Here is a 117,265-nt window from a genome sequence, read left to right as displayed (position 1 = left end):
GTGCAGAGCTGCCACCACTTCCCATGCACCACGTGGCCCGGTGGGTAGCCGAGAGTCATGTGTCGATGGCCTTGACCTCATGGTGGGAGTTGTAGCCTCATCTCAGTGGGTGTGTGGGAGGAAAGTCAGCCAGGCCTGTGGGAGCAGAGAAGCCACACTGCCAGGGTGGAGTAAAGAGGCCTCACTCACTCATTCAGCCAGAGGCGCTGAGTCATTCTTCCACATAGCCTCCCTTGTCCTCTTGACATCCAGGGGCACAAAGCATCCTGTCCCCTTAGATCAACTGCAAAAGTACACTCACCCTGGGGCTCAATGTAGAGCAGGAAGGAAGAAAGAAGGGATGGAAGACATGGGAAGGAAAAAGGAGAGGAGGAAGGAAGGAAGGAAGGAAGGAAGGAAGGAAGGAAGGAAGGAAGGAAGGAAGGAAGGAAGGGAGGGAGGGAGGAGGGAGGGAGGAGGGAGGGAGGGAGGGAGGGAGGGAGGAGGGAGGGAGGAGGGAGGGAGGGGAAAAAGGAAGGGAAGAAGTGAAAGGAGAAGGAAATCTTGCCTCCAGACCTGGTACTAATGAAGCATATTTACCACTGTAGTTCTTACAGAACTTGAGAACAGAAATTTGTCCTGTGGTAGATGAAGAGTAACTGTCTTCGAGAAGATTTTTATAAAGACTGGAGTGACAATACAGTAAGGAAAGCACTTGCCTTGCATAATGCCAGCCCAAGTTTGAAACCTTTTTCCCCAAAGGGTCTCCTGAGCCCTGAGCATAACAGGGTATATGGCCCAAAAACTAACAACAAAAAAAAAGTTGTCATGGCTTTGGTTGTTGTTGTTTGGGGGGGCACATTTATGACACACCCAGATGTGCTCAGGGCTTACTCCTGGCTCTGTACTTCAAGGATCAGTATTCCTTCATGGAGACCTCTAGAAACCATATATATATGGTACAGGGGCTCAACCCTGGGTCAGCTATAAGCACCTTACCTGCTGTTCTCGGGCTCCAAACTGTTGTTTTTTATTTTTATTTTATTTTATTTTATTTTTGGTTTTTGGGTCACACCCTGCAGCGTTCAGGGGTGACTCTTGGCTCTATGCTCAGAAATCGCTCCTGGCAGGCTCGGGGGACCATATGGGATGCCAGGATTCGAACCACTGACCTTCAGCATGCAAGGCAAACGCCTTACCTCCATGCTATCTCTCCAGCCCACTGTTGTGTTTTTAAAAAGGAAAGGTACAAGCTGAAGAGGCAGAATAGTAGAAACCTTGCTGTGGTCATGGGGTTACCCTGACTGGATCCCTGCTATCCTAGATGGTCCAGCACTGCCAGAGGCCAGGAACAGCCCCTGAACAAACTGGCTGTGACCTCTAACAAATTTAAGAAGAAACAATGTAGACAGAGTGTGTGGGCGGCCTCCTCACTATATTTATTAATGTAAGGAAAGAAAGGGGAAGCCTGAGATAGTACAGGAAGTAGGACATTTGTCATGCACATGCCTAGACCCCCAGCATCTCATATGGTCTCTAAAGGACTGATCCCTGAGCATAAAGCCAAAAGTGAACCCTGAGCAGAGATCCAGGAGTGAGCCCAAACAGGCCAGGGTAGCCCATCCGGAGGAGTGGGAGAAAGCTGGAGGGGAGAGTCAGCACCATTGGAAGCAAGTGAACTCCCTGTACCTCCACGGCCACAAGGAGAGGGTGAAGGGCCCGACAGGAAGGAGCCAGCGATGGAGTTGTCTCTGTGCCTCCGAGTACCTTAGGGAGCTACACTAGAGCCTATGAGCACCAGTTCCTAAGCCTCAGGCGTCGGGCACAGAGCTGGGTGCCTGGTCCTGCTGCTCCCAGAGCACTGCTGGGCTCTTTGAAGGGCCATGACCCACTGTTTTCTGGGCCCCTCTCATGCTGTGTCACACAGGAATGCAAACCAGGGGGGCTGAGATCCAGCTAGGGAAGAGAACCTGAAAAAGCCCTGGTCAGACTCAAGCAGCCCCATGTTCACGTCTTGTCTCGGGTGCATGTGGGCATCGGAAGTGTTTGGTGTGCTGGTTTCTGTCTCCACTGGGTACAAGAAAGAAACTAAGTTGTGTGGTTTGGTTTACAGAAGCTCATGATGGGCCTGATGGATGGTGTGGAGACTGGGGAGACGCCACAACCAAGGGCCGAGGGTGATGAGTAGGTATTGTATAAAATATTAATTATAGCCAGAGAGATAGCATGGGGGGGGGCATTTGCCTTGCGTGCAGGTGGTTCAAATCCTGGCATCTCATATGGTCCCCTGAGCCTGCCAGGAGTGATTTCTGAGCATAGAGCCAGGAGCAACCCTTGAGCGATGCCGGTGTGACTCAAAAAACAAGCAAACAAAAAAAGAAATTAAATATGAAGTCCTTGATGGTGGTGGATAGATGGTGAGGCCTTTCTCGGCTCAGCACGATGCATGCAGCCCCTATGGCAGGTCTGTAGATAACTGGGTGAAGGCGAAGAAATGACCCACAACAGTCATTAGAAGTCAGGAGACATACAGCTTTATGTAGGCCCTAACCACCTTGTGCATATCTCACATGGCTTCTAAGCTAAACAGCTGCTCTGCATCCACACTATCTCTGATCTCTCCCTATCCCTGCTGCATCTTCTTCTTACTCCTGTCATTTCCATGAGCCTCTGACTCACCAACCCCCAGGTAACCCCTTAAATTACCAACCACATCCCCTCCCAGCTATGTTGGGGGAGGATAACAGTGGGTACCCCAAATGGAGGCTGGTTAAAATTGGCCAGTTCCCAGGCATCTCAGACCCTGGCCCAGGAAGCGCTGCCTGTGGAACAAACAATACCTTGCCTCTGGGTCTCTGCATCTCTGCATGTCTCCATCTCTGCTTCCTGCTCCCTGCCAGACACTCAGCTCTCATACATGGGCCCCTGTGCCTCACAGAGGGAGCAGGGCCTGGACAGCAGCTGGCAAGGGGGAAGCAGCTCATTCACGTGTACACATATACCCTCATACACACATGTGCATACACATGTACACCACATACATGCTCATACACATGTGTGCATCTGCATTTATGCATTCATGTACACATGTGCCCTCTCACATGTGTACATATACATAAATACACTCACGCATATGCACCCACCTCCCCAATCACTGCTGTCACAGACTCCTGCCCCACAGACTTGCCTCTGACCTTTCTGACTTCCCTTAACTCTGTGCCTGAACTTAAATTTTGCTTCCAGGTATGAGCACTAATGGCAGTGGTGCCCGGAACCATCTGAGGACTGGAATTTTCCAGACTTGCAGACCCAGACTATAATCCCCCGGGAGATTTAGCTGCACACGCAATTCCCTGATCTCTCATAAGACAGTGACCTGGAAGGTCAGATGCTGTCCTGTGTCTACCCCATCCCCCTCAAGCCAGAATTTCACAGCCTGTGCTCGGGCACTTCCAGGCTCTGGGCTGGGTTCAGTCAGCAGCCAGGTTCTCTCCCAGCATGCAGGCTGGAGCAAGCACTGAGGAAAGGTTCGGGAATGTGCCTAGTAGAGCCCCCCACACCCTGCCCATCAGCCTCGCTCTGCAGGAAGGCTGGGAAGGCAGCAGGACTCATCGGCTCAGGCCATGGGGAGTGACCTCAGCTCCTGCCTGCTGGTAACTGCCTGATGCAACCCAGCAAAAGCACGTGACTATGCGGAAGCCCAGCACCTGAAACAAATTGGATTCAACTCAATCAGCTGCAAAGTGAATCACTCTGATCCAATAAGGTGGCCCTGGTGGCATCATGCAGCAGTGCACACTCAGCCCATGAAAGATTCATGAGGGCTGACCACAGCCATGCTGAGAGCACTTGGGCCGAGTCCAGCCATGGTGCTCATGTCCCATGGGGCCAGAGGCAGATTGGTGAAAACCAGCCGGTTTCCAGACATTCCTGCTATCATGGGCATCACCATTTGGAGCTTATTTTGAAACAGGGACCAAAAATAAGATGATGAGCAGGAGGAAGAAAGCTCCTATCACATCAACAGGAAACATCCTGTTGTTTCCCATCAGCATCCTCTAAGTCAAACACAGAATAAATATCAAAACTGAAATTGCTTTTTGGTTTTCATCTTTGGTGGCCGATCTTTGCATGGGGATTTTTCTTCTTTTATCCCAGTCTTTTTGTTTTGTTTTGTTTTGTTTTGTTTGTTTGTTTTTGGGTCACACCCGGCAGAGCTTAGGGGGGTTACTCCTGGCTCTATGCTCAGAAATCGCTCCTGGCAAGCTCAGGGGACCATATGGGATGCCGGGATTTGAACCACCATCCTTCTGCATGGAAAGCAAATGCCTTACCTCCATTCTATCTCTCCAGCCCCGTCTTTTTTTTTTTTTTTTAAGTGTTGGGCTCAAATCCTGGGCCTCACTTCCTGTGAGTAGATAGAACAGCAAGTTAGGCACTTCCCTTATGTACAGCAGACCTGGGTTCAATCTCTGGCAACCTATATGGTCCCCCAATCATTGCCAGGAGTAATTCCTGGGTGTAGAGCCAGAAGTAAGCACTGAGTATTGCTGGGTGTGGCCCCAAATCAAAACCGAACAAACCAAATTTTGTAGTATCTGGGTCAAAATTCTCTCAAGATGAACAGAAGTATGTGAGAAAGAAACCACAAGCAGAGAAAAATACAACCAGTGTGGATTATAGGTCACTAAACTTCAGGTTGACTTGATTCAATTTCGGTTTTTTTTTTTTTGGGGGGGGGGGGGAAACAGGGCCACTTTGCTTGGAGTTTGAGATTCACTGTTACACAGCGGTGCAGTTGGGGGAGAGTTTTTGGGGGTCAGATTTGGCAACCGAGTGGGGGTGGGTCTCCCTCCAACCTGCTGAGGTTCTGCAAAAACTCTGCTCAACTGGGCACTCAGACCTAGGGTAACAATACAGCCTAAGCCTACTAGACTCTCTTCACCCCAACTCCCCAAATCAAGGCCATAAGGGAGTATAAAGAAAATCCTGGTGTGATTTGAAAGGCAGGGAGGAGGGGGAAGAAGAAAGGGGCAAGGTACAAGGGAGTTGAGGAGGGAGGGAGAAGGCTCTTACTCTTGGCTCTGAGCTCAGGGATCATTCTTGAAGGACTGGGGAAACATGGGGTGCCAGGGATCAAACCCAGGACAGTGCCCTTCCCGCCATCCTCTCTCTAGCCCTGTGTTTTTATGAATTTGGAGTCCAAAACATTCATTGGTTCTTGAGGATTATTTGTAACTCGGAGCTTGGGGTTGCTCCCAGTGGTGATTAAGGGCTCAAGCAGGGCTGGGGATTGAACCCTGCACTCAGAGAAAGAGCTTTTGATCTTTCTGTCCTCCCCTTCTCCTCCTTCCTGGAATGCTAACACAATGTCTGGAGGCACACCAACCATCTTGTAAACATGAGTCAGAATGATCAAGAGAATTAGGAGAAACTCCAGGAGGGCTTGTGGGCTGTCCTCACCCAGAGTTTGCTGGGCACTGAGGGGATTCCCAGACTCTAGAAGTGGGTGTTCACTAAGAACAGTCTGACTTGGGGTGCAGTGAGAAGAGGTGGTGGATTGTCACCCCAGCAGGGGCGAGTGGAGTCTGGTGTCTCTGAGCAAGCAGGCATGTGGGTGTGGGGGGGGGCAGGCAGCCTCCAGCCACTTACCCCAGAGACTCCTAAAGTGTCTCCTCGTGGGAGGTGCAGAAATGGGGTAACCCGGGGGTGTCTGTGCTCCTTGAAGACTCCTCGGTGTTCCCTGCAAGCCCTTCAACACTTCTTGAACACCCTTCCATGCTCCCTGCATACTCTCAGGCCCTGCTTCTTCTTCCTCCGTTGTCAACAGCTGGAATGTTGCCTGGAAAGGGGGCCCTGCCTTTGGGGGACAGACAGGCCCCCTAAGGTCCTGGCCTCTCCGCCCCACCCCCTTCAGAAGTAGAAAGCAGTTCGCAGAGATCTCCAGAATTTTTTCCTTTTGAGCCTTACTTGGCAGCAGTGTTCAGGGGACTCTTCACTCAGGAATCACTCCTGCCATGTTCAGGAGATCCTAGGGGAGATTTTAGGAACTGAACCCAGGTTGGCAAACACTCTCCCCACTGGGCTCTTGATCCGACCTGATCTCAGAGCGCTGAAGTGATTCCTGAAGGTTTCCAGAGTGCAGACAGGGTGTAGTGTGCGGCACAGGGCTGTCAGGCAAAGCCTGGACAGTGGGCCTGGCACCGTCAGATGCGGACCATGTCATAACCATGGCCTTTGTCAGGCTTCTGTGCAATGGCACTAAGCAGAGCCCAGGAAAGTTCCCCACCCCGCATCTGCATGTGAGCCCCTGAGTGGATGCCACCCTGGGCAGGGCAGCTCTTGGGACAGACTCCACACAAGGCCCGTTTGTTCCTTTCTGCAGACTCCCACAACCACTACCAGGGTGGGTGCAGGTGAGTCCGGGAGGTGCACAGAGGCCCAGCCCACACTGCATCCAGGCTGGGGTGACAGGTACAGGGCCTCAGGCCCATTCTGCCTGCATCCCGCTAGAGGTTCATCTTGGGCCACCCTAAAATCCTCAAGGAACTGGTGAGACGCCCCCTGGGGTCTTCCCTCTACCCCAGCAGTAGGGCCCTTGGAAGAGTAGGTGGGTGTGACAGAAGTTCTAGAGATCAGAGTGCTTGAGAGGATGCAGGGAGGAGGCCTTGCAGCACAAGTCGGAGATTTTTTTTTCCTTTCCTTTTTTTTTTTTTTGGGGGGGGGGGGGTTGGGCCACACCTGGCAGCACTCAGGGCTTACTCCTGGCTCTACGCTCAGAAATCATTCATGGCAGGCTCTGTCAAGACCATATAGAATGCCGGGGATAGAACCCAGGTCCATCCCGAGTTGGCCGTGTGCAAGGCAAACACCCTACCACTGTGCTATCACTCTGGCCCTGAAATCGAGAGTTTTTTTGGTGGGAGGGGGGTTTGGGTCACACTGGACAGTGCTCAGGGTTACTCCTGGCTCTGTGCTCCTGGGTGCTGCTTCAACACATTCAACCATGTAGTCCTGCATTGTCTAGGGAAACTAAGGCTCAAGGAAGTGCAGATGCAGCCCAGAGGCCATAGGGGTGAGGTGAGAGGTGAAAGTCATCTCTGCAGGAGGCCCGGCCCTTACTATCCCTTCTCTGCAAAGCTGCCACCACCCGCACACCAAGTCTCTCCCTGCTCCTGTCGGGGAGACAGATCTACAGTTGACCCAGGACATAGGCGCCCAGGGGCAGGTTCTGGGAGCTCATGGGGAAGGGATTCTGGGGCACCTGGAGGGCAGTGGGGTGGCACTGTGGCTGGGCCCCAGGAGAAGGATCCAGACACCCTGCAGGACAGCCACGGTCACGCCAGACTCTAAGTTTAGAACAAGGAAGCCACAGAAGTGGGGAGACAGATGCGTGGGGGTCTGGGGGCAGCTGGGTTTGGAAATGTCAGCCTCAGGCGGGGAAGTGACAATAGAATGATCAGGAAGCCTCACTCCCCTGGGGCTCAGGAAAGTCTGAGGGGCCCTCAAATGTGGCCAAGGTCCTAAGATACTGCAAGGATGAGCCTGAGCACCACTGAGTGTGGAAAATCCATCAATGAAAGAGGCATATTCCATGATACAAAATTCAAGTGAAAAGGAATTTTTTTTTTTTTTTGTTTTTTGGGCCACACCCAGCGGTGCTCAGGGGTTACTCCTGGCTGTCTGCTCAGAAATAACTCCTGGCAGGCACGGGGAACCATATGGGACACTGGGATTCGAACCAACCACCTTTGGTCCTGGATTGGCTGCTTGCAAGGCAAATGCCGCTGTGCTATCTCTCCGGGCCCAGGAATTATTTTTTAACGTTCACTTAAAAAATTATGAGGGGGGCCCGGAGAGATAGCACAGTGGCGTTTGCCTTGCAAGCAGCAGATCCAGGACCAAAGGTGGTTGGTTCGAATCCCGGTGTCCCATATGGTTCCCCGTGCCTGCCAGGAGCTATTTCTGAGCAGACAGCCAGGACAGCCAGGAGTAACCCCTGAGCACTGCCGGGTGTGGCCCAAAAAAAAAAAATTATGAGGGGGGGGCCGGGCGGTGGCGCTAAAGGTAAGGTGCCTGCCTTGCCTGCACTAGCCTTGGACGGACCGCGGTTCGATCCCCCGGTGTCCCATATGGTCCCCCAAGCCAGGAGCAACTTCTGAGCACATAGCCAGGAGTAACCCCTGAGCATTACCGGGTGTGGCCCAAAAATCAAAAAAAAAAATTATGAGGGGCCGGAGAGATAGCATGAAGGTGAGGTATTTGCCTTCGTGCAGAAGGATGGTGGTTTGAATCCCAGCATCCCATATGGTCCCCCGAGCTTGCCAGGAGCGATTTCTGAGCATAGAGCCAGGAGTAACCCAGAGTGTGACCCAAAAACAAAAAAAAATAATTATGAGGGGCCAGAGCGGTGGTGTAAGTGGTAGGGTATTTGCCTTGCACGTGCTAACCTAGGATGAAACACAGTTCGATCCCCAAGTGCCCCATATGATCCCCCAATCCAGGAGCAATTTCTGAGTGCATAGCCAGGAGTAACCCCTGAGAGTCACTGGGTGACATAATGATTTTTAAAGAAAACAAACATCATTTAAAAAATGAATTATGAGGGGCCAGAGAGATAGCAGAGTGGTAGAGCATTTGCCTTGCACTCAGCAGACCCAGAACAGATAGTGGTTCGAATCCCATCACCCCATATTGTCCCCTGAGTCAGCCAGGAGCAATTTCTGAGCGCAGAGCCAGGAGTAACTCCTGAACATTGCCCGGTGTGACTCAAAAAGGAAAAAAAAAAGTAAATTATGAATCTGGATTCATATAGTGAGTGTATAGTGAATATAGTGGGTGGGGCGCTGGCCTTGCAGGAGACTGATCCAGATTCCATCCCCGGCACCCCATAAGGTCCCTGAAACACCCTCAGGAGAGATCCTTGAGGCACAGTCAGGAATCAGCCCTAAGCACTGCAGGGTATGCCCCCCCCCCAAAAAAAATTCCACATTCATATGCAAAATGTAGAAAAACAAGGAGGCATCTTGGGGCATTGAGAGCATTTGGCCATGGCCAGGGCAGGTGGAAGCAAACACTGGACTGGAAGTACAGGAGCTGGCAGGCTTCTACTCCCTATCATGTCCACTGACACCACCTCCTGCAGCAGCTCTCAGAGCCAGCTCCTGCTCAGTTCTGGAACAGTCTCACCCTGGATAGGTGACTAGCTGGTGGTACTTGCGCCCTTGCTGGATGGCACTGTCTTAGGAGACCAACCCTCCCTGGGTTTGAAAGTGGAGAGTTGGGGTGCAGGCCAGCTGGTGGCACAAAGAGCCATGGGGCCACTTAGGGGTGCCCAGGCTCCTGGAGCTTATCATGTGGAACCTATGAACCCCCCACCACCCTTCCAGGCCCTGAGTTCACAGTGCCCCTCCTGGCTCTGGTAGGTGCCCAGCTGTTCTTCGTGTCCTAAGACCTAGGGCAGAGTTCCCAGGGCCCCTCATGCAGTTCCTCCTGGTGCTGGGCTTGGTCTAGGCTGCTGTGAGGGGTGTCCTCTGACAGGTGTGCATTTGGGGACACCTGTAGGCTTGGATGCAGGCCCAGCTCTGCTGGAGCTAGAGAAGTATGTGGGCTGCACTCACTGAGCAGGGGCACCCCATACTATCCTGTTGGCGAACTCAGAATTCTGGCTAGATGTTGGGGACTGTGACCAGTTTGAGGCCATCTTTGCTGTTTTCTCTGCCATTAACCCAGTCTTTTACTTAAAAGGCTGCAAGTAGTTTTTGCTGTTAAGTCCTTGAACTAAAGAGAAAAGATATGAATGCAGCTGCAAGATAAAAATTTAGTTCCAGCCTGAGAAGAGCAAAAGCTGCCTGGTACCTTATCAGAAACTAGGCCTCACTTCTTAAAATCTTCCCAAGCTAACAAGGCTGTTATTAATAAGTATATGTTACCTTGTCTGTTCAAAAAACACTGAGGCTAGCACATCTTTGCCCATCTCCTGTTAATTAGGCAGTTAGGAATGCAGCTAGAAGGTCATAAGACGTTCCCATAGAAACGACACGTCCAACACGACTTGTAAGCCCTCCTGCCACCTAGCCCACTGTCCACTTCCTTATTTTAGAGAATGATTTAATTTCTTTGTTTCTTGTACCCGGAAATATATTCTTGCCTTATATGGAGCAATGTATTGGCTTTCGCGCCAGAAGTATAATTGACATCACCTTGTACTGCCCCTTTTCTCCTTCACTATATAAAAAGAAACTGTAGCCCAATAAACTGGCCTTTGAACAGTGAGATATTGTCTTAGGCCATTTATTATTAACCTCTCTCAGATTTTTTATAGGTGTGGTTGTGATTCTACTCAGCAAAATAGGAGTGCAGTTGTCCAGAAGTCTCCCCAGCTGAATCCTGCTGGCCGGGCCCCTTTGGGGGGGCTTCAGGCACCTGCATTTTGGCGCCCAACGCTGGGCTCGAACCACTGCCACCCTCCGAACGACTCCAGGCCGGCGAATCTAGAGCTCCTTCGTAAATCGCAGGAATACCCCATCCGGGTAGGCGTTGAAACGAGTTAGCCTTTATCAAAAATTTAAAACTGCAGTTTTTTCCAGTCGTTCCGATCGCCGCCCCTCATTGGCTTTTGGGGCTTAGCTCATAGGATACGTTACCATGGGCTCATTTCAGAGTATAGAGCTTAAATTCATTAAAGATATACAGTCTGAATTGAAAAGCAGACATAGAGGTTACCAAAAAAGATATTTGTAATTTTTTAATGTTTTGTTTATGATGTTTGCCAAAAATCTTGTGTTCCGGGGCTATCGCTTTAAATATCTCAGTTCCTCCCTCCTTTAACCCTTCATCTTCACTTCTGCCTGCAATCTCTGTGCTGAAATCCTAAAAGAAAGCCCGCAGCTTTTTTTTTTCTCTCTTCCCTGCGCTGTAAAGCTCTTGCCAGCTGGCGGGCGAAAATTCTGGTCTCTAAGCTCTTAAAGGCGCAGTGCACATTTTCCAAACCCCAGCTTGTCAGCAGCTCTGTGCCTAAGAGTCACTCTCCAAAGTCTGTGTTACAGCAACTCCCACACACGTTGCTGCTTTCTGCCCCCTCCCTACAACCTGCCTGCTCTCCTTCCTAATGGCGAGGACCTTCCCCCGCCTCCACCTCAACAGCCCTCCACTTCCCTGACTAATGCTTCTAACACTTCCTTTGCCTCAAAGCTAAAAACTGAACTGCCCTTAAAGATCTCCCTAGTAGGGGCCGGGCGGTGGCGCTAAAGGTAAGGTGCCTGCCTTGCCTGCGCTAACCTTGGACGGACCGCGGTTCGATCCCCCGGTGTCCCATATGGTCCCCCAAGCCAGGAGCAACTTCTGAGCACATAGCCAGGAGTAACCCCTGAGCGTTACTGGGTGTGGCCCAAAAACCAAAAAAAAAAAAAAAAAAAAAAAAAAAAAAAAAAAAGATCTCCCTAGTGCTTCTCGTCTATACCCTGCCATTGCCTCAGCTCCGTTACAAGAGCTCGACTCACACGATGTTCAAACACTGGAAGAACAAGCCCCTTACACGCTCTCCTGCTTAGAATCTAAAAGCTGAACTCTTTGTCTCCTGGGAAGCTAACTTTTTTTCTCTTTCCACTGCAAAGTCCTTGCAGACAGGCAGGAATTCTGATCTCTAAGCTCATATAGCTGGCCTCGCCTCTTTTCATACCTTAAAGGCACAGCACACACTTTCCAAGTCCCAGCTTGCCAACATGGCTCTTGCTGCCCTTTGTGCCTGGAAGTTGCTCCCCAGAGCCTGCATTCCAGCAGCTCCCCCACACCGGCAACAAACTGTTGCTGCTCTCTCCCCCCGCCCTTTCTGAAAGTCTTCCCCCGCTTGCTTAGCAGCCCCCGCCGCCGCTCTCTTCTCAAACGCACCTCCCCTCTCACCACTCCCCCTCTTAAAGCTATAGAAATGAAACTACTTGGCCGAATTAAAAATCTTAAACAAATCTTAAGCCTTCAAAAACAAACTGCTTCTCTTAATGCACAAGTTTCTGCCCTTCAGGATTTCCCCCCACCCTACTGTCCAGGCTGCCACTTCAGCAATCAGCAAGCAGGGCGGAAAAAAAAAAAAAAAAACCCCCCCCATCCCTTAGAATAGGAATGCAGCCCTAAAATGTTTTTCTAAGATAAAGACCACAACTGGTAAAGTTATAAGGATTCAAAAACTGCTCATGTGATATATATAGTAAAAAATTGTCAGAATCTTGTTGTGTTTCATAAGAAGCCTCAAATAACTGTGAAGTTTGTAAATTAAATTATGCAGCATAAATGTGCCTTTTCTAAAAGCATTTGTGTAATTAAGTTTTGTGCATTGGGTGTTGTACTTATTAAAACATTGGAAATTAAAAAACCTTCTAAATTCAGGTCTGTAAGAGTTAAAAAATATTCTCTAGGCAGATAAAGCAACAAGGAGATAACAGCAACACTCCCTTTTTTCATGCCTCTCAGAAATTTTACAACAAGGTCATAATTCTGTCACTTGACTTGTAATAGCAAAATATTGGTAAAAGAAAATCTTCTTGGCGTTTTGAAATCCAAACGAACACAAAAGTGTTAAATTTAAGTCTTTTATATTTCTATTAAAATTATTTTTAATCTTAACAGTATATGAAGTTTGTAAAGTGGTTCATGTCATAAGCATTTTTTAATAGCTTAAGCTCCTTAATCTGCATTTAAATATTTCTTATATTTTGTCTCTTTCATTGCTCTTTCCTCTCCATGTTTGCTAGTCAAATCTAATAGTCAAATAACATTTTGTAACATTTCTAACTTTGTTTTTAAGTAATAATTTGTAATTATAACACAGGTGTCTTTCTTACCTCTGCATTGAAATAAACAGCAAAACTCCTTTGTTAAAATTACTGCACATGTTTACAAAGTTAATTCTTTAAAAACTAAAATATTACAAGTGAGCAAAATAAGTTGGTCAGCTTTCCTTAACAATAGTGTGTAAACATTCCAAAACTCTAGACTAAGCTTAAGCTCTTTTAAATGCATAATAAATATAGAATAATAGCCTTGCCATTTAAAAAACTTAAACCAAATAGTCTATACCTTACAAGCCGTTACACAGTTCAAACAGTGGCATAATAGCCATTTCAAAAACAAAAACAATGTAATAACTAGTTAAATAAATTTGTTCACAAATTATTGTTCATAAACTTAAACCTTAAGTAGCTTTATCCCTTTTCTCAATTTCAAGCTTAAATTTAAACTCAAAGGTAAGTACAAATAATTTTACATTTTCCAAGTTTAATCTTAAATTGTCTCTGTTTATGTTGTGATTAACCCTTTTTAAAATAATATTGTTAATTAGTATCACATAAGTAACTAAATTTTATAAGCAAATTAAACAAGTATTAAATATAATTTTGGTCTTCAGTTCTAAGTGTGTAAATACATCAAATGCCTTTAACTATATTTTATAATAATCTAAGCATTTAGTTAATTTGGTATATAATATTTTTTACAAATTATTCACTTAAAGTCTGCAAAATATAAACAGTTGTTTGTTTTTTAAAGTCAGTTTTTTATACCTTTAATAATCATAGTTCATGCTCTTGTGTTTGATCATAAAAATTTTAACACTTTATTGCAGCTGTCTTACTGTTCTACTGTAAAACCAATTTAAATAAAACCTATTCATTTACAGCAACTGTTTTCATACTTCAAAGCAAAAACTCTTTCTACAGTGCTCATTAAGCATTTTACTTAATGTTTTAAACTTCAAATTAAAATTGTTTTAAAAATGTTTTGTGTTAAATCTAAACCTTAAAATTTATTTTCAGCAAAGTTCCACTCCATCTACATTAAGTACTTCTCAAAACTAAAAAAAAAAAAAAGTTTTTCTACAAAAAATTTTTTTTTCCTTCTCACAAACATGCTAGCTAAATATTTAAAAGCGCTTGTCAATTTTTTATAAAAAAGTTTTGGATCGATCCTTTTGTCTGTTTATGTGTGTGTTGTAATGAATGAAAGTGGCCACAATGTTGTGTTTAGTGTTGTTTTGTTTTGTCTGTTTATTTGTTATCCCTACCTTTTATAATAATACAATTTTCAAAGCCTTATCCATTTTTCAAATTTCAATTAATTTTTTCAACCTGGTTCGGTCTAGTCAGTTCACAAACTGGCATGTTACAACTAAAAATCATGTGTTAAAATAATGTATTAAGCTAGCTTTGTCCTTCTGACAACATGGCAGAAAGTGTAGGAGATGGTAAACCCCAGATTTCTCAATGGCCATCAGGGATAACTTTTCCCTGGAGAATTTCTGAACTTTGCAGTCACCCAACCTTCCTGCTATGTGTAAGTTCAGGCCTATAAAATATGTATTTATGGCTAAAAAATAGCATCTAGCTTTAAAATAATAACTAAAAGTTTAAGAAAAATCATTTAAGTTCAGTTTAAAAATCATTTAAAGTTTCAGTTTTTTGAAAAATTGGCAATTGTTAATTATAAAAAGTTTTTTAATGTTGAAGTCTAACAAAAAATTTCCGCAGCCTTCCACAGTCCTGTCTTCATCCACTTCAAAAGAGCCTGTCACCCCCTGCTAGCCCACCATTCCTGCCAGACCTGTTTCTAACTGACTCTGCCTAAAGAAAATGCTGAAATTGGTACTCTGCCTGGCTGTCCTTGATGCCCACTGCCACCAACCACCCCCTTCAAACCAAGGCTTCATTAATTTGTTTGCTCTACTTAACTCCCTTGCAAGACAATGAACTCTGCCTGCTTCCTCACCCTTCCAGCCCACGCTGTCCTCCAAACCCCCCTTCTCTTCTCAGCTCATCCTTGTCATAATCAACGCTTTCGCCCTCCGTCCAAACGCAGACGCCTCCAGTACCTGCTACTCACCCATTCCACCGTTCAAACTGCCTCATCAGGAACCTATCGCCGCTAACATCGTTGTTTCATCCACCACCGTCCAAAATGCGTGCCCTCCTGTTGCTGTTGCTGTTCCAGCTCCCGCCTGTCTGCCATTCCCAGAACAACAATCGCTACCGAGTCTTCAACTACACTTGGCAAATCATCAATGAAGCTGGCGACGTCGCTAACCAAACGTCCATCCTCTCCACCTCCATTCCTTGGCCTACTCTGCACGTCGATTTTTGTGCCCTCGCCATGGGTGCCAGCTCTTACTGGGGCACCCCTAATTTTCGTCTGCCTCAACCCCGCGCTATTAACAGTCATAATTACTTCGCCCTCCCTTCCGCTAGTTGCAATTCTGTTTTTCGCCGTAACCGCTTGAGATACCACTTCTCCACCTTCTATGTTTGCCCAGGACATCATCGCCCACGTTCCACCGACTATAAATGTGGCGATCATCACCAATACTTCTGCGCTTCATGGGGTTGTGAGACCACTGAAACTACCTATTAGAAACCTTCATCTTCCTGGAACCTCATCACCGTCTCTCGCCCCCCACTCACTCGTCCTCTTCCCAGCTGCGATGCATCCTCCTCTACCCGTGGTTGATGTAACCCCCTCATCATCAACTTTACTGCCGCTGGACGTCGGCATCACTAGACTCAACCCGTTCAATGGGGACTCAGACTTTACATTAGGCGTACCGACCCTGGACTTCTTTTTTCCCTCCGTTTGCTTAAACAGGTGCCGAATTCTCACCCCCTCGCCGTTGGTCCTAACACCTTTCTTCATCCTCACTCAGGTTCATCACACTTGCCTTCTCCTCCTTTTCCTCTTCCATCTGCATCTTCTTCTCTCAGACAACTCACTTTGCCTTCAGGTCCTTCTCCATCTTCTCAGGTTATTCTCAATCTTATGAATGCTTCTGCTATTGCACTTACAGATCCTGCCTATGAAAGATGCTAGCTCTGCTTTTCTCCTCAACCTCCCTTCTATGAAGGTGTTGCAGTGTTTGGCAACCTTTCCTCTACCTCCAACCCCTCTGATCTCCGCTGGAACACACAACCTCAACATGGCATTACAGTTAGTCAAGTCGTTGGTTCTGGCCTCTGCCTTAAGCCTAACGACTCTTTACTTCCTAGCCAATTACTTGATGTTTGCAACGAAACTATTGACGTCTACAATTCTCCCTCTTCACATACTTATCTATTAGCTCCCAATGATACCTACTTTGCCTGTGCTTCTGGCCTTACTCCTTTTATCATTCGTTCTTCCTTTTTCTTTTCACATGACTACTGTATTCTCGTTATTCTCGTCCCAAAAATCACCATTCACTCAGAATATACCTTTCCCTTTCCCGGCACCTCACCCTATACATATTCCTCTCAATCTCTCTCTCGACAACGCCGTGAGCCCTTCACCTCTGTTACACTTGCAGTCCTCCTTGCTGTTGGCGCTACTGGCGCTGGCACTGGTATCTACTCTCTTGTATCCTCTCAATCCAACTTTCGCGTTCTCACCCAAGCAGTTGAACAAGACATTAATGAAATCAAAACTAGTCTGCAATTTCTCACAGATACTGTTAGTTCCCTTGCTGATGTTGTTCTCCAAAATCGTCGTGCTTTAGATTTTGCCCTTATGAAAGAGGGGGGAGTCTGTGTAGCCCTTAAGGAACAATGTTGTATTTTTAAAGACAAAACTGGATTAGTTAGGGATAGTGTTCAACATATTGGAGATGGTATAAAAGATCTTAACAAACATTTCAATGAAGAACAAGGTTGGTACCAGGATTGGTTTTTCTCTTCCCCTTGGCTCCACACAATCTTGTCCACCGTTGTGGGCCCTCTTATTAGCCTCATGCTGCTCTTTTCTCTTGGCCCATGGATTTTCCGCAAAATCACTGCCTTTATTAAGAACCAGGTGGATGAACAGGCAAAAACCTCTATTCAGGTTAACTACCAACATATTACCCCAAGTGACTCCTGTGAAAACTTGGCTATTATCACCAAGCCGCCTTTCCAGCCACTAAGTTTCCAGGAGATAGAGCGCATAGCTAACAAACGGAGCTCGCTCCGGTACTTGTGCTCTCGGCTGTGGAGACTCCTACGACGGGATTAGCAAGGTCCCAGTTAGGGCACGGCCCTGAAAAGGCTACAGCGCATAATTCGGATCTCTGTGCACACCCACGGCGCCTGTAGCCACCTTTTCAATGCGGCTTTGGCCGTGTCCGACCTGGTCAAACCTTGTAGCCTAAGACACGGATCTACCACCCGCTCACGACTTTCCTTCTTTTATTAGAAGAGAAAGGGGGAGATGTTGGGGACTGTGACCAGTTTGAGGCCATCTTTGCTGTTTTCTCTGCCATTAACCCAGTCTTTTACTTAAAAGGCTGCAAGTAGTTTTTGCTGTTAAGTCCTTGAACTAAAGAGAAAAGATATGAATGCAGCTGCAAGATAAAAATTTAGTTCCAGCCTGAGAAGAGCAAAAGCTGCCTGGTACCTTATCAGAAACTAGGCCTCACTTCTTAAAATCTTCCCAAGCTAACAAGGCTGTTATTAATAAGTATATGTTACCTTGTCTGTTCAAAAAACACTGAGGCTAGCACATCTTTGCCCATCTCCTGTTAATTAGGCAGTTAGGAATGCAGCTAGAAGGTCATAAGACGTTCCCATAGAAACGACACGTCCAACACGACTTGTAAGCCCTCCTGCCACCTAGCCCACTGTCCACTTCCTTATTTTAGAGAATGATTTAATTTCTTTGTTTCTTGTACCCGGAAATATATTCTTGCCTTATATGGAGCAATGTATTGGCTTTCGCGCCAGAAGTATAATTGACATCACCTTGTACTGCCCCTTTTCTCCTTCACTATATAAAAAGAAACTGTAGCCCAATAAACTGGCCTTTGAACAGTGAGATATTGTCTTAGGCCATTTATTATTAACCTCTCTCAGATTTTTTATAGGTGTGGTTGTGATTCTACTCAGCAAAATAGGAGTGCAGTTGTCCAGAAGTCTCCCCAGCTGAATCCTGCTGGCCGGGCCCCTTTGGGGGGGCTTCAGGCACCTGCAGCTAGACCCTTGGGAGGCAATGGATAGGTTCCGGGTTCATGTGAGAAGCATGGTTGTGGTGTGGGGGTGATTTGAACACAGGGCGACCAAGCCCACCTCCCCACTGCCCCACCTACTAAACTGCAGTGGGGAATATTCTGGACCATTCATAAGCCCCAGCCTACTGCTGCCTGTGTGGGGGCTCAAAGCTGGACTGTGGGAGAGCCACATCATGGGCACCCAATACCCCCAAACTGGCTCCAGTATTCCAGAGGCCCCTCCTTGCTTTTCTGGGGGTCATATCCTTTACTGCTCAAAGGTTACCCCTAGATCTACTTTCTATTTTGTTTTGTTTTGTTTTGTTTTTGGGTCACACCTGGTAGTGCTCAGGAGGTACTCCTGGCTCCATGCTCAGAAATTGCTCTTTGCAAGCACGGGGGACCATATGGGATGCCGGGATTTGAACCGATGACCTTCTGCATGAAAGGCAAATGCCTTACCTCCATGCTATCTCTCCGGCCCCCTAGATCTACTTTCAAGAATCACTCATGGAGACCTGAGTGATCACGCAGCAAGGAGGGCATTTGCCTTGCATGAGGCTGACCTGGGTTCGATCCCTGGCATTTCATATGGTCCCTCGAGCTGGCCAGGATTCCTGAGCAAAACACCAGGAGAAACCCCTGAGCACTACCAGGTGTAACCCAATAAAATGAAAAAGAAAAAAAAGAGAATCATCCCTGACAGTGCTCAGGGAAACATTATGAGACGCTGGGATCAAACCCAGGTTGGCCATGTATAAGGCAAAAGCTCTTTGGTCTCAATCCTTCTTGATGCAAGGATCAGGGTTACAGATCTGAGCACAGACTTCCTGCTAGGGTAAGGTAAGAACACACTGTCAGCAGGATCTGCTGTGCTGAGGTGGGGTGCACTGGGCACCCCTACAGACTGTTCAGCCCTCCTGAGTCCCCATACACAAATGTTTTCCCATCCCCATGGCCACCTGGCACCATTCCCGCAGTCTCCACCACGTCAGCCTGAGTCACGGCCATGAAACAGTGTCCACAAGGCCACTTCCCTGTGAAGGCAACACTGTCCTTCCTCTTGGGCTGTGTCCATCTGACAGGAGGTGGGAACCCTTGGGTGGAATGCTCTGGAAGGGGAAGGTCCGTGGGAGAGTATCCATGAAAGGGAACCATGAAATATCTCATGGAGCTTCTGCTCTGCCCACAGCCAGGGGACCAGGCTTACGACTCCATCTCTGGCCCACCCCACAGCCCCACTGGACATGCAAGACTGGCAGAGAACAGCCAGGGCCACCAGCCCCAGTTCTGTCCCTTCTCTGGGCTTCCCTGTTGCCCTCAATTGTGCTCACACACACCTTGCTCAGTCCAACAGTTGAAGGTGGGCAACCTGGGCTTAATTCCTGCTCACGGTGCCCTCAGCAGCCAGGAGCCATGCTGAGCAAAGTACTGGCTGCTCCCAGAATCTTTTATTTGTTTTGGTTTTGTTTTTGGGCCATACCCGGCGGCACTCAGGGGTTACTCCTGGCTCTGTGCTCAGAAATCACTCCTGATAGGCTCAGCGGACCATATGGGATGCTGGGATTCGAACCAGGGTCTGTCCTGTGTTGGCCGCGTACAAGGCAAATGCCTTGCTGCTGTGCTATTCGTTCCAGCCCCTGCTCCCAGAATCTTAGGTGTGCAAAGGGCTAGGGAGAAAACTCCAGTTTGTTTTTTGTTTGTTTGTTTGTTTTTTGGTTTTTTTGAGCTTGCAGAGAAGGTGCTTGGACATGAGCTGTCCGTCATCTGCCCTTCTGGAAAGTTCCCAAAAAAGGTGAGCCCAAGGAAGGCGATGAAATGAGCCTCAAGAAGTCTGGGAGCCTTGTACCAAAGGACACAGAGATCAGGCTAGGACCCCGCCCAGCATGCAATAGCCCTGCCTTAGGGCTGTGCTCAGAAACAGTTGGGAGCCGGCACAACTCAGTCAGACGCCACTGGCTATACACCACTGCCCCCTAGTGGTCACATTAGGGATGGTAGCTGAGGTCAGTCACCATCTGGACCTATGAGCCCATGACTGGCTTCCTCTGTAACCCCCCCCTGGAGTCTGAGCAGATCACACAGGGGTGGGAATGAGCGGGGCCCCTCAGTGGGACCCCGAGGCAGGGGGATGAAAGATGAGCCACGACTCAGCCCCCAAACCTTGCCTGGGGAGCAAGTATGTGTGTGCAATGAAGTATGGGAAGGGTGTGTAGTGAGCAAGTATGCAAGTGTGTGCATATGTGCAAATGTATGCAGCGAAATGTGCAAATATCAGCAGCCATGAAAGTCTGCGCTGGTCTGTGAGTGCATTGTGAACATATGAATGTTCATGTGTGGGACAGTACGTGTGAGCATATGTCCATATGCAACTGTGCATATAGGTGTGCTGTTGGAGTAACCGGTTTTCATTCTATTCAGGATAATTCTTTGCTAGTGCTTCTCACTTATGGACTGGAGAGTACCGCTGGTTTAATTAATCCCTTACCCCTACCTGTTTCTCTTACTCTTCCCAATAAAGACCACAGGTTTCAGGGAGAAGTTTGCTTGCAGTTTTGGTTTCCACAATTCGTTTACCTTCCTACTGGTATCTTCTGCTAGCAAGCAGAAAGCTTATGGTGGAAGTCTCCCAAACTTGTTTTATTCTTTTGAACCTTGTGTAGATTATTTCCTGTGTTGGTGTTTGCTTCCAGACCCAAACCACACTCCCTAATTCCAAAGGATTGGGGCATGAGGCTTCTGCTGTGTGTGTGTGTGTGTGTGTGTGTGTGTGTGTGTGTGTGTGTGTGTGTGAGAGAGAGAGAGAGAGAGAGAGAGAGAGAGAGAGAGAGAGAGAGTACTTCACCCCACATTACTCTGTGAGCCTCAGGAAGTGGGTCACCTCTGTGCTAAAAGGTGGGACTCCTTAGCTCACATTTGAGACAGCTGGGGTGGCTGTAATCACACTGGAGACACTCAGGCCGCCTCAGGCCACCCCAAACCAGCCCTTTTGGGGAGGGTGATACCTAAACCCAGAGAAGAGGGCCTGGGAAGAACAGGGCACAGGTCTCCAGAATGGGCTGCTCAGGGTCTAAATCCTGCAGTGCCCACAGCAGCACCAGGGAACCAGAATTCCTGTGGGTTCCTGAGCCCCTGGTACCTGTGGGATCCTCAGACCCCACAAAAAAGACCTAGGAGCTCCTGGAGAGCAGGGCAGCCCCTTATTTGTACCCCTCGAAGGCCAGTGGACAGGCAGCACAGGGCAGCCAAGGCAAGCTGCACTGACCAGTGTTCTGGGCCCTCTGAAGCAGGTCAGGAACTAGAGGTCCCTCCCAGCTAAACTCAAGGCACTCCAGAGATCCCTGGAAGCAGTGGGGAAGTGGAAAAGGAGGTATAGTGAAAAGGGGATATGGCAGGAAGGAGACTCCTGGCCGGGTCAGCACAGCCTCCCAGGTAGAAGGTCACCGCCAAGGGGTCACTCTGGGAGCCAGTTCCTCCCTGCAGGAGGATAAAAACTTACTTGGGCACCGCGGAGTCGAGAAGGGACAGAAAACTGAGGCTGAGGGTACTCTGAGTGTGTGACTGGCACCTGAAGGGGCCAGATCCTGATGGTGTGCAGGACACAGACAAGAGGCTGGCAGGTAAGAAGGAACTCAGGATGTCCATGGGCAGCACTGACCTGGTGGTCCTCTGGGGTCAGTGCAGAATGAAGTGTGGGACATGGGCAACTAGCACCCCAGGAAGTCTGATGGTGGCTCTGCCCAGCAGCTAGAATCCCAGTGTGGGGTCCACTGAGTTAGACTGGCTGGCATGGGGGAGCAGGCCAGGGAAAGTTGGTCAGGTAGCAGGGATGGCCATATCTCTCCACCCATCTCCAGAGCTGCAGGGGGAGTTGCTCGTGGAGAGGGGGTAGAAGAGAGGTCATGGGGGTCAAGGGAAGCTCAGCCCTGCGAAGACATGTTGGAACTGTACGCAGTGTGTATGTGGGGTCACAGGTGCAGGTGCCCTGTGTGAGCCACTCAGGGCAGACTGACCAGTGCTGAGGCCTAGGGAGGAGAATAGCAGGAAATCCAGGGAGTCTGCTAGGATGAGACTGGGACCGCCTAGGACCTTCCTGTCTGTAGCCCTCATGCCTAAAGACCCACTCCCCACTCTTTGGAGACCTGCTGTATGCTCAGGCCCTGTTCTCTGCCCCCACATCCGCAGGGCACCATGGGTGACCAGGGCAGTGCAGAGTTTTATTGCAAGGGGCCAGCCGGTCTCAGAGCTCCTCACGAAGCTCGAAGTGGGGCTGGTCCTCGGGGACAAAGCTGAGGTTGGGGCTGCCATCAGGGTTAAGGATCCGTCGTGCCGTGTATCCTACGATGGGGTACTTGGCCTTGTATACATCAGTAAAGACAATGTCCAGAGACTTCAGCTCCTCCGCTGTCAGGCCCGTCTGCAGGAGAAACCCAGGAAGCAGAGACCCAATGTGAGGGTCTTGCAGACCCCAGGACATCGACCCCCAAGGAACCCCGCTCACACCTTCTTCCCACTCTTGTCTCTCATCCCAAATTCTACTGGCATCACAGTGCAGGGGGATAATCCCAATCCCGCTGGGGCAGGAGCCCTGAAAGGGATCCTGAGAAGGAGGAAGGTAGGGAGGCCAGTCTCTAAGGCCACAGAGAGATAAGGAGTGGGGGTGGGAAGGCCCATGTGTATGGGACTCCCAGGGGTGCTCCTTAAACTCACAGTATCATAGGTGAGGTCTGCAGGGTCCAGGGACATCTTGGCCACCCCCCTGGTGGAGTCCTTCCCGGTCAGAGCATTGTAGGGGGCACCGCGGCCATAAAACTCTGCAAAGGGGGTCCAAAAGGGGTGAGCATGGGGGTGCAGAGGAAGCACAGGCCACATCCAGCCCTCCCCCCCCCCAGCACAGGTAAGGACCCCATAAGGGTGTCCCAATTTTTTTTTTTTTACCACATTCAGCAGCACTTAGGGGTTACTCCTGGTTCTGCACTCAGAAATCTCTCCTGGCAGGCTCAAAGGACCAAATGGGATGCCTGGGACCAAACCCAGGTCCATCCTAGGTCAGCCAAATACAAGGCAAATGCCCTACCACTGTGCTATCACTCCGGCCCCTATCTGCATCTCCTAACTCTGGATACAGAGTCAGAAGATTTCAAAAGCAATGACTGGAGTCAGAGCAATAGCAGAGTAGGAAGGGCATTTGCCTGACATGCAGCTGACCTGGGTTCAATATCCTATATAGTCCCAGCATTCCATATAGTTAGTTCCCCAAGCCTGCCAGGAGTAACCCCTGAAAGGTGCTGGGTGTAGCCAAAAATCAAAACAAAACAAAAACAAGAAATCCCTTCTCTCCCACAGAAATGAGAGTAAGCCATTAGTGTGAGCCTGATTCTGCCTGATTCTGTGAGAAGAAAGCTCCAGAGGTGCAAGGAGGAGGTTAGCAGATGAAACTCAGGAAAAGCCCCCTCTTCCAGCAAGGGAAAGCAGCCCTTCTTTTCCTCTACCTTGGGCACTAACTGCCTTCTGCTAAGCCCCCAATTGAAAGAATCCTAAGCCCAGACACTTACGCTTCTCTGAGGACACGTCGAACACAACGCCTTTGACGGCCATAAGGATGGGCTTGTCCACCTGGAAATCAGAGAGACATTGGGAGGAGGCAAGTCTGGCCATGTCCCCATACTGAGACCCATGGCTACTCACTGACACACGGAAAAAGTATAAAAATACTGTTAAAACTCTAGGGGCTCAGGGCTGAGGGGTGTGGGGGGAAAAATACCTCTATGGGCCGAAGAAACAGTGTAGTGAATGAGGTGTTTGTCTAGAACACGCTGACCCAGGTTCAATCTCCAGCATTCTTTAGGGTATGCCAAGCCTGCCAGGAGTCACTTCTGATTGCAAAGCCAAGAGTAACTCCTGAGCACTACTTTTTTGGGTGTGGCCCTAAAAACAAAACAAACAAACCCTCTAGGGGCTGGAGAGACAGGCAGTGTGTATAAAGTATTTCAATTTCTAGCACCACCTATGGTCACCCAAACCCTGCCCAGGAGTAATCCCTGATTGCAGAGCCAGGAGTAAACCCCGAGTGTTAACAGGTGTGAGATTAAAACAAGCAAGCAAATAAACAAAAAAGAAATCTAAACTAAAATGGTTTTACTCAGATAAAAATTCAAAGGACTCCCACAAAAAATAGTACAAGGGAAGGTCATGATGCATGTGGGGACCCTACCTTGAATCCCAGCTGATCCAGGACTGGCCCCCCAGCACAGAAGAGGTGTTGCCCTAAGCCTCAAACAACTGAGTTCTAAGGAATATACAAAATAAATGGTTTCTGTTGTTTTTGTCTTTGAGCCACACCCGCTAGAGTGCAGGGCTTATTATTGGCTCTGCACTCGGGCATCACTCCTGGTGGGCTTGGGGGATATATGGAGGGAAATGAACACGGGTCAGTCACGTACAAGGCAAGAGTCCTCTCCCCTGTGCTCCAGCCCTATTTTAGCTCTTTTGGGGAATAATAGTCACAGAGACATTTCCGGAGAGAATCAACAGTCTCCCTCTTGGCTGCTCCATCAACAACTTCGCTATTTATCTTTTCTTCTATTTTGGGCCTTTGAATGCTTCCAACTTCTTAGAGCTATGAACAGCTGCATTCGGAATACATCTCTGCAAAGTGCTTTCTTGGCTGGAAAACTGTTTCTCTGAGACCAGTTTCAGTGCATGAAATTTCTGGGCCAAAGAACAGGAACTCACTTTTAGGATTTTACAGTAGCCCCTATGAAAAGCCATTTGTCTGTGCCTGGCAGTTCGGACAAAGTTTTATACTTGATTTTATTTTGCTCCTCTGGATCACTCTTCTCTGCAGCTCCCAAGCCGTGGGAGTAGTCAGCACCAGAAAGGGATGGCTCAGCTCTGAGGGCACAGGCTCTCACAGTGCACTTGGGGTCCTAATTCACCCCTTTGAACTTGGGGGCACCATGCTTTCGAGCACAACTTCAGTCTTCTGATCTATGTCCCTGGCCAGGCCTGCAGCTTTCAGCGCCGAATCAGTTCTTTAGAGGCATACCCCCATTATGCCTCATTTTCCTCCAGTGAAAAGCATAAAAGCATTTCAGGTGGCTATGAACTGCTCTGTCCGAATGCCCCTGTCCCCAGCTCAACCCCCATCGCCCGTCAGTCCCCAAATCCCCACCTGCAGGGAGACACCCGGGCCCCAGAGACAGGAGGTTGGGATCGATCTCTCTCTGGGCGCCCCCACGACACTGAATTATGGGGAGTGAGCAAGAAGTTGCTTCAAACTGCAATTCTCCCAGGTCCATCCTCCCCCTAGGGCTCCACCCCAGGTAGGCAGTACCCAAACACAGGCACGGGGAGGGGGTCATGGAGGGCGCAGGAAAACCAAACGGGGTACTCCCCCTATAGTCCACTATGTCCACCGGAGAGGGGGTCCACCCCTTCCACCCCACCATAGGCCTGAGAGATGCTGGCATGCAACATGGGCTCTCAGACCCTTACACCAGGCCGGGATCCCCTACCTCGACCCCGCTGTAGAGCGCCAGCTCCTCCTCCGTGAAGAGCCGCACCGGGGTCACCCGTTCTCTCTTCTGCGGAGTCTGCCCGTGCAAGCCGGGCAGCATTAGCACCAGGGCCAGCGCGGCCAGTGGCCACAGCCACCACCCAGCCGCAGAGCCCGCCATGGAGAGCGCGAGCTGGGCCCGGCTGGCCTGGGCGGGGCTAACCTGGGCGGGCCCGCACGCGTCGGCCCGCCCCTCTGAAAATTAACCAATCCTACTCCGCCCCGGGCTCCGGAACCCCGCCCACCTCGCACGAGACACGCCCCTTTCAAGTGATCCACTCCTACTTTCCAGGAGCCCCTCCCATTTCTCTGGTGCCCCGCCCCTGAAACTGACGTCCCGCTCACCCGCGCAGCCGCACTTCGCGGACCCGGCGTTTCCTGGACAGTGCACAGACCAGCGGATGCGGCCGCTGCAAAATATGTGAAGGATCATCCCAGGGCCTGACCCCAAGTTGCCAAACGCAGCCTGTTCCGTTAGTTCCAGGACCAAAAGCTCCAGCTCCGCACCGTTAGGATGGCTCTGCTCAAACCGGCACATTCATTTCCACTGTCTTCTACTGGGGCTTTGTTTTGGGGATGTGGTTGCAGATAGGCCTGGTGTTGCGCCTGTGGCCAAGATGTTTAGGAGGGCGTTGTTGCAAGGGGCAAGGATAGCACAGGCGCCCCAAAATCAGTGTCCCACGGCTGAGCTGAGGGAAGCTCCTTCCAGTGGTGGATGGAGTAGCGGTGCTCCAGGTGCTAGAGGAGAGGAGGGAGCACACGTGACTGATGGAAACAACGAGGCCCACCGGCATGGGCACTAACATTATCTCCCGAGACAGGGAAGGGCAGTCCCACTTCAAGCTGGTGGCTGGGGGTGAGGTCCATGAGCAGGGTGCAGTGGGCCTGCACTTGGTCTGGGCTCATAGAATGGGGTAGGTGGGAAACTGAAGAGGTGTGACCAGGAGGGAGGGGGAGCAGCCAGGAGAGAGGAGACGGGTGTGGCCTGGAGGGAAGGGGTTTAGAGGCTAGAAGGAAGGGTTAGAGACCTGGAGGGAAAGGGGTCAGAGGCTAGGAGGGAAGACAGATCCTGAGGGCTCTGGAGCTGCACCAAGCTCTAGCTGTGGCAGACACAGCTGCAGACTCTGGAGGGCTGCAAGTGTCCACACCAGGGAGGGAAACAGGAGAGTGAGGGGTGGGGTGTTTTGAGGGGAGACAGTCTGGAGACAACCGTGGGGGAAGCTAAGACTGTGAGTCTGGTTCAGCCCTGATAGATGGGGCAGTCTCAGCTGCTCTACAGTCTGGTGTGGGTGGAAAGGCCCCCTCAGAAGAAGCCCCAGGTGGTACTTGGTGCTAACCTTACAGCCCTGCCCAATTGCAGAAAGAATCACTGTCGCCCACCTGGTGTACATGTAAAGTCCAGCTGAAAGGTGTGTGACCTTACCAGAGCCAGACAGTAGCAGCATACCCAGAGGTGTCCCCCACAGACCCTGGACCTCACTTCCATGTAGACTTTCCCGACCCAACTCCCACCCTGTGCAGCCCTGAACACTGAGCCAGGCTGTTCCTTGAGTGTCTCTCCAGCTACTCCTGGACAGGCAGGATAGTGTGGAAACTTACTGTGACATTGCATGTAGACCTGGATCAGAGAGGCCCTTTGCAGGCCAGAAGAGGGCCACCTTCCTTCCTTTCACACACACTGTTTCCTCATGACACAGAGGGGTCCCATGACCTTCCCAGCCCCCCTCAGTGCAGCTGGTGAGAAGCAGCATCCAGCTGAGCCATCTCTGACAGGGCCTGGCCTGGCTTCCTCTCTGGAGATGCTGAGTCAGCACTTCATGCTGCTGTTGCTGCTGCCTCTTCTTCTCAGATCCCCTGGGGTCTTTGCTGCACCTAGTTTCTTCTTCAGAGCTAGCAGCAACTGGCAGCCATCATTCGGTCTCCATTCAGCCTCCGTCAGCTGCCAACCAGCCACTAACCAGCCACAAACCATATAAACTAGTCACCAACCAACTATCAACCAGCCATCAAGGGGTCGGAGCAATAGCACAATGATAAGGCATTTGCCTTGCATGCAGCCAACACAGGAGGAACCCCGGTTCAAATCCCAGCATCCGGTCCCCTGAGCCTGCCAGGAGCAGCTTCTGAGCACAGAGCCAGGAGTAACTGTGCCGGTGTGACCCAAAAACCAAAACCAAAACAAACCAACAAAAAAGATATAAAGAGGAAAATAAGGGCCCGGAGAGATAGCACAGCGGCGTTTGCCTTGCAAGCAGCCGATCCAGGACCAAAGGTGGTTGGTTCAAATCCCGGTGTCCCATATGGTCCCCCGTGCCTGCCAGGAGCTATTTCTGAGCAGACAGCCAGGAGTAACCCCTGAGCACCGCAGGGTGTGGCCCAAAAACCAAAAAACCAAACCAAAACCAAAGAGGAAAATAATCATCCTGATGACTAGAAAGCTGCAGATCATGCTTGGCAGAGACACAAGCATCTCAATGAGTCTACTATTGTTACACTTTTTCAAGGTCAGTTCAAATCCACAGTCCAGTGCTTCACCTGTTACAAAGTCTTGGACATTTGATACCTTTATGCATTTATCTCTGCCATTTGCATCCACAAGTAAATGTACATTACAGATTGCCTCAGGTTATTTTCCAAAGAAGAAAAATTGACAGATAACAAGTTTTACTGCAGCCACTGCAGAACTCAATGGGAGTCTCTTAAAAAAAAAAGATAGGGGCTGGGCGGTGGCGCTGGAGATAAGGTGCCTGCCTTGCCTGCGCTAGCCTAGGACGGACCGCGGTTCGATCCCCCGGCGTCCCATATGGTCCCCCAAGAAGCCAGGAGCAACTTCTGAGTGCATAGCCAGGAGTAACCCCTGAGCGTCACAGGGTGTGGCCCAAAAACCAAAAAAAAAAAAAAAAAAAAAAAAAAAAGATAGAAATTGGAGGTAGGGCATTTGCCTTGTATGCAGAAGGATGGTGGTTTGAATCCTGGCATCCCATATGGTCCCCTGAGCCTACCATGAGCAATTTCTGAGCATAGAGCCAGGAGTAAATCCTGAGCACTACCAGGTGTGACCCAAAAAACAAGAAAAAAAAAAGAAATTTGGAAGTTTTTAGATTAACTAACCGGTCTTCATCTTAATCAAAGATGGATTCTTCTTTACATATATTTAGCCTACCTCGGTGGAAAGAACCTATGGATAGGGTCTTTATCTCAACTTGTTCTCCACCCATAGGGGTCCCAATAAAGACTCTGGCTGTGACGAACCTCTCTCTCCACATGGTGGAGAGATCCCCAGACCCGTTTCATCTATCTAGCTTGGTTTGGATTATTTCTTGCAGCACTCCTGTTTCCAGACCCGCATCCCCCATCCCTTCAGGATTGGGTATGAGGAATTATCTACAGAAGTTAACACCTGTGCTTTTTAATACATCTGAAATGCTTTTCCCAGAATGGCAGGTGGAAGCAAAAATTACAGACATATGGGCCTGGAAAGATAGCACAGCGGCGTTTGCCTTGCAAGCAGCCAATCCAGGACCTAAGGTGGTTGGTTCGAATCCCAGCGTCCCATATGGACCCCCGTGCCTGCCAGGAGCTATTTCTGAGCAGACAGCCAGGAGTAACCCCTGAGCACCGCCAGGTGTGGCCAAAAAAAAAAAAATTACAGACATATGTGCGCTTCCCTGAGAAAATCTTGACTTGTCACAGTCTGTTATTGATCAAAAGAACAACTTGAAGAAATATAACTTATTTTCCGTTTTGAATTACTATGGTAGGCTGGTCAGAGACCACTGCAATGCCTTTTGTAAAAAAAAAAAAAAAAAAAAAAAAAAAAAAGGCAAAATAATGCTGGTTTAAGTTAAATCGTCCTGAAGTTTCAAATATACCCATTTCTTCTGTGAAATCTTCAGAAATGTATATCCTCATATATACTTCAGTGGGACCAGGAAGAACTGATACAGCTACATAAGTTAAAGCAGGTTATCAGGTAATTACATTTTGGGGGGCCAAACCCAGCTATGCTCAGGGGTTACTCCTGGATCTGTGTTCAGAAATCGCTCCTGGTAGGCTCAGGGGATCATATGGGATGCCGTCAATCAAACTGGGGTCCATCTGGGGTTGGCCACATGCAAGGCAAATGCCCTACCTCTGTGCCATCTCTCTGATCCCCTCTCTTTACATTTCTAAGACTACCTAAATGACCCAGGACTAGGGAGAAGTCTTTTGTCTGCCACTCACCACTCACCCCACCCTCCTCCACTAGCTGTGGATTCTAGGACTTAATAAAATTTGCAGTTTCTCTCTCTCTCACACTTCTTCTCTCTCTCTCTCTCTCTCTCTCTCTCTCTCTCTCTCTCTCTCTCTCTCTCTCTCCCCTCTCTCTCTCACTTCCTCTCTCTCTCTGTCTCTCCTCTCTCCCTCCCTTTTTCCTCCCTCTCTGTCTCTGTCTCTCCCTCTCTCTCCCTCCCTCTCTGTCTCACTCGCTTGCTCCATGAGGAGGAAAGCTCCCAGATTACAGATTTTTCACCTTCCTCAGCCTGGCTTGGATTATTTTCTGTGATGACCTTTGCTCCAGGCCCGATTTTACCTGGGGTGATATTATGGCATGTGGAACCTTACAAATCTCGTTGTAAGGGGCCGGAGAGATAGCATGGAGCTAGTTTGCCTTTCAAGAAGAAGGTCATCAGTTCGAATCCGGCATCCCATATGGTCCCCCGTGCCTGCCAGGAGCAATTTCTGAGCATGGAGCCAGGAGTTTCCCCTGAGCACTGCCGGGTGTGACCCATTAACCACACACAAAAAAAGGCAAAACAAATCTCTTTGTAAATAAAGTTTCAATTTTTTGGGGGGGTGCACACTCAGTGGCACTCGGGTCACACCTGGCTCTGTGTTCAAAAATTGCTCCTGGCAAAAAAAAAAATCGCTCCTGGCAGGCTCGGGGGACCATATGGGATGCCAGGAATCAAACCCAGGTTCGTTCTGGCCACGTGCAAGGCAAACACCCTACCGCTGAATTTTGGGCCACACCCAGCAGCACTCAAGGGTTACTCCTGGCTCTGTGTTCAGAAATCACCCCTAGCAGGCTCTGGGGACCATATGGGATTCCAGGAGTCAAATGGGGATTAATTCAGGGTTGACTGTGTGCAAGGCAAATGCCCTACCACTGTGCTATCTTCCCAGCCCCAAGTTTCAAATAATTTTTTTAAAAAGTGAGGACTTGGGGACAGAGACTAGAACCTCCATCTATGCTGTCCTGGCATGAGAGAGGTCATTTTGCAAGGATTTGTCAACCTCCCTTCCCTGAGTGAGGATGGAATTTAAGATGCTGCCCCTGACTCCTTTATTTTGGGAACAAATGAAAGAGCTGAAGAAGTTTCCTTTCGTGTAAGTTAGAGGGTTAGGGTTAGGCGCTGAGTAAAGCGTGAGTCCTTGTTCAAATCTGCTGCACTGAATGGTCGCCCTGGCCACCTTGCTCTTCTTTCCTGGGCTTCGGGAGTGAACCTCGAAGTTGCTCACAGCAGATGCCCCCAAATGTGACTGGGCTGCCCTCTGGGTGGAGGAATAGGACAGTCCAGCCCTATGTGGGGCAGGTGGCGTCTCCTGTCACTAACAGCTGGGGAACTGTCCCCTGCTTGCGCCAACACCGCTTAGTCATTCATCTATTCAACAGGACCTTAGTACCAAAGGGTGTATGCGTTCCTCTTACTTTTGGCAGGTGTGGGGTGCATGCATATGTATCACCCAGAAGTTCCCAGAACATAGCACATCAGTAGGGCGTTTTGCCTTGCATGCTGCTGACCCATAACAGGTTTATCACCGGGTGTGCCCCCATCCAAAAAGGGCAATTAATATCCCACCTGCCCAATTCATTGCAAGGTCAGAGGTCTAAGGTGTATGCATTCAGGGCACTCTTGAAGCTCTGTACAGACCCTCATTTCGGGCCCAAATAGGTCTCCTTATATTTAGGTCAAGGCTTTTTTTTTTTTTTTTCCATTTTCCTCATATTTTGCTGGGCCTATGCAAACAATTGCCACTCTCACACCATTATTACTGTCTCTTTCATTTTAACTCTTATCCTTAAAAAAAGCGCTTACTAAAACTTTCTGCTGGTGCTTTCATGAGTTTATTGGTATTCAATAATTTTCAAAACTATACTTGCTACTGAACTTTTTCTTCTTTCCTTTTTCTTCCATCTCTTTTTTTTTTCTTTCAATTTTCTGTTTTTATTTTTAAATCATGTTGCTTTTGGTCTTCCTAAAACAAATGTATTATGATCAGTTATGTCAACTATGGGATGCATTTTATTTAAATAAATTTTAAAAAAGTTTCATGACAAGCCACCCTGTGCGAACCGCACCACCTATATATTGTGCACCCCCATGTTGTGCGTACCCCAGCACCGTGAGGACCCCGGAACCGTGCGATCCCGCCCTCTCTGCGTCACTTTGCAACCCTATGAGGAAGCGAGAGGCCGGCCAGAGGGCACTTGGCGACGCCGGGGTTCCACACCAGCAAGGACTGAGGCTAGGCACTGGCCCGGACTACATTTCCCAGCAGGCCTTTCGCAGCCCCGCGGCGCACGCGCAAAGCCCGCCTTCCCTCCCGGGCACGGTCCCGGCTGGCACCGACGGGGCGGCCGTTCGGGACCCGGGAGGCGGCGGCGGCGGCGTTCGCATCGCTGCGCCCCCGGGGCCCTTTGCGCTCCGGTGCGCGCCGGCCGGCCGGGCCAAGATGCGGCAGGAGCGCTCCACATCCTACCAGGAGGTGTGCAGGGGGTGCGATGGGCGCGGCGGCCGGGGCCGGGCGGGACGGGGCTGAAGGCCGGACCCGTGACCGCCTGCAAACTCGGGCACGTGTGTGCAAAGCGAGCGAGCTGCCGCGCCCACTTTTCGCTTCTTTGTCTCCAGCTCGCCCGGAGCCCTGCACCGACTCTCTCCACCCCATGCCCTGCCCACACCCCCTATGGGCCCCTCCACCCCTGCCCTGCCCACACCCCTGAGCGCCCTCCCCCAGCACTCCTGGCTCTGCTCTGCTCCCCCCCCAGCTCCCGAGGGTCTCCCCTCTTCTGCAAAGAGCCAACTAGAAAGATGCTTCTGCGTCCCCCGACCCGCTCCTCTCCTCTGCCCGCCTTTCTCTGGCGTCCTGGGTTTGGGCCAGGACGGATCCATGGATAGGGAGCAGGTGGTTAGCTTAGGATCTGGAAGTACCCACTGTTCATTCTCTTGGATCCTCTTGTCCGTCTTTGTCCATGAACTTTCTCTGGTGCTTGAGGGTCATCGGAAAGTCAGAAAACAGGTTCCAGCATACCCCAAGAGATTTGGGGCAGGAAGACAGGTGCTAGGAGGGGTGCTGGGCCAGCCTAAGAGTCACCATCCCTTCTTGCTTTGCTCTGTTCCTTTGTGACTTTGGAGTCCCCCGATGTCTCTCCTAGGGTAGGCAGTGCTGTGTGTGTGTGTGTTGGAGGTTGTGCCATGTCAAGGTGAGCTGAGGAGTGGGGTGTTGTTGTTGCTCAGTGCCAGTGGGCTGCACAAGCAGCACCCTCAGATGTCTATAGAAATGCTCGTGCTCAGGCTGGCTTAGCTGTATGTGTCAGTCATGAAAGGCTTCCACCCTGTCCTGTCCTTCTCCAGGATGGAAGTCTGTGCCCTAGCTCATCATGGCCTAGGACCTGGTCCAGCTGTGTGTGACCAACCCCCGCCCCCCGCAAGATCCTGTGACTGTGGACTGTGTTGTGTGTTGACTTCTGTCCCCATAGAAGGTCACATGGAAGCCCTGATCCCAGCACCTGAGATGGGCATCCCCGGAGAGTGGGTCTTGTCACCAGGCAGGCAGCCATTCTCCAAGGTGACCTGTGAGGCACTGGTCCCTGGTTCCTGGCTGAGCGACACAGGTCCTTGTCCCTCTGCATCCCAGGGCCTCACTGCCCGCCCCCCCCCCTTCTCCTCCTGTAGCTGAGTGAGGAGCTGGAGCAGGCCGTGGAGAACTTGGAGCAGGACAAGGTGCCAGCGGTCAGAGTCCATGGCTCTGGCGTCTTCCCAGGTGAGCGGCTGCAGGAGGGGCGGGAAGCCATGGGTTTTGAAGCGCTAAATATATAACCAGCTGTGCCTCAGCACCACTGACCCCTCTAACCCAGGGCCTTCATCTCAGGCCTCACACCATGTCTCCGCCCAAGGGTAGAGATACGTGGTGGGTTTTACTTTTTCCGTTTTTCTCTCTGGTTTATTGGGCTTCATTTGATGGTGATGGGGGTTGAACCCTGATTCCTTTTTTTTTTTTTTTTTTTTTTTTTGGTTTTTGGGCCACACCCGGCAGTGCTCAGGGGTCACTCCTGGCTGTCTGCTCAGAAATAGCTCCTGGCAGGCATGGGGGACCATATGGGACACCGGGATTCGAACCAACCACCTTTGATCCTGGATCAGCTGCTTGCAAGGCAAACGCCGCTGTGCTATCTCTCTGGGCCCTTTTTTTTTTTTTTTTTTTTTTGGTTTTGGGCCACACCCGGTGACACTCAGGACCCCTGGCTATGCGCTCAGAAGTTGCTCCTGGCTTGGGGGACCATATGGGACGCCGGGGGATCGAACTGCAGTCCGTCCAAGGCTAGCGCAGGCAAGGCAGGCACCTTACCTCTAGCGCCACTGCCCGGCCCCTGAACCCTGATTCTTATATACTTACATACCTCTTGCACCCACCCTGGGCCCCCATGAAGGATCCTAATTCTGGTGTTGAGCAACCACATGTGGGCACAGTCTCAGGCTGACATCCTGCAGTGCATGGCCAGGGGAGGAGGCAGCCTTGGGGAGAAGTGCAGAGGAGGTAAAGGGGTGCTGCCCCCAGCCCTGGCCAGTGAGTCCCCTAGCCGTGACCGCCGCGTGAGCAAGGCCTGCCTCAAGAACGTGGCATCTGTGCTGCTCATCCTGATCTACCTGCTGCTCATGGCCGTGGCAGTCTTCCTGGTCTACCAGACCATCACTGACTTCCGGGAGAAGCTCAAGCACCCTGTCATGTCCGTGTCCTACCAGGAGGTGCAGCAGTATGATGCCCCAGGTAGGTCCTTGACAGAGTAGGGTGGCGAGGCCACAGGGCAAGGGCAGGGTCACAGAACTAAGCTGGGCCACAGTGAGGGTGGGGACATAGTAGGGGTGGAGCTACAGTGAGATGGGGTCACAGGGGCAGGGCCACAATGTTGGGTGGCGCCACAGCATGCCAGGGCCACTTCTTGTGAGTGGGGCTTCTCCCAAGTTTCCAGCTAGAACCATTGTTCATGCAGAGATTATCTGTGAGGGACAAGGAGTCCTGCCACCCAGAGTCCAGCCTTTTTGCTGCTGCTCCCTGGGAGCTGCCTTTGCAGGCAGTGGGGGTAATCAGGTGGTAGAACTCAGGGGCCCCTTGAAAGGGCCCTGTCTTGGAGTCCCTGTCTTGCTTACATCTCTTACTTTTTTCTTTTTTGATGGGGGGGGGGGTTGGGCTGCTCCTGGAGGTGCTTGGGGGTTACTTCTGGCTCTGCTCAAAAATCACTCCTAGTAGTGCTCAGGAGAACATCTGAGGTGCTGGGGATCGAACCAGGGTCAGCTGCATGCAAGGCAAAAGCTCTACCTACTGTGCTATCATTAAGGCCCCAGTGTTTCTCCTTCCTTCCTGTGACTCATGTGCCTGGGTTCAGCCTTGGGGTTCCCAGTGTATGTTCTCAGTGACCACCCCTACTGTTCCCCTTTGGTGCTATGAAGGGAGTGCCCACAATGACCTGACTTTGCCTGTTCCCCAGGCATCGCTCTCTACCCTGGGCGGGCACAGCTGTTGAGCTGCGAGCATCACTATGAGACCATACCCCGGCTGCAGAGCCCCGGGCAACGTGGGCTCATGGAGTGTATCACACAAACAGTTAACTACACGGACCCCTTCTCCAACCAGACTCTGGTACCTGCCACACCTCCATTGGTCCTGATGACCCCCCCCCCATACTCCCACCAAGTCCTGGTGACTCCCACTCCAGGGGTGCCCCTGCCTCCTTGCTGAGGGTGGCATACACAGTAGCGAAGTGGCAGTACTTGTGACCTTTCTTAGTGGAAAGTCTGAAAGTGGAAGTTTCCAGGCTTGTGCTCAGAATTATAGAGACATTTTCAGGCAGTGGTAGGGAGATAAGCTAAGTTAGAGGGAGGAAGAGGTGGATAGGTGCACATCTGCCCCCTGGCACAGATCACAGTCTGGGTCCAGGCTGATTGACCATGGAGCTGCCCCTAGCTCATCAGCCTTGGCCCCACAGAAGTCGGCCCTGGTGGTACGGGGGCCCCAAGAGGTGAAGAAGCGCGAGCTGGTCTTCCTGCAGCTGAGTCTCAATGGCAGCAGCGAGGACTTCAGTGCCATCCGCTACTTGCTCTTCTCATCCTTCCATGACTTCATGCAGAGGTGTGGGGATCTTGGGACTCCTGGGGGCGGGCACCAGTCTGAGGATGTCCAGAGTGCCACTCACTTGCCCTCACTGTAGCCCCAACAGGGCGGGTTTCATGCAGGCCTGCGAGAGCGCCTACTCTGGCTGGCGCTTTTCAGGTGGCTTCCGCACCTGGGTCAAGATGTCGCTGGTGAAGACCCAGGAGGAGGATGGGCGTGAGGCTGTGGAGTTCCGGCAGGAGGTAGACAGCCCACAGCCCCCATCACACCAACATCTAAAGGGGTACAAAAGGGAACCCGGACCTGGAAGAATACCCTTCCCAGAGAAGCAGTGGAAAGTCCCAGCTTTCTTTTGTCTTCAGTCCAGTGTCCTGAAATGAGCTTCAAGCACAGCCAGGGCAGCACCAAATAACCTGGGGGCTGGAACAGGACAGGCAGGTATAGAGGTCACTCGTGAGAAGGTGTAGAATAGTCCTTCTGTGAGGGCTGGAGACCTCTCTTGACACCCTACTGCCCTGTCCTGTGGGTCATCCCAGAGCCACACAAGCATGCAGCAAAGGTCTGACTTTCCTGGCCCTTCCTGGCAGTGCTCAAAGTTCAGGCCTAGGGCCCCCTGCATGGCAAAGCCTAGCGCACTGTCATGCCAGTTCCTAGCTTCTGGGGCTGGCTTTCAGGGTTACCTCAGCCCTGGAGGGTTGACAAGGTGACAAACAGCAAAAACCCATCTGACGCCACTCTTCCTGCATAGACAAGTGTGGTAAACTACATCGACCGTCGGCCAGAAGCCGAGAAGCATGCGCAGCTCTTCTTCGTAGTCTTCGAGTGGAAGGACCCGTACATCCAGAAGGTCCAGGATGTGAGTAAGGGTGGTGTGTCCACCAGGGAGTTCAGCTGTGGCATCGGCACTGCCTGCAAATGCCATCACTACCAGGCCAGCTGCATCTCTCTCCAGCGTCCCATGTAGGCATGGGTGAGGTGCTGCTCCAGGATGTCACTTGCTGCCAGCCATTAATGTTGGGTCACAGTTGCAGGCATTTTTGCAGACTGAGCTCCATGTGACAGGGAAGGGGAGGAATGGGAATTCTTGCTTGCGTTACATGGAACTACTCCCTTACGTGTCTCTTTCAGATCATCACGGCCAATCCCTGGAACACCATCGCGCTCCTTTGTGGGGCCTTCCTGGCGCTCTTCAAGGCGGCAGAGTTTGCGAAACTCAGTGTGAAGTGGACAATCAAAGTCAGGAGGCGCTACCTGAAAAAGAGGCTGGAGAGCAAACCACACAGACTCAGGTCGCCCGGGGCTGCCCCCTGCCGGCCTTCATCCCGTGAAGAGGCTGGGTTTCCGGGACAAACAGCTGTGTCTCCTGAAGGCAGTGTGGGCATCGTCTGAGTTTCATGCAGACTTGTAGGGGGCTATGGTGGGCACAGGGCACGTCTCCGAGTCCTGGCATGACTTCCTATTCTGTGCTGTCAGCCTCTGTCCACCTTAGAGTTTCAACATGGACTAAAGGAGGTGACCCTCTGGTCAGTGGGCTTGTTCGTGGCGTACTGAGAGCCAGTTGGAAATGCCTGGAAGGTCCTTCTCCTGTGGACCTCCGTGGCTATTTGAAGACACTGCAAGATTTAGTGTGTGTATGCCGTGGGCATGCCTGCAGTGTCAGGAGGCTCTCACTAAGGGTGAATAAAGTTGGACTGATACAACAGTGTGTGTGCCCATCTGTCTACCTTTGTTTGGTTACTACCTCTCAGCAGAGCCTCTCTGACCTGCCCGCTTCCTGGGTTCAGAGAAGGAGCCTGGTTGGTTAAGGTGAGAACTTGCCTCTCATTTCTGGCTGTGTCCAGAGCAGGTGGAGACTGCTGGAGAGGATACCTGTGCAGCCTTTCCTAGGAACAGGCCGAGTTTGCTGTGCTGTTCCAGGAGGCTGCCTGGGAGCTATGCTCCCGAGCCTGGGAAGTGTCCGGGGTGCAGCCAAAAGAGCATTAATGCTGGTCTTTGCCACCAAACAGCTTGCTGCTAGTAGCCTCCTGAACTCTGTTAACAGCTGGGGGTGAGTTGCCCTTGGAACCAGGAGTCTGCATCTCATGAAACAACACTGGAGGGGACTCCCTGAGCAAATGTGGGGGTGGGGGTGCTGGGGCCCCACCTTCTCTGTTCCTTAACAGATCATCATACAAGCCTGGAGGTTTTCCACATGTGTGCTCCAGGGTAATGGGGAGTAAGGGGCCCAGTGTTTGAGGCCAAGAGGAAAAAAGCTGAGATGACGTAAGGCAAAATATAAACATATACTTTATTAAACGCTGCTCAGTCCCGCAATGAAGATCTTTCATTACAAAACAGTACACATGACTGCAAGGTGAAAGAGTGGAATGGTCTCTTGAGAATAGGGTGGGGAGAGACAGACAAGCCCTTTCCAACCGCCGTGGGTGCAGGGAGGAAGCGACTTGTGTTCCTGAGCGTGAAGCTAGGCAGTAAAGGAGCTGTCAGGGGGCTTGGAGAGGAAGGTGAGGGCTGCCATAAGCTTCCCCCAAGAGTCGCAGAGGAAGGGAGAACAGTGAGAATTTGGTTTACTTTCCCAGTTTTATTTCTATTTTGTGCTTTAAAAAGCCTGGATATTTAAGTCTTTTGCTCAAATTCCAGAGTAAGTTAATATCACCAATAAAGGGGGGAGAGGGACCAGGCTCACCCCTTAGTCCCAATTTTGGAAACCCCCTTTCCTGGGCTGCAACTAAGGCTGCCGCAGTGTGGAAGACACTCGGTGGGAGGCACACGGAGCAGATACTCTGGGATCATATGTGCACAGCCGTAATCACCTCATGGGATCACGCGTGCACAGCCGTAATCACCTCACTGGGCGTCTGTAAGAAATTCATGTCTGTGGGCTTCAGAGGTGACAGACTCAATAACTGCACAGAAGGGACAGCATACTGTGGCTGTGACACACTGCAGTGACAGTTGCCAGAGGAAATATTGGCTTTTTAATTATACTGAAGTTTCATAATTTTTACATATTTCAAAAACATGTATAAAACATCCCCCACAGGGCAGAGGCTTTATTTGGTTTGTGTACTGCTGAGACTGCTACATGTCTCCAAAGCACTGCTCCTGTCCAGGTCATATGTGCTATTGTGCATTTCCAGCACTTTCTTGAGCTTTAAATCCTCTAATTTTTTCCATAATTCTTCACGTTCCAATTCCTTCTTTTTCTCTCTGCAGACAAATCAAAGTCGTGGTAATGAGAAACCTACTCACTGGTGGATGCCCCTTTTCATGCTGACTGTTACCTTGCATGCATCTCCGGCCATCCCCCTCCATAGCAACGTGTCCCAACAGTTCTAAAGAAAATACTTCTTGGGGCTGGAGAGATAGCACAGTGGTAGGGCCAATCCAGGATAGACGGTGGTTCGAGTCCTGGCATCCTATATGGTCCCTCGAGCCTGCCAGGAGTGATTTCTGAGCACAGAGCCAGGATTAACCCCTGAGCACTGCCAGGTGTGACCCAAAAACCAACACGGAAAAAAAAAACCAAAAAACAAAAAACACTTCTTCATCCCGAACTATTATTTTTTTTTTTTTTTTAGTTTTTTTTGGGCCACACCCATTTGATGCTCAGGGGTTACACCTGGCTAAGCCCTCAGAAATTGGCCCTGGCTTAGGGGGACCATATGGGATCGAACCGCGGTCCTTCCTTGGCTAGCACTTGCAAGACAGACACCTTACCTCTAGCACCACCTCGCCGGCCCCCCCCCCCTTTTTTTTTGTTTTTTTGGGTCACACCCAGCAGCGCTCAGGGGTTACTCCTGGCTCCACGCTCAGAAATTGCTCCTGGCAGACTCGGGGGACCATATGGGATGCCAGGATTCAAACCATGACCTAATGCATGCAAGGCAAACACCTTACCTCCATGCTATCTCTCCGGCCCCATCCCAGACTATTCTTAAGGGATGTGTAAGCCTGCAGAACATGCAGTTCATTAAACTCCCAACATTCAACACCTGTTATTCCTACTGGAAAATTAGTTTCCTACAGCCTTCAACTCAAGTGTCACAGAAACAACAAAAAACCGGGGAGGTGGCGCTAGAGGTAAGGTGTCTGCCTTGCAAGCGCTAGTGTAGGACGGACAGCAGTTATATCCCCCGGTGTCCCATATGGTCCCTTCAAGCCAGGGGCGATTTCTGAGAGCATAGCCAGGAGTAACCCCTGAGCGTCAAACAGGTGTGGCCCAAAAACCAAAAAAATAACAACAACAACAAAAAAAAAACAGATCTTATCTGCTGGCTTTACTTTTTTTTTTTTTTTTTTTTTTTTTTTTTTTTTGTGGTTTTTGGGTCACACCCGGCAGTGCTCAGGGATTATTCCTGGATCCAGGCTCAGAAATTGTTCCTGGCAGGCACGGGGGACCATATGGGACGCCGGGATTCGAACCGATGACCTCCTGCACGAAAGGCAAATGCCTTACCTCCATGCTATCTCTCCGGCCCCTGGCTTTACTTCTAACTTATTTGGCCTTCCTAAGTTGTATGTAGCAGGCCCAAGGCCTGCCTGTGTGCTCAGCCTTTAGAGTCACCTCCTCCCTGGGTCTGCTATACCTGAACAAACCAATTTACTAAAATGTGCATCTTTGGGCGACAAATAATACAGCGATATGCTTACTTGGGTTTAATTCCTGGCATCCCGTATGATCCTCCAAGCCACCAAATGTGGCCGCCCTAGCAAAAAAAATTTTTGTTTTTGGGCCATACCCGGCAGTGCTCAGGAGTTACTCCTGGCTCGGTGCTCAGAAATTACTCCTGGCAGGCTCGAGGGACCATATGGAATACCGGGATTCTGACCAGGGACTGTCCTGGGTTGACAGCGTGCAATTCCCAACCACTGTGTTATCACTCTGGCCCCCTCCCCAAATTTATTTATTTATTTTTGGTTTTTGGGCCACACCTGGTGGTGCTCAGGGGTTACTCCTGGCTGTCTGCTCAGAAATAGCTTCTGGCAGGCATGGGGGACCATATGGGACACCGGGATTCAAACCAACCACCTTAGGTCCTGGATCGACTGCTTGCAAGGCAAACACCGCTGTGCATCTCTCCAGGCAACCCCCCAAATTTCTTTTTAAGTTTTTGTGTCAGACCTAGTAGTGCTCAGGGGTTACTTTTGGCTCTGCACTCAAAAAATTGCTTCCGGACAGGCTTGGGAACCCTATGGGATGCAGGGAATTGAATCGGGGTCATCCAGGGTTAGATGTGTGCAAGGCAAATCACTGTGCTACTGCTCCAGCTCCTCCAAAATTTTTTAGTTAAAAATGTGCATCAGGGCCAGAGAGAGAGCATGGAGGTAAGACGTTTGTTAGCCTTGCATGCAGAAGGACGGTGGTTCAAATCCTGGCATCCCATTTGGTCCCCCAGGCCTGCCAGGAGTGATTTCTGAGTGTAGAGCCAGGAGTAACACCTGAGCGCTGCCAGGTGTGGCCCAAAAAAAAAAAAAAAAAAAAGCATCAGGTGCCTCGCAAAAGGAGGCAAAAATCCCATCATCCCATATGGTCCCCTGAGCCTGCCAGGAGCAATTTCTGAGCATAGAGCTAGGAGTAACCCTGAGCGCTGCTGGGTGTGACCCAAAAACAAAAACAAACAAACAAACAAAAATGTGCATCAGGGGCCGGACAGATAGCACAGTGGTGTGGGGAGTTTGCCTTGCTCATGGCTGACCCAGAATGGAAGTGGTTCGAATCCTGGCATCCCATATGGTCCCTCAAGCCTGCCAGGAGCGATTTCTGAGTGCATATCCAGGAGTAACCCCTGAATGCTGCAAGGTGTGGCCCAAAAACCAAAAAAAAAAAAAAAAAAAAAGTACAAGTGCATTATGGGGACCTCGTGCCTTGCACGAGGTCGAACCAGGTTTGATCCCAAGCATCCCATATGGTCCCCCAAAGACTACCAGGAATAATTCTAAGTGCAGAGCCAGGAGTAACTCCTTAGAGGAGCCAGTGTGGCCTCAAAACAAACAAAAAATGTGCATCTTCAAGTCAGGAGGAGGATAAGAGGAAGCCTTGAGATGAGCCCAGGGACAGAGACAGGTCCCCTAGTCAGGTGCTCGCCGGCAGCTGAGATAAAGTGCCATGTCCCTGCTGACACCCTCATTCTGACACAGGCAGATGCACACTGAGCTCTGATGGATGGGCCCTCACCTCTGCCTTTCAGCTTTGTAGGAGTTTGTGAGGTCATCGAAGAGCTTGCCATTCATCTCCATCAGAGTTTTCAGCACATTGTACACCAGCGCCACAATAGTCCTAAAACGAAAGGTGACTAATTCCTCTGCTAAACATGGCCCCTAACTGTCAGGGTTCTTTTTTTAGGGGGAGAGGGAGGACAAACCTTGCGCTCAAGGGATGTATGTGGTGCTTGGATTGAAACCAGTTTGCTGTTATGTAAAGCAAGTGTGCCCTTCTCTGTGTGTGCTCTGTCCAGCCCTGCTCCCTTTTCTGTAATCCAGTCTATCCTGTCAGACCTGGACTAAAACAGCCTTAGAAAAGCTGAACTAGAGCCAACTAACCAGCAGAAGGGGCCATGTAAACTAACCCCCCAGCAGACACCCAAAAGGCAGAACTATTCCCAATACACAGCCTGAGTGTGCATGGAATCTGCAGCTGTCACATAGGCCCAGACAAGGAAGTTTGTAGCAGGGAGGGCTGGGGATGGAGGGCCCTGTCTGACCCACCTGAATCTCAGCATGCCACATGGATATAAATGGCTAAATAAAGTTTAAATACATCTAAGTGATGATTCTGTACAGGCTTAAGACATAGGTTAGAAGCTCAAATAACCAAACAAAAACGACAAAGACACTTACTGATTCCAGTGTTCTTTGGAGATTTTGTACAAACTGCCAAACATGATTGGTAGAATCTTATCTATATTCTCTTCAATCAAACTAAGGATATACTCATTATTCCAGAAGTACAGCGCCCTTTCTGCCACCTGGAAAAGACATGGAGATGTGAGAAGTGTGGATGGGGAAGAGAGGATGGGCTGCCCAGCTCCCCGGAAAGACCGTACCTGAAAGTGCGGGCTGGACACGCACCTGGACATCTGCTTAAAGAGCGGCTCTTCAATTTTTTTGAACTGTGTTGGCTCAATGACATCTAAAATCTCCTCAATCTCCCCTAAAAACATCACCTGGTTCAAGAACCAAGAAACAAATTAAGAAGAGCAAGATTCATGGGCAGGCATTACTGGCCTACTGCCTAGTGCAGATAGGAGGTTCTGGGAAGATGCATGGCTTTACTGAACAAACCTACCTCTTTCTGACTGCATGTTTTGGGCCAAAATTTCAGCAATCCTCTGATCACCTGCATAAAAATTTAGCATAAATTAGGGGCCAGTGAGGTGGCGCTAGAGGTAAGGTGTTTGACTTGCAAGCGCTAGCCAAGGAACGACCGCAGTTCGATCCCCGATGTCCCATATAGTCCCCCCAAGCCAAGGGCAATTCTGAGCACTTAGCCAGGAGTAACCCCTGAGCATCAAACAGGTGTGGCCTGAAAAAATTAACAACAAAAAAAATTTTTAGCATAAATTAAAATAAAGAGGCTACTGGGGCCAGAGAGCTAGAGTGGGGAGGGTGCTTGCCTTGGCTGACCTCCAGTACCCCGTATAGTCCCCTGAGATCTGCAAGGAATGATCCTGGAGCATAGAGCTAGGAGTATGCTGGTATATGCCAGGGAACTATTGAATGTGTTTGAGCATTCATTGGTCCTCAAACTATGGCCCGCGGGCCACATATTGTATTTGTATTTGTTTTGTTTCTTCATTGCAAAATAAGATATATGCAGCGTGCATAAGAATTCGTTCATAAGCTTTGTTTTTACTATAGTCAGACCTCCAATGGTCTGAGGGACAGTGAACTGGCCCCCTCTTTAAAAAGTTTGAGGACCCCTGATTTAGATGAATAAATAAATCCTTTTTTTTTTTTTTGGGTCACACCCAGCGGTGCTCAGGGGTTACTCCTGGCTGTCTGCTCAGAAATAGCTCCTGGCAGGCATGGGGGACCATATGGGACACCGGGATTCGAACCAACCACCTTTGGTCCTGGATCGGCTGCTTGCAAGGCAAACGCCGCTGTGCTATCTCTCCGGGACCCAGAATAGATAGATCCTTAACCCAGTTCCCACAAGACCCTGCTCACCTTCATGGCACTCTGCTGAGTGTCTTTAAATGGAACACTGGGGGCCAGAGCAATAGCACAGTGGTAGGGTATTAGCCTTGCATGTAGCTGACCCAGGACCGACCTAGGTTCGATCCCCAGCATCCCATATAGTCCTCATAGCCTAGCAGGAGTGATTTCTGAGTGCAGAGCCAGGAGTAAACCCTAAGTGCCACTGAGTGTGGCCCAAATACCAAAACAAAACAAAACAAAAACAAAACAAAAAAACAAAAAACAAAACAAACAAACAAAATAACAAAAATGGAACACTGTTGCACTGGGTCTCACGAAGCTTTCTGGTAAATGCAGGAAACCCATGAGTAATTAAGAAAACTTTTAACAGTGCCACAGATCACTAAGAAAACAGACAGATGCTGTGAGGGGAAAGGCTACTAACAGGTAACTTTTCAGGACATTACTTCTTGATATTGCTGAAGGTATTAAGGAAAGGGACACAAAGGCCACTGTAAACAAAAATCATAATCAATACTTACAGGTTCTGTTAGCGTTGTGTCTTTCTCCAGGAACTGTACCACACAGTAGGCTAGCTAGAACGATAGGAAAAGTCATCAATATTACTGAGTAGGTAACATTTAGCGACGTAAAATGTTAATGTTTAATTAAAAAAAATTACTATTTGAGACTGGTATGCTATAATACAGCGGGTAGCTACGGCTTACTTGCAGCTGACTCAAGTTTAATTCCTGAGCCCTTCAGAAGTTTTTTTTTTTTTTTAAAGGAAAAGAAGACTATTTTGGTGATTTTTACTCTAGTTTATCTTAGTATATAAAAAGGGATGTATTCTCAATTATGCAACTTTTTACATCACTCTCTGACAGTCAAGAGCCCAAACTCCTTAATTAGGGACATTAAAGAGATATGGATTCAACCATTAAAGCAGGGCCTGAGCCAGAAAAGGGCCTTTTCTGAGGTAGCACAGTGCATGAGCTCACTAAATGGTATCAAGTTCCACCCTATTTCCCACTACCTGATCTCCCTGCTCTCCTGGCAGTATTCTTGGAAACGGCTTACCTGTGCATGGAACAGAGCCAGCCCTTTGGCAGTGTGCATGGGGATGAGAACCTTCATGAGAAACTGCTTGTGTTCAGCCTTCAGGGGCAACGCAAAGCCATTGATGATACTACAGGGAAAGAGTTATCAGCATCAGCACATAGCTTCCCCCTTTCCCAGAAACAGGGACACCATAAGCTGGCCTGCTATCAGTCCTCTTCAAACAATCTGTCAGCTATTCTCTCAGTGCAGTGTCCCTTAAGTCACTGCATTGACAATGAGTCTACGGTAACATCTGCCCATGTATTCCATAAAGCCCACTGTGCTATCTCTGCATTGGGGCCTTTATTTTTCCTCCTGAAAACTATCACAATATTGTTAGGATTTTTAGTATTTGGGGTCAAGGAGATAGTACAGGGGGTTAAGTCTCTTGCCTTATCACATAGTCAACCTTGGTTGGATCCCCAACAATACATGATTCCCCAAGTGATCTCTGAGCATGGAGCCAGGAGTAAACCCAAGTACCACTGGGTTTATGATCCAGGTTGTGACACACCTCTCCCTAAATAAAAGACTGAAATGGGGCCCAAGAAATAGTGCAGGAATTAAGGTGATTGCCTTGCAAAAGACCGGCCTGATTCAATCTCTGGCAAAGTATATGGCTCCCCAGCCCCACCAAGGGTGACCTCTGAGCACTGCCTGCTACATGAGGATTAAAGATTAAAGAAAAAAGGCTGAGAAATGGTCCTCTATAGTTAAGCCCTAATATATGAAGTAATTTCTCCAGGTAAGAAACATGAGACAAAACTTTAAAACAAAACTACCTGGGGGCCAAAGACATAGTGTAGCAGGTAGGATGCTTGCACAAGGTTGACCTGGGTTTGATCCCTTATTGTCAATATAGTCCCCCACACCCCAGCAAGAGTGATTCCTGAGTGTGTACCCAGGAGTAAGATTCTCAAGTGATTCCTGAGTGTGGAGCCAACCTGAGCATTGCTGTGATGTGGCTCCAAACCCCCCAAAATAATAAAAAATAAAATACCTTCCTAATATTTCAAGGAGTTCAGCAACACCATTGAAGTGCTCTGTTTCATATATAAACCTAAATTGAAGAGAAAGAGATATGGTGAAACATCAGAAACTGAGCCGAGACAGAAGCAGAAAGGAAGATAAAATCAACCCACATGAACAAGCCAACAAACTGGGTCAGTACTTTCAGCCTCTAACTCATAAAGGGGTTTTTCTCATAAAACAGCTAAAACTATCATTTCAAAAAACAAAAACAAAAAAACTATCATTCCAAGTGGAACATTTTCTTTTTTTTTGTTTGTTTGTTTGTTTTGGTTTTTGGGTCACACCCGGCAGGCAGTGCTCAGGGGTTACTCCTGGCTCCATGCTCAGAAATCGCTCCTGGCAGGCATGGGGGACCATATGGGATGCTGGGATTTGAACCAATGACCTTCTGCATGAAAGGCAAATGCCTTACCTCCATGCTATCTCTCCGGCCTGGAACATTTTATTTTCTTGAAAATTTATTATCATGGGTTTTCCCCAAATTTTTCAAAACTTGAAATTCCTGTCCAGGAAATTTTATAAGAAGCCACATATAAAAGAAGAGAGAAAGAAAAACCACAAAGGAGCCACAATAGCTGCCCACTGTACTCTTTATCTAGCTTTAAAAAAAGTTCTAGGGGGCCAGAGAGATAGCATAGGGGTAGGTGTTTGCCTTGCATGCAGCAGATCCAGGACGAACAGTGGTTCAAATCCCAGCATCCCATATGGTCTCCTGAGCCTGCCAGGAGCGATCTCTGAGCACAGAGCAGGAGTAACCCCTAAGCGCCCCTGGGTGTGACTCAAAATCCCAAATAAATGAATAAGATAAAAAATAAGACAATAAATAAACAAAAAAAGGTCTATGGGGCCAGAGAGATAGCACAGCGGTAGGGTATTTGCCTTGCATCCAGCCGATTCAGGATGGACCATAGTTCAAATTCCAGCATCTCATATGCTCCCGAGCCTGCCAGGAGTGATTTCTGAGCGCAAAGCTGCAGTAATTCCTGAGTGCCTCTGGGTGTGACCCAAAACCCAAAAAAATAAAAATAAAAATAAAATAAAATAAAGGTCTAAGATTTTACACTCACACATTATTGGCTAGGGCCAGAGAGGTAGTATAGCATGTGAGGTGCTTTGAACGCGGATGACCTGGGTTTGATACTCAAGCACCACCAGGAGTGATTCCTTTTTATTGTTGTTGTTGTATTTTTGGGGTCAGAACTAGCAGTGCTCAGAGGTTACTCCTGGCTCTGCATTCAGGAATTACTCCTGGTGGACACAGACACCCATATAGGATGCCAGGAATCAAACCTGGACTGGCCTCTTACATGTGATTCCTGAGTGCATTCAGGAGTAACCCCTGAGCATTGCTAGGTATGGCCCAAAAACCAAAATAACAAAAAAAAACTCCACCAACATTATGTTTTATTGCTGTGTTATGGTTTTGGGGCCACACCTGATTGCATTTAGGGGTTACTCCTGGCTCTGCACTCAGAAATTTCTCCTGGCAGGTTCGGGGAGTATATGAGATGTTGGGGATCAAATCTGGGTCCATCCGAGTTGGCAGCATGCAAGGCAAATGCCTTACAGAATTGCTATCACTCTGGCCCCCCAACATTATGTTTTAATGTTGCTGATATTAAAAAGTAACCAAAGATGGAGCGAGAGATAGCACAGCAGTAGGGCGGTGGCCTTGCATGTAGCTGATCCAGTAGCCTTGCATGTAGCTGATCCAGTAGGGACGATGGTTAGAATCCCAGCATCCCAGATAGTCTCCCATGCCTGCCAGGAGCGACTTCCTTCCTTTTTCTTCCTTCCTTCCTTCCTTCCTTCCTTCCTTCCTTCCTTCCTTCCTTCCTTCCTTCCTTCCTTCCTTCCTTCCTTCCTTCCTTCCTCCCTCCCTCCCTCCCTCCCTCCCTCCCTCCCTCCCTCCCTCTCTTTCTTTCTTTCTTTCTTTCTTTCTTTCTTTCTTTCTTTCTTTCTTTCTTTCTTTCTTTTTTTGCTTTTTTGGGGCCACACCCAGTGACACTCAGGGGTTACTCCTGGTTATGCACTCAAAAATCGCTCCTGGCTTGGGAGACCATACGGGATGCTGGGGGATCAAACCACAGACCGTCCTAGTCTAGCACAAGCAAGGCAGGTAAGGTAGTGTTTGCCTTTACTGCTTTCACCGCTGCTCCGGCCCCAAGGAGCGACTTCTGAGCACAGAGCCAGGAGTAACCCCTGAGCACCACTAGGTGTGACCCAAAAACAAACAAAACAACAAAACAAAAAAACAGTAACCAAAGTAACTACAATAAAAAAAAAGTGTGACACAAGAATATCTGAGAAATTTACCTGAGAAAAATGTTGTTAATCTGTTTCCGGATGAACGCTCTTAACCCAAGGAATTTCCCATAGATTCTATGCAGGACAGTCTTCAGGAAATCTCGTTCTCGGGGGTCTTCACTATCAAAAAGCTCCAGAAGCTTTAAAAGAAATCTGAGAAATTACTTTTTAAAAATAATTGAGCTTAAACTTCACTTTATTGTTAACTTTGGATCTTTTTTGTTTTGTTTTTGGGTCACACCCAGCAGTGCTCAGGGGTTACTTCTGGCTCTAGGCTCAGAAATCGTCCCTGGCAGGCACAGGGGACCCTATGGGATGCGGGGATTCCAACCACCGTCCTTCTGCATGAAAGGCAAATGTCTTACCTCCATGCTATCTCTCCGGCCCCTTAACTTTGGATCTTAAGGTAACTTGTGAAATATATTTCTTGTGGGGGGGGGTCACACCTGGAGATTCTCAGAGATTACTCCTGGCTCTGTGCTTAGAAATTGCTCCTTGCAGGCACAGGGACCATATCAGACACTGGGATTCAAACCATCATCAGTCCCGATTCGACTTCATGCAAGGCAAACGCCCTACTGCTGTGCTACCGCTCAGTCCTGTGAAATCTTAATAAAAAAATGTTTCTGTCCTATCAGGTTGATTTTATCCTTGCTAAAAAAAAAAAAAAAAGGAACCAATAGGGGCCGGAGTGATAGCACAGTAGTAGGGCGTTTACCTTGCATGCTGCTGTCCAGGACGGAACCTCCATTCGATCCCTAGTATCCCATATGGTCCCCGAGCCAGGAATGATTTCTGAGCGCATAGCCAGGAGTAACCCTGAGCATCACTGGGTGTGGCCCAAAAACAAAAAGGAACTAATAATGTGAAGCCTGGAGCAGAAGGGACTTCATTTTGTCAACCTAAAATTAAGTTTCCACTTAAGGCTTAACAAGGCTAAGTTCCATATGAGGACTAAGTTTCTATCCCAACAATAAAGAAGCAGACTCCAAGGTCCTATAAACCACAATATAAAACACCCTAGATATCTAACCATAAAAGAACATAATGAATACATGCCTATGCAACAGCCAATCAACTTAAAGGTTAAGACTTCCTGCTTCTAGCCCTATATTACCTGAATTGTGACCCCTGGGTGGGATCACCTCTCAAGGAGGTGGCCCTTATTGATCAGTTTGTAGCTTGTCGGTAGATGAAATAAAGCTTTGTTTTGCTTTATTTCAAGTGTGTGGTCTTGTCCTTCAACTCAGGACCCTTACAACATTAGGGTTCCGGATATGTTTCATTTCAAGAAGTGACATAAATAAAAACACATTTAAGTGCTCGCTTCGGCAGCACATATACTAAAAACGAAACAATACAGAGAAGATTAGCATGGCCCCTGCGCTAGGATGACACGCAAATTCGTGAAGCGTTCCATATTTAAAAAAAAAAACACATTTAAAAGTAAAATTTTTTGTTTTGTTATATTTTTAGGTCACTAAAAGTAGAATTTTTATCTTGCTAATAATAATTTCAAAAGTCGGAGATATTTGAGAGATAGCACAGCGGCGTTTGCCTTGCAAGCAGCCGATCCAGGACCAAAGGTGGTTGGTTCAAATCCCGGTGTCCCATATGGTCCCCCGTGCCTGCCAGGAGCTATTTCTGAGCAGACAGCCAGGAGTAACCCCTGAGCACCACTGGGTGTGGCCCAAAAACCAAAAAAAATAAAAAAATAAAAAATAATAATTTCAAAATTCTATCCTACTCTTGGGTTATTAAACATGGCTCATAATTTTATCATGATGAAATTTGAAAACTATTTTATATTTTTCTTGTTTTGGGGCTACTATGGTGTTGCTCACAGCTTACTCGTGGTTCTACATTCAGAGATCACTCCTGGAAAGGGTCTCGGGTATAATGTAGGGACTACGGATTGAATCCATGAATTTTGGGTGCATAGCAAGCACCCTATCCACTGTAATATCTCTCTGTTCCCTAGGAGTTATTTTATATTTTTGATAGTCAAAATTACACACAAAAACTTAAGTTTACAGGTGGCAAGCAGACATGTATAGAAAGACTTATGCAACAAATGCGAATTGTTCTTTGTGATTTTACACTAACAACTTTCAAGTCAACATTCCAGTTGACTGGAACATTCCAGTTCAACAATTATTTGGTTAGCAAAAAATACTGGCTAAAAACATGTGAACAAAGTAAAATCATTCACAAAATAAGACTGAAATAAACAATGAAACCAAATATTTCTATTTAAATCAGTAATTTCTAAATCATAATTTCTCTATACCTCTACAACATGTTTTCAGTCTGGATAAAATGGTCTTTGGAGGGGCCGGAGAGATAGCATGGAGGTAAAGTGTTTGCCTTTCATGCATAAGGTCATCAGTTCGAATCCCGGTGTCCCATATGGTCCCCCGAGCCTGCCAGAAGTGATTTCTGATCGTGGAGCCAGGAGTAACTCCTGAGCACTGCCGGGTGTGACCCAAAAACTAAAAAAAAAAAAAAAAAAATTTTTTTTTTGGAAATTTAAAGTAGGGCTGGAATTGGGGCCGGAGAGATAGCATGGAGGTAAGGCGTATGCCTTTCATGAAGAAGGTCGGTGGTTCGAATCCCTGCATCCCATATGGTCCCCTGAGCCTCCCAGGAGCAATTTCTGAGCATAGAGCCAGAAGTAACCCCTGAGTGCTGCCGGGTGTGACCCAAAAAAAAAAAAAAAAAAAGTAGGGCTGGAATGATAGCACAGTGATAGGGCATTTGCTTTGCATGCGGCCAACCCAGGAGGGATCCAGGTTCAATCCCCGGCTTCCCATATGGTCTCCGAGCCTACCAGAAGCAATTTTTGAGTGCAGACCAGGAGTAACCCCTGAGCACCACCAGGTGTGGCCCAAAAAGAAAAAAAAATTCTAGTTTATCTGAATGCCTGACTTTCAGTTCAGGAGTGACAATATAGCAGAGGTAGGGCATTTGGTTTGCCTGTATGCAGCCATCATCCCCATATAGTACCTCATACATCCCTCGCCCCAGTCTGTCAGGAGATACAGAGGACAGAGTGAGGAGTAAGCCCTAAGCATAAATGGGTGTGGCCCCTAAGCCAAAACAATAATAAAATAAACCAAATTAACCAATTTAAAAAACTCTGTAATAGTTACATAATGAGATGCTACAAAACAGGTCATCAACAAACCAAATTTTCCAATGTGTCTTCAATCCTCATATCTTGTTTTGCTTTAAGAGTATGAGCACGGCCTCAAAGTCTGTTTTTATGCAACAGTAAAATGAGGAAGACTGAAATGAACTTTTATTTTTTAGAAAGTGGTGAATTCAAATCTGACTCTCTGATCTACGAGTCACAGAATGTGGCCTAGCTCTAGTCTAACACTACAGAGCACACAGAACAGTGCTCAGCACACCCAAGCACTTTGTAGGCCCCAGTTTCCCCTTTCTGCTGGAGTCCTACAATTTTAATAGACCCTGGAATGAGGCAGTGGTTTTCTCTGGAAATAAATGATGTCACACTGGGCTCTAGATTTTCCTCCTCTCCTAAGTCTTACAACTTAACACTCAGTTGTAAACTCAAGATTGTCAACACCAGCTGACAAAGTGCCTGCACATACTCTACTAAAAATCTACTGTATCAGAATGGGCAGGGCTACCTGTGACACTACCTGTGGCCGTGAGTGGTGATGCAGGAGTGAACCTGACAGCCAGAAGGCACCGCCATGGCAGAAAAGATTCAAACAGTGAATACCGATGAATGAGAAAAAAAGCTCTGTGCTAGGGAACCTGAGAAGTGAAGCATGGAATGGCCTAAAACAGTGACCTTAGGTACCTCAGGTGTTTGGAGCTGAAGGTGGAAAAGGGCCCCACTGTCATTTTCCAGGACCCTGCTCAGACCAGCAGTCTCAACACCTCACCCCACACTGAGGAAGCTGGAAGGCATCTGCTGCCCTCAACCTGCTCTGATATGGTTCCTCCTCACCTTCAGGAAATCAATGTGCATCACCAAAAACCTCCATATTCATCGTGTCAGAGGAGTACTGTACCTTTGGCCCACCTCTTGGTGTGAACCTATACAGTGTGGAGCCTTTCACCTGACTTCTGCCTTCTCCAGCACCATATTGCTCCTGTTAAGAGTGACCCTTACGCTCAGAGCCAAAAGTCAGTGCTGAGCACTGCTGGGTACACAATGCTCCCCCCTCCAAAAAAAAAAAAAAATATATATATATAATAATAATAATAAAATAAAATCTCAAAAGATTTAGTCTACATCACAATTTTTTTCCAAGACCAGCCAATTTTATGATTAAGAAGAGTCCTTTAATTTTTTTTTTTTTTTTTTTTTTTTTTTAGTTTTTGGGCCACACCTGGCAGCACTCAGGGGTTACTCCCGGCTCTATGCTCAGAAATCGCTCCTAGCAGGCTCAGGGGACCATATGGGATGGTGGGATTCGAACCACCATCCTTCTGGATGCAAAGCAAATGCCCTACCTCTGTACTATCTCTCTGGCCCCAAATTTTTCTTTTCTAAGGGTGCTCAGGGATTACTTCCTAGATTTATGCTCAGAAATCACTCCTGGCATGCTCGGAGACTATATGGGATGCCGGGGATCAAACCTAAGTTGGCTACATGCAAGGCAATTACTCTAACTGCTGTGCTATCACTCTGGCCCCGAGTCTTTTAAATTTTTAAAATATTTTTTTAAATAAACATATATTAGAAACTGGGTTTTCAAGCTCCAAAAAGTACCTGCCAGTGACTTATTTATACAAGAGTAAAAGTCACTGCATATATCCAGTTCCCTTTTTTATTTTCCTTCTTCTTTTTTTTTTTTTTTGGTTTTTGGGCCACACCCAGTGGTGCTCAGGGGTTACTCCTGGCTATCTGCTCAGAAATAGCCCCTGGCAGGCACGGGGGACCCTATGGGACACCGGAATTCTAACCAACCACCTTAGGTCCTGGATCGGCTGCTTGCAAGGCAAACGCTGCTGTGCTATCTCTCCGGGCCCTTATTTTCCTTCTTAAATAAGATCCCATTTTAGGGGCCGGAGCGATAGCATAGTGGTAGGGAGTTTGCCTTGCATGTGGCTGACCCAGAATGGACTTCGCAGTTTGATCTCCGGTGTCCCATATGGTCCCTCAAGCCAGTAGCAATTTCTGAGCAAATAGCCAGGAGTAACCCCTGAGCGTCACCGGGTGTGGCCCAAAAGAACAAAAAAGATCCCATTTTATTTGGGAACCTGAGGTTGGGTAGCTAAACTGTCTGAGGTGGGAAGCGTAAGAAGGAGAATAGTGATTGATGCTGAAGGAACATAGTACCCTAATAGAAATAATCCCATTTCTTCTGTCATTTCTAAGCAACAGTGTTGAAGATATCAGTCAAGTTTGGTTCAAGAACTTAAACAAAAAGTTTACTTTTATAAATTTATATTAAATTTCCTCTAGTACCAAGTAAAGTCTTTGGACCACACCCAGAAACGCTTAGGGTTACTCCTGGCTCTGCACTCAGAAATCAGTACTGGCAGGCTCAGGGGACCATACAGGATGCCGGGAATCAAACCCAGGTCTGTCCAGGTCGGCCACGTGCAAGGCAAACACTCTACTGCTGTGCTATCTCTCTGGCCCTAGAGTCTTTTTTTTTTCGGGGGGGGGGGCCATACCCAGTAATGCTCAGGAATTACTCCAGGCTATGCGCTCAGAAATCACTCTTTGCTTGGGGGACCATATGGGATGCTGGGGGATCAAACTGTGGTCCGTCCTAGGTTAGCCCGCACAAGGCAAACACCTTACTGCTTGTGCCACCACTCCAGCCCCCTTAGAGTTTTTTTTCAGGTCTTTATGAAACAACTGAGAAGTCAGGACTAAGTAAAAATATGACTTCATATTTTACACTGATTATAATACTAGTCTTAACCCTACTTTACTATATTCTAGCATGCTATTAAATTTCAATAACCCACTGCATTTTTGCAAGACTACTTTCATCACAAGTTAACAAACTATTCCAAAGATAAATGTAAACACATTCATGACATTAGACAGAGTTCCCTACCTGTTGTACAAATTTCTGATCAATGTATCGCTTTGCAATGCTAGGCTGGAAATCGGGGCTTTCCAAAAATCTTAAGAAGAATTCATACACCAACTATAAGAGAAAGTTAATAGAGGTTAAGATGATGCCTATTAGACTTCATTTCACATAGGAAACCTTTTCTCTAATGAAATTCTGTACTTTGCTTTCAGAAGCAATTTAGAGATCTGGAAAGATAAATAAGGGAGTAGGGCACTTGTCTTGCATGTAGTCAGGTCAGGTTTCCAACCCCATCCCTGACACCACAAATAGTCCTCCCAAGGCCTGCCAGGAGTGATCCTTGGGCACAGAGCAAGGACTAATTCCTGAGCACCACCAGGTGAGGACCCACCACAAATACCCCTCCCCCTCCAAAAATAGGTATTTTAGAAGCCAGAGGTAGTGCTGGGATTAAGGTACATGCCCTGGGGGTCAGAGAGATAGCACAGCAGTAGGACTTTTTTTGCCTTGCATGTGGTCAACTCAGGACAGACCCAGGTTTGATTCCCAGCGTTCCATATGGTCCCTTGAACCTGCCAGGAGTGATTTCTGAGCACAGAGCCAGGAATGATCCCTGAACACAGCCAGGTGTGACCCCACAACCAAAATAAACAAAATGCATATTATTAAAATAAAAAAGGCACATGACCTGCATGTTACTGGGGTAGTTTGATCCCTGGCAATATGAGTAACTTTGCACAGTGTTAAAGGGACTTAATGCCAGTGAACTGCACAACTCTAAAATTATTTCAATGGTAAATATTAGTGCATATAATCACCCTGAGTCAGGTGAGAATCTGCATTTTGGGAGACAATCTTAAGAAAACATTAAAAATAAAAAAGTATGGGCCAGAGAGATAGCGGCGTTTACCTTGCAAGCAGCCAACCCAGGACCTAAGGTGGTTGGTTCGAATCCTGGCATCCCATATGGTCCCTCGTGCCTGCCAGGAGCTATTTCTGAGCAGACAGCCAGGAGTAACCCCTGAGCACCACCAGGTGTGGCCCCAAAAAACAAACAAACAAACAAACAAACAAACAAACAAAAATCAAAAAGTATTACATATACACTCTATAAGGATTAGGGACCTCAGAGGAGCATCACAAATGTGAAAATTACAGACTTATGCTTCATACCTGTATGTGAGGCCAAGAGGCCTCAAGTGTGGGCTCATCCTCTTCTGGGTCAAAATCTGGATTGTCACTCGGAGGAAGAGTACGGAAGATGTTAGCACTGATCTGAGAAGAAAAGTGAGTCCAGATTTATGTCCTCTTATGTGTAACTAAATTAAACAACACAAAAACACAATGTTTCTTTTTGTTTTGGGGGGGGACACACCTGGCAGCGCTTGGGGTTACTCCTGGCTCTACACTCAAATCACCCTTTGAAGGCTTAAGGGACCATATGAGATGCCTTGCAAGGCAAGTCCTACCACTGTGCTATCTCTCCGGCCCCAGAACATTAATTTTTTAAAGGCCAATATATCAATAGCAATTTTTTTTTTTTTAGTTTTTGGGCCACTCCCAGCGGTACTCAGGGGTCACTCCTGGCTCTGCACTCAAAAATTTCTCCTGGTAGGCTTGGGGGACCATTTGAGATGCCAGGGATTGAAACCGGGTCCATCCTGGGTTGGCTGTGTGCAACGCAAATGCCTTATCGCTGTGCTATTGCTCCGGCCCTCAATAGTATCTTTGAAATAAAGTTGTAATTAGGACAAAAGTAAAATTAAGGCAACCAAAATATGTCTTTAAGGACTATAAATTAGCATGACTTTTGGGTGGGGTGTGCCACAGTTGGCTGTGCTCAGGACTTATTACTGCCTCTGTGCTTAGGAATCTTTCCTGGTAGGGCTCAGGGGTCTCTATAGTGTTGGTAATTAAACCTACGTTGGCCACATATAAAAATAAGTGCCTAAAAAAAAAAAAATAAGTGTCTACCTTCTGTACTATTTCTTTGGTTTTTATCATTTTTGTTTGGAGCGAAACATCTCAATCAGTGATCAAGAACTTAGGCCTATTGTAATTAGTCCAGGCCTAGCAGTATTAGGAACCACCACCCTACCACTTCTGCAGTATTTAAGAGCCTCCAAGTCTAAACCCAGTAGTGACTGTATTGTTGGGGGGGGGGGGGTGGTGTTGGGGGTGTGGTGTGGTGGTGGTTTTGGGGGGGGGGTGGTGGTGGTGGTGGGGTTGGGGGGGGGTGGTGGTGGTGGTGGTGTTGGGGGGGTGTGGTGGTGGTGGTGGTGGTGGTGGTGGTGGTGGTGGGTGTGACGGCGGTTCAAATCCCAGCATCCCATATGGTCCCCCGAGCCTGCCAGGAACAATTTCTGAGCATAAAGCCAGGAGTAACTCCTGAGCACTGCCTGGTGTGACCCCCCCCCCCCAAAAATGTCATAAATCAAACTTGGGACCTCAAATCTATTATTATTAATTTAAAAAATCTCCCAACGGGGCCGAAGAGATAGCATGGAAGTAGGGTGTTTGCCTTGCATGCAGAAGGACAGTGGTTCGAATCCTGGCATCACATATGGTCCCCAAACCTGCCAGGAGTAATTCCTGAGCGCTGCCGGGTGTGATTCCCCCAAAAAATAATAATCTCCCAAGTCCTTTAATTCTTTGAGTACAATATGATGAAAGAAAACAATTAGAGGGGGCCGGAGAGATAGCATGGAGGTAAGGCGTTTGCCTTTCATGCAGGAGGTCATCGGTTCGAATCCCGGCGTCCCATATGGGCCCCCGTGCCTGCCAGGAGCAATTTCTGAGCCTGGAGCCAGGAATAACCCCTGAGCACTGCCGGTTGTGACCCAAAAACCACAAAAAAGAAAAAAAAAAAAAAAGAAAACAATTAGAATATTGTGGTTAAACTGAACTCTCTCTATATTCCCCTCTTCTTCCAGGACACATATATTAGGCAAGGGAAAGAAATAAAGACTGCATAGATTAAGACTTATTATAATCTCTATAGTCTTGTGGCATTCACACACATTAGTAACTTTAATGATTGTGAGTCTTGGGTCTGAAAGATAGCACAACAGCAAGGCATTTGCCTTGCATGAAGGACGGTGGTTTGAATCCCTGCGTCCTATATGGTCCCTGGAGCCCTCCAGGGGCAATTTCTGAGCATAGAGCCAGGAGTAACTCCTGAGTGCTGCTGGGTGTGATCCAAAAAAAAAAATAAAAAAATAAAAAATAATTGTGAGTCTTTTTTATTGGGGGGGGGGTGGGCCATACCCAGCAATAATGCTCAGGGGTTACTCCTGGATCTGCTCTCAGGAATCACTCCTGGGGGTGCTAGGGGATCATATGGGATGCCAGAGATCGAACCCAGGTTGGCCACATGCAAGGCAAGTGCCTTACTTGTCATGCTATTGCTTCAGCCCCATTGTGAGTTATTTTCATTTTATTTATTTATTTATTTATTTATTTATTTATTTATTTATTTATTTATTTTTGGTTTTTGGGTCACACCCAGCAGTGCTCAGGGGTTACTCCTGGCTCCACACTCAAAAATCACTCCTGGCAGGCTCAGGGGACCATATGGGATGCCGGGATTCGAACCACCGTCCTTTTGCATGAAAGGCAAACACCTTACCTCCATGCTATCTCTCCAGCCCCAACCTCCTGTGTTTTGATTAAAATTCAAGTGTTATACAATCAACAAATATATAAAAAATGTCCTAGGGCTGGAGTGATATGATAGTACAGCAGGTAGGCATGTGCCTTGAACATAACTGATTCAGGTTTGACCTTTGGCACCCCATATGGTCCCAAGTTTTCGAGGAGTTATTCCTGAGCACAGAGCCAGGGTAAAAACTGAGTACCAGGCCCGGAGAGATAGCACAGTGGTGTTTGCCTTGCAAGCAGCCGATCCAGGACCAAAGGTGGTTGGTTCGAATCCCGGTGTCCCATATGGTCCCCCGTGCCTGCCAGGAGCTATTTCTGAGCAGACAGCCAGGAGTAACCCCTGAGCACCGCCGGGTGTGGCCCAAAAACCAAAAAAAAACAAAAAAAAAAAAAAACAACTGAGTACCAATGAGTGTGGCACCAATAAAAGAGAAAGAATGTCCTAAATAAGAGCTTGTCAGTTCAGAACCCTCTCTGTGACTGAAATGCAAACAGTCCCTTGTGTTTCATTGTCTTCTCTTTTTCTTGCAAGCTCTCTTCAGCCCTGGCATCACTATTCATCCATGTCTAATCCTGAGCCTTCATCATCTTCTGAGGCTCCAGCTATGACAGTGGTCCTAAACTTTTTAAACAGGGGGCCAGTTCACTGTCCCTCAGACCGTTGGAGGGCCGGACTATAGAAAAAACAAAGACTGGGCCCGGAGAGATAGCACAGCGGTGTTTGCCTTGCAAGCAGCCGATCCAGGACCAAAGGTGGTTGGTTCGAATCCCGGTGTCCCATATGGTCCCCCGTGCCTGCCAGGAGCTATTTCTGAGCAGACAGCCAGGAGTAACCCCTGAGTAACGCTGGGTGTGGCCCAAAAACCAAAAAAAAAAAAAAAAAAAAAAAAAGAAAAAAAAAAAAAGAAAAAACAAAGACTATGAACAAATTCCTCTGCATACTGCATATATATCTTATTTTGAAGTGAAGAAACAAAACGGGAACAAATACAATAAGTGGCCTTCAGGCTGTAGTTTGAGGACCACTAAACTATGTATTCTCTAATATAACTCTCAGCACTGAATTTCCAAAGTCTTTCTAAGTATCAGCATTCTCAAAATGGATGAACTTTTAGAACTTTAGCCTTCCAAATGAATTACTTACCAAAAAATAAAATAAAAAAGGGATCCAAGCAGCAGTAAAGCAGGTAGAGTGTTTGCCTTGCATGAAACCAACCCAGGTTCAATCTCCAGCATACCATAAGATCCCCAGAGCACAGCCAGGAGTGACTCACTGAGTGGCAGAACCAGGAAAAAAATCTCTAAGCACTATTGGTTGTGGACCTATCAAAAATTTTTTTCTGGGGCTGGAGAGATAGCACAGCAGTAGGGCATTTGCTTTGCATGCAGATGATTCAGTACGGACCATGATTCAAATTCGGCATCCCATATGGTCCCCTGTGCCTGCCAGGGGCAATTTCTAAGGCAGAACCAGAACTAACCCCTGAGCGCTGGTGATGTGTTGCAAAACAAAACAAAATTAAAATCTTTTGAGGGGTCAGAGAGATAGTACAGTATGTGACTAATCCAAGTTCAATCCTACTACTACATATGATTCCTCCAAATCCTGCCAGGAGTGACCTCTGGGGCCAGAGTAATAGCACAGCAGGTAGGGCATTTGCCTTGCCTCAACTGGGTTCAATGCCTGGTTTCCCATATGGTCCACTGAGCCTGCTAAGAGTGATTTCTGAGTGCAGAGCCAGGAGTAACTCCTGAGCACCGCTGGGTGTAGTTAAAAAAAAGTGACCCCTTAGCACTGCCAGGTGTGACTCTAAAACAAAATTCTTATGAGCACATTATACATTTATTAAAAATAAGTCTGATTTATGGGGCCGGAGCAATAGCACAGTGGATAGGGTGTTTGCCTTGCATGTGGCTGACCTGGGACTGACCCAGGTTCAATCCCTGGCATCCAATATAGTCCCCCGAACCTGCCAGGAGTGATTTCTGAGCATAGAGCCAGGAGTAACCCTGAGAGCCACCACATGTGGGCCAAAAACAAAAACAAACAAAAAAAGTCTGGTTCTGATATGCACCTCAGATCTTACTTGATTTTATATAAATCTGAGGAACTTAAGTCTAGAGGCTTACCATTTTTACTATATCAGTATACGCTGATTCAACAATTACACCACGATTAGTTGAAACATACTCAACCAGTTCGTTCAGTGTCGCTCTTTTAATTTCTTTGCTCTTCAAGTCTGAAACTGAGTCCATGAAATCAAACAGTACGCAGCACTGTTGCAGCTTCTGACAGAAGAGCTCGGGCTGTTCATTTGAAGTGGCATCTGCAGAGAAAAGGAAGTTTCAGAAAAGTCAGCCCAGAAAAGTCTTCTATGGCCCGTGAACCTAAGGACCATGACACACAGTAAAGCATGAGACCGTTGGGGCCAGAGCAGTGGTGCTAGGGGTAAGGCATCTGTCTGTCTGCCTTGCAATTGCTAGTCTAGGACGAGGTTCGATCCCCCAGCATCGCCTATGGTTCCCCCAAGCCAGGAGCGATTTCTGAATGCATAGCCAGGAGTAACCCCTGAGCGTTATTTTGGGTGTGGCTCAAATAAACAAACAAATAAATAAAAAAGTACAAGACTGTCTATGCTCAGCTCCCATAGGAAACAAGACATTCCCAGGGGACCATCCCAGTTCACACTGCCCCCACTCCCAGAGGCCACCTTTGGTTCATTCAACTGGCTGTTTCCCTAACAAATTTGTATCCCACCCTTCTTATGTTCTGTCTCCTCATTTTATTTTCTTTTCTTTTTTTTTGGGGGGGGGGGGTTTGGTTTTTGGGTCACACCCAGCGGTGCTCAGGGTTTACTCCTAGCTGTCTGCTCAGAAATAGCTCCTGGCAGGCACGGGGGACCATATGGGACACCGGGATTTGAACCAACCACCTTTGGTCCTTGATCGGCTGCTTGCAAGGCAAACACCGCTGTGCTATCTCTCCAGGCCCCTGTCTCCTCATTTTCACATTCACAATCCCTTCTGCTTAAGAAACCCAATGGAAGCAAGAGTATTTCATTGCTTTGTTTTTAATTCTGGATTAATATTTGGCCACAGTAGCCAAATCAAAAACCTTTCACCTTCTTTTTTTCACAGTCTCCACATTCCAGTTGCCCCAGCTTCAGAAGCAAGAATATCCTAACTGCTCTGCCAGTCTGATCCCAAGATCATGTCAACTCCAGATTTATTTTCTGACTAACCTCAGAAATAAAACCTAACATTTTATTTTATTTTATTTGGTTTTAGGGTCATACCAGTGGTACTCCTGGCTCTGTGCTCAGAAATCGCTCCTGGCAGGCACGAGGGACCATATGGGATACCGGGATTCAAACCACAGTACGTCCTGGATCGGCTACCTAAAAGGCAAATATCCTACCACTATACTATCTCTCTGGCCCAAAACCTAACATTTTATTTTTTTGTTGTTGTTTTTTTTGTTTTTTTTGGGCCACACCTGTTTGATGCTCAGGGATTACTCCTGGCTAAGCGCTCAAAAATTGCCCCTGGCTTGGGGGAACCATATGGGACACCGGGGGTTCGAACCGTGGTCCTTCCTTTCCTAGCGCTTGAAAGGCAGACACCTTGCCTCTAGCGCCACCTCGACGGCCCAAAACCTAACATTTTTAAATGAGAATCATTCTGGTCATACTCTATATTGAGTTGTTTTAAGAGTAGGACCAGGGTGCTTGGGAGGCTGCAATAAAGATTTGAGAGTGCTTACATAAGTAAATATAAACAATCGAAAACCAGAATTCACTAAGAGCAGGAAAGTTAGAGACACTGTGTCATTTAGATGCCATATTAATAAGTCCTTTCTTGATGATAAATTTCTTTGCAGTTAGAAAGAAATAGCTGTCAGGCCCGGAGAGATAGCACAGCGTTGTTTGCCTTGCAAGCAGCCAATCCAGGACCAAAGGTGGTTGGTTCGAATCCCGTTGTCCCATATGGTCCCCTGTGCCTGCCAGGAGCTATTTCTGAGCAGACAGCCAGGAGTAACCCCTGAGCACTGCCGGTGTGGCCCAAAATCCAAAAAAAAAAAGAAAGAAAGAAAGAAAGAAATAGCTGTACAAATAGAATAGAACAGATTGTACCAGGTGAGAGGAGGGAGAGAAAAGCTGATCTGCTTCTGGACTTAGGTGGCATCTCTTCATGTAGGTCAAAACTATCTTCATAACAGTTATCCAAGAAGAGAAGACGACAGTCATGGTTTTTATCATTTAAAAATGTGGGGATGGGGGCCCGGAGAGATAGCACAGTGGCATTTGCCTTGCAAGCAGCCGATCCAGAACCAAAGGTGGTTGGTTCGAATCCCGGTGTCCCATATGGTCCCCTGTGCCTGCCAGGAGCTATTTCTGAGCAGACAGCCAGGAGTAACCTCTGAGCAACACCGGGTGTGACCCAAAAACCAAAAATAAAATAAAATAAAATAAAATGTGGGGATGCAGTGATAGCACAGCGGGGAGAGCATTTGCTTTGCACATGGCCAAGCTGGGTTTGATTCTGACATCCCATATGGTCCCCTGAGCACTGCACCAGGAATGACACCTGAGCATAGATTCAGGAGTAACCCTGAGCACCACTGGGTGTGGGCCAAAAACAAACAAACAAAATAATGCACATGTATCTGAAATGTCCCAAATCACTAGAATGCAAGGAGATCAAGATTACTGTTTCTCTCTCTCTCTCTCTCTTCCTCTCTCTGGGCCACCCGGTGTGCTTAGAAATCACTCCTGGCTTGGGGGATACCAGGGGATTGAACCGTGGTCCGTCCTATGCTAACATGCACAAGACAGATGCCTTACGGGTCGTGCCACTGCTCCGGCCCCAAGATTACTGTCATTATTTTCAAATTCAGATTCTCAATCCATACCCAAATGCATACTGATTAAAAGCAGCAAATGCATATCCTAGAAGAGCACAATGGCTGAGAGGCAGTGCCATAGCCGAGAATTGTCTTACAAATGGACACTGAATTCAATCCCCAGAGTCCCACGAATTGTTAGATGGGACTCCCAGCTCCATGAGGTAGCACAGCAGCGTGTTGTGTGCATGTGTGTGCCAAGTACCACCAGAGGGCGACGCAGGGCCAGAATTACAACAAAAAAGAAGTGTGAGTTCCATAGCCAAGATACAAACAACTCAATTAAAAAAAAAAAGTATATACATGGGAGAGAGAGAAAAACCAGAACTGATCAACAAAACTTCTTCATCAACAATGAGAGGCAGATGAGGAAGGAAGTGAAAATAATAAAAAACGAAAAGAAACCCCCTGTGGGGCCAGAGCAATAGTCCTGCAGGAAGGACACTTGTTTTGCATACATCCAACACAGGCTTTAATAACCTGGCATCCCATGTGTTCCACTGAAGTCTGCTAAAAATGATCCCTAAGTACAGAGCAAGGAGTAACTCCTGAGGCACACCACAAGGTGTACCCCAAAAACAAAACAAGTAGAAACTCCTCCCCATCACCCTAAAGCAATAAATCCAAAGAATATGAAAGAATATTCATTAGCCACAAACCTCAACAAAGAATGGTGAGGAAGTAAACTGAAACAGGAAGTCCATTCTAGAATAGAGGGGATCACAGTTCCTTTGCAAAAGAAAAATGGAAGCTATATTTCTCTAAAACTAATTTCTCTAAAAAAATTAATGTTCTCAGGCCCGGAGAGATAGCACAGTGGCGTTTGCCTTGCAAGCAGCCGATCCAGGACCAAAGGTGGTTGGTTCGAATCCTGATGTCCCATATGGCCCCCCCCCCATGCTTGCCAGGAGCTATTTCTGAGCAGACAGCCAGGAGTAACCCCTGAGCACCGCCGGGTGTGGCCCCCCCAAAAAAAAAAAAAAAAAAAAAAAGAATTAATGTTCTCAAAGGAAGGTTTATATTCTAGTTCGCTGACTATACACTGTGAACAAAATTTGACAATAAACTCCATCCAATTTCTTTTTTTTGGTTTTTGGGTCACACCCAGCGGCACTCAGGGGTTAGTCCTGGCTCAACACTCAGAAATCGTTCCTGGCAAGCACGAGGGACCATAAGGGATGCTGGGATTCAAAGGTCCTGAATCAGTTGTGTGGAAGGCAAACGCCCTACCGCTGTGTTATCTCTCCAACCCAAAGGAGTGATTTCTTTCTTTTTTTTTTTTTTTTTTTTTTTTTTGGTTTTTGGGTCAAACTCGGCAGTGCTCAGGGGTTACTCCTGGCTCTGTGCTCAGAAATCGCTCCTGGCAGGCTCGGGGGACCATATGGGATGCCGGGATTAGAACCAATGACCTTCTGCATGAAGGGCAAACGCCTTACCTCCACGCTGTCTCTCTGGAGTAACCCCTGAGCATCACAGGGTGTGGCCCAAAAACAAACAAACAAAAAATTATGGGGCTGAAGCGATAGCACAGCAGTAGAGCATTTGCCTTGCATGCAGATGACCCGGGACAACCTGGGTTCAATCCCTGGCATCCTATATGGTCCCCTGAGTCTGCTGGGAGCAATTACTGAGCACAGAGCCAGAAGTGACCCCTGAGCACTGCCAGGTGTGGCCCCAAAACCAAGGGAGAGAGAGAGAGAGAGAGAGAGAGAGAGAGAGAGAGAGAGAGAGAGAGAGAGAGAGAGAGAGAGAGAGAGAGAGAGAGGAAATTCATTATTCCCAGTGAACTATAGTAGAATAAATATCCTAATATGTGCTCTATTGGCAACTTAGAAGAAGGCAAATCATAATCAGAATATTTAGTGTATTCACTTTCTCCTCTTGGGTCATTTAAAGGAACAATTGCTGCCTGTCCATTTCTTCAAACTAGAATTTCCTAACTAAGCCAGAAGAGATCATTAGCTATGCTTCTGGAGTCTAGGCTATCGCTGGGTACCAGCAAGGTAAGAGTTCTAGATACAGCTATAGCTATGGCAGGGACAGGGCCCACACCCAATTTCCGAAAGTGATCTGACCTTCTCACACCTTTTTTTTTTCTTTTTTTGTTTTGTTTTTTGTTTTTTCGGGCCACCCCATTTGATGCTCGGGGGTTACTCCTGGCTAAGTGCTCAGAAATTGCCCCTGGCTTGGGGGGCCCATATGGGACGCTGGGGGATCGAACCGAGGTCCTTCCTTGGCTAGCACTTGCAAGGCAGACACCTTACCTCTAGCGCCACCTCGATGGCCCCTTTCTCACACCTTTTTGTTTCATTTTTTGTAGTGTTGGGGATGGGACCAGGGCCTCGGGCCTCACACACAGAGCGTCTCTTCCCCACCACTGAGCTCCCCATAACTCCTCATTGAGCTCCCCATAACTCCCTGATTGGGGTCAGCAGTGAGTGACCTAAGAGGTCTAAGAAAGATAAACTGTGATGGGATATCTGAGAGAGAAAATCAACACAATAAATTCATGAGTCAGGTGACCCCTTCCCCATCAGTGGGGGAGTATAAGCAGCCAGCAACAACCAGGGAGAGCTGCTCTAAAATTGAGTGGAAGGGCAGGAGCCATAGGACAGCGAGAGGGCTTTTGCCCTGTATCCCTGACCTCCAACAGGAATAAATCCTGAGCACAGAGCCAGGAGTGTGACAGGTATTTCCTAAAAACAAAAATAAAGTAAAATGTACTTATTCAAGACCCAGGAATAGCCTAGTTTTACAGAAGAAGCTCTTTTTTTCTTTTTTCTCTCTCCATACGTAAATGATTTATATATATATATATACACATATATAATGAGTAGAATGAGGCTGATGTCTTTTTAATCAACAGAACTTTTTTCAAGATATCTTTTATTTTTTTAAATAAATAATTTACTTGGGCAGGGAAGTTTTTTAATTAGTAAAGTTTGCTAGGACCACTAAGTTATTCAGGGAGGGGGAAGAGTTAGATAGCTTCCCCCCCAATACCTTTACTAAAATTCTAATAGAACTAAAAAATATTCCTAGCTGGAATGGGAAAACATAAAACATTTAGAGTTTAATAAGCAGCTCTGAATTAATATACAGAATGCACAAAAGTATATCTATAAATACAACTTTATATGGCAAATAGATCAACAGAAGAGGTACAAAAGCATAGATGCCCAGAAAACATGCAAAATCATTCAACCACATTGGCAAGCAGGAAAATGTCAATATTCATAAGTTACACAATTAATTTCTGTATGAAATGCCATGCACCATTGGGTAAGTTGTGGGCAAGACTTCTGCTTCCAGCATACTAGCTCTGAAAATTAACAAAAACTCAACAAAAGAGATGAAATCATCACATCACTTTCAGAGTTTGGGAACCAAACAGTTTAGGCCTGTGGTCTCTGAGAAATGGGGACAGTGAGCTGCACAATCCAGCAGAACTGCAGCAAGAAGGCATAGAGCCCCACAGAGCTCCCCTGGGCAAACTAGAAAATCAGGAGAGTGCAAGGCAGGCATAGTGTGCACAGACCAGTGCTACAAAGAAAACTGCAAAGGGATGGGGGCTTCTGTTGGTCTATTGATACTAAAATCATGGCAGGACATTTCTCTTTCATTTCATTTATATGACAGATCATTTCTTACATAAAGCCAGCCTACGATTTCTGGTATAGATCCCCTGTGATCCTATCACTTCCTGTTTCTATATTGCTAAGTCAGTCAGCATATTTAGTAAGACTCACTAAATTTTTGTGTTAAAAGAGACAATTATAGCATTTCTTTTTTTTTTTTTTTTTTGGGCCACACCCGTTTGACGCTCAGGGGTTACTCCTGGCTATGTACTCAGAAATCGCCCCTGGCTTGGGGGGACCATATGGGACGCGGGGAATCGAACCGCGGTCCTTCCTTGGCTAGTGCTAGCAAGGCAGACACCTTACCTCCAGCGCCACCTACCCGGCCCAATTATAGCATTTCTTTTTTTTTTTTTTTTTTTTTTTTTTTTTGTGATTTTTGGGTCACACCCGGCAGTGCTCAGGGGTTACTCCTGGCTCCATGCTCAGAAATTGCTCCTAGCAGGCACGGGGGACCATATGGGACGCTGGGATTCGAACCGATGACCTCTTGCATGAAAGGCAAACGCCTTACCTCCATGCTATCTCTCCAGCCCCCTAATTATAGCATTTCTTAAGTCTTTGTCAGGGTCTTAGATCAGGATGACTGTTACCTGATATCTACTTCAATTAAATTGTTATGACTCACTCAAATTTTATTTCTACTATTTTAAAAAGCTGCTTATCTCAAGGAATTTTCCTGATGCAAATATACTGCATGAAAGCTATGAACTCTTAGATAAGAGTAAGGTATTAATTATTACTATGAAAGAGGCTAAAAGTTTAATCCAGAGCAATAGGGTGTTTGCCTTGCAGTTGGCAACACAGGACAGACCCCAGTTGGAATCCTGGCATCCCATATGGTCCCCTGAGTCTGCCAGGAGCAATTTCTGAGCACAGAGCCAGGAGTAACCCGAGCATCGCCAGGTGTGACCCAAAACCCGAAGGAAAAAAAAAAGGTAAGAAGCTCTACTGACCTACTCCCCAGGTAAAATTGATTATTTTGTTGTTGTTTTTTTGGACCATACCAGCAGTGCTTAGAACTTACCACTGTCTCTGCTAGACTCAGGGATCACTTCTGGTGGGGTTCAGAGGATGATATGGTATGCTGGGGATCAAACTCAGGAGTTGCCTGTAAGTCAAGTACCCTTCCTGCACAAATACTATCACTCCTGCCTCTAATTAAATGGTATTAAAAGCAACCTCATAAAGCCTGCAGAAATGTTCCTAAGGCAAAAGGGCCAATGAAAAAATGAAGAACCATATATCCACAAATATCCAGAAACTCTGGTGAAACAGTAATAAGACAAAAACGGCTGCTGCTTACAAGGAGATCATACCAACCGCCTCAGAGACACCTGGGACCCTCACTGCCTGGTTCCCAGACAGCTCTGTGCAGACATAGGGCAGCCTCTTGTAGCACTGCCCTGTGTGCACACAGCTACCTGCTCTCAGAAAGAGTTCCAGGCCAGTGTAGTCAGATAGAGGGGAATCTGCCCAGCTGCATGATCATAGGCACCATGGACACCCCCAGCCACTGAAAGCAGCATGCCCCAAAGAGCCAAGGTTATTGCCCTTTCTCCACAGTTCTTAAGTGAGAGGCACCGGGAAGCACTCCTAGCCCTGTTGGGAGGGGAAGGCCAGTGAACAGCTCTCCTGTCCTCCAAACAGGTGGGAGAGATTGACCCAAAGGCACCAGGAACCTGGTGGCCATTCTGCCAGCTGAGCAGGGGAAAGTAGACAGGAATGTTTTATGCAGATTCATGAAAGCTGTTTCCTTGTCAGAGTAATAGGAAAGAATTCAGATAAGGGTTTGCTGCATTTGTGGTAGGTGTAGGGGCTGAATGCAAGCTAAAGTCTCAGATTAAAGATAAAACTCAGTGCCAGAAATAAACCTGAAAGTATCTTAGCTCCTTCACTTACTTAGGAAGGGATGATTTTTTTCACTGTTCCCTACTTGTCCTACTTGCCCTTTAAAGAACAGTAGTACGATTTAATAAAGTTGTTTTAAAAAGAAAAAGATACAAGATACAGAACACATAAGTATAAGGTGACATATAAATCCAACTATGCTAACAATAACATGAAATATGAATGAGCCAACAATCACATTCATTAAGTGCGAATGAATTCAAGTCAGGATGATTAAACTATATATGAAAACCTATTTGCCATCTCCAATAGATAATCTAGACTCACAGATGCTGTGACAAACTGACAAACAAGAGTTGGAAACCTTGGGGCCGGAGACATAGCATGGAGGTAGGGCGTTTGCCTTGCATGCAGAAGGACTGCGGTTCGAATCCCAGCATCCCATGTGGTCTCCAAGCCTGCCAGGAGCGATTTCTGAGCATAAAGCCAGGAGTAACCCCTGAGCGCTGCCAGGTGTGACCCAAAAACCAAAAAAATAAAAATAAAAGTTAAAAAAAAAAAAAGAGTTGAAAACCTTAACATCTCACTTTCATTAATGAGCAGGCAAATCATTCACAGTTGCTTAGGGCAGGGAAGTGGGTAAAGTGAAGAACAAGCGCAAGAATAAATAGTATTTCTTTCTGTGAACAGGTGTTCATAGGGGTGGAATTTAAAAAAAATTAGAATGGGGGGTGGTCAGAGAGATAGCACAGTGGTGGGGCGTTTGCCCAGCACACAGCTGATCCAGGATAGATGGTGGTTTTAATCTGGGCATCCCAGACCTCGAGCCTGCCAGGAGCAATCTGAGCATAGATCCATGAGTATTCCCTGAGCGCTGCAGGGTATGACCCACCCAAAAATCAAAATTGGGGCACAGTGGTAGGGTATTTGCCTTGCACACAGCCAATCCAGGATGAACAGTAGTTCAAATCCCAGCATCCCATATGCCCACTCCCCCCCACTCCCCCACCCCCACCTCCGTGCCTGTCAGGTGTGATTTCTGAGCTCGGAGCCAGGAGTAACATCTGAGCAGTGCCAGGTGTGGCCCAAAAAACAAACAAACAAAATCAAAATTACTACAGAAAGAAAATTTGGAGTTTTCTCTTATAATATGGTTTTCTTGATAGTCTTAAATGTATCTTGAGATGAGTTGTGCCACACCCAGTGATATTCATGGGTTATTCCTCCTCGCTCTGCACTCAGAAATTATTCCTGGCAATGATCAAAGGACTTCTGGGAAGTCATTGAACCTGGGTCAGCCACATACAAGGCAAATAGCATACCCACTGTCCTATTGCTCTGGCCCCCTTACATCTATCAAAACTCATTCTACATTAATTTCTCTCAAAGAACCCTGAAATATTACCATATTCATAATAATTTGCCTTTTCTTCTTATCTATTTTCTTAGGACAACAAAATTATTTCGATATATATTTTTTTATTTTTGGGACACACCGAGCAGCGCTCAGAGGTTACTCCTCAGAAATCGCTCCTGGCAGGCTCGGGGGACCATATGGGATGCTGGGATTCGAACCACTGTCCTTTTGCATGCAAGGCAAATGCCCTACCTCCATGCTATCTCTCCAGCCCCTATTTCAAGTTATCTTTTCATTAATACTTAACAAATACCAGATATCAGAATTTCAAACAGAAGATTTATAGGCAAAAATTTCCTTAAAGGAGAAAGGAACCAATGACTGTTGCCCACATATTTGAAATCCCCAGAATGCTCACATAGAGGATTCATGATACAAATTACAGAATGAGCCTGGTATCATAGCAACCCAGAAATCCCACGACAGTGACACATTGAGGATGCCATCCAAGATTCTAATTTAAGAAACTGGCACAGAATATAGGACATGCAGCTTTTTTTGGCAATACCTCTAGAACATTAATAACCAAGAGTCTAAATCAGCTTTTATTTGAAACTTTGAAGGATCAAGCTATTATAAAGTAACAATAGAAACATTTATTAACAAATGATTCACACTATTGTAACTAAAAATGACTTTGCTAAGTGTCATGATTTCATTAAAAGAGGAAATGGTGAGGCAAATGTAGCTAAGACAGTTTTGGAAAATCTGAATATATATATACACTCCTACCAGTTTGATAACAAACTTGTTTGTTTTGGGGGGCCACCCTCGCAGTGTTCAGGGGTTAATCCTGGCTCTGTACTCAGAAATCACTCCTGGCAGGTTCAGGGGACCAAATGGGATGCCAGGGATTGAACCCGGGTCCATCCTGGAGCAGCTGCAAGACAAATGCCCTACCTCTCTGTGCTATCCTTCAGGCTACTGATAATGAACTTTTTTTTTGGGGGGGGGAGCTACACCCAGTGATGCTGAGGAGTTACTCCTGGCTATGCACTCGGAAATTGCTCCTGGCTTGGGAGATCATATGGGATGCCGAGGGGATTGAACCTTGGTATGTCCTAAGCTAGCACGCTTGCTGCCACCACTCCAGCCCCATGATAATGAACTTTTTTTTTTTAGTTTTTGGGCCACACCCGGTGACGCTCAGGGGTTACTCCTGGTTATGCGGTCAGAAATCGGTCGGGTGGGGGGGGGGGGCAGAGAGATAGGATGGAGGTAAGGTGTTTGCCTTTCATGAAGAAGGTCATCGGTTTGGGCCCCGAGAGATAGCACAGCAGCGTTTGCCTTGCAAGCAGCCGATCCAGGATCAAAGGTGGCTGGTTCAAATCCCGGTATCCCATATGGTCCCCCGTGCCTACCAGGACCCGAGCCTGCCAGGAGCAATTTCTGAGCATGAAGCCAGGAGCAACCCCTGAACTCTGCCGGGTGTGACCCAAAAACCAAAAAGAAAAAAAGAAAAGAAAAGAAAAGAAAGGAAAAGAAAAGAAAAGAAAAAGAAAGAAATCGGTCCTTGCTTGGGGGACTATATAGGACGCTGGAAGATCAAACCATGGCTCATCCTAGGCTAGAGCACGTAAGGCAGACGCCTCATCGCTTGCGCCAACACTCCAGCCCCGATAATGAACTTTTTTTTTTTTTTTTTTTTTTTTTGGTTTTTGGGTCACACCCGGAAGTGCTCAGGAGTTACTCCTGGCTCTATGCTCAGAAATTGCTCCTGGCAGGCTCAGGATGTCAGGATTCTGCATGCAATGCAAACGCTATCTCTCCAGCTCAGATAATGAACTCTTAATGAACTTATTTTAACAAAAACCCCAAATACAGCCTAAAACTTGCCAAAGCATAAGTATTTCTCTGTTCTACTCAATTACTATTCAAAGATGAATCATTACACTATCGAAGGTCCGATTTTATTATTCCCCCTCCCCGATTTTATTATTTGTTTTGAGGGCTGCTTCAGGAGGTGCTCAGGAGCCATACAGTGCGGAGAACTAAAGCTGTGTCTCCACATGCAAGGCATGCACTCAGCAGGTCCTTTGAGCTCTCTCTGGCTCTCTATTCTAATTTTTATTTGTTTTGGGGCCACATCCAGTGATGCTCAGGGGTTACTCCTGACTCTACATTCAGAAATTACTCCTGGAGGTGTTCAGGGGGCCATATGGGATGCTGAGGATTAATCCCAGGTTGGCAGCATGGAAGACACTATACCTACTATACTATAGCACCAACCCCCTCAATTCTAATTTTTTTTTTTTTTTTTTTGTGGTTTTTGGGTCACACCCGGCAGTGCTCAGGGGTTATTCCTGGCTCCAGGCTCAGAAATTGCTCCTGGCAGGCACGGGAGGACCATATATGGGACGCCGGGATTCGAACCGATGACCTCCTGCATGAGAGGCAAACGCCTTACCTCCATGCTATCTCTCCGGCCCCTCAATTCTAATTTTTATTTTTATTTTATTTTTATTTTTTTTTTGGTTTTTGGGCCACACCCGGCAGTGCTCAGGGGTTACTCCTGGCTATCTGCTCAGAAATACCTCCTGGCAGGCACGGGGAACCATATGGGACACTGGGATTCGAACCAACCACCTTTGGTCCTGGATCGGCTGCTTGCAAGGCAAACGCCGCTGTGTTATCTCTCCGGGCCCCAATTCTAATTTTTTAAATTTTATTTATTGATTAATCAATTGATTGGTTGTTGGGCCACACCCAATGGTGCTTAGGGGTTATTCTGCATTCAGAAATCGCCCCTGGCAGGCTGGGGGACCATAGGGGTCCCAGGAATTGAACTGAGTTCCTCCAGGGTCTGCTGCATGCAAGGCAAATGCCCTTCCACTGTGCTCTCTCTCCAGCTCCCAATTCTTAATTTTTATGTGTTTTACATTCTAAACCCAATTCTAACAAAGTAGGAGAGAACAAGAAACAAAGTCAAGGGGCCAGAGAGATAGCATGGAGGTAAATCGTTTGCCTGACATGCAGAAGGTCGGTGATTCAAATCCTGGCATCCCATATGGTCCCCCGAGCCTGCCAGGAGCGATTTTTGAGCATAGAGCCAGGAGTAAGCCAAGTGCTGCGGGGTGTGACCCAAAAAACAAAAAAAAGAAAAGAAATGAAGTCAAGCATACAGTCAAGCTACAGATTAGAATGCAACACTCTGTACTTTAGGGGCTGGAGCAGTGCCGTAAGCAGTAGGGCATCTGACTTGCACATGCTAACCTAGGACAGACTGCGGTTCGAACCTCTGGCATCCCATGTGGTCCTCCTAGCCAGGAGCTATGTCTGAGCACATAGCCAGGAGGAACCCTGGGTATCACCAGGTGTTGCCCAAAAACCAAAACCAAAAAAAAAAAAAATCCAATGGGATCATTAAGTAAAACAGGTTTTTAGCAGCCTCTTTGGTTCCTGTTTGGTACTTGTGGGGCATGAAATATTGAGCCATGCCAGGATGACTTCAAGGCTCACAGCCACTTCCGGTGCTGAAGGCAATTAGGGTGAAGGTCCATCTTGCAGCTTCTCCTCCCAGCTGCACCTGTCTTACACAGCCTAGTCCAGTCCACAAACACCCTCCCCCCTCTAACCAGGGTTTACAGAGAGTCCGAGAGACCTCAAGAATCAGAAATTCCCCCCTCCGGACTTTCACCCACCCCTCTCTCCCTCTTCCCTCCCTCCCTTCTTCGCCTCCCCGCCCCTGCCCCGCCCCCTATAAAAAAAGAAAGAATCAGAAATTGGGCTGGAGAGATAGCTTGGAGGTAGAGCATTTGCCTTGCATGCAGAAGGACATTGGTTCGAATCCTGGCATCTCATATGGTCTCCGAGCCTGCCAGGAGCAATTTTTGAGCATAGAGCCAGGAGTAATCCTTGAGCGCTGCCAGGTGTGATTCAAAAACCAAAAAAAAATTAAAAAAATAAAATAAATAAAAATTAAAAACCAGTACTTATAATTTCCTTTTAATATAAATAATTTTTATAATCAGGGTTTAAAATAATTTGGTTTAGTGTTTCCAGAAATAAAACCTTTATTCAGAAATAATTCTACATTGATTTAAATTTTTTCTTTCAGAAATATACCATTTATGATAATACTGTAAGATATAATGGAACTACAAATACATTTATATGTATGCATTTATAATGAAAGAATTGAGGAAAATTTTCAAATTTTTACAAGAACTTTCCTCTGGCTAGGGATTTTTATTTTCTACTTTGCGAAGTTCTCTTTTGACTTGTTTCTGAGTATATAATTTTTAAAACAAATAAAATAAAGCCATTATAAAAGAAAAAGAATAGTTAAGAGTATGACATTTCTACCACATGGATTTTAAAAGAGTTTATTTTAGAAAACCATGAAAACTGAGACTCACTCATGACTCACAGCAAGTATTGTATCCAAAAATAGTCATTCCTAGTCCACAGGAGAAGCTGCTTTTCTAAATCTTTTTTTTTAAAGACAGTTCTCAAAATATACTGTGTGTAAGAAAGGTCATCTTGGGGGTGCAAATTAAAATCAGAATCAAATTCCATTGTACCAAACCAGTGCCTGGGTATCTGGTAAATAGGTAAAAATTGCATCATTTTATCTTTCCTACATGGTGATTGAAAGTTTCTATGAAAGAAATACAACTGGGGCCGGAGAGATAGCATGGAGGTAAGGCGTTTGCCTTTCATGCAGAAGGTCATCAGTTCGAATCCCGGCGTCCCATATGGTCCCCCGTGCCTGCCAGGAGCAATTTCTGAGCATGGAGCCAGGAGTAACCCCTGAGCACTGCTGGGTGTGACCCAAAAACCACAACAAAAAAAAAAAAGAAAGAAAGAAATACAACTGTGAAAATTAAATGCATCTTAAAAGCACCACTCTTAAATCTGAAGATATAGTACAATAGGTAGGGCATTTGCCTGACCCAGGTTTGATCCCCTGTAGCCCATATGGGCCCCAACCCCACCAGGAATGACCCCTAAGCTCAGAGTAAGGAGTAAATTGTGAGCACTACTGAATGTGACCCAAAATCAAAACAAATTAAAGAAAATAGAAAAGCATCATTCTGGAAGTTCTCTCTCCTCTCTCTGGAAGATCTTTCCTCTCTCTCTCTCTCTTCTCTCTCTCTCCTCTCTCTCTCTCTTTCTCTCTCTCTCTCTCTCTCTCTCTCTCTCTCTCTCTCTCTCTCTCTCTCTCTCTCTCTCTCTCTCCTCTCCTCTCCTCCCCTCCCCTCCCTTCCCCTCCTCTCTCTATTGGGTTCTGGAAGTTCTCCCTCCCCTCCCCTCCCCTCCTGAGTGTGGGTTTTGGGCCACACTCAGCAGTGGCCAGGGGTCACTCCTGGCTCTGCACTCAGAGATCGCCCCTGGTAGGCTCATGAACCATAAGCTGGGAATTGAACCAGGTCCCTCCCAAATGCAAGGCAAATGTCCCACCGCTGTGCTATCTCTCTAGCCCCAATTCTGGAAGTTTCTTTAACAAGGAGAATAGAAGTGATAGCTAGTACAGCAGGGCATTTGCCTTGCATATAGCTGATCCAGGATGAACCTGTTCTATCCCCGGGGTCCCATATGGTCTCCCAAGCCAGGAGCCATTTCTGAGCTCATAGCCAGGAATAACCCCTAGCATCACCCCCCCAAACATAACAAAAAATAAATAAAAAAGAAAAGTAGTGATAGATTAGTACAAATGAATTCTAGTGCTAAGATATTTTGCCAATTTTTCTCGTCCAAATTGGGAAAATAATGACCTAAAAGTTTTTTTTAATGCAGTCACAGCTGATCCTCTCCCCAAGACTATAAGGAACAACTAAAGCAATTTTATTTTATTTTATTTTATTTTATTTTATTTTATTTTATTTTATTTTATTGGCTTTCAGGTCACACATGGTGGTGCTCAGGGCTTACTCCTGGCTCTCTGCACTCAGGGATCTCACCTGGTAGGCTTGGTGGGTCATATTATCAGAGACAAGAAATCAAACTCAAGGGGCTAGAGTGCATAGCACAGTAGTAGGTGTTTTTTTGTTTTTTTGTTTTTTGTTTTGCCTTGCACACGGATGACCCGGGTTCGATTCTAGGCGTCCCATATGGTCCCCAAGCCTGCCAGGAGCAATTTATGAGGGCAGAGCCAAGGGTAACCCCTGAGTGCTGCCAGGTGTGCCCCCCCCCCCCGAAAAAAGAAAGAGATGTCCATATTATATACAGTCCTGGCTTTCAGTTTCTATTGATTAACCTTCCAGAAACTCTGAAATGGCTTTCAAATCACCAGCAGGGCCTGAAGACTACCAAACCCACAGAAAACTTTCCAGTTCTTACTCATGTGATGTGCCAATTACTCTGGACAAGCTCCATGACCCAATTATTTTGGGGGGAGGAGGACAGGGAGGGCACCCGGTAGTGCTCAGGAATTACTCCCTGCTCAGAAATGCACAGGGGGAGCATATGTGGAACTGGGAAAGGAACCAGGGTCGGCCACAGGCAAGACAAGCTCCCTATTTTCTTTCTACAGCCAATTCCAATTTTCAGATCTCCTGGCCGAGATGCTCTGGTCTTTCTAGACCCCACTCACTGTCTCACCTTGTGCTGCCCCTTTCCTTTAATCAAACATCTTCATGAATATATTCCCGATGCTTCTAATGCTTTTATTTTCAGTGGGCAGTTGATTCTACTTGCATCTCTTCAGCTACCATCTTTTCTCTACCAGGGGTCTCAAACTCAATTTGCCTGGGGGCCGCAGGAGGCAAAGTCGGGGTGATCCTTGAGTGCAAAGTCAGTAGTAAGCCTTGAACATTGGGGGGTGTGACCCAAACAACTAAAACAAAACAAAAAAAGATTCCTCTAGGGGGACTGAAGAGATAGCATGGAGGTAAGGCATTTATTTGCCTTTCATGCAGAAAGATGGGTGGGCATCCCATATGGTCCCCTGTGCCTGCCAGGGGCGATTTCTGAGCATAGAGCCAGGAGTAACCCCTGAGCGCTGCCGGGTGTGACCCAAAAACCAAAAAAAAAAAAAAAAAAAAAAAAAAAAAAAAAAAAAAAAAAAAAAAAAAAAAAGATTCCTCTAGGGCAGGGCCACAAAATGTTGTATGGAGGACCGTTTGCGGCCCATGGGCCGCGAGTTTGAGACCCCAAAGTTTGAGGCTCCCAAATTGTCTTCTCTAGCATGGATTATTTTCTGCATATCTCTGGGCTATTTATTTTTTTCCTACTACACAAGTTCACTTCAACTCCCCAAAAGCACTTCAACCTGACTGACACAATTAGAATTGGTCTTTTCTCCCCAATCTGACCTCTTCATTTCCTCTTTTGAGTGAACTGCTTGTGTACTTCTTTTTTTGTTTTTGTTTTTGGGTCACACCTGGCAGCACTCGGGAGTTACTCCTGGCTCTGCACTCAGAAATCGCTCCTGGCAGGCTCAGAGGACCATATGGGATGCAGGGATTTGAACTGGGGTCTGTCCTAAGTTGGCCACATGCAAGGCAAACACCTTACCACTGTGCTATTGCTCGGCCCCTTGTGTACATCTAATTGCCCAAGTTATAAGTAATATTCCCCTTTTGCCAAATTCTGCCAGTAGTACTATTTTATCACTAATTAAACCAGACCCACTTTATCTCTCACCAGCACCCAAACCAGTGCTCTTCACACCATCTCCTCAGATACTCTGCAAAGAACAGTCAGGCGAAAACCCAAGACATGGCTTGACCCAATCAGTCTCACTCACTCCAGTCTCTTCCTCCCCCCACCTTTTTTTTTTTTGTTTGTTTGCTTGTTTGTTTTGGGGTCACACCCAGCAGAGATTGGGGATTACCCCAGACTCTACACTCAGAAATAGCTCCTGGCAGGCTCAGAGGACTCGCTCAAACTCAGATCTCTTGCATACCAAGCATGAGGTTCTACCATTGAAGCACCTTCCAGGAATTGTTGCCCCTGTCTCTCTCTCTCTGATGGGAGGGAGGGTGTCCCTCCTCTACAGTGGGGACACAGGAAGTATAGTACAAGGACCTCCAGAGCTACCCCCAGCAATGTGATCAGAAACCATGTGGTGCAAGAATCGAAACCAGGTCAGTAACATGTGCACCCTGATCACTGTCCTATCTCCTGGCCTTCAACTACCTCAGTCTCTTTAATCAGTTTCCTATTTCACATTCTTTGAGGAGGGAGTTGTTTTAATTAGGTTTCTTGGGGGGGTGGGAAACACCAGCTGTGCTTAGAAATTATTCCTGGCTACAGGATCAGAGGGCATTCCCAGCTAGGCTCAGGAAACATATGGTGAGACTGTATGGGGTGCTGGGGTTTGAACCCAGGTGTACTATGTATAAAACAAGCAGCCTACCTCCTGTACTATCTATCTCCCTGGTCTGCTTTTTCACTTTATGTACCAGTTCCCCAAACCCACTTTGCTGAATGGCTGCAACTGTGACTCTCAGAAACTCAACTTTCTTGGCTGCTTTTCCAGCAAACCCTCCCTATCCATCTTCGCACTACAGTACTGGGTCAGGGCCCTCGCTACTGCCCCAGTCTTTCTTCCTACTATGTACTTATCAGACACAAAAGACATCTTACTAATTGAAAGTGACAGCTTTATATCTATAATCCCTGCCAAACCACAACTACCAGAAGACATTTAACTTCAAAATGATAAACACATTGATTTCATTCACTTCACTGCTTTTGTAATAGAAAATATGCACATTTATTCATTTAACAAAACTGAAAGTTGAATTTGTATTTAAAAAATTTTCAAACGCCCTGTTCAAACTGAATTTCAGTTAGTAATATATACTGTATTTCTAGCTGTAGTTTGTTTCAGTTATGCAATGTGAAGTTAGAAATCACAAGTTGGTGGGGCTACGGTGATAGTACACTGGGTAAGGCATTTGACTTATTCATGGCAACCAATGTTTGATCCTACACCAGATATGGTCCCCGGCCCTCACCAGTAATAATTCCTGAGTGCAGAGCCAGAAGTAACCACTGAACATAACTGGATATAGGCCCTTCTCCCAAAATTCTGAAGTGATTCCTTCAGAAAAGAAGTTAAATGATACATATTAAAAGCAGGTTTGGGAGTCAGAGCAGAATATAGGGGGCAAGGCATTTATAGTTAATCCAGGTTCAATTCCCAGCATATGTAGATATGTCCCCCAAGCCTAGCCGGGAATATCTCTCCCCATAGCACTACCAGGTATGGCCCTAAAACATAAAAAGCAGCTTGCTGGGTTGAAATGACAGCACAACAGGTAGAGCATTTGACTTGCATGTGGTTGACCCCGGTTCAATCCCCAACATCCCATATGGTCCCCAGAGTCTGCCAGGAGCAATTTCTAAACTCAGAGCCAGGAGTAACCAGATGTGGCCCAAAAAGAAAAACAAATAAACAAAAACAGCAGTTTGCAACTGCTTATCAATCAACATCCTAAATTTAACCATCATGTAAAACTTCAGAAAAACATTTGGGTCCCTAGCCTTAAAATACACTTAAAGTGTTATAAAAGCAACATCCATTCTGTTCATCTTCTGCAAGGACATTCTTACTAATAAAAATTGCATCTCAAATTTAAACTTTCTATTAATTATTTCAGTGGATTCAAGTGTTTGTCTACACATGTCCAAATCAGAGTCAGCCCATCTTCCTCACACAAACTTAACAATAATTTACCAACTAATATGCTCATCAAATGGACCGAAGCAATAGCAGAGTGGGTAGGGTGTTCTGAGCCAGATTCAATCTCCAGCATCTGATATGGTCCCCTGAGCACCACCAGGAGTGATTTATGAGCACAGAGCCAGAAGTAACCTCTGAGCACCATCACTCCAAAAACCAAAAAATAAATAAATAAATAAATAAATAAATATACTCATCACAATGTCACTTATGTCTCTTTCACAGTTACTGCAAAGCACAGACTACAAGACCAAATGATCCCAGATTTTATTATCATGGTATTTATTTGTTTGTTTGTTTGTTTAGGGTTTTGGGCCACACCTGGTGACACTCAGGGGTTACTCCTGGCTATGTGCTCAGAAGTCGCTCCTGGCTTGGGGAACCATATGGGACACCGGGGGATTGAACCACGATCTGTCCTAGACTAGCACTGGCAAGGCTTACCTCTAGCGCCACCACGCCGGCCCCATTATCATGGTATTTAACAACCAGAATTAATTTACTGCAAGTAACCTCAAACTAGACTAACTAAATAAATAAATAAATAAATAAATAAATAAATAAATAAACTGATAACAAAAGGGCTTCAATTTGAAACTGTGCTGCATCAGAAATATGCCTTGAACTTTTGCCCCTTTGAGTAAATTTGCTTTGTCTGAAAATTATGACTTGTCAAGAAATTGAGTATAGGGGCCAGGCGGTGGTGCTGAAGGTAAGGTGCCTGCCTTGCCTGCGCTAGCCTTGGACGGACCGAGGTTCGATCCCCCGGTGTCCCATATGGTGTCCCCCAAGCCAGGAGCAACTTCTGAGCACATAGCCAGGAGTAACCCCTGAGCGTTACCGGGTGTGGCCCAAAAACCCAAAAAAAAAAAAAAAAAGAAATTGAGTATAAATATTATACCTTTTGCTGTGAATAAACAGAACAGAGCTTGAACCCAAAAATAAATAAATAAATAAATAAATAAATAAATAAATAAATAAATAAATAAATAAATAAAAGGAAATAAATGGATTCTGCTGGTGGGCAGACTTGTAGAAAGAAACAGAGTCAGTATGTGGGAAAACTTCATCTTAACAGTAACTCAGCTACAGAGAAGACACAAAGGGCCAAGTGAATACTCAACATGCAGGAAGTCCTGGTTAAATGCCCAGCACCATTGGGAGTGCCCCCGGCCCCACACTGAGCTGGGAATAGCTAAAAAAAAAACAAATAAAACCAGTGGCAGTATCTCCAGCACAGAAAACAGTACATGGATGGCAACTAAGCAAAGATAGGAAAACAGCTGACCTGTGCTTCCACCAAAGTTTCACCCTCTGCTAAAGAGAGCATCACTGCCATAGCAACTGAAATGACTCAAAACAAACAAACAAAAAAATCAACAAATACAAGGGGCCCGAGAGATAGCACAGTGGGATGGTAGAGTGCTTACCTTGAATATAGCAGACCTGGGTTTGATTTGTGGCATCCCATATGGTCCCCTGAGCACTGCCAGAAGTGATTCCTGAGTGCAGAGCTAGGAGTAACATCTGAGAACTGCCAGGTATAGCCCCAAAACAAAACAAATCAAAAAACAAGCAAAAATTGTTTGAATAAGGGGCCCGGAGAGACAGCATGGAGGTAAGGCATTTGCCTTGCATGCAGAAGGACAGCGGTTCGAATCCCGGCATCCCATATGGTCCCCCGAGCCTGCCAGGAGCAATTTCTGAGTGTAGAGCCAGAAGTAACCCCTGAGCGCTGCTGGGTGTGACCCAAAAAAAAATTTGTTTGAACTGGTCAGTAAAAAGGAAAAGAATAAAATAGGTATATGGATAAGAGGCCCAAGAGGGCTCTGCAACTCTCACTGAAAACACTCAATAAAAGGTGCTCAAGAGGGCCAGAGCGATGTTGCGAGTGGTAGGGCACTTGCCTTGCACACGTTAACCTAGGACAGACCTTGGTTCAATCCCCTGGCTTCCCATATGGTCCCCATTCACCCCAAGCCAGGAGCAATGTCTGAGTGCATAACCATGGAGAACCCCTGAGTGTCACTGGGTGTGGCCCAAAAACAAAATAAAAAGGTGCTCAAGAGCAGAGAATGTAAAAACAACTGGAAAAAATAAGGCGCTGTTCGGGAGCCCTGCTGGTTCCCATTTCAGCATGTATGTTGCCAAAGTAAGCACAAGAACATTCCATATTTTTGTTTGTTGAGTTTTTTTTTTTTTGGGGGGGGGGCAGCACTCATGGGTTACTCCTAGCTCTGTACTTAGAAATCACTCCTGGCATGCTCCGGTCACCACATGGGATGCTGGGGATTGAACCCAGGTCCATCCAGGTCAACCGTGTGCAAGGCAAACACCCTACCACTGGGCTATCACTCCAGCCTACAAGAACATTCCTTATCCCACATACATACTGGTATGAAACCAGCTCAGTTCAAGGAGAGATCACTATTCAGTAACTGACAGTAAGACCAGTTCTATAGCCTCAGGAAGCACTATATCACTGTAAACACACTTTAGACTACAAGGAGTGTTAGAACACCCTGCTTTTACCCAAAACAAAGGCATTCCCCAACTTCCTATTTTCTTTCATAAAAATCCACTACATGGGGCAGAGAGATAGAATGGAGGTAGGGCATTTGCCTTGCATGAAGAACGGTGGTTCGAATCCCAGCATTCCATATAGTCCCCTGAGCCTGCCAGGAGTGATTTCTGAGCATAAAGCCAGGAGGAACCCAAATCCACTAGACTAGAAAGCTGGAGAGACAGCACAGCGGTAGGGCATTTGCCTTGCACGTGGCTAGCCAACCTAGGACAGATGGTGGTTCAAATTCCAGCATCCCATATGGTTTCCTGAACCTGCCATGGGTGATTTCTGACTTCAGAGCCAGGTGTGGACCCCCTCCCCACAAAATTCACTAGGTTAACTTTTAACTTTTGTCTCTCAATTTTCCCTCCCACTCCCAGGTTGATTTTTGAGCTGGTAAATAGAGTTTTCGGTTTGGTGGGCCTGGAGACCATGAGGCTAGAAGCCCCCAATTCCATGATTCTCTCCTTCATGACTGTCTTGGTTTTTGTTTGTTTGTTTGTTTTTGGTTTTTGAGCCACACCCGGCAGTGCTCAGGGGTTCCTCCTGGCTATCTGCTCAGAAATAGCTCCTGGCAGGCACGGGGGACCATATGGGATGCCAGGATTCGAACCAACCACCTTAGGTCCAGGATCAACTGCTTGCAAGGCAAACGCTGCTGTGCTATTTCTCCGGCCCCTGTCTTGGTTTATTAATTCACATAGCAACCCTGCTTCAGAACCTTCAGAACCGCTCAAAAGGAATTGGAAATAAAGCCTGTGGATTTACTTATAACTAGCACCTAAACAGGGACTTAAGAACAAAGATCTCAACTATGATGAGTGGAATGACCTTTTTTTTTTTAGTTTTTGGGTCACACCCAGCGGTGCTCAGGGGTTACTCCTGGCTGTCTGCTCAGAAATAGCTCCTGGCAGGCACGGGGGACCATATGGGACACCAGGATTCGAACCAACCACCTTTGGTCCTGGATCGGCTGCTTGCAAGGCAAACGCCGGGCCCGGAATGACCTTCTAATAGATAATCATCACAATGGGCCCCTTGAGCTAGACTGAAAGAGCTGTGCTTTTCACCTGAACATAGTGCACAGCCCTTCAGAAAGTCTTCATATTGCTCTGATCCATCTACTTCATTTCTCTCTCTAGACTATATGTGCCAGACTTCCTAGAGATTCTCCTGTGCACATGCCCCAAGAGGGAAGGGTGCCTTCCCAGTGGTGATGATCTAAAGGCCTCTTTCCAGGAATGATAATTTATTATTCACTAATGGTACTAAACCAGAGATCCCCATCTCCCAAGGAGATGATGAGCCAGCTACTGCCTCTCCAGATTGAGTCTGAAAATGGCTCAACCAGAGATACTCCTGCACCCCAAGCCTAAAATCAGGTGGACAAGCCAGTGCTGGTAATCCAAGTCGGGGCACTGTCAAATGGTTCAATGTCCAAAATGGTTACAGATTTATTAATAGAAATAACACCAAGGGCCCGGAGAGATAGCACAGCGCTGTTTGCCTTGTAAGCAGCCGATCCAGGACCAAAGGTGATTGGTTCGAATCCCGGTGTCCCATATGCCCCCACCCCCCACCCCATGCCTGCCAGGAGCTATTTCTGAGCAGAGAGCCAGGAGTAAACCCTGAGCACCGCCAGGTGTGGCCCAAAAACGAAAGAAAGAAAGAAAGGAAGGAAGGGAGGGAGGGAGGGAGGGAGGGAGGGAGGGAGGGAGGGAGGGAGGGAGGGAGGGAGGGAGGGAGGGAGGGAAGGAAGGAAGGAAGGAAGGAAGGAAGGAAGGAAGGAAGGAAGGAAGGAAGGAAGGAAGGAAGGAAGGAAGGAAAGAAAGAAAGAAAGAAAGAAAAGAAAGAAAGAAAGAAAGAAAAGAAAGAAAGAAAGAAAAGAAAGAAAGAAAGAAAGAAAGAAAGAAAGAAAGAAAGAAAGAAAGAAAGAAAGAAAGAAAGAACATCAAAAGATGACATCTTTGTTCACTGGGCAGCTATTAAGAGGAAAAATCCCAGGAAGTGCAGTGTTGGATATGGGAAGACTATGGAATTTGATGTCATCAAAGGAAAGAGGAGTACAGAAGTTGCTAATGTATCTGGACTTAGTGGGGTGCCAGTAAAAGGTAACTACTATGCTCCCAGTCAACACAGGCTCTGCCCATTCATCTCTCGGCCTTGCTCAGCTGCCCCAACACACATGATAGCAGAGACCCACTCAGGCGGGAAGAAACAGGCAGTGAAGGTGAGAGCTGAAGACTCTGGGTATGACCCAGATGCCAATGGCCACTTCCTTCTACCGAAGGCACTCTATGAGGACCTCAGCACTCAACTTGCAGCAATTTATTAAGGTCACTGATAGGGTCAGAGCAAAAGAGACAGTCCCATTGGCGAAGGACCAAGAGCTGGGAAATGAGTGGGTCCCCCCACCCAGATTCCAGTCCAAGTACCAAAGGCAATCCCTCCCAGGTGACCTCAGCAGCTAACCACAGAAGGTGGAGATGAAGAAACCAAGCCTATTCAAGGCACAACTCGGGAGAAACTGATTTCAGCACCTCCAACACCTGGGTCACCTCCAAAAATTAACTTTCCTCTAGGTTACTATTGATTCTATTTACATCAGTCTATATTACTATATTGCTGGTTAACTATTCTTTTTCTGCTTTGTTTTTGTTTTTTGGGGGAGTCACACCCGCGGCAGCAGCGCTCAGGGGTTACTCCTGATTCTACATTCAGAAATCGCTCACAGCAAGCAAATGCCCCTCCGTGCTATCTCTCTGGCCCCTTAACTGTATGTTCTACCTGTATAGATCTTGGTGGTTTTTTGTTTTTTGTTTTTTTTTTTTGTTTGTTTGTTTTTTTGGTTTCTGGGTCACACCTGGCAGCGCTCAGGGGTTATTTCTGGCTCTACTCTCAGAAATCGCTCCCGGTAGGCTCAGGGGACCATATAGGATGCCGGGATTCGAACCAACGTCCTTCCGCATGCAAGGCATGTGCTATCTCTCTGGCCCCATACCTGTATAGATCTTAATAGCTACGTTACTCTTTTGTTCTATGTCTCACTGCAAACAGATAATTATGTTTCCAACTCTAGTAGTTTAATATTAGTTTGCACTGTTCTGGGGAAATGCATGTTAGATTTTTATTTATTTATTTATGGGGTTTTTTTGTTTTTTGTTTGTTTTTTTTCTGGGTCACAACCGGTGGCACTAAGGGGTTACTCCTGGCTCTGTGCTCAGAAATAGCTCCTGGCAGGCTCAGGGGATCGAACCTGGGTCCCCAGGTTCCGTCCCAGATCAGTCGCATGCAAGGCAAATGCCTGACTGCTGTGCTATCGCTCTGGCTCCTATGTTACTTTTTTTTTTTTTTTTTTTTTTTGGTTTTTGGGTCACACTCAGCAGCGCTCAGGGGTTACTTCTGGCTCTGCACTCAGAAGTTGCTCCTGGCAGACACGGGGACCATGTGGGATGTCGGGATTCGAACACATCTGTTCGAATCAGCTGCATGCAAGGGAAACACCCTACTGTTGTGCTATCTCTCTGGCCTCACTAATGTTAGATTTTTAATGGTTGTCAGCTATCCTAGTGAATGTTTCTCAATTGCTGTGATGCTTGTATATTTTGGGGGACACACTGACACTCAGGGGTTACTTCTTGCTTTATGCTCTGAAATCACTCCTGGCAGACTTGGGGGACCATTTGGAATGCTGAAAATTGAACCTGGATTGGCCACATGCAAGGTAAATGCCTTACCCACTATACTATCGCTCCAGCCCCGAATGTGTATATGATTTAACATCTTATTCTCAAGTTAAGTATGTCTGCAAAAATGTTTTAATGTTTTTGTCCACAGAAGTTTATGGAAAAGAAACTTGAATATTATACTCTTATTACAATACTCATTATAAGAATGTTTTAGCTGGGGCCAGAGAAATAGCACAGTGGTAGGGTGTTTGCCTTGCACGCAGCCGACCCAGGACAAACAGTTGTTCGAATCCCAGTACCCCATATGGTTCCCCCAAGACTTCCAGGAGCAATTTTCTGAGCTCCTTTGTGCACAGAAATCGCAAAGCCAGGAGTAACCCCTAAGCGCTGACAGATGTGATCCAAAAACCAAAAACCAAAAAAAATTAAAAAATAAGGTGGTTGGAACTGTCCTAACAACCTAAAAAACCAGGCAAACCTCTGGTCCATGTTCTGTTGTCCTTACAGCTCAGTCACAGTTATGCATCAAGAGAAAAAGACTATCTTTTTTTTTTAAGACTATCTTGTATCAAATGATAACCCTAGTTTTATCAATGATGACCATAGGAAAATCCAATATCAATCTCCTCAGACTAAAACCTCCCAGATACACAGCACTATGGCATTCAGGAAAGCAGCTGATCAGCCATAGGGGGCAGCAAAGTGAAACCAGAGGAACGAAAGTAAGTGGCAGGAGGTTAATCGAGGGCAGGAAAGTGAATGAGCTAGGTAATGAGCCATGAGAATGGAATGGAAAGGACAATGTAGCAATTACTGAATTAAATCAACAGACAGAAAAAGCTCCCCAGATAAATCTCCACCCTCGATGCAATTTAGAATCACCAGGGAGTGTGCAGAGAGATACAAATGCCTTGGTCCTACCATAGAGACATTAATTAATAATCTTCTGGGGTGGTGTCCAAGCATTAATCTTTTTGTTTTGTTTTGCAGCGGCATTCAGGAGTTACTCCTGGCTCTGCGCTCAGAAATCACTCCTGGCAGACACAGGGGACCATATGGAAGGCCGGGATTCAAACCACAGTCCGTCCTGGATTGGCTGCTTGCCTGCAAGGCAAACGTCCCTACCGCTGTGCTATCTCTCCAGCACTGCATTAATTTTTATTTTTATTTTTTTTTTGGTTTTTGGTTTTTGGGCCACACCCAGCTTTGCTCGGGGGTTACTCCTGGCTGTCTGCTCAGAAATAGCTCCTGGCAGGCACAGGGGACCATATGGGACACCGGGATTCGAACCAACCACCTTTGGTCCTGGATCGGCTGCTTGCAAGGCAAACGCCACTGTGCTATCTCTCCGGGCCCTACATTAATTTTTTTTTAAGTTCTCAGCATATGTTCAGGTTGAGAACCAGCATGCTAAACAAATACAAATAAAATAGTCTTCATGTCCAGATATTATCATGTAAACATGATAGAAATAAAACAAGTCTTATTTCTCAGATGCTTTATTTTTATTGATAAACCTGTCTATGTTATTCACAGATGTATAATAACTCAATCTCTGTGACATTATCAAAAGAAACTTTATCTTTATAAATGAAAAGAAATTACAGTGAAATTCAAAGGCGTGACCCAGCTCTGAGTCAGATGCAGGAACACTGCAACCTACTATTTGCAGGCCAGGGCTCTAATCCCAGGCATCAGGCTCATACTAAATACATTTTACTGCATCATCACTTTATTCAATTAGATACTCCAGAAAACAACCCAACATTCAGTTCGAAATCAGAGAAGAGGAGGGGCCCGAGAGTACAAAAATCAAGGCACTTCTTTTGCATGTGGCCAACATGGTTCAATCTGGCACCACACAGTCCCCCATGTATGGCTGGGAACTTCCCCAGAACACTGAGCTGATGGGTAATCTCTCTCCTCTTTGTCTCTCCTTCTCTGTCTCCCTCCCCCCTGCCCCTCCCCCCCCCCCCCCACACACACACACACACACACACGAAAGCCACCACTACCAGATTGTCCTTCATAAAGGTCAGCAAAGGGCCTTATATTTAAATATTTTTTTAAGAATTATACCTTTAAAAATAAGTTTTTTTGGCTGGAGAGATAGCGTGAATGTGGGGTGTTTGCCTTGCATGCAGGACGGTGGTTTGAATCACTGACATCCCATATGGTCCCCCAAACCTGTCAAGAGCGATTTCTGAGCGTAGAGCCAGGAATAACCCCTGACCACTGCCAGGTATGACCCAAAAACCAAAATAAATAAATAAGTTTTTCAGGATACAATGTTTCTTCTAAAATATAATCTAAAGTAACTAGCTTATAGCTTTGTAAATCAATGTTTTTTAATATATTCACATGTTGTAAAAGCCATGATGACTATAAAAAAAGGGGGGGAAGAGTCAGGTTAAGCTCTGCATCCCTGAAAGCTGGATGTAGCCCTTAACTGAAGCTCCTGAGGGCCATGACCTTTCAAATGGCAGAATCCCCACTCCATTTGCTCTAAAATATCACTTTGGGGGGATGGGGAGGAGAGAGGAAATCCTCTGTGAAGCAAAGCACTTCACAGCAGCACCTGAGTTCCTGGCCTGGATCCCCAGTGGGAGATTCAGAATATGCCAAGAAAGAGTCTGAGAGCTACATCTTCATCTTAGCTAACGGTGTTCTCAACAGCAAAGTCATCTTTACTCTTGCCCTTTCTATTCACTAAGTTGCTCTGCCCTTTCTATTCACTAAGTATTATTTTGTTTTTGTTTTTTAGTTTTTGTTTTTTGGGTCACACCTGGCAGTGCTCAGGGGTTACTCCTGGCTCTACACTCAGAAATCGCTCCTGGCAGGCACAGGGGACCATAAGGGATGCCGAGATCTGAACCACCTACCTTCTGCATGAAAGGCAAACCTCCATGCCATCTCTCTGGCCCCTAAGGATTATTTTTTTTTTTTTTTTTGGTTTTTGGGCCACACCCTGTGACGCTCAGGGGTTACTCCTGGCTATGCGCTCAGAAGTTGCTCCTGGCTTCTTGGGGGACCATATGGGACGCCGGGGGATCGAACTGCGGTCCGTCCTAGGCTAGCGCAGGCAAGGCAGGCACCTTACCTCCAGCGCCACCGCCCGGCCCCATCCCTAAGGATTATTTTTATTCAGAAAATCTGAGCGATTCTCTGGCAAAGTTATTTCTTTGCTTAGTTAAAAAAAAAAATCTGAAAACAGTTTACAGGGTATTTTTGGTTTTTTTTTTTTGTGTGTGTGTGTGTGTGTGTGTGTGTGTGTGTGTGTGTGTGTGTTTTGGGCCACACCCAGCAGCGCTCAGGGATTATTCCTGGAAGGCATGGGGAACCATAAGGGATGCCGGGATTCGAACCAGCCGTTAGTCCTTGCTACTTGCAAGGCAAATGCCTGACTGCTGTGCTATCTCTTTGTCCATTTACAGTAGTTTTAAAAGTCTGGCTTTACTCTATTTCCATTTCCACACTTTGGAAAAAAAAATCTTTTTTTTTTTTTGTTTTTGTTTTGGTTTTTGGGCCACACCTGGTGAAGCTCAGGGGTTACTCCTGGCTAGGCGCTCAGAAATCGCTCCTGGCTCGGGTGACCATATGGGACGCCGGGAATCAAACCTAGGTCCATCCTGGGTCAGCCACGTGCAAAGCAAACAACTTATCGCTGTGCTATCACTCCAGCCCCGACTTTGGAGAAAAATCTTATAGCTCAGCCCACCTCATGTAAATCTTTTTCTAATGAAAATAAATCATCACCTGAAAAAAATGATTAATACTTTAAATTAGGTAAGTTTTTTTCTTTCTTTCTCCCTTTTGGTTTTTGGGCCAAATCCAGTGGTGCTCAAGGGTTATTCCTGGCTCTACACTCAGAAATCACTCCTGGCAGATTCAGGGAATCATCTGGGATGTTGGGGATCGAACCCAGGATCAAACTTAGCTGTGTGCATGGCAAACACCTTACCCACTGTACTATTATTACAGCTTCTAAATCCTTCATTTAAAACATTTTATTAAAACATTTTAAATCTGGGCTGGAGAGGTAACACAGTGGTAGGGCATTTGCTGTCCATGCAGCTGATTCGGGATGAATAGTGATTTGAATCCCGGAATCCCATATGGTCCCCCGAGCCTGCCAGGAGTGATTTCTGAGTACAGAGCCAGGAGTAATTCCTGAGCGCTGCCAGGTGTGACCCAAACTGCCCCCTCCCACCCCCAAAGAAAAAAGAAAAAAAAAAACATTTTAAATCTGGATGTCTATCAAAGGGAATGGGAACTAATATAATTTTCTTTTTTTGTTTGTTTGGTTTTGGGGGGGGGGGGGTTTTGGGCCACACCTGGCAGTGCTCAGGGGTTACTCCTGGCTATCTGCTCAGAAATAGCTCCTGGCAGGCACGGGGGACCATATGGGACACCAGGATTCGAACCAACCGCCTTAGGTCCTGGATCAGCTGCTTGCAAGGCAAACAACGCTGTGCTATCTCTCCAGGCCCTAATATAATTTTCTTATTTTTGTTTGTTTTGGGATCACACCCAGTGATGCTCAGGATTATTCCTGGCTCTGTACTTAGGGATCACTCTAGGTGGGCTCGAGAGCCACATGTGGCTCTTTACACTTTTAATTTGTCTCTTCTGTGTACCGGGCGGCCACTCCAGGAGTCAGGCAGGACTCTGCTCATAGCCTCTGTCAGTGCCCGCCCTGTGTGACTCTCAAAATAAATTTCAGTCGTGGTTTTGGCGAGATTTGGCTCAGTTTAAAAAAAAGGTTGCCGACCACTGCTCTAGACCATATGGGGTACTGGGGACCAAACAGCATTCAAATTGAGAAGTCAGCTAAACTGTATGCAAAGCAAGCATCCTATCCACTGTATTATCTCTTCAGCCCCCATTTTATTATTTTTAGAAATTTATTTCCACTACATTATCTCAATTAATCCCCACAATCCTGGGGAAAGAGGTTATATACAATGTTTTATAGAATAGGACATTTATCCCATTTTATATTTTCATCACAGAGACGGAAATGTTACCTTTCACTCAGAATTAACCATAATGAGGGCTGGAAAGATACTACAGTGAGAAGGACATTTGCCTTGCATGTGGCTTTTGATCCCTTGGAAGCCCATAGAATCCTGAGCAATGCCAGGAGAGATCCCTGAGTTCAGTCAGAACCAGGAATAAGCTTTATGCACAGCCAAGAGTGAAGGAAGGAAGGAATCATAATGGTCTGCCAGATTGGTAAAGCTCACAAATATGAGCTGAGATCACCTGACTTGGTACCAGTGTCAGTTGCAACGTCACCTAAATAATCACAGGCCTGAAATTAAGTCGTGTTCGCCTCAATAGTACACGGGACTCGATAAGATGGGGAAAAACACAGCTCTTGCATGCAGTTGGCAGGCTGACCAGTGAAAGATACTGTTTATTAAGAGACTGAGTGAGGCTGACTGAGCACACTCCCCCCTGCCCCGTGGCTGAGAGCCAAATGGAGGCAAAGGCTGATAGCCATAGCAGGGTGGGAAGGAGAGGGCACTGCCGACTCAGGTCCACTCTGCTGCACGCTCCACCTGCTACAAGCAACATCGTTTGATAACAAAAAAAAAGGCAATGTAAAATAAATCGGAAGACACCTTGGACATTTGACCATACTGATCCTTCCAAACATAAAGTAGGTGGAAAGTTGAATAAACGTTGTGCATAATAGGTTTTATTCCTTTGTAACTGTTAGTTACTGAAGGAAAAATGAAGTTATTAACATCAACTTAGAATGCAGAAAATAGGGGCCGGTGAGGTGGCGCTAGAATTAAGATGTCTGCCTTGCAAGCGCTAGCCAAGGAAGGGCCATGGTTCGATCCCCCGATGTCCCATATGGTCCCCCCAAGTCAGGGGCAATTTCTGAGTGCTTAGCCAGGAGTAACCCCTGAGCATCAAACGGGTGTGGCCAAAAACAAACAAACAAAAAAAAAGAATGCAGAAAATATAATTGTAAACTGCTCCAACTTTTATATCTAAGACCTAGTTCTCAGAAAAGGTTATAAATTAGCATGACAAAAATGAGGCTTTGGGGGAAATTTTGTTTAAAGCTAGATATAAAACAGAGTTCCGGGTTTGATTTGGTTTGGTTTGGGGGGGGGCACACTCGGCAGTGCTCAGAGCATACTCCTGACAGGTTCAGGGAACCATATGGGATGGCAGGGATCCAACCCGTGTTGGCCACGTGCAAGGCAAATGCCCTAGCTGCTGTGCTATCACTCCAGCCCCAGAGTTCCATTTTAAAAAGCCCTTTTAACAAGACTTAAAAAAAAAAAAAAAACTAATTACTACATATCAAAACATTTTACTCTGCACACATCTACCCTTAAAATCCTGAAGCCCACTGATAAGTGGTCTTGTACAAATGAAGCACGGAAATGAAAACTTGGTTGTAGGTTATTCCTTCCTATGGGAGTGTGGAGAGCCAGTCCATGGCACCTTCCCGTCATGTGTAAGGTAAGCAGATTGGCACAAACACTTAAAGATCTTGGATCCCCACAGCTATCTGAATCTCAGCACAGTATGATTGAATTTCGGGGCAGGAAGAAAAATTCTTTCCTACAATGAAGAGCTTCCCACTGGTATTTAAGACCGCAAACAGCACGGTGGTATCAAATACCCTGCCCAAACACTACGGAACAGAAGAGATTTCTTTAAAAACAAAAACAAAACCCTGGTCCACCACCTTTCAAACATTTGGGCAGGCAAGTAGCTCCTCCTACCAGCAGGTAAGGTCAGGGTCTTAGTTCGTCAGCTAAACTCATACCGATTTCTCTCCAGCACATATACAATATAGCTTTCCTTCTGAAGAATACCGTACCTCCCTTGTGCAAAATTCAGGGACTGACTCTCTAGTCTCTCGATCGGCGACGTTATTTAAGAACCATGCCACAGAACCACAGCACGTTACACAAGCAAAGCAAAGCAAAAAAGCAGCAAACTTTCACATTGCCATGCGGCCATCCACGAAAAAGGAAAAAAAATGAGAATCAAAACAAGTGATATTTGCAATCAGGATCAAAACTGAAGCCCCGATACGAGCACCGCCAGCCGTGAGCATGAGCAGGGGGGAAAAGAGCCAGAGATTTGGGGCCCCCCGCACCCGATCCGCGTTCAAGGATCCGGGTCCGGAGATCTAGTTCGCAATCGGGTGCAGTGCGCTCGCTCACTCGCTCGCTCGGGGTACCATAGGACCCCGCAGCGGTCGGCTCGGGGTACCATAGGACCCCGCAGCGGTCGGGTCCCCTACAGAACGCACGCACGCACGCTGTTCAGGAGGCGAGGACCTGGATGGGGTGCATGCCAAGCAGCCTCTGCAGAGGCCCGTATCCACCGGCGCGCCTACCCGGGCGAACCAAACCCGGGTCGGAGGAGGAGCAGGAGAGACACTGGCGCCCTTCCAAAACGGGCCCTCGGGGCCGGAGCTAAGATAGCACGGAGGTAGGGGGGTTGCCTGGCAAGCAGAAGAAGGTGGTTCGAATCCCATATGGCATCCCAGAGGGTTCCCCGAGAGAGCCTGCCAGGAGTGATTTCGGGTTTTTTTGTTTTTTGGGTCCCACCCGGCGGCGCTCAGGGGTTCCTCCTGGCAGGCTCGGGGGACCCTATGGGATGCCATATGGGATTCGAAGCACCGTCCTTCTGCATGCACGGCAAACGCCTTACCCCAAGCTATCTCTCCGGCCCTCCAGGAGCGATTTCCGAGCGCGGCCCGGTGGGACCCCAAAACCAAAACGGGGCGGCACGATCAGCGCCTCGGGATTCTCGGGGCTCCCTCCGGGCGGTCGGCGGAACCCGCCACGACTCTCGTCCGCACACAGCCGGGCAGGGGAGAAGCAAGGAGGGGAGGGGTGCGCGTCGAGCAAGAAGACTTCGGCGGCGGCGGCGGCCCGGGCACAGGTGGCGGAGGCGGAGGCGGAGGCGGAGGCGGCGGCGGCCGCTCGCTCACCTTTGAGCTGCGGCAGCGGCAGCAGCTCGGCCGGCCGGGCCTGGCCGCGGAACTGCGACGAACTCTGCGAGCGCTTCTGCCGCTGGGCGCGGCGCACCGACCTCCGCGTGAAGCCGTCCACCTTCTCGGACGCGGAGATGGCGGCGGCCCCCGCGGGCGACGGCGAAGGCGCCGACGACATCTCGGCGGGCTCGGGGCAAGGGCCGGGGGCAGGGGCAGGAGGCGGGGACAGGCGCCCGGGGCCCGCGCCCTCCGCCCGGCCTCCTCCTCCTCCTCCTCCGCCTCCTCCTCCTCACGGCCACATCCCTGAGGCGAGGCGAGGCGACGACACGACGACGAGGGCGACAACTTGTCCGCTCCGCACTCCTCTCACTCAGCCCGACCCGACCCGACCCGCCCCTCGGGCTCAGGGGACGCCGCCGGCGCCGCCCGCCCGGCTTGAAGCCGCCTCCCCGAGCGCTGCCATCGCCGAGGGCGCCTGTCCGTGCCCGCGAGCCGCGGCCCGACCTCGACTTCCCCGGGCCCTGCGGAGACTGACGCGCGCGACTTCCGCCCGCGCCTGGGAGTTACTTGGGGGCAGGCGGGGCTGCGCGGAGCCGAGGAGGCCACAGGAGGGAGGGGAGAGAAGGACGAGGAGAAGGAGGAGGCGGGACCTCGCGGCTGACTGACAACATCCGCGAGGTCCCTCCAGCTTCATAGACGCTGAGGCGGGGCTATACGGGAGGGAAAACATGCCCACCCGCAGGCAGCCAATCGCAGGGCGAAGCGCAACTCAAGGGGCGGGATAAGAGGCGTGGTTTCCTTGACGGACTGAGTTGCAGCCAATGGAAAGGCGGGATAGGAGGCGTGGTTTCATGAAGGGCGTGGCTTCCTTGACGGACTGAGCTGCGGCCAATGGGAAGGAAGGACGATGAGAGGCGCTGAAGAGGCCACGGGGGGAGGGAGGAGGAGGCGGGACCTCGCTGATTGACTAACAACTTCCGCGAGGTCCCTCCTGCCTCGCAGATGCTGCGATGGGGCTACAAGGGAGGGAAAGTATGCCTGCACTCAGTCAGCCAGTCGCCGAGCGCAGCGGCACCCAAAGGGGCGGGATAAGAGGCGTGGCTTCCCATGAGGGGCGTGGCCCGCTTGACGGACTGAGTTACGGCCAATGGGAAGGAAGGACGGTGACAGTCGCTAAAGAGCCCATGGCGGGGAGGAGGAGGAGGAGGCGGGACCTCGCTGGCTGACTGACAACTTCCGCGGGGTCCCTCCAGCCTCACGGACGCTCCGATGGGGCTATGACGGGGGAGGGAAAGCATGCCTGCACCCTCAGCCAATCGCCGGATGAAGCGGCAATCCAAAGAGGCGGGATAAGAGGCGTGGCTTCTCATGAGGGGCGTGGCCCGCTTGACGGACTGAGCTACAGCCAATGGGATGAAAGGACGATGAGAGGCGCGCCGCTGACGTCACAAGCGCGCAGTTTTCTCCCGAGGGAAAGAGGAAGCGTTTGGGCGAAGGCGCCTCCCTCTACCCTTTAGGATGTCTTTCCTCACCTACCGTCTAGAATTGCTTTCCTGAACCTATGAATAGATCAGAAGACTCAAGGGGGACGTTTAGAAGACGGAAAGAACAGGGTGCCCCCCTCTCTCCTCCCTCTCTTTGCTTTCCTGTTTGTTAGCCAGGAGGGCTGAAGTGCATGAAGGCTGAGGCACTTCAGAGCGCCCGCTGCGGCGTCACATAAAGGGGCGGGGCTAGAGATGTGACAAGCAGGGGGCTCGCCCAATCAAAGGCCCTTGGCACCTCGAATGGCGCAACTAGGGTTAGCTTGGGAGGAAGTCTGCGGCTGAGAAAAGTGGTTCCTAACCGTGGGATGCTCAATCCTGCTGTTGTAATCTAAGCAACTCGCCCGGGTCCGCACGCTCCGAAAGCAGGCTTTTCTTTCCCATGTTAGCGTTTAGAACTGTCACCAACCCCTCTCCTTTCCAAGGCCTTCAGATATGCAACAGAACAACAGAACGTGACCAAAAAGTTGCTCGTCCGGGATTTTAGCTTTGGGGGGGTGTTGAGAGCTGTGCTGTTCTCTTTTATCCCTGAACATTCTGTCTAGACTCTAGACGTTAAATTTCTAAGGGACTGTAGGTCTGCGCAGCTTGCAGTATTTTCCTATTCTGGGGATTAGTAATAAAAAAAATCAGCGAGCGAAACAGTGGATGGCTTTGACCGTGTGGTTTTGCATCAGTGAGCCCAAATCTGTCTTTCCTTCCTTTTAGCCCCTTTTCCTTCTGGCACGATAAAAAAACTGCCTCTTGTGAGTTTAAGCAGAACTGATTTGAGCTCCCTGGTGATCCTGACCGGGAAGATTCCAACCTTCCTTGGGAGCTGGCTTGTAAATCTCCAACCCCAAATAGCACCTCTAAGTGTTTCTGGCCTCGGAGTATGGTGAGGCTGTCTGTCCTCAGCCGACCAGATCTTCCCCCACGCTTTGCAAAGGCCGTCACCATGGTTCCGGCTCTCAGTCTCTCTTAGATCCCATTTTTATGTAGTTAGTAACTTTGAAGAACAACAGAAGCCAGATTCAAGGCTGTCTTTTCTCAAGCCCTGCTGCTTTGACCTGAGTGCATATCCTACACCCAAACACACTCAGTTCAGACGCATCATTCCTCATGTTGATGCCCCTAAAATCATTGGCTGTGCTTCTTTGAAAACCCCAGTCTTAATTATTCTATAACTGGAAATAACCCACTGTCCCATGCCCTCTACCCCTCTTATTGAGATCTACCTTTTCTTTTTCTTTTTTGGCTTTTGGGTCGCACCCAGCAGTGTTCAGGGGTTACTCCTGGCAGGCTCGGGGAGACCATACGGGATGCTGGAGATGAACCGGGTCCATTCCAGGTCATCAGTGTGCAAGGAAAGCATCCTACCGCTGTGCTATCGCACTTGGCCTCTGCCTTTTCTTTATTCTGTTTGTTTTTGGGCCATACCAGTGATGCTCAGAGATTACTCCTAGCTCTGTGCTCAGAAATTGCTCCTGGCAGGTTCAGGAAACCATATGGGATGCTCAGGTCAGTTCCAGCTCAGCCACATGCAAGGTGAACACCCTGCTGCTGTGCTATTGCTCCAGCCTGAGACCAGCCTTTTCTTTAAAACCCAATTCACCCTCTTCTTTTTTCTTCTGATTTTGGGGCCATACCTGGTGATACTCAGGGGCCATATGCAGGATCCAACCCACCCATTCATTCTTGGGACACACACAAGCCAGCATAGCTGATTACATGTCAATCTGTCCTTCAATCACACTGCATCTAGAGCAAAGCAAGGATCCTTTGTTCCCCTCAGGACCATTTGGATAATTTTTTAGGGTAGCCACACTGACTGTGCTTAAGGATTACTCCTGGCTCTGCACTCAGAAACTACTACTGACCACATGGGGACCATATGGGATAATGGGTATTAAACTCGGGTCGGCTGTGTGTCAGGCAAATGCCCTCTCCATTGTGTTGTTGCTCCAGCCCCACTTGGATATCTTTTGTTGTTGTTGTTGTTGTTGTTGTTGTTTTGTTCTGGTTTTTGGGCTGCACCTGGCAGCGCTCAGGAGTTACTCCTGACTCTGTGCTCAGAAATCACTCCTGATAGGTACGGGGGATGCTGGGATTCAAACCACAATCTGTTCTGATTTGGCTTCTTTTTTTTGGGGTGGGGCACACCCGGTGGTGCTCAGGGGTTACTCCTAGCTATCTGCTCAGAAATAGCCCCTGGCAGGCACAGGGGACCATATGGGGTGCCGGGATTTGAACCAATGACCTTCTGCATGAAAGGCAAATGCCTTACCTTCATGCTATCTCTCTGGCCCCCTGGTTTGGCTTCTTGCAAGGCAAATGCCCTACCACTGGGCTTTCTCTCAGGCCCCACTCATTTGGATATCTTTAAGGTCATTTACAGGCCAGACCAAATAACAATGAGGAGCATCTATATCCCATCATACACCAGGGCCAGACCATGAGATTTTTTGGCCTTGTTGCATTTGACAGGCTAGACATTCCCCACCTAGAGCCTTACTTGGTGCATCAGAAATAGAAAGTCATCAGCCTCTATAGGATTGACATGAATTCTAAAGAGGCTGAAAAGAATATTGTTTGGAGAGGCTAGTGATAGCACAGAGGGGATGGTGCTTGTCTTGCACACGGCTGACCCAGGTTCAATCCCCAGCATCCTATAGAGTCTCCTGAGCCTGCCAGAGATAATTTCTGAGCACAGAGCCAGGAGTAACTGCTGAGCGTTGCTGGGTGTGGTCCAAAAACAAAAACAAAATTTCATGGGAAAACAAATGCACAGGTTAATCATTTATACACCTGGCTATTTCTGGAGCATTCTGTCTATAGGTATGATCTTGATGAGTTAAAGATCTGGACTGGAGCTGAGCTGATTGCTCTGAAAAACAAGGGACCCTAGACTCTAGGGCCTAGAGGGACTAGAGGTTCTGGGTCTAGGTTGGAGCTCAGCTCTTTTATTAAGTGCAGCTGAGAGCTGGGAAAACAGATCCAGAGCCAAGCCATCATTTCTGGTCTGTTCTTTGGCTTGGTATGTCCTCACAGAATATGATTTTCTTAATTCATGAGCAGATGTCTGTCCACTTTCCTTCATGCATGATGGCTGGCCTGCAGGATAAACAAATGGGGGGGGGGGCATTTCATGATTTCAGAGATCCCCTCAGGACTGTGCTTTTCACAACACTGTGAGGCCTCAGAACCTGGATTTCCACCTTTGCACCTGGAGACCTGCAGTTGCAGGTAGGGCTATAAACTGCTGCCCTCCAGCTTACCAAACAATCCATGCTTGCACTGTTAACAGTCAGTCTCCCTCAGAGCCCTGATCTCCAAACAGTGTCAGCACAAGGCCAGACAAATAGGCTTTATCTGCAGAATCAAAAACAAGGACGACTTTCCAGTTTTTCTAATGTAAGATAAATGTTTTCCCTTCACTCTTCAAACTTGGACACGTACTCCCTCTTCACTGGGCTAGCCTATAAATCAAGAGAGAGGATTGGATTGGGAAAATAAAGTTACATTGGATACCTCAAACCTTGTTTAAGGACACTCACAGCATTCCAATTCAAAACGAGTACAAGGTTCATAAGTAAAAGCTCACTTCTAGCCAAGATTTTCAACCCTAAGCCCCCTTCCCAGTGCTTCCAGAAATGGAATATGTAGAAACTCAAAAGGAATAAGAAGCTTGACAAGCTTTTCGATTTTTTTTTTCTGTTTTTGTTTTTCAGGTCACACCTGGCTGTGCTCAGGAATCATTTCTGGCAGTGCTTGGGGAAACGTATGGGATGCCGAGGATTGAATCTGGGTTGGCCTCATACAAGGCAAATGCCCTCCATGCTGTGCTAATGCTCTGGCCACAAGGAGGTTGACAATCATTTTATTAAATCCTGGAAGTAGTCCCAGAAACTCAGTTCTCTCTAGATTCTTAGATACCTCTCTTCTCTGAGTTCTCATTCCTGCTTGCTTGTTCACCCCCTCTTTAGGCCATGTTTCCAGCTGCACACATCAACCAAGGACATGTGAGCATGAAGGAAGCTTAGCAGCAGGCGGGAGCAGGTGTGGCCAAGTTGGTGTCTGACAGTTGGTATCACCCCCAGAGACCAATATGTGCCTTCTCATGGGCCTCAAGCTGTTCCCCCTTGAAATGTTCTTATTATTCACATACTTGATAGCCTTTTGCTTCTGTGTACAGGGAACTTGTCTCACTAATAATTTACCATGCTAGATGTTAAAGTTGATTAAAATTTTAATTTCAGGGGTCAGAGCAATAACACTGGGGTAGGACATTTGCCTTGCACATGGCCAACATGTTTTATTGTTTGTTTGTTTGGTTGGTTGGTTGGTTAGTTTTTGGGTCACACTCAGTGGTGCTCAGTACTCCTGGCTCTACACTCAGAAATCACTCCTGGTGGGCACGGGGGACCATATGGGATGCCGGGGTTGGAACCACCGTCCTTCTGCATGCAAGGCAAATGCCATACCTCTATGCTATCTCTTCATCCCCCAACATGTTTTTTGTTTTGTTTTTGTTTTTAATTTTTGGGGCTACACCCAGTGATGCTCAGAGATTACTCCTAGCTATGCATTCATAAATCACTCCTGGCTTGGGGGACCATATGGGATGCTGGGGATCAAACTGATATCCATCCTGGATCACCCACATGCAAGGCAAATGCCCTACTGCTGCGCTAATGCTCTGGCCCCCAACACAGGTTTGATCTCCAGCATCCCCCAAGCCTGCCAGAAGTAATTTCTGAGCACAGAGCCAGCCAGGAGTAACCCCTGAGCACCACCAGGTATGGGCCAAAATCCAAAACAAAAATATGTTGATTTTCAGGGACCAGAGAGATTGTGCAGCAAATAAGACATTTGCTTATAAAACTTGAAGGTAACTGATGCAAATTTGATCTCCAGCATCCCATATGATCCTTCCAGAGCCTTCCAGGAGTGGTTCCTGAGAGCAGAGCCAGGAATAACCTCTGAGTACACCAGATGTAGTCTCCATACACACACAATTGGTTTTCAGGACCAGAGAGATAGTATAGAGGTTAGGGTACTTGCATACAGCTTATTTACAGCCCACCTGGGTCAGAACCCTGCCCTTCATACTGTTTCTCAGCCCTGCCTATAACACTACTTTTGGGGAAGACCTAGTAGCTCTCAGATGGATAGTATGAGTTTTGCTGGTGAGTTTATTGAGTTTTAGGAGAGCTCAGTGTTGTGGTCAGCCACATTCATCTATGAGCAGCAACTTGAGGGAGAGAGGGCCTAGCCCAGGCGGGAGTCCTATCTGCAGCCAAGGACTCTTCTGTTTCTTGACCTTGCCCTCTGACCACTCATCCAAGTGGGACACGGGCCCAGAGGCCTGACAGAGCTAAGGCTTGGCCACGGTCCCCTGAACAAGGGCAGAAGCGTCTCTGCAGCTGACACACGTCCAGGAACTCTGGGACAGCGTGACCTCGGATCACTCGAAGTTTCCCATCCCCAAAATAGCCCTGTGTGTGAGGGCCTGTGCCAGGCACCTGCTTGAGCCAGGCATCGAGTCCAGAAGCTGCCTGTGGGCCACATCTCAGTGGGGACGGTCACTGGGCGCTCTTATGTCTCCACCTTGCTCACCCTCTTCCTCCTGTCTACATGGGGTTGCTCGAGTTCAGTTCACATGTGTATGAGGGAAGAAGGGAAGTGGACCTGCCTCAGAGTTGTGCTTGAAGTCTCAACATGTTGGCAGCTAGGCTGTACCTGGCTACACCCGCCCAATGTGACACAGGCTCCGCCACGCTGTGAGTGAGGGAGAGTTGGGCCATGGCCGGCCTGGGCGTGACCCCAGTGGCAGCTGTGTGCATGGTACAGGAACAAGGGCCCCAGAGGAAGTGGTTTGTGGTGAGGCAAGGTGGGGTTTGGGGGGTCTGGACAGGGCTGTGAGGGGTTCACAGGAAGGAGAGCCTTGAAGAGAGGCCCACAGGCCACTAGGCCTGTGTGATGGTGTTTTCTGGAAATGAAGAGTTTCAGGGGGTCTCCAAGACCTCCCTAGTCAGCCTGGGGTAGGAGGAGGGCTCCCTGGGGTCTAAGTGACGAGTGGAGGGGACAGCCAGCCCACACCCAGGGGAGCCCCTACATTGCACAACCGGCAGCAGTTTCCACAGCAGCTGAAGCAACTGCTCTTGAAACAGGCTCTGTGCCCCAGCTGGAAGGAGCCATCCACAGCCTATGACAAAATACCCCTTTTTGGGGGCCCAGCCTGAATCCTCGCAGCTTCATATCCAATGTAGACCAGCATGCTGAAATCCCATGGTAGACCCTGGCAAGCAGGAGGCAGGGTCCAAAAGTAAGGGACCACACACACACACACACATACACACACACACACACACACACACACACACACACACACACATCACGCACTTGTGTCTATTTATTGTTCCCTGTCCAGCTTTTGTTTATCCTGAATCCTGTGGAGTTTGGGAGTGGGAGGTGGGGTTGTCCATGAATAAGACTCCCCATACCGCCATGTAGCTATTGTTAGATAGATCCCAGCCCCCAGCTCTGTCCCTCATCTTCTCATCACAGTGACTCTGAATAGGTCCTGAGATGGGGCTGAAGATGGTGTGTGTGGGTGTGTGGTTATGGGTAGGTGGATGGAGGAGAGGGAAGCTTCCAGGCTTTGCAGAGGCTTTGAAAGCAGGAGGCCTGGCTTGGGCATAGCATGATTCTATGAGCACTGCTGTGGAAAACTAGAACACAGATCTAGGAGTAAAGGAAAAAAAGTTTTTTCCATAGGCCAATTCCTCAATAACCACTAGTAGGATTGCACTTGTTTAGGGACAGAGTAATAGTATAGCAAGTAAGGCTTGCCTTGCACACAGTTGGCCTGGGTTTGATCCCCAGTATCCCATATGGGTACCTGAGCACCACTAAGAGTGATTTCTGAGTGCAGAGCCTGGAGTAACCCCCGAGTACCACCAGATTTGTCCCCCAAACAAATGAACAAACAAAAAGACAGTCTGAGGTAGGCTGGAAGCTGATTCATGTTTACACTCCATCCCCGCCCGGGCGAGGCGCTCAGTAAACACTGAGGCAATGAGAAAACATTGTCAGACTCTGGCCTAACTAGGCTGCCCATCGCCCAGCTCTCAGATCTGGAGCCAGACATGTCCAAATCCAGGCCCTGGTCCTATGAGCTGGGTGGTGAGCACCACTGGTTGACTCATTTGCTCAGTGTCCTCCCTCTCCTGTTTTGTGAGGTGAGGGTTCCACATGTTCTCGGCCACCAGAGAAACCCTGGGATGAGATTAACCTGTGTGTGTGGCATGCAAGCAAGTGCTCCATAACTATTTGGTGTCAGTAGATTTGAGAGCCTCTTTCAGAGTGTGTTCTGAGGCAACTCAAGGCAAATTGAGTCCGCTATGTGGGGAGAGCACACAGATTAGACATATTTTGGAAGGGACTGTGCTGAGGGTCAGCTTCTTTCCTACCAGGGGTACTAGACTGTAATCAATGCTGAGTTATAGGTACACCTAGTTCCCAATTCCAAACACAGGCCTCCAAGATGGGTCAACTTTCCTGACCATCACGGGCACACATGGTTCCCCAGAGGCAAAAATGCCAAGTTCAGGCAGGCAGGACCTGGCCTTGGGGAGGCTCATGGCCTGCAGCGTTGGCACTCCCAGGGCATCGGGCATTGATCCAACCCCAAACAGGGAAGTGACTTTGATAATGACCTGGGGTTGGATAATACCCACCCTGGCGCCAGGAACAGACCCAGCACTCCCATAAATGTGGGAAGCAGAAAGGATCTCCCCAAACACTCATTACTGCAGGTCTGAGTATGCAGAAGGAAGTGGCTCCCTGAACCAGGAAGTTCTCTTTCCCACTGACAGAAGTATGGGGTCGGGAAGCTAGTGGGCACTGGCATGGTCAGGGACGGGTCCCAAGAAAGCAAATATCCCCGACCTGTGCAAGGAAGGGGTTCAATGGAGTCCCTAAGCAGGTCAGAAATGCGGGTTTGGGGATGTGGAAGTCCTCACCTGAGCAGGAGAGTGGGAAGAACCAAGAGTCAGGGCAGGAGGAGGAGCTCATCAATTATGGGGAGAGTGGGGGACTCAGGGCTGAGGCGGCATAAGGGCCAGAAAAAGAGACCTTCCGGAGCCTAAGGAAGATGTCCTTTGACCCCATAGACTAGGTAGTCAAGGCATCAAGTCAGGGCATCTCAGGGAATCTATGGGCTGAATCCAGAGAGGAAACAAGCCAAGGCCTGTGGCAGCCAAGCATGTTCAGCTTGCTCCAAAGTTTTCAGCTTAGAATGCCCCTGACCTGTGTACCCTGACCTTCAGCGCTTATCCATACAGTTGGTGCCAGCCCTTGCCAGTCATAGAGCACATGGTTCCTTCACAAGTAGTGATGTGGCCACAAATATGCGTGTGGATGCACAAAGGCCACGAAATCGTGTGGCTCTGAGTTTTTTGTGAATACATAAGTGAGGTAAGCTGTGTATTGGAGGTTGTCTCCAGGCAGGAGCAGGGCACTCAGTCCACCTCCATCCCCATTTGACTGTTTATTAGAGGCAGGCTCACAAGGGGCTTCTCAGGAAGCCCAGGATCCTGGGCAATTCTCTAACCTGCTGGCCATTCCAGACTTGGGCCTGTGGATTATATATGGACTTTATATGCAGGGGTCCAGTTCAATTGGGTCCACAGGGTTCCCTGTGCAGGACTGGGTGTGATCACTAAATCTTGAGTGAGTCTGAAGAGTTTGAGGGCACCTATCTCTTCCTTCTGGGCTTGTCTGTTCACTGGCCCATGGGACCTGGACTTACTAGCCCCAGTTCATGGTGCCTTTTTCTCCTCTGACCTGAGAGTGAGCCTACACAGGGACATGGGCAGTAATAGACCCAGCCCAGGTCCTGTGAAGGTGAGAGGAAGCTGGGTCAGGCTAAAGGACTGATCTGAGAAGCTGGAGCTGGGTCTGAACCTGCAATTAGTCTCCTGCCTTGGCTTTCAGAGCTAACATAGCAGCTCTTGTCTGCCCACCCCCAGAGCAGGCACAAGAGTAGGGGAGAAAAAAGCAGGATGTGGGGTTATAAATACAAGGAACTGACAGGATTATGCCCTCCACCCCCGGCTCATATCCTGAAAAGGGAACTGGTTCTGGAAGCTTTTTAGGATCTACCTCCCCTAGTCAGGGATGCTCATGGGGTAGAGGGTGTCAGCGCTTTCCTCCATGCTGACCTGGTTAAGGTAGATGCAGCCCACCCAGCCTGGGCCCACCCACCTCACCCACTGTCTCTCTGGAGCCCTGAAAACTCAGAGCTTCCTTTGTCTCTGCACCTCTCCTGTTCTTGGGGACCCTAAGGTGAACACCATGTCCAGTGGCACTGCTGTATTTGTAGGGCCAGTGCAGAACTGCCCACCTAGGCTGCTGAGGGGACAGAAGTCTAGGGGCTATTTTAGGATGAGGTGAGGTGTGGTGGCCCAGGAGCTGGAGCTGTCCCTGAATGGGAGGATCTGAGACTCTGAGGGTCCCAGGCACCACTCCCTGCCTTTACTGGGGCTGAATTCCTAACTTGGATTTCTTTTTTTTTTTGTTTTGTTTTTGGTTTATGGGTCACACCCCTCGGCACTCAGGAGTTATTCCTGGCTCTGTGCTCTAAAATTACTCCTGGCAGGCATGGGGGACCATATGAAATGCCAGGATTTGAACTGGGGTCTGTTCTGTATTGGCGACATGCAAGGCAATCTTATCGCTGTTCTGTGCTATCCCTCCAGCCCCTGACTTGAATTTTTTTGGGTCACACCTGGCCGTGCTCAGGGGTTACTTCTGGTTCTGTGTTCAGAAATCGCTCCTGGCAGGCACAGGGGACCATATAGGATGCCAGGATTCAAACGACCATTGGTCCTGGGTCGGCTGCTTGCAAGGCAAAAGCCCTACCACTGTGCTATCTCTCCGGCTCCTGACTTGGATTTCTTTATGCCCTTATTTTTTGGCTTTTGGGTCACACCTGGTGGTTCTCAGGGGTTACTCCTGGCTCTGTCCTCAGAAATCACTCCTGGCAGGTTCAGGAACCATATGGGGTTTTGGGAATTGAACACAGCTCCATGATGAGTTAGCCGAGTGCAATGCAAACACCTTAATGTTATTCCATCACTCTGGCCCCTCTTTGTGCTCTTTCTCCTGATGCTGCCACAGATTCCACCCCCCTCCTCCCCAGGAACCTGCCTTTATAGGTGTCTGGAGCTTCATAGCTTTGCTAGGCTCCATGAGCACCCAAGTTGGTGTTTCAACTCTATATTTGCTGCAGTCTGTTCAGGATGCCAAACTGGGGTGCTGGGAGATGGTGTGGAGGGCAAAACCCAGCCCAAATCATACCCAACATGGCGTCTCCAGAGTACTTGAGGAACAGACCCACAGGACACTTAGTTCTGTGGGATGGCCCAATTCACCCCTGAGACACCATGAACTCAAACTGCACTGAATTCCCTGGGTGTCAGTGGATGCCAGTACTCTATCTTTCAGGACATGGTGCCAGGAGGCGTTTGCAGATTCTGGGGTTCCTGTGGCCCAGTGGCAGCCCAGATTCAGGGGCGCTCAGTCTATGGATGCCGCACCCCTTCCTGTCGGTTTACTTGCCAGACAAATGCGAGCTGACGGCAGCAAGCCAATAAGTTCCTTCAGCCAGCTTGTCAACCCAGATAGGACATTCATCCCTGCACACCCCAATGCCTTCTAGACTGAATGCCAGCATGTGGAGTGATGTGGGTGTGACCATATGGGCGTGTGACTGTGTGGTATCTGACCAGGTGAATGTGTGACTATGTGGGTGTATGGACATTGACTGTGTGGGTATGTATGTGGTCCTGTGAGAGTGTGGGGGTGTGACTGTGTAAGTATGTAATTGGGTGATTGTATGAGACTGTCTGGGAATTCAACTATAACTATATGGTTGTATGACCATGTGAGTGTGTGACCGTGTGGTTTTGTGGGTATGTGATCATGTGACCAAGCAAACGTGTGACCATGTGGGTATGCAACCATGGGGATATGTGGGTGTGTGGCTGTATGATTGTGTGGGTGTATGGCCATGAGATTTTGTAAGTGTGTGACTGTGTAACCAAGCAAGCATATAAGTATGTGGGCATGTGAGGCTTCACAGCCAAACAGTGCCCCAAACCCCCCAGAGTTACTCTCACGGCCCCCATGGCCAGCTCCTCTCGTGTTTCCCATGGACACAGCCCAGAGCCAGACCTGGCACCATCCACAGATTCAGCAGCTGCTTCCCGAAGCAGCTCAGGCTAATCATTAAACCGTCCTGGAGGACGCTGGTCATGGGCCAGCTGGCAGCAGCACACCAGACAGCCCAGCCGCTGCACCTGCGTGATTTGGTGTTTTGGATCTAGGGGTGGGTTTATCCCCTCTCATGCCACACAGATCCAGTTCTTTCCATGCTGAGCACAAGCTCAGATTTGGGCCTCAACTGTGCTCATTTTGCCAGCAGGGTCTGGAGACATTTCTTGGCTTTGGGAGACCCCGGCTGGCTCTGCCCTGCCGTGCCCTGCTCCTCTCCTTGTGCGCTTGGAAAGTGAGCATACCCCTCCTTCCCCTCCATTTCCCTCTTGCCCTTCCTTATTCCACCCCATCCTTGTCTCCCTTACTCCTCTCCTCACTCTCTTCCCCTTAATCCACCTTTCCTCCTCCCCTCTCTTCCCCTTCCCTACTTGTTCTACAGACCTCATCTCCCATCTGTTTTGAGCCCATGCCCCAAGACTCCTGTGCAACATCCTTATCAGGTGGCCTTTGGTCTTTTCAAAGGCTTTATTGGGGGCCCACACTCAGCAGTACTCAGGGCTGACTCCTGGCTCTGCATTCAAGGATCACCCTGCCAAGCTAAGGGGCCCTATGAGGTTCTGGAGATCGAGCCTGGGTCAGCCACTTGCAACGCAAATGCCTCCCCACTGTCCCTTCACTCTGTCCTAAGACCAGGACGTTGGATTCCAGAATACTCATGGTCAGGATCATTCCTGTTTACCTACTGGGTAAACTGGGGACATGGCTCAGTAGTGGATCACCTGCACCTCCTGTAAAAGGCTCCAGGTTCAATCCTTCTCGCCAGCCAGTACCTCGAGCCTGATGCCCAAACTCAAGCAGAAAATAGGCAAAGAGGAATCAGCCTCTGACTATCTCCCCAGTTCCCACCTATCTTGGGGTGGGAATGACATACTCCAGTTTATTTTTTCCTTTTGGTTTTTGGGACCTAGCCAGTGGTGCTTAGAGTTCACCCCTGCACTCAGGAATCACTCCTGGCAGTGCTCAGGGACCAAATGAGATGCCAAGGGTTGAACCCATGTTGGCTGTGTGCAAAGCAAACACCCTCCCCACCGTACTATGTTCTGGTCCAAAACTCTAGTCCTTAGGAGCCCAGCACTCTGCCCTCACTCACCTCCCTCCCCATCACAAGTTGGTCAGAGGAATATCTAGACGCCCCTCCCTCCAGCTGCCTAGGGAAACTCCCTGTTAGAGATGGAAACAGTAAATGAAATGCAGCTCAGGCAGAATTCCATGGACTCAGGGAGCAAGATAAAGGATGCTGAATTGAGGGGGAGCAGCAAGGAAGGACCCAGTTGCCTGCTACTTGCTGGGTGTGATGAGGCTGTGGAAATGCCCACGCTTCTCATAGGGCTGCATCCAGAAGCGCATAGGAGGCCAGAGACATCATATTCAGGATTTTTTCTAAAAGACCTTTTTAACTTTGTGTGTGTGTGTGTGTGTGTTTTTGGGGGGGGTGCACACCCAGCGGTGGTCAGGGTTTACTCCTGGCTCTGTGCTCAGAAATCACTTCTGGTGGGGCTGGAGTGATAGCACAGCAGTAGGGTGTTTGCAGATGACCCGGAAGGACAGAAGTTCAATTCCTGGCATTCCATATGGTACCCTGAGCCTACCAGGAGCAATTTCTGAGTGAAGAGCCAGGAGTAACCACTGAGTGCCACCAGGTGAAGGAAGGAAGGAAGGAAGGAAGGAAGGAAGGAAGGAAGGAAGGAAGGAAGGAAGGAAGGAGGGAGGGGGGAGGGGGGGGGGGGGGGGGAGGGAGGGAGGGAGGGGAGGTAGGGAAGGAAAGAGGGAAAGAAAGAGAGAAAGAAAGAAAGAAAGAAAGAAAGAAGAGAAAGAAAGAAAAGTAACAAAAATAGAAAGAAAGAAAGAAAGAAAGAAAGAAAGAAAGAAAGAAAGAGAAAAAGAAAGAAAGAAAGAAAGAAAGAAAGAAGAGAAAGAAAGAAAGAAAGAAGGAAGGAAGGAAGGAAGGAAGGAAGGAAGGAAGGAAGGAAGGAAGGAAGGAAGAAGGAAGGAAGGTAGGAGAGAGGAAAAAGAAAGGAAAGAAGGAAGAAAGGAGGAAGGAGGAAAGGGAGGGAGGAAGGGAGGAAGGAAGGAAGGGAGGGAGGAAGGAAGGAAGGGCTGGTGAGGTGGCACTAGAGGTAAGGTGTCTGCCTTGCAAGCACTAGCCAAGGAAGGACTGCGGTTAGATCCCCCGGCATCCCATATGGTCCTCCCAAGCTAGGGGCAATTTCTGAGCGCTTAGCCAGGAGTAACCCCTGAGCATCAAACGGGTGTGGCCCCAAAATCCGAAAGAAGAAAGAAAGAAAGAAAGAAAGGAAGGAAGGAAGGAAGGAGGAAGGAAGGAAGGAAGGAAGGAAGGAAGGAAGGAAGGAAGGAAGGAAGGAAGGAAGGAAGGAAGAAAGAAAGAAAAGAAAGAAGAAAGAAAAGAAAGAAAGAAAAGAAAGAAAAAGAAAGAAAGAAAGAAAGAAAGAAAGAAAGAAGAAAGAAAGATAAGAAAGAAAGAAAGAAAGAAAAAGAAAGAGGGGCCCGGAGAGATAGCACAGCGGCGTTTGCCTTGCAAGCAGCCGATCCAGGACCAAAGGTGGTTGGTTCGAATCCCGGTGTCCCATATGGTCCCCCGTGCCTGCCAGGAGCTATTTCTGAGCAGACAGCCAGGAGTAACCCCTGAGCACCACTGGGTGTGGCCCAAAAACCAAAAAAAAAAAAAAAGAAAGAAAGAGAAAGAAATCACTCCTGGCAGGCTCAGGGGACCATATGGGATGCCAGCGATTGAACCCATCCTGGGTCCAGCCCTACTCAGGTTCCCTTTTATCTTCTTTCTTGGGTTTTGGCCCAGTTCAAGGCAAGCACAGTCCCCTCCCCATGAATGACCTAAAATGTCTCTAAAAGGGGCCAGAATGATAGCACAGCAGGTGGGGTGTTTGCCATGCATGGGGCTGACCTGGGTTTGATTCCCAGCATCCTATATGGTCTCCTGAGCCCGCCAGTAGTAGAATTTCTGAGTATAGAGCCAGGAGTAATCCCTGAGTGCAGCTGGGTGTGCCCCTCCCCCACAAAAAGCCTCTTTTTTTTTTTAAACAGCGGTGTTTGCCTTGCCTGTACTGTACCACACTGGGTGTGGCCCAAAAACCAAAAGTGCTTTTCACTTATTTTTGTTTCCTGGTTTTTGGGCCACACCCGGCGGTGCTCAGGGGTTACTCCTGGCTATCTGCTCAGAAATAGCTCCTGGCAGGCAGGGGGACCATATGGGACGCCAGGATTTGAACCAACCACCTTAGGTCCTGGATCAGCTGCTTGCAAGGCAAAACCGCTGTGCTATCTCTTGAGCCCCTGCTTCTCACTTTTAAAAGTAAAAGCAAGGCTGGAGAAGGGGTGAAGTGGGGAGAGTAGGATCCTCTTCCTTCCGAACCTCATTGTTCTCTCAGTGGAGCTTCCTTGGTTCACGAACAGTCACTGGCCAGAGTGGGTGACAGCACAGGATTTAAGGCTCTTTCATTACCTACCACAGACACAAGTTGGGTCCCCAGTACTGTTGTTGTCTCCCCTAGCTCCGCCTGGAGCAAACCCTGAGCACACATTGAGGAATCCTCCCCCCAAAACCAAAACCAGAATAAGTAAATGTGTGATTATGCTGTTTATAAAAAGAACAGAACACGGAGGCTGGAGAGATAGCACAGCGGTAAGGCATTTGCCTTGCATGCGGAAAGTCGCTGGTTTGAATCCTGGCATCCCATATGGTCCCCCGAGCCTGCCGGGGGCGATTTCTGAGCGTAGAGCCAGGAATAACCCCTGAGCATTGCCGGGTGTGACCACAAAAAAAAGAAAAAAAAAAAAAAAAAAAGAACAGAATGGGCTGGAGGAATAGCACAGTGGTAAGGCGTTTGCCTTGCATGCAACCAACAAAAGACGGATGGCGGTTTGAATCCCAGCCTCCCATATGGTCCCCCAAGCCTATCAGGGGTGATTTCTGAGAATGAAGCCAGGAGTAACCCTTGAGCTGAGCTCGACTGAGTGTGACCCAAAAACAAAAACAAACAAACAAAAAAGAACAGAACAGGGGCTGGCTCAGTGACACAAGTGGTAAGGCATTTGCCCATGCTAGCCTAGGATGGACTGCGGTTTGATCCCCTAGTGTCCCATATGGTCCCCTAAGCCAGGAGCGATTTCTGAGCACATAGCCAGGAGTAACTCCTGAGTGTCACTGGTCACTGGGTGTGGCCCCCCCCAAAAAAAAAAAAACCATAAAAGAACAGAATAGGCCTAAGTGTGACCCACCAGGGTTCAATCCTTGACATCCCATATGTCACCTCCCCTCCAGCCTGCCAGGAGTGATTCCTGAGTACAGAACAGGAGTAACCCTGAGCACGACTGGATGTGACCCCAAAACAAACAAAACACAACCCCCCAAAAAAACATAAAAAAAAAAAAAAGAACAGAGGACCAGAGAGAAAGAACAGTGGGTTCTGCAGCTGACTCAGGTTCAATCCCCAACACCCCATATGTTCCCCCAAGCACCTTCAGGAGTGATCTGAGTGCAGAGCCAGGGGGAACTCCTGAGTACAGATATGTACACCCCCCTCAAAAACAAACTAGAGGGGCCAGAGAGATAGCACAGTGGTTGAGTGTTTGCTTTGCTTGTGGCGGACCCTGGATGGACCTGGGTTTGATCCCTGGTATCCCATATGGTCCCCCTAGCCTGCCAGGAGCGATTTCTGAGTGCAGAGCCCAAGTGCCACCGGGTGTGATTCAAAAACCAAACAAAAACCAAACCAACAAAAACAAAAACCAGTATAAGAATAGAATTATTACTGCACATTCTGCGGGACTCCTTGTGTTTAACATCTAGAGTCCCCAGTTTCAGGTACCTTGCCCTTCTGCCCAGCCTCCCTCCAGGAGCCATCCTGGAGGCCAGTTCAGTTGCAGCTCCTGGTTTTAGTAGCTCAAGTCCCCCATCTCTCTGATGACAAGGCACCTGCAGTTACCTACTGCTTCCCACTAACTTAACCCAGGGCCAACTTAGGGCCAGGGCTTTTTTTTTTTTATCCTGTTGTGTTATCTACTTACCAAAGTGGGGCCTGGAGGACACACAGGCAATGCTTGGGGATAGTCCTTGCTCTGTGTTCAAGGGTTGCTCCAGGCAGTGCTGGGGGATGGCAGGGTGTGGAGCTCAAACTCAGGTCGAGCAGGTAGACATGTGCTCTCTGACTTTTGGGTCACACCTGGCAGCATTCAGGGGTTACTCCTGGCTCTGCACTCAGAAGTCGCTCCTGGCAGGCATGAGGGACCATATAGGATGCCGAAATTCGGACCACCGTCTGTTTGAATCAGTTGCGTGCAAGGCAAATGCCCTACCTCTGTGCTATCTCTTCCAGCCTGACATGTGCTCTCTGAGTACAGGGCAAGAGTACAGGGCAAGTGTAAGGCCCCAAGCCTGTGCATGGCAGAAAGTGGGAACTCACAGGACCAAGAGTCACCAGGCATGTCTGATAGAGAACTGATAGAGGTGCTGAGGGAGCACTTGCGGGGGCTCTGGAATGATGGGGCCTTTGTAGTCTGGGGTGCCACGGGAGGGAACATGTAAAGAAAGTAGAGTCCTGGGGGGGCAGTGAGGTATTTTCTGAGAAAGGGGTGGAGAAAGTACTGTCGGCCTATAGATTTAGAGGTGCCCCTTAGATCCTGACTGACTTTGGGGGGCGGTTCATGCATGGGAGAGGCAGAAGGCAGCTGCAGGGCTCCTTGGGATGATAGAAGCAGAAGCAGATTTGGCTCTGGAAGCTCTGGCCACGCCCCCAGCCCTGGAAAACCAGTTTGGTACCTCCTCCATGTTCTTGGTCTTAGCTGGCCTTGGTTTCTCTCCACCCTCATGAGCTGGGACAGTACCAGAAAGCTCTTGGCACACCCAGGACCCAGCCCATGTCCTGGGTGGAGGGAGGGGGAGAGGGGGGGAGAAAAAAGGGGAGAGAGGAGAGAGAGAGAGAGGAAGAGGAAGAGAAGAGGAAGAGAGGGGTGAGAGGAGAGAGAGATACTTAGGTGCTGGGCCCAGGCCCAGATTTACTCCCCAGCCCTATCAGGGACACACCCTGAGCAAGCTGGAAGAGAACCTTGGGCATTTTCCTGTGGAAGGTGGAGGGGAGAGTGGTGTCTTCCAAATATACCCCCAGATTATGCACCCCAGTAGTCTGTGCCCCAAGGAGACACCAGTGGAGCAGCTGCTGACACATCCCATGCAGGACTGTATATACAGTTTTTTTTTAATTTAATTTTTGATTTTTGGGTCACACTTGGCAGTGCTCAGGGGCTACTCCTGGCTCTATGCTCAGAAATTGCTCCTGGCAGACTCAGGGCACCATATGGGATGCCAGGATTCGAACCACCGTCCTTCTGCATGCAAGGCAAATAACCTACCTCCAGGCTATCTCTCTGGCTGTAGGCACAATTTTTATTCTACTTTGGTGGGAGGTTTCGGGCCTGGCAATGCTTAAGGCTTAATCCTGGCTCCATATTCAGGAATCACTCCTGGTGTTGTTTGGGGTTCTTATGGGATGCCAGGGATCAAACTCAGGTCAGCTTCAAGCCAGGCAAGTGTGCTCCCCACTGTGCTATCTCTCTGGTTCCTTGACCTGATATTTGAATGAAGAGGTGGGAAGGGATATGGGGACAATCATCCTAGAGTGTGAGTAAAAGCTGGAACTGCAGAGAAGCTGGGATCACAGCCGCAGGAGGAAGGGATGGAGTAGGGAAGAGATGCAAGCAGAGAAAGGCAAAGCACCTCCCACAGGAGAGGGGACATAACTAAGGGCTCACGGCCCAGAGAAACCTGGCCAGACACCCAGTGAGCACTCTCACACTGCACCTTGGGCACATCCCTGGTTATGAAGGTGCAAGGACCCATCCATGAATTAGAACAGCAGCTGCTCTCAAGAGGCGGAGCCTTCTCGGGGCCAATAAAACACCTTAGTAAAGGTGCTGGAGAGATAGCACGGAGGTAGGGCATTTGCCTTGCATTCAGAAAGACAGTGGGTGGTTCGAATCCCGGCATCCCATAGGTCCCCCGAGACTGCCAGGAGCGATTTCTGAGCATAGAGCCAGGAGTAACCCCTGAGCCCTGCCAGGTGTGACCCAAAAATCAAAAAACAAAACAAAAAAACAAAAAAATCCACCTTAGTAAAAACTCTTAATTAAATGGGGGCAGCTGAGTTAGTGAAGGTTTTTAGGGTTTGGGGCCCCATCTGAGCTGCCTCTCTGCCTCGTTCATTCCCAGGCTCTTCGAGCAGGAGGGAGCTGAGCCCTTCTGGGGGGCCGCCGGGGTAGACTCTCTGCAGTCTCGGCCACTAGACTGCCTGTCCACAAGGGGAAGGACCTAGAGAAAAATTCTAAAAGCAGCAGTGGAGGCGCTGAGCCCTTGTCTGTTTCCTAGAGATCAGGGGATCTGAGCCTTTGTTTTCCTCATGCATCTTGGCTCTAAAAAGATACAGGCACCTCCACCAGGCAGGCAGACCCCACCGCCTGCCTGGAGCTCCCCCACCCCGTGGCAAAGGTTTTTATTTTAGTCAAAGAACCAAAACCAGGGTGGCTGGAGCAATGGCACAGAGGGAAGGACATTTGATTTAAACATGTCTGACTTAAATTTGATCCCTGGCATCCCATAGGATCTCCTTAGCACCACCAAGAATGATCCCTGAGTGCAGTCAGGAGTAATCCCTGAGCACTACTGAGGTGGTCAAAAACGAATTAGGGAAAACGATAAACCAAAACTATTTTCTCCCCCTAAAACAGCTCAAACTTGGTGTGGGAAACTGAGGAATTTGACCTACTAGCCTGCATCCCTGGAGAGGCTCACTGTCTCTCCCTGATGGCCCTGTCACTCGACAGTTATGCTGCTGGACCTAGAAGTTGCGGATACGGATTAGGAGGAAAGGCCGAAGGCGCTGAGCCTTCTCCATGGAGCCTGACCCTTCCTGCCCTCTGCTCCTGAGACTGAGCGGAAACACCTGTCTGCCCTGGTTCCCAGCACTTCTCCCGGACGTGACCCACTAGCTCAGGTCTTTCCTGGACTCTGGTCTCACTGGACACGTGTTGAATGCAGGGAAGGTGCTGGAACCCTGGGCTATCTCTGGATCAGGGACTACTCCTGGCAGAACTTGGGGGATCAGTTGGCTGTAAGGCAAGCCCCTTACTACTGTTCCCCCTTTTAAATTCCAAATGAATCCCTTCCCTTTAGCCTTCCGTATAGGAAGGTGGGAATGAGCTGGGAATGGAGTGGGACCACGCCACCTACAGGCAGGAATTGGCCCCCGGGTACTTACTCAGCCAGGGCTTTTGCACCCTCCCTTCAAGACAAGCTGCAGGGGTCATCCCTGTATGTATGTGGGTGCAGGATGGTAGTCTCCATCCTGAAAATTTCCAGAAAATGAAAATTTCTGGTTTTTGAGAACTAGGGCCAGAAACTCTGATGCCAACCAAAATCAGTTGGGGAGGGCCAGAGCGATAGCACAGTAGGTAGAGTGTTGCTTACATGAGGCCAACCCAGATTTGATCTCCAACATCCCATATTGTCCCCCAACCTGCCAGGAGAGATTGCTGAGCACAGCCAGGAGTAACCGGAGCGCAGCCAGGTATGTTCCAAAAAAAAAAAAGTTGGGGTCCTTCTAGAGCTGCCTAGCCGTCTAGGCTTACATCCACATGACATGAGTATGTACGGCTGCCAGGAGTTCCTGTGGAGTCTGGGATGCTCCCTGGTACCCAGAAACTTTGCCTGGACTGCTGGTGCTGTCCCCTGCGCTGCTCAATGGCCAGGGCCAGGACCCACAGTGGTCTCATGGGTGGTGACCTAGCATGTTGGATGCTGTCATCCACCTGACTCGAGACTTGAGTACCTCAGGACTGTGAGAAATAACAGGTTGGGATTAGGCCTGAATTCAGACATGGGGCAGTTAACTCCAGCTTTATCATGTGAAACAGCATCAGAGATCCACATGGGCAGGATATGTGTTCTCCCCCACCCCATGGGCCTCCCTCCTGCAAGTGGTAGGATGGGGAAATCCAGGTGACTAGTTTTAGTTTAAAACTAGGGACAAAGAGCCATCTCCAAGGGTCAAAGCACAGGCTATGAGGAAACCTGGGCCCATTCCAAGTATCGCATGGGCTCCTGAGCACTTCAGGGTTGTATCCAGAGGCAGAAAAAGAGGAAATACCCCCAAAACCTTCCAAGGTGACTGAGCTGTGCTTGTCAGCCCCTCCCTCTAATAGTGGTGGGCATAGGGACATGCCCAGGGCCTGGGCACTGAACTAACAGGAGCCAGAACTGGAACTGACTTAGGGGACCTTGTTCAAGGGAGCACAGCAGGGTGGGCTCACTTGGGGATAAGTTGTATTAAAGGTTAGTGCAGGACACAGAGGAAGTAAGCCCTGATGGCTATTCTAGGGGGGACCCAACATGCCTTTGAGTCCCTTATGGGCTGGGCAGGGAGCTGGTCTATCCTCTTCATTTTTCCTTCATTGTAGCACGTGTGACTTCTCGTGTGTAGAACGGGCAATTGAACAGACATTTTAGTCACCTCTGCAAGGGTCCGTAAGGCCACTAAAACAGTCACAGGGTGGCCTGGTAACATGCAGGATACACAAGGGTCTGGGTGGGACATGCCTGTTTCCAGGACAGTGCTTGCCCACCCACAGGCCTGACCCAGAGACCAGAAAAGATTCTTGAGCTCCAACCTTTGGAACAAAGTGTCAGGCAGTGGCTGGAGAAGAGATGCTGGATCGTGTCACAGTTCAGGATTAACATGGGCCGGAGAGATAGCACGGAGGTAAGGTGTTTGCCGGCATGCCATATGGTCCCCCAAGCCTGCCAGGAGCAATTTCTGAGCTTAGAGCCAGGAGTGACCCATGAGCGCTTCCGGGTATGACCCAAAAACCAACCAAACAAACAAAAAAACATGAGACACTCAGGACACTGAATAAGGCATAAAGTTTTATTATCTGGGGTGGTACATCCGCCTATCTCTGTTCCTTCATGGCTGTCCTCTGGTTTGATCCACTTGCCCCCACCCAGCTTCTCATAGATTCTCTGGGACCTTCCAGAGCAGGGATGGTAATACAGGAGCTGGTAACCCAGACTGGCCCAATACACAAGCTGCAGCAGCATGCTGGGAAGCCGTTGTGTTTGGCTCCCATCTTCTTTGGAAACGTTGTAGCTCACCAGGCACACAGTCCCAGTACCTGCAGGCCACACCAGAGCATCACAGAAAGAGCAGATTTAAAAACTGCTATTTAAAAACCACAAGGGACTCAGAGCTTCAGCCTGAGTGCAGGTGCCGCTGTGTTAGACCCTTGAGGCTGCTGGGCCTCAGGGTTGTTAGTGCTTCTTACGAAGAAACGAAGACCCCCTCCCACAACCTCTCCGCCAATTAAGTGGAAAAGCCCTGGGTTCAGTCTCAGGAGAGCTCTTCTCTACAAAAGTTGCTATTAAGAGGTCATTACATTCTCTTAAAATCTTACCTTTTTTTTTTTTTTTTTTTTTAAATTTAGAAAAAGCCACAGTTCCCTCGACAAAATTTGAGTCCCCAGCCTCTCCTAGGGACAGACAAAGTCTTCTGCAGAG

The 117,265-nt window shown here is 48.1% G+C and overlaps 3 protein-coding genes and 1 non-coding gene across 5 annotated transcripts; 2 read left to right on the top strand and 2 right to left on the bottom strand.

Annotated features, from left to right (window-relative positions):
- Positions 1-22,143: 22,143 nt before the first annotated feature.
- On the bottom strand, positions 22,144-25,655 carry NENF (neudesin neurotrophic factor). Its single transcript, XM_049769902.1, has 4 exons — positions 25,465-25,655; positions 23,503-23,563; positions 22,658-22,761; positions 22,144-22,364 (listed from the first exon to the last, which is right to left on the bottom strand). The coding sequence occupies exons 1-4, from the start codon at positions 25,624-25,626 to the stop codon at positions 22,188-22,190; spliced, it is 504 nt and encodes a 167-aa protein (XP_049625859.1). The 5' UTR covers positions 25,627-25,655; the 3' UTR covers positions 22,144-22,187.
- A 6,460-nt stretch (positions 25,656-32,115) lies between these two features.
- On the top strand, positions 32,116-37,578 carry PACC1 (proton activated chloride channel 1). 2 transcript variants are annotated; one of them, XM_049769868.1, is made up of 8 exons: positions 32,116-32,255; positions 33,443-33,530; positions 34,326-34,535; positions 35,254-35,405; positions 35,755-35,894; positions 35,974-36,118; positions 36,625-36,732; positions 37,005-37,578. In XM_049769868.1, the coding sequence occupies exons 1-8, from the start codon at positions 32,223-32,225 to the stop codon at positions 37,263-37,265; spliced, it is 1,137 nt and encodes a 378-aa protein (XP_049625825.1). In that variant the 5' UTR covers positions 32,116-32,222; the 3' UTR covers positions 37,266-37,578. The 2 variants fall into 2 exon arrangements, with proteins under 2 accessions (XP_049625825.1, XP_049625824.1); XM_049769867.1 differs by having other exon boundaries at positions 35,752-35,894.
- Positions 37,579-38,139: 561 nt separating this feature from the next.
- PPP2R5A (protein phosphatase 2 regulatory subunit B'alpha) lies at positions 38,140-94,001 on the bottom strand. Its single transcript, XM_049769836.1, has 13 exons — positions 93,821-94,001; positions 60,278-60,474; positions 55,661-55,762; positions 54,509-54,601; positions 48,465-48,595; positions 46,117-46,176; positions 45,096-45,204; positions 44,558-44,611; positions 43,162-43,212; positions 42,920-43,039; positions 42,714-42,841; positions 42,052-42,153; positions 38,140-39,083 (listed from the first exon to the last, which is right to left on the bottom strand). Exons 1-13 carry the CDS (start codon positions 93,999-94,001, stop codon positions 38,927-38,929), a joined length of 1,485 nt encoding a protein of 494 aa, XP_049625793.1. The 3' UTR covers positions 38,140-38,926.
- On the top strand, positions 49,775-49,881 carry LOC126005741 (U6 spliceosomal RNA). Its single transcript, XR_007494778.1, has one exon. It is a non-coding gene; the product is annotated as a U6 spliceosomal RNA (small nuclear RNA).
- Positions 94,002-117,265: the final 23,264 nt, after the last annotated feature.

The sequence above is a fragment of the Suncus etruscus genome, chromosome 3, assembly GCF_024139225.1.
Source record: "Suncus etruscus isolate mSunEtr1 chromosome 3, mSunEtr1.pri.cur, whole genome shotgun sequence".
NCBI classification, from domain to species: domain Eukaryota; kingdom Metazoa; phylum Chordata; class Mammalia; order Eulipotyphla; family Soricidae; genus Suncus; species Suncus etruscus.
This window is presented reverse-complemented; position numbering and strand designations above follow the sequence as displayed.

Bases quoted from the DNA above. Each gene is read 5' to 3' on its own strand.
- NENF (XM_049769902.1), bottom strand. From the start codon at position 25,626: ATGGCGGGCTCTGCGGCTGGGTGGTGGCTGTGGCCACTGGCCGCGCTG. The intron at 23,564-25,464 runs GTAGGGGATCCC...TCTGATTTCCAG, and splicing joins CGCTCTACAGCGGGGTCGAG to GTGGACAAGCCCATCCTTAT. The intron at 22,365-22,657 runs GTGAGTTTAAGG...TTTCTCCTGCAG, and splicing joins CAGACCTCACCTATGATACT to ACGGGCCTGACAGCGGAGGA.
- PACC1 (XM_049769867.1), top strand. From the start codon at position 32,223: ATGCGGCAGGAGCGCTCCACATCCTACCAGGAG. The intron at 35,406-35,751 runs GTACCTGCCACA...TTGGCCCCACAG, and splicing joins CCTTCTCCAACCAGACTCTG to AAGTCGGCCCTGGTGGTACG. The intron at 36,733-37,004 runs GTGAGTAAGGGT...TGTCTCTTTCAG, and splicing joins ACATCCAGAAGGTCCAGGAT to ATCATCACGGCCAATCCCTG.
- PPP2R5A (XM_049769836.1), bottom strand. From the start codon at position 94,001: ATGTCGTCGGCGCCTTCGCCGTCGCCCGCGGGGGCCGCCGCCATCTCC. The intron at 46,177-48,464 runs GTAAATTTCTCA...TCTTCAATTTAG, and splicing joins ATTAACAACATTTTTCTCAG to GTTTATATATGAAACAGAGC. The intron at 45,205-46,116 runs GTATTTTATTTT...CTTTCCCTGTAG, and splicing joins CTCCTTGAAATATTAGGAAG to TATCATCAATGGCTTTGCGT.